The sequence below is a fragment of the Mangifera indica genome, chromosome 6 (assembly GCF_011075055.1).
Source record: "Mangifera indica cultivar Alphonso chromosome 6, CATAS_Mindica_2.1, whole genome shotgun sequence".
Taxonomy (NCBI): domain Eukaryota; kingdom Viridiplantae; phylum Streptophyta; class Magnoliopsida; order Sapindales; family Anacardiaceae; genus Mangifera; species Mangifera indica.
This window is the reverse complement of record NC_058142.1, coordinates 10,503,526-10,630,257: the sequence shown is the minus strand read 5'-3', so window position 1 is coordinate 10,630,257 and position 126,732 is coordinate 10,503,526. Positions and strand designations below refer to the sequence as shown.

The 126,732-nt window shown below is 31.9% G+C and overlaps 12 protein-coding genes, 1 long non-coding RNA gene and 2 pseudogenes across 21 annotated transcripts in view; 9 read left to right on the top strand and 6 right to left on the bottom strand.

Moving 5' to 3' along the window:
- The first annotated feature begins 5,329 nt into the window (after positions 1–5,329).
- On the top strand, positions 5,330–23,379 carry LOC123218035 (probable LRR receptor-like serine/threonine-protein kinase At1g06840). Of its 4 annotated transcripts, none has more exons than XM_044639207.1 (21): positions 5,330–5,486; positions 5,746–5,878; positions 14,704–14,854; positions 15,092–15,163; positions 15,509–15,580; positions 15,835–15,978; positions 16,085–16,156; positions 16,307–16,378; positions 17,243–17,317; positions 17,710–17,778; positions 17,885–17,953; positions 18,097–18,168; positions 18,380–18,466; positions 18,629–18,697; positions 18,905–19,407; positions 20,109–20,267; positions 20,681–20,964; positions 21,428–21,479; positions 21,665–21,915; positions 22,461–22,595; positions 22,826–23,379. In XM_044639207.1, exons 1-21 carry the CDS (start codon positions 5,475–5,477, stop codon positions 23,180–23,182), a joined length of 2,910 nt encoding a protein of 969 aa, XP_044495142.1. In that variant the 5' UTR covers positions 5,330–5,474; the 3' UTR covers positions 23,183–23,379. The 4 variants fall into 4 exon arrangements, with proteins under 4 accessions (XP_044495142.1, XP_044495144.1, XP_044495143.1 ...); XM_044639208.1 differs by lacking the exon at positions 5,330–5,486 and adding an exon at positions 5,551–5,569; XM_044639209.1 differs by lacking the exon at positions 15,092–15,163.
- A 12,668-nt stretch (positions 23,380–36,047) lies between these two features.
- LOC123217924 (60S ribosomal protein L10-like) lies at positions 36,048–38,270 on the top strand. The gene is made up of 4 exons (XM_044639008.1): positions 36,048–36,171; positions 37,023–37,524; positions 37,774–37,855; positions 38,002–38,270. Exons 1-4 carry the CDS (start codon positions 36,162–36,164, stop codon positions 38,074–38,076), a joined length of 669 nt encoding a protein of 222 aa, XP_044494943.1. The 5' UTR covers positions 36,048–36,161; the 3' UTR covers positions 38,077–38,270.
- A 2,462-nt stretch (positions 38,271–40,732) lies between these two features.
- On the top strand, positions 40,733–42,970 carry LOC123218149 (CBS domain-containing protein CBSX3, mitochondrial). 2 transcript variants are annotated; one of them, XM_044639396.1, is made up of 6 exons: positions 40,733–40,875; positions 40,990–41,255; positions 41,336–41,417; positions 42,241–42,314; positions 42,469–42,529; positions 42,624–42,970. In XM_044639396.1, exons 2-6 carry the CDS (start codon positions 40,998–41,000, stop codon positions 42,764–42,766), a joined length of 618 nt encoding a protein of 205 aa, XP_044495331.1. In that variant the 5' UTR covers positions 40,733–40,875; positions 40,990–40,997; the 3' UTR covers positions 42,767–42,970. The 2 variants fall into 2 exon arrangements, with proteins under 2 accessions (XP_044495331.1, XP_044495332.1); XM_044639397.1 differs by having other exon boundaries at positions 40,756–40,872; positions 40,987–41,255.
- A 17,852-nt stretch (positions 42,971–60,822) lies between these two features.
- Positions 60,823–62,139, top strand: LOC123219658 (pumilio homolog 12-like). Its single transcript, XM_044641658.1, has one exon. The coding sequence runs from the start codon at positions 60,823–60,825 to the stop codon at positions 62,137–62,139; it is 1,317 nt and encodes a 438-aa protein (XP_044497593.1).
- A 405-nt stretch (positions 62,140–62,544) lies between these two features.
- On the bottom strand, positions 62,545–64,572 carry LOC123218502. The gene is made up of 2 exons (XR_006502703.1): positions 64,454–64,572; positions 62,545–62,983 (listed from the first exon to the last, which is right to left on the bottom strand). It is a non-coding gene; the product is annotated as an uncharacterized LOC123218502 (long non-coding RNA).
- A 2,342-nt stretch (positions 64,573–66,914) lies between these two features.
- Positions 66,915–72,518, bottom strand: LOC123218245 (annotated as a pseudogene).
- A 2,362-nt stretch (positions 72,519–74,880) lies between these two features.
- LOC123219657 lies at positions 74,881–75,465 on the bottom strand. The gene is made up of 2 exons (XM_044641656.1): positions 75,336–75,465; positions 74,881–75,260 (listed from the first exon to the last, which is right to left on the bottom strand). Exons 1-2 carry the CDS (start codon positions 75,463–75,465, stop codon positions 74,881–74,883), a joined length of 510 nt encoding a protein of 169 aa, XP_044497591.1.
- A 5,633-nt stretch (positions 75,466–81,098) lies between these two features.
- Positions 81,099–82,104, bottom strand: LOC123219801 (U5 small nuclear ribonucleoprotein 40 kDa protein-like). Its single transcript, XM_044641789.1, is given in 2 exon segments — positions 81,099–81,861; positions 81,863–82,104. Coding segments are annotated over 2 exon segments (963 nt in total). The 5' UTR covers positions 82,063–82,104.
- Positions 82,105–87,224: 5,120 nt separating this feature from the next.
- Positions 87,225–94,250, top strand: LOC123218782. Of its 3 annotated transcripts, none has more exons than XM_044640410.1 (13): positions 87,225–87,396; positions 87,913–87,982; positions 88,320–88,411; positions 88,569–88,695; positions 88,780–88,827; positions 89,347–90,095; positions 91,039–91,562; positions 92,155–92,205; positions 92,284–92,391; positions 93,239–93,334; positions 93,461–93,559; positions 93,820–93,879; positions 93,972–94,250. In XM_044640410.1, the coding sequence occupies exons 6-13, from the start codon at positions 89,492–89,494 to the stop codon at positions 94,035–94,037; spliced, it is 1,608 nt and encodes a 535-aa protein (XP_044496345.1). In that variant the 5' UTR covers positions 87,225–87,396; positions 87,913–87,982; positions 88,320–88,411; positions 88,569–88,695; positions 88,780–88,827; positions 89,347–89,491; the 3' UTR covers positions 94,038–94,250. The 3 variants fall into 3 exon arrangements, with proteins under 3 accessions (XP_044496345.1, XP_044496344.1, XP_044496346.1); XM_044640409.1 differs by having other exon boundaries at positions 88,777–88,827; XM_044640411.1 differs by lacking the exons at positions 87,913–87,982; positions 88,320–88,411; positions 88,569–88,695; positions 88,780–88,827.
- On the top strand, positions 87,766–89,434 carry LOC123219656 (60S ribosomal protein L5-like). The gene is made up of 6 exons (XM_044641655.1): positions 87,766–87,804; positions 87,913–87,982; positions 88,143–88,174; positions 88,569–88,695; positions 89,141–89,201; positions 89,347–89,434. Exons 1-6 carry the CDS (start codon positions 87,766–87,768, stop codon positions 89,432–89,434), a joined length of 417 nt encoding a protein of 138 aa, XP_044497590.1.
- Positions 94,251–100,133: 5,883 nt separating the features above from the next.
- LOC123218783 lies at positions 100,134–104,498 on the top strand (annotated as a pseudogene).
- Positions 104,499–105,847: 1,349 nt separating this feature from the next.
- LOC123219655 (serine/arginine-rich splicing factor 6-like) lies at positions 105,848–108,101 on the bottom strand. Its single transcript, XM_044641654.1, has 4 exons — positions 107,984–108,101; positions 107,294–107,434; positions 107,163–107,209; positions 105,848–106,066 (listed from the first exon to the last, which is right to left on the bottom strand). Exons 1-4 carry the CDS (start codon positions 108,099–108,101, stop codon positions 105,848–105,850), a joined length of 525 nt encoding a protein of 174 aa, XP_044497589.1.
- An 8,539-nt stretch (positions 108,102–116,640) lies between these two features.
- Positions 116,641–119,381, top strand: LOC123218446 (calcium uniporter protein 6, mitochondrial-like). Of its 3 annotated transcripts, none has more exons than XM_044639906.1 (2): positions 116,641–117,332; positions 118,537–119,381. In XM_044639906.1, the coding sequence occupies exons 1-2, from the start codon at positions 116,916–116,918 to the stop codon at positions 119,020–119,022; spliced, it is 903 nt and encodes a 300-aa protein (XP_044495841.1). In that variant the 5' UTR covers positions 116,641–116,915; the 3' UTR covers positions 119,023–119,381. The 3 variants fall into 3 exon arrangements, 1 of the variants encoding a protein (XP_044495841.1); XR_006502698.1 differs by lacking the exon at positions 116,641–117,332 and adding an exon at positions 117,921–118,272 and having other exon boundaries at positions 118,537–118,678; XR_006502697.1 differs by lacking the exon at positions 116,641–117,332 and adding an exon at positions 117,921–118,397 and having other exon boundaries at positions 118,537–118,676.
- A 207-nt stretch (positions 119,382–119,588) lies between these two features.
- On the bottom strand, positions 119,589–120,389 carry LOC123219766 (LOB domain-containing protein 24-like). The gene is made up of 2 exons (XM_044641747.1): positions 120,183–120,389; positions 119,589–120,076 (listed from the first exon to the last, which is right to left on the bottom strand). Exons 1-2 carry the CDS (start codon positions 120,351–120,353, stop codon positions 119,780–119,782), a joined length of 468 nt encoding a protein of 155 aa, XP_044497682.1. The 5' UTR covers positions 120,354–120,389; the 3' UTR covers positions 119,589–119,779.
- A 6,112-nt stretch (positions 120,390–126,501) lies between these two features.
- The window catches only part of LOC123218048, a 2,779-nt gene continuing 2,548 nt past the window's right edge, over positions 126,502–126,732 (top strand). Inside the window, exon 1 of the mRNA XM_044639246.1 lies at positions 126,502–126,732. This exon is cut by the window's right edge and continues 81 nt beyond it. Within this exon, the coding sequence (XP_044495181.1) occupies positions 126,598–126,732 (135 nt within the window). The 5' untranslated portion in view covers positions 126,502–126,597.

The following is a 126,732-nucleotide window of genomic DNA, read 5'->3' as shown; positions in this document are numbered from 1 at the left end:
TTAGTTATTAATTCATTTAATTCTCCATAAGACATGAATAAGTAATATGTTGGAAAGATATTATCCCAAAAAATAATTGAAAATTATAACTTATATAATTTAGCGAACTAACCCGTAAAAGCACGTGGGCTAGTTTACTAAAGGTCTACGAAGACATGATCCTTAGGCCATGTCGCAGGTCTTGCAATTTTAGAGGATTAACCCAACACATTAGATGAGTTTAGGTTTGACTAGACCCCAAACATGATAAACAATGTTAAAATTGGTATGACATGACACAACCACAACCTACTATCACCTCTAGATGAAAATCAATAGTACTATCTTTAAAGACAATAAAAATCTGCTTACCTTGAAAGTTTTAGGTGTTAAGAAAGTTTTATGTATTATAATAGGGTAATTTGGTAATATTTATAAATTCATAGACATGCAAGTTTTTATCATTCACTAATAGTTATTAAAAAATCTAAAAGAGAATTATTAGAGGATCAGTATGATTAACTGTTGATAATATCCACCATACTTCAATGATATTGATGCATTTCCAAAATCCTATCTGTGCTGTTTAAAAAACTCAAAGTCCTATCTATGAACTATTAAAATTAACAAAATTTGTTAGTTTTAAAGATAAAATCATTATTTATTCAGTAATATTAAATATATAAAAATTTATATCATTTTCCCCCGTAAACCCTAAAAACTATAATTTATTACATAAATTTATATCATTTTTCCCCTATAAACCCTAAAAACTAAATTTATATATTAAAATATATAAATGAATATTTATTACATAATTTTTGTCATTTCATTTTATAGAGATAAAGATTATTTTAACTTTACACTAATAGAAATTATTTATATTAACAACTTATAGGTAAGACTTTGAGTTTTTAAATATTTTCTCATTGCATCAAACTTGGGTGGGAATAAGTTTTTTGGTTGATCATTAATCCATTAATGAGTAATCTCCTTTCCCACCCAAGGTTTGACTTTAAAACCCTTTTCTACCCCTAATTAGTATAAATAATTTTTTTACTCAAAATCTAGACTAAATAATCTAAACTTATTTAGAAAATAAAATTATTATTTTATCCCTACTATTTTATTTTTTAAAATTACCATACAATTCTAAATTAACAAAATTAAAAACAACATTTTATATATCTAAATTTTATAAGAAGTTTATTTCCCTTTCTTTTCATTCTCACAATTTCTTTTTCTCTTTCGGTAGATATAAGTGTTTTTGTTGTAAAATCATATGTCAAGGGCGAAATGTAATTTTTGAAAATAATGGGCTCTTTCTGAAATTTTTTAAGGGCGTTTTAAAAATTTAGAAAGTTTATGACTTTTTGAAAATTTTTGAAATATTAGTCTACACCCAAAGAATTAAACATGATGAAACAAATTATGAGTGTAAATGTTATATTACAATTATTGAGGTCATATAATAATTTTAAAATATAGGAAATTTGAAAAAATTTTAGAGATTAACTTATAAGTTTTTAAACTTGCTTTAGTATTAAATTGTCATGTTTAAAATATTTAAATATGATAAAAAAACTATTGTTGTTCTTTTTCAAATAAAAAGAAGATAAAATTATTATTTTACTCTTACATTATTAATTTTTTTAATAAAATTTAATTTTAAATAAAATATTATTTATACGAATTAAATATAAAATAGTATTTTCAGACCCAACCCCAGATGGGAAATGCTATAAACTCTTCGTAAATTAATGGACAGGGACCTATTTTGTCACCTTCCTCAATCTCCATTTCTCAGTGCAACACATGCATTCGCAAGGTTGCACTTACGATATAGTGGGTAATATCATATTATATATTATTTATATTGAAATAATTAATGAAATTGATGGTCAAAAGAATATACAACATTATTTCATAAAAAAATCTTCGAATTCCCTAAGGAATCCGACCACTTCTGTAATATTAATTTATTTTGCTTGGTGAGGATTCAAGATGAATTCTCAACATGTGCATAGTGAAAAAATCTATGATATTGGAATAATCCTGAGGCCTTTATTAATTTTGGTTCCATTTTGTTTGATTTTTAAATGCTGATGATGCAAAATTCTTTTGCATACTCCTTATTTATTAGACTAGAAATAGAGATACGTATCTATACATTATATTTAGTACACAAATTTTTTTTAAATAATAAATAAAAGATAAAAAAAGGTATATATTCCAATAAGTCACGGAATCTGGATGAGGGACTTTTACCCTCATGTCAGGGTAATTCACTATTAAAAGATATACCTAATTAGTAACTTGTCATTTTAGAGTGGTTGTTAAGATGTGTCTTAAAGTCAAAGGTCATTAATATTTAAACAACTTTAATATTTGATTTGATATATGAGATTTATTACTACTTTTTTGATATGTTGTTTAATATTATGATAATTTTTTTTATATTATTTATGTCTTTATTGATATAACATTAAAATTATAGATGTTTTTAAAATATCACTTTATATAAATATAAAATTCTCATAATCAATTAATATATATTAATCTCTTAATCATAATTCAACAATTCTAAATGAATTTATCTACTTTACACATAAAATTTATGTTAAATAGTGTTATTTTTATTAAGGCCAAAGGACTATTTCCCACCCAAAGTATGTGTCTTTCCCAAGTTTTCTCCCGTTAACTTTGAAACTCTTATTTACCTACCCATGGGCTGTTAAAATTAACTGAGTCCGTTAGTTATATTATTTTCCCCTTCTAAACCCTAAAAACTAATAATTTCACCCCAACCCAAATTTAAAAAAACAACATTTCCCCCCCTATGGTTTCAAGTTTTCAGATTCAATTTTTCGATGTTGTTTCTTCCTTTCTAGTGACCTCCAGACGACACTCTTCCTCTCCGGCACGGTCTTCTTTCGATGGCTCTCCTAGGAGCGGTCATCATCGAAGACGAATTGTCTTCGTCCAGAGTTGAAGACAAGGTCTTCATCGACGACAAAGACTCCTTGTCGATGAAGAGTCTTCATCATTGACGAAGACCTTGTCTTCGTCTCGACGGAGACGACTCGTCTTCGTCAACGACCACTCTCAAGAAAGCCACCCGAAGGAGACCGCATCGGAGAGGAAGAGCTGTCACCTGGAGGTCACCGGAGAGGAAGAAGCAGCGCCAAAAAATTGAATTTGAAAAATTGAAAATCCTAGGGGCAAAAATGTTGTTTTTTAAAACTTAGGTTGGGGGAAATTGTTAGTTTTTAAGGTTTAGGGGGGGAAATTAAATCGAATTTAAGTTTATTTTTTATAATATAGATAAAATAACGATTTTACCTTTGAAACCATTAGTTTTAACCGTGCACAAATAGATAAATGAGATTTTCAAAATTAACAGGGTGAAAACTTGAGAAATGCGCATACCTTGGGTGGGAAATAGTCCTTTGGCCTTTTATTAATCCAAAACTATTATTACAACTTATTGACAATTGACTTCGGCATATTTTCTCTAACAAAATGACTTTTATTGTTTCTCATTTGAATCTGTTGTCTCGTGTGAATATCGAGGAACTATTCTCCCTTTGAACGGAAAGCAAAAGGCCTCACAAATTCCAATTGAAGCTGGCAACGAAATGAAGTATTCCAAAAATTCATTTGGTTTTAAAATAGGGAAATTGAAATTTTTACCCTTTTTTTTATCGTGTATACATATATACCACTCATTTTAAAGTTTAAACAAAACTACTATAACAGTATAATATTTTCCTAAAATACCCCTCTTGATGTAATTCATGCAAAAAGAGAGAATACCATCTCTCTTTTTTTCTTCAGTCTTCCAATGAAGAAGAAATCTCTGTAGTATAGAAAAAAAAATTCTTCAACAAAGAAAATATGTGATTGATCAATAAAACTTATATGTTATATGTTTTCTTTATGAACAATTGAAAATCAAATAATGTATGATAGATTCATGTTCATGAGTTCATGTGAAATTTAATTTTGTTGTGATTTTATGTTGTTAGATTATTTAATACTGTTTTTTCATGTTATTTTTATTGTTTTATGTTGTTATAATATTAATAGTTATAAAATACAAAATTTTAAATTTGAAAATTTTTCAGACGAAGAAGGGGTTGGCGTCGCCAACCCGTTGGCGTTAATGCCAAACCTTGGTGGCAATGCCAAGGGGTTGGCGATGCCAACACCCATGCAATGAACTCCACTGAATTTGAAGATTTTTTTATTCTCTTTCATGTAATGGGGTCCACTATTTTTAAAAATTTCTATATTCTCTTTCATGAAAACACTATTTTAATTTATATGACCCCACCATATGAAAGAGAATCCCAAAATTCATAATAATAAAATAAACTTTGTAGTTTTAAGAAGGGTTGGCGTGGCCAACCCATTAGCAAGTAAAGGTTGGCGACGCCAACCCTCAAAAGTGAAAAAATAAAAAGGGTTGGCCAACCCTTTTATTTGTTAAAAGGGTGGGCACACACCCTTTTTATTTTTTCACTTTTGAGGGTTGGCGTCGCGTTAACACCAAGGGTTGGCAACCTGTTTTTACTTTTTTTTTTTGTTTTTCAGTTAAATGTTAATATTTTATTCTTTCCAATTAAATACTATTAAATAATCTTCTTCGATCGTCATTTCTTCTATGGTATAAAGTGGATATGGTTAAGTTTTGATGGGTTACTCTTTTTTATTATATTTTTACTTTGAAAAATTTTTAATTTGAAATCTATTTCCCTTTTCAGTTTTTTCTTTTGTTTTTTAAGCACTTATTCTATTTTTTGCAGTACAGTTTCAAAGAGAGAGGATCTCTCTGCATGATTCCTTTTATCATTTGAAAGATGAGGAAGAAGAGAGAAAAAGTTATAGAGAAAAAGAGAAAATCTCTGTATAAACAATTAAAGAGGGGTATTTTAGGAAAGTATATTACTGTTGTGGTATATTTGTTTAAGCTTTAAAATGAGCAGCATTTATGTATACACAGATTAAAATAAGGGTAAAAATTTCAATTTCCCTTTAAAATGCATGTTACATCCCAACATTCTAATCTTGATTGATTGCGGGCTAATATCATTCTTTTTTTTTGTTTTTAGTTTAGCTGCATATGTTTTGATATTTATACTTGGCTGCATGACTGAATCAGTTTATGTCTAATATTTCGGCTGAGTTGCCAAATTGAAAAATGTCTAAGCACATGGTAGGAAGTGGGGGTGGGTATTGACTTCTAAAGTAGTGGCAATGTCCACATCATTTGATAATTAACGTTCACCTATTATTTTATTCAAAACGCTGACATTAACGGTGATGGTTGGCATTTCAATATTAAACCTTTGTATCTCCCAACCTCCCTCAACTCTCTCCATGAAGTCAAGAGTGCCATTTACTACTGAACAAACTTCCTACTAAAGGGAAAAAGATAGCTTTCATCTTCATTTTTTTACAATATTCATCTCTGTGGTTTTCCTCATGCCGGCATGGCAACAAATGTACTTACTCTGTTTTTCGTCACTTTCGTCCTTAACATTTCACTTTTTTTTTCTTTTTTCATTTCTTCTCTGATTGATGTTAAGTAATTACTTCTCTTGGGTTTAGTACTCCGTATTCTCTTGTCTTGTCTTTAGTCTTTTGTTTTCCAGTGGTCGGAGGCTTCTTTCTTCTTTTGTTGTTTTGACAATATAAAATGAAATATGCTTTGTCTGTGAGTTACAGAATGGCACGTTTATGATTCTTGTTTCTTGCTTTTAGGAACACTTGTTGGTTTCCAAAGTGAGGATGCGCTCTTCAAAAGCTTGGACTTATGTTGCTGTTTTGCTCTTATGCTTATCTTGGTCTTCACTTCTTCTTGGAGCTGATGATCGCATATCTGACCCCGCCGAAGGTAATTTTATTGCCTTTCAATAAGTTTCTCAACCAGCTTTGCACTTTTTAGTTAGAGCTCTAATGATGTCTTTTGATTGGTCTTTAACTGGTTATGTGGAAAGTTGGAATTAATTTGTTAGAGAATTTAGTGCCTCTTTGTTATAGATTTTAGTGTTAAATAACGGTGGCTCATATTTGAAAATATGTCAATTTAAAGTTCTAGAATAGATAATACAGGCGTTCCATTTGAGATGAACAAGCATTCCAGATGACGAAAAATCAAAACAAAGTCGTTCCAAGCATGGATAGACTATTCCAGCGTATAGTGCAGAATGATTGTTCCAAAATTTTTTCTGTTGCTAGTTCCAAAACCATTCAAATTATTCCAAGGAGGAACACAATCCTTCTGGAAAGCTTGGAAGGGTGTTCCATCTTTTGGAATGCTCGTTCTGTTAGGCAAGAGTGAAGAGTGTTAGTTACGATAAAACTGTATTTTCAATTCCCTATATAAACAGTTTATATTTTTCCTTCAAAGATTTGTAAAAGAATGGTGGCTCTGTGTACGTAGACACATTGTCGAACCATATAAATTCTATATCTTTGAGTGATTGATTGATTGATCTTTTCTTATAGGTTTCTCTTAATTGCAATGTCATTCAATTAATAGTCTCTTTAAGGGCAGAAAATTCACAATAGTTGGTATCAAAGCTAGGTAAAGTAGATTAAGTGCAGATGCGAAGTTTGACAAGTTCGATAGTTAGGGAAATGTCATTTTATGGTAGTTGGGGGTTTTAGACGTGTTAATACAAAATAAGGTGCATAAGGTGTTAAGAGGAACAAAGCTAGCCAATATGGATGAGAAAGAATGGTAAGAAATGGAAGTTATCACCTTCAGTACTATCTGGATGTATTTGACAGATTAAGTAAATATATAATGTGGTCAATGAGAAGACATCATAGGGTTTATGGTTAAAATTAGGGAATTTTTTCATGTCAAAAAATGTTACCAATAAATTATTCATGAAGTGAGATACATTCCAATTTAAAATGGAAGAAGGTGAAGACCTAGAAAGCACATAACTCAATTTAGTGATCTATTGTGTGTGGATATAAAATTGGAGGACAAAGACAAGGCCATCATGCTTATTTGTTCTTTTCTATCGTTGTTTAGTTATCCAACTACCATATTGATGTTTAGGAAGGAAAAACTAGACTATGAAGAAGTTGTTTTAGCTTTGAGATACCACTTGACAATGCAAAAGTTAGAGACAAGGAACTCTCAAAGGCAGTTAGAGAAGACATTGCATAGGTTTGAGCAACTTTAGGTTATGGGATTCTAAAGGTGTTAATAGGGGTCATGATAGTGATTAAAGGGAAGCGAATTGATATCAATTTGTAGAAACTATTAGGTAGCATAGTTATAGGTAGTGCATTTGCATACTCTTGTTATAAAACCTAGTCATGATACCACCTGATTATGACATATGTGTCTAGGACATATCACTAAGCATGGTTTGTATAAACTTCATAAAGGAAGCTATTAGAAGGGATTAAGTAGTGTCAATCATGTTTATGTGAATTTTGTGCTTACATGAAATAGAATAAGGTTTTATTCAAAGTTTTCTTACATAGGAACAAAAGGTGAAGTTAGGTATTTTGTTACGTTTGTTGATGACTTCTCAAGGAAGGTGTAGGTATACTTTATGACAGAAAAATTAGAGGTGTCCTCTATGTTCAATAAATTGAAAGCCAAGGTTGAGAAACAAGCAGGTAAAAGTGTCAAATGTCTTAGGTTTGACGACAAAATGGGGTGGTAGAAAGGATAATTAAGACCTTGTCAGAGAGAGCACGAACTATAAGGTTACATGAACATTTTTTGGATAGAAGTGGTCAATACAACGTGTTTTATTTTTAAAATGTCACCTTTAAAGAAATTGGAAGAAAAATCCGCATAGAAAGTTTGGATAGGAAAAGAAATAAATTGTTTTGTACTTTGTGTATTTGGTTGTCCAACTTAAGCACACATTTCTAGTGATAAAAAATCTAAATTGGATTCTAAGTCTATGAATGCACTTTCTTAAGGCATGGTAATGGAATAAAAGGATATAGACTATGGGATCATAGGCACAAAAGGTAATAGTTAGTAAAGACATAGTCTTCGATGATCAAGCTATATTGAATGGTTAGAGGACAATGCAAGTGGATAAATCTAATTCAAGTTCCAAAACAAAAGTGGAAGTTGATCTTAGTAGTCCTTCAAAATCAATTCAATCAACAATAGAATCAAATGACAGTAGTGTTGATTTAGACATGCCAAAGTAGTAGCAACGTTAGCAAGAATGCAACATTGTCATAGATAGACACAGGTACACATTACCAACCATGTAGCCTTTTGATGATGAATATGCTTTTTTGTTTTACTAATTAGTAGTAGAGAACCATTTTCTTTTTAAAAAGCTATTTCCACTTCAAAAAAAAAAAAAAAAAGTGGATGTATGCTATCATTGAAGAGTTGGAGTCTCTACACAAAAATTAAAATTAGGAGTTGGTCAAACTTCCAAGAAAACAAAAACCAATTGGATGCAAAATGCGTCTTTAGAAAGAAAGAGGAAACACAAAAAAAAAAAAAAAGTCACAAGTTTAAAGCACGATTAGTTGTTAAAGGGTTCTCATAGAAGAAAAAGACTGATTATAATAAAGTTTTGTCTCTTATGGTAAGACATGCAACAATTAGAGTTTTATTAACATTGACAACTTAGTTAGACATGGAGTCGGAGTAGTTGGATGTTAAAATTGCATTTCTGCATGGTAAGTTGAAGTAGGAGATTTACATGAAACAATATGAGGGATTTAAGAGTCTGGTAAAGTGTTGCAGGCCTAGTTTCTTCCTCTCTAACAATATCAGTTCTTCTCTATATTGTCATCAATCCAACTTGTAATATCTTTTTCTCAACCACAACCAGCAAATGATATTACGATAATAATTAGTTTCCACAATACTCCACAGTACAAATACACAGATTAACAAGTGAACTCAACAACATTCACCAATCAAGTTTCAACTACAATATCCAGTTAAGTTTTCCATTACAATGGAACAATAAAAATCAACAAAAAGTTTGGTTGCTCAAGATGTTGAAAATCTCTCGAAAATTCCTAGCTTTTGAGAGACTACGTGCTTTCCTTAACTTAGTCAAAGTTGCCCAACATTTTTCAAAAAGATATCCTCCCCTTTACTGGGGACTTTTTTATTTACTGTTGCATGGTCCGCATTCCACCCCTTTTCATCACCTTCCCATATGGCCTCTGATTGTGCTTCAATAACAATTTTTCCATGTTACTACATAGCTTTATTCTCTAGTTTGAGCATTATCTTTAGTCTTTTACACCCATGACCCTACTAGAAAAAATGTCTAGTTTACAAGATAAGGATGTCTCTTTGCACTTTGAAGTAGTCTCCTAGGGAATGGTATAACAGGTATGATTCTTACATGTTGAGTATTGGCTTTATTAGATATGAGTATGATTATTGTCTATACTTTATAGTTCAGGATGATGGTTCTTATATTTACTTGTTGATATATGTTGATATGTTGATTGTTGTGAGAGATACGAATAATGTGCGCTATCTTAAATTTTTTGTTAAGTAAAAAATTTGACATGAAAGATTTAAAAGTTGTTAGAAAATTTCTAGGTATGAAAATTAACAGGGATAGAAAGTTTACAAAAACCATGACTCTCACAAGACAACTAAGTTGAAAAGGTTTTGGAGAGATTTGATATGGACGAAGCTAAGTGTTAGGGTTTATGTTTATGTGAAGAAAAGAAGAAACATAAGTGGCAAGGCTGGGAGGATAACAAGTTGCAGTCAACCAACAAGTTAACTTGTAAAAAAACATACTTAACCTGCAGGGGAATATGTAGCGCAGCTTAAGCCTCCAGATCAGGATACGCAATTAGAATGTGGGATCACCAAGATATCCCAAGATTAGGTAGCAATGCTGGATAGGGAATGCAATAGAAATTGAGAGATAAAAAGAGACCTTGAGTGGAAGAGGAAGGTAGGCAAAAACATTGTAGAATGTGGAGGAGGGAAAGAGTTAGTCTCTCTAGAGCTAAGAGTTACTCTTAGGTGGTTTTTTGGATTTTGGTTTTGTTGCTCTATAATTCTGTTGAATTAGGGAGCTGAGATTTATTGTAAACAGAGGTGTAAAATCTCTTTGTTTCATTTTAGTAAAATCCTCAATACATGGTGTTTACATTACATTGATTTTCTATGCTGCAACATTTACAAACAATATCATTAGTTCATTTACAACTCTAGCAAAAATTACATTACAAACAACTATTTTCCACACCAGAATCTATAGTGCACTGTACGTCTGTGTGTGGAAGGCTTCCAACAGTAGTAGCTCTCACCGATATTGCTCCAGGTACTCATCAATTGGTATCAAAGCGTCGATTCTAAAGATAGAAAAAGTGGACATCGTAAAAAATAGTGGTTAATGGTGGATGGTTCGACAACTAACTTAGTGGGAAATTTGACAACTGATGGCGAACAGAACTTTCTTTGTTGTGAAGGCAAAGAGGACCGAAAACATGATTGTAGACGCAAATCATAAGCCATTCTTGCAGTATAAGAAGACGATATGGATGATGAAGGCGTCCGAATTGTATTTGATAGTGAAAAAAAGAGGAAAGAAGTTGGGATTGAAAATTTTGGTGAGAAAATAGTCGATTTGGGTGACTGGGAGAAGAAATCGGTAATATATAGTGAAAAAATGGATGATTCCAACAAGATCCAGTTGTCAGAGTTCACTCTATCACTTGGTTGCAGTATTCCTAAGATGAAAATGGCGAATTCTGGAGAAGGAGGCATCCATGAAGAAAGAAAAGGAGGAAGAAGGGTTTATAACTCTACCTGACCTAATAACCTATCTACCCAGCCCAAACCCATCATTATTAAACCTAGCCCAATACCAAATCACACCCACACTAATTGATTCCAGCCCAAAACATATTTTATTCAACTTAAAATCAAGTCCAACTACTAGGCCTGATCCGAAACCAAATTGGGACAACCCAAGAGTCCACAACCTAAACCCATTACAATTAAAACCAAATCCATTACAACTCAATTCTCAAACACTCAATCTAACCCCAACTCAATTAAACCTATACATTATATATTCCAGCCCAAAAACCCTTACACCAATAAATTCAAACCACCATACTCAGTTAATCATACCTAATAAAAATCCAAGCCCAAGACCAGACTCGAAACCCAATTGTCCCACACCAAATATGAGCCTATTTTTACCCTAATCCAAACTCAGTTTTTTAACCTATTTAACCAAAACTAAAATTAACCCATTTGCACAATCCAACCACCCAATTACAAATAAAACTCTTGCCCAAACTCACTTATTCCTACCTAGCCCAATCCAAATCTCTCTTACCAAAAATACTTTTGTTAGAACTCCATGTTGGATGGCTCCTAAAATGATGCAACAATGGCATGGATATGACTTTAAAGCAAATATCTGGTCAATTGGAATAACCACTCTAGAATTTGCTAATGGCCATGCTCATTTTTCAAAGTATCCACCAATGAAAGTTTTGCAGATGACTTTACAAAATGTACCTCCAGGTCTTGATTATGAAAGAGATAAAAGGTTTTCAAAGTTTTTTAAAGAGTTGGTCATTGCTTGCTTGGTAAAGGATCCAAAGAAAGGCCCAACATCAGATAAGCTTTTGAAACACCATTTCCTTAAACACTCATGGTCGAACAATTATCTAGCTTGCACTATTCTCGATGATCTTGCTCCATTAGGTGAACGTTTTAGGATGCTAAAGGCAAGAGAAAGGAATGGAACTTTCACGGATGGGTCACATGTACCACAAAAAAATTCCAAGGATGTACCTCAATTTGGTGAGAACAATGGGAGCCAACTAGATGCAAATGGAAGTGGCACAATAAATTCTAGTATTGGGCCCCACCCAAATTCAAATTTAGACAATGGTTCTTCTTTTGCTTCATCTAGCAATACATCCACTCAAACTGATCATGTGTTTGGCATACCAACTGCTCCATCATCAATTGTTGAAGCACAAGTTTTTGAGTCAATGGATAAAAGCTATCTTGTTGCTCATCAAACTGATCAGAACTTGTCACAAGTTTCTTCCCAATTTTGTGATGTCTTGAGACTAGAGAGCATTGAACAAAACAGTTCCAAGGTGCAACATATGTGAATTTAACTGATAATGGACTATAGGAGAAAGTTGTAATAACAGAAGAGCAAAGTTCTGCAACAAGTGTATCTTCACCTAATAATACAATTAGTTCGATCAATCCTGGTGAAACCATAATCATGAATGACAGTGGTGCAACTATGCCTAAAGCATTGGTCTCAAATGCACATACGAATACATTAACGACAAGAAAAACTTCAGACTTTAGTCTCCTTGATGAAAGATCTTTATAGGCATGCATAGTCTACACAATTCTAGTTGGTGGTAAAATTCGAATCAATTCAATGCTACCAGATAGGCTTGGCAAAATGCTTGCACCTTTACACTGACATGATTATAAGATATAATACCGAGAACTTGATGATTTTGTGGTCAACCACCTAAAGTTATTTGTCACTGAGGGTGATTATATTCAACTCAAAGAAGGGCACAAGAAATGATAATAGTTACAACTTTTGTGAAAGTTGCAATAGCAACTGCAACATCTTTTCCTTACTCTTCATTTTTGCCCTCTATGGATGTTACCCCATGGCACGACCAAAAAAGTTTATTGATTCTAACTCAATTATTCATAATCAACATCTAAATAGTGTTGATTTTTGTATGGTTAGAGGTCTCTCAAACATAAAGTTTTTAACCAAATCTAAGGACCCATTGGAATTTAATGAAATGGATTTTGAGAGGTCAAGTGTGATAAGTAATCAAAACAAGGGCTCAACTCCAGGAAGGTCTAATATCAGGTGGCAACCGACAAGGCAAGGCAACCGGTGCCTTCACCTTGAGGACAAGGTGTCTTTCCATGGGAGGGGTAATGTTAGGGTTTATGTTTATGTGAAGAAAAGAAGAAACACAAGTGGCAAGGCTGGGAGGATAACAAGTTGTAGTCAACCAGCAAGTCAACTTGTAGAAAAACATACTTAACCTACAAGGGAACATGCAGCGCAGCTTAAGCCTCCAGATTAGGATACGTAATTAGAATGTGGGACCAGCAAGATATCCCAAGATTAGGTGGCAATGCTGGATAAGGAATGCAATGGAAAGGGAGAGATAAAAAGAGACCTTGAGTGGAAGAGGAGGGCAGGGAAAAACATTGTAGAATGTGGAAGAGGAAGAGAGTTAGTCTCTCTAGAGCTAAGAGTTGCTCTTAGGTGGTTTTCTGGAATTTGGTTTTGTTGCTCTGTAATTCTGTTGAATTAGGGAGTTGAGATTTACTGTAAACAGAGGTGTAAAATCTCTTTGTTTCATTTCAGTAAAATCTTCAATACATGGTGTTTACATTACATTGATTTTCTATGTTACAACATTTACAAACAACATCATCAGTTCATTTACAACTCTAGCAAAAATTACATTACAAACAACTATTTTCCACACCAGAATCTACAATGCACTGTACATCTGTGTGTGGAAGGCTTCCAACAATAGTAGCTCTCACCGATATTGCTCCAGGTACTCATCAGTAAGCCAATCAATACTTCACTGGCAAATCATTTTAAGTTGTCTAGTTATCAAGGTCCAAAAACCAATAAGGAGGTCCATTTTATGTCAAAGATTCCTTATGCTAATGTAGTTTGGTGTTTAATGCATGCGATGGTTTGCACTAGACCAAGTTTAACACATGCAGTTAGTGTGATTAGTAGGCTTATGGCTAATGCAGGCAAGTAACATTGGGAGGCAGTCAAATGGGTTTCAGATATTCAGAAGGTGTCAACAGATTCTGAAATTTGCTTTGACACCGTTAACGGTTTAGTTTCTATTATGGGTTATATTGATTTAGATTATGCTTTGATACACTTAACAGATTATGACATCATATAGTGTTGAATTATGTCCTAGAAGTTTTTCGTTGCCATTTCCGGAAGCATTCAGGTCATTCCATGGAAAACGCGGTTGTTCCAAGTATGACGATGCATGGAAAACAGAATTAAAGGAGAATCCTAGTATGACACTATGTGAGAAATGGAACTGAAAAGCTTGGAATGGGTGCTCCATCACTCCAAATACCCTTTCTATCAGGCGGACGGAAGAGTTTTAGTGTGGGGAAAATTGTATTTTAGGTTTCCCATACAAAAGAAACCTTAGGTTCTATATTTAGCCTAGGTAACTTAGTTTAGACATTTTCTTCAAAGATTAATGAGAGAACGGTGGCTCTGTGGACATTGGCAAATCAACCGAACCATGCAAATTTTGTCTTTCCTTGGGTGATTGATTGATCAGTCTTTTGTCATAGTTTCTCTTAATTTCAATGCCATTCAATTCAAAGTCTCTTTGAGGGCAGAAAATTCATAATATTTAAATACAATTTGAAGTTTCAGAAACAAGTTTACAAGAAATTTAATGGGCTTAAATGTTTTGAAATGTTTTAGAAAACAGTTTTTGGATACCATACTAAAATCTTGGATAAATTCTGAAATCAAAGAAAAGTTTGTTTTTTGTTAGTTTTCAATTTGACTTATTTCATTTTATTGGGTACCGGTGGTAGTAATTTTAGTTTAGTGAATATGATGGACATTGAGATACAAGTGACTTAGAGACAAAATAGCTAGTGAAATTCATAATATATTTGTTTTCTTGGTTGATATCAATTTGTAGTGACGGCTTTGCGGGCCATCAAGGAAAGCTTAATTGATGTTAATAATAATTTGAGTAATTGGAATAGAGGTGACCCTTGTACATCAAACTGGACGGGCGTTTTGTGCTACAATCAAACATTGGATGATGGCTATCTGCATGTTAGAGAACTGTATGGTTTCTTATATCCTTTCTCAATTTTAATTTCTTAATCTAGTGATTTGATTCTGATACTGAATTTTGTGCAATAAATCTTAATAAATGCACAAAATTCATTGTGAAAATCAGCAATATTGTCTTTATATTTGTGAGATAATGTAAATTTTCTATTTGTATTAATAGGTTAAGTAAATTTGATTACTGTGGTTTGTAATTGGTTTTTCCATTTTTGCTGCTGTTGTGTTTTTAGGCAGCTACTGAATATGAATCTATCAGGAACTTTATCGTCAGAGCTCGGCCGCTTATCTTATATGAAAATATTGTAAGACACAATGCATTTTACATGCAAAAGAAAATCTCTATATAACATATTTTGAGTAATACTATGCGTACTTATTTTGAGTATATAAATAAGGATATATTTATAGGTGTCATCATGTGATTAATTGTTAGTTTATCCTTAATTCAAAATCATTCAATCACAAGATAACGCACATAAGTGTGCATCTATTTGTGTATTCAAAGTGGATACGCAAATTTTTATTGTATATTTTTTAAAATTTTTACTTGCTTTAATATTTTGGAAGATTTGTTAATTTCCACCTACTGACAGGATGTTATTTACTTCAACTACTGATATAATTCCTTCTATTTGTGTTTTTTGAAGGGATTTTATGTGGAATAACATAACCGGCAGTATACCAATGGAGATAGGAAATATCACAACTTTGGAACTATTGTAAGTCAATGCATTAGTGTTCTATTCTGGCCAGCCTTGGTCTGTTTGTTTGTTGTGCATTTCCTGAGACCAGTAAGAAATGTACATATTCCTGTTTACATGAGTTCAATTTTGTAGTGGTTTTTGATGAGCATGTTGGCACTGATTTTTCTAATATCTGGATTAATTTTATGTACATTTTGATTATTTTGATGTAGCAGTTTCAGGCGCCTTATCTTCCTGACTTCTTAATTATGTGATATTCTTGTATCCAGGCTCCTCAATGGAAATCAGTTAACAGGTTCCTTGCCTGATGAGCTTGGTTATCTTCCCAACTTGGACAGAATACAAATTGACCAGAACCAAATATCAGGACCATTACCTAAGTCATTTGCGAACTTGAACAAAACGAAGCATTTGTGAGGGTGCTTCTGTTGCTATTTAGCTTAAAACAAGTGTTAGTTTCTTTTACATTGTTCTTGTATGTGTCTTTAGTTTCTCATTCCTTTTTCTTATTCATGACAGTCACATGAACAACAATTCAATTAGTGGCCAAATCCCACCTGAACTGGCCAGATTACCAAGTCTTGTTCACTTGTAAGTTTTATGTTACTCTCTGGAACTTTTATGTGATTTAATTGTACTGTGAATGAGATTTTCAACAATCTTCAATTTTTTTTTGTGGTAGTTTTTCAATTTCATTGTGGTGTTATGTCCACTTTTGGTTAACAAAGTGAATTGCTGCAGCCTTCTTGATAATAACAATTTATCAGGGTACCTTCCACCAGAGTTATCTCAAATGCCAAGTTTACTGATCTTGTAAGTTTTTGAGTTCCCTGGAGAAACCATTATTTTTTAAGTTTTCAAAAATAAAATTTATCTTTTTTTCTTTTCTTCAAGTTCTTGGATTGGTTGTCGGTTTCTTCCTTTTTCTTCTCAAATTAATTTTAATTAAAATTTTTATTTATAGATTTTCACATTTATTGCAGTAGGGCATTTAACCTGTGCTGTTTCTGTTAGAAAAATATAAGCTAGATTACAGTAACATATGAATTCTTGAGCATAAATATGCCAGACTTTCCTGTGCTAGAAATATTATAATATTTTAATTATGCCATTACTCCAATCACAATCTCAATTCTAGCTGAAAATAGAGTCCCACCCGCAGAGTAGACAAATTACATTATGTGGAAGCCCTACCAACTGGTAGGACCGTAGGAGGGATTGAGGGATCCTTAAACCTTCAGATATTTTCAGATCATAACTGATCCTTCCAGGCAGCATGCAAGAAGCTAGAAAGAGTAATATCTGAAATTTTACAATTCAACCTGGGCCATTTCTCTGGTAATAAAGGAATCAGACATGTAACAACAAGAGATGCTGACATTTGCTACAAAACTATGGCAATTATAAAAGTGTACTTCTGATTTTGTTATTAGACAGAAAAGAAGAAACAAAGTACTTTAGTCTAGTTAGGAGATAACCGATATATAGTAATAAGTAGGTGTCATCATGAAGTGTGCATCCCAATTTTTTACGGTTGTCATCATTTTTTGTTTATACATTGTTTTCTTTTCAACGTTTAAACTGGATGTTCTCTTGGTTTTAATAGTATTCTATCTTAAACATGAGGCAATCTTTTGTTGTGTTATTTAACAATTCTATATTTTCCCCCCATTGCAGACAACTTGATAACAACAATTTTGAAGGGACTACTATTCCAACTTCCTACAGCAAGATGTCTAAACTGTTGAAACTGTAAATGCTAATTTCTTTCCCTTCAATCATAGTAGGTTTAAACATGACAATGTCTCCATTTTATTATTTAATATCTAATGTCAGATACTAAGTCTGTTGATCCAAACATAATAGAAGTACTGTATTGTACTGAAGGTTTGTAACATAAATCCTGCTAGTACCTCTTTAAAGATAATTCACTATAGTTGGCTTTGGTCCATAAGTTATCTAATTTCTCAAATTGCAGTAAACAATCTACTATCCTGATCATAGCTAAAATTTTCCAGCTACCTTTCCTAGACCTTTAGGATACCGGACACTTTATACTATTTCAGGGTCACAATAAAGAAGCATGCATTTTATCATATTACTAAAATTTTTTTTCAAAACTTTTCTTGATTGGTTTTTATCAGGAGTCTTAGAAATTGCAGCTTGCAAGGGCCAGTTCCTGATCTGAGCACAATACCATACCTTGGTTATATGTGAGTTTTTTCCTAAGTACTTCATGGTGAAGGATGGAAATTAGAAATATGCAATTAAGTTGCTTATATGTGTTTGTTCTTATATTTCATGGTCACTTAATGTCAGCGACTTAAGTTCAAACCAGCTAAATGGATCTATACCTGGAAATAAGCTTTCCTCGAATATCACAACTATGTAAGAATCTCCACCTTGCAAATTGTATGCAATCTATATGTTTCTCAGCCCCAAAACTTTTAACTCTCTTAAAGTTCTGGGAAACCCTTTAGATGACAATAATGTTGATATACTTAAATTTATCATCTCAACAATATGTGCAGCAATCTATCCAATAACAATCTTGTTGGACCTATTCCTTCCAACTTCTCAGGTCTCCCTCTTCTTCAGAATTTGTAAGCATTCTTCAACTCGCTGTTTCCTTCTTTTTCATCCACTTGTGTAGTTAGTGAAATAATATTTTGGATAATGTTAGGATAAGCCCATATTATGTTTCCTATTCTGATGTCATCCTAAATATTGAATTACTTGACATGTTATAAAAGGATCTAAATAAACTGAACTGCAACAGAATTAAGTTTTATTGATGATTATTGCTCATGGCAGGTTGATAGCAAATAATTCATTGAATGGCTCCGTCCCATCGATGCTTTGGCAGAACAGGACTTTAAATGCAACAGAGAGACTTATCTTGTAAGACCCGAATTATACTATCTAGAATCTTGCATTTGTTCTTCTTAAAAATCAATTTCTATGAGCTGAAAGGAGTAGCTACTATCTGCATAGAATTCAATTTTTACTTACATTTTCAATTTAATTTGCTAGATTGTGTTATGCATCTCTTTGGTATTGCAGTGACTTTGAAAACAATCAGCTTCAAAATATTTCAGACACTTCTGCCCTCCCTCAGAATGTCTCTGTCTGGTTAGCCTTTCCCTTTGCTTCCTATCTATTTCTGAATGAATGCAGTGTTGATCTCCATGACATGTATACATGTGACTGTTGTATAAAGATGATCGTGACTAATAGCAACATCATTCTTTTATTGTGAGAAAGATGATGATAATAAATGAGAAACTCATTGTTAGGCATCTTGAAACTCTGATAGACAATTGCTTTTACAATTTACAGGCTTAAAGGAAACCCTTTATGTTCAAACACCAATCTAGTCCGGTTTTGTGGATCTCAAAGCGAAACTGAGAGTGATCAGATATCAAACTCCACTCTTGACTGTCCCCCTCAATCATGTCCAGCCCCTTATGAATATTCACGGATGTCTCCTGTTCGTTGTTTTTGTGCTGCCCCTCTGCTTGTTGGATACCGGCTAAAAAGTCCTGGAATTTCATATTTTCTACCATATAAGAAAAACTTTGAGGAGTACCTGTCTTCTGGTCTCAATTTGCATCTTTATCAGCTGGACCTTGATTATTTTGAATGGCAAAAAGGACCTCGATTGAAAATGCACTTCAGGTTTTATCCTATATATGGGGCTAATACCTCTCATACCAATGTCTTTAATGCTAGTGAGGTTCGACGGATCAAAGGCATGTTCACAGGATGGAACATTCCTGATAGTGATGTATTTGGCCCTTATGAACTTCTAAACTTCGACCTGTTGGGTCCTTATAGCGATGGTTTGTCTCTAAAACTTTACCTGCTACTTGTGTACTTTACTAAATCATGATCCGTTGCATATTTATGGACACACTTGAATTTCCAAGCTGGAACAGAATTTGTTTTGGTTTATTTTAGTTTTCGCAATCTTTCAAGTTTTTCTTCTAGCTTCCATCCATTTTAACTTTCGTTACTCCATCATTTGATGTTTCACAATGCTGGACAATTTGGCTTTAAGGCTCTGTAACTATTAGGAAACTGAAAATTGACCTAACGATTTTGCTTCAGTTTTTGGCTGTTAGTGTTTCTCTGGAAAACCCTTTCTACCCATGTTGCAAGAAAACAGAGATTAGAGTGCATCGTCAATGCTGAGTGCATTATGTAAAATATTGAATAAAATGAGTTCATTTCTGTGCTTGTCTGTGCCTTTACTGTGGCAATACTGTGTCAGTACTATTGTATTTGTATGTACAATAGCACATAATGGGGCACAACATGTAATAATGATTGTTATGCATAGGTCTAGATGTTTTTGGTTTACCAAGACCATGTTGGTAGCTATTTTATTAAAAAATTCTGATTTATATCTGTGCTATTGATCAGGCTTACCTATGCATAGATTAACAGAGGAGCAGGCATGTCGCCTTTTCCCATTTATCTGCATAGGTTATGAATATTGTTTCATGACTAAGATTGGAATTTGATGGAATTGCACTGACAGTTTTTCCTACCACTACCACATCTGGCATAAGCAAGGGGGCGCTGGCTGGCATAATCCTGGGGGCTATTGCTGGCACTGTTGCATTGTCTGCGATTATTTCACTTATTATTGTCAGGGTGCATTTGAAGAATTACCGTGAACGTTCGAAAAAAGGCCATCGTGAGTATCTCATATGGTTCAATATAGTTTCTATAAAACAGATGCATGATGATTTTCCAGTAGCTTTGATCGACCCTCCCAGTGTTACTTGTCAAAGCAAAATCTAAAGTCACTTTGTTTATCAAATTTTTATTTTAATTATATTTCTCTCTCTAAATGTCTTTTCTCTGGAATACACTGACGGTTTCCTACCAGATTATGTGATAAAAAAATTCAAAATTAGATTTGGTTTAACTTTTGTTTAAACTTCTATCATGTATTTACTCTTGATTAATGGTCTCTTAGAATATCATTTGGGAACTTGGAAATCTGAAATCAAAGATGGATCCATATATAAGATATATAAATCTTGAAGCATGAAATCTGCTTGTCTACTGTTATAATTCTGGTTCTGGTCCTTTCTGTACCTACAGCATCTAAGAGCAGCATCAAAATTAATGGAGTGAGAAGTTTCACTTATGAAGAAATGACCTTGGCGACTCAGAATTTTAACACCTCCACAGAAATTGGCCAAGGGGGGTACGGTAGGGTTTATAAAGGCATTCTGGCCGATGGCACAGTTGTTGCCATAAAACGTGCACAAGAGGGATCATTGCAGGGTGAGAAGGAGTTCTTAACAGAAATATCTTTTTTGTCAAGATTACATCACCGAAATCTTGTATCTTTGGTTGGATATTGTGATGAAGAAGGTGAACAGGTAGATCCTCTCATCATTTTTATTATAATTTTTATTTTGTTTGAGTTTTCTACCAAGTTCATTTATCCTATCTGCAACCACAACAAATAATGCGCTAAACAGATCAATGTAGGAAACAATTAAAATCAACTTAAGAGTTTGATGTGGCTGAAACAAAATTATTCATGAAGCTTTCAGAGCAAATTTAAAAGATCTAAATCACATAATAATCACTTTCACTGATGGAGTATTTAAGAAAATTAAATTCCATTTCTAAAGAATATATTCTATAAGTTCTACACTTTTATTGTGAACTTGGTGATGACTGTGATGCCCATTCCTTCTTTATTGGAAGTCATATTTCCTGGAAATTACTTGGCATGATGTTTCAAGATTGGTTCTTCTTTTCACTCTTTATTGCCGTACTTGTTTTGAAAATTATTATGTTGGAAGAACTTGGCAATTTTTTGTTTTGCGTAAACAGATGTTGGTGTATGAGTTTATGTCAAATGGCACTCTGAGAGATCAACTTTCAGGTACATTTTATTTGCTGATGCCATGTACTGATGCTAGTTAATATTATCCTGAAAATCTGTAACATATTTTTCTTCTCAAATATCTTTTTCTTGGGAGCAGAATGAGGCACACAGAAGCCTGTTTTTTCGACATTTCGTGCTGTATATTGTGGGTTCTAATTATGTTTGATGCACATGGTTGACAGCTAAAGCAAAAGAACCACTGAATTTTGCATCGAGATTGTCAATTGCCCTGGGTTCATCCAGGGGCATCCTCTACCTACATACAGAAGCTGATCCTCCAGTATTCCACAGAGATATTAAAGCGAGCAACATACTATTGGACCATAAGTTCACCGCCAAGGTTGCTGATTTTGGACTTTCACGACTTGCTCCAGTTCCAGATCTTGAAGGGATTGTGCCAGCTCATGTATCCACAGTTGTAAAGGGGACTCCAGTAAGACCTACTATTACTAGTCTTGAATTTTCTTCAACTTTGGTTTAATGAGGAATAGCAATTTGATTTGGCATTATTAACACTAGGACACAATGATGAAGTATCATAGCTTTGCTTATGTTTTTACATATCAATGTTTGGAAATTATGTCACAAACACATGATAAACTTTCAGAAATTAAAATGTGATAAATATTTTTTTCCCAGATCTCAGTCAAAATTCTTTGGCGACTAAATGCTGTTCTAGCTGTTAAAAAGTGCAGCAATAGACTTTTTCCCATGCAAGAGATTTGATGGTAGACAGTTCTTGTATGTTTTTAGTCATCAGATACACATAATTTTTAGTTACAGCAGTATACAGATTCAGTAGTAAGCAATAAGATGACGAAGAATTAAAATGGATGGCAGATATCTTGAAGTAGATTGAAAAAAAACTGAAAGCATATGTTATGAATCAAATGAGTCTTGTAAGAAGTTAATAAGTTTTTAATGGAATTTGCTTTGCCATCACAAACCGTGGTTTTAATGCTTATCCACTCTTTACAGGGTTATCTTGATCCAGAATACTTCTTAACTCATAAGTTGACAGACAAGAGTGATGTTTATAGCCTCGGTGTGGTATTCCTTGAACTCTTGACTGGGATGCTGCCAATCTCTCATGGCAAAAACATTGTCCGAGAGGTATAAATTTACCGCACAATTTTGGTTGAAGTTTAATTTGTAATGTAATACACTCTAGTTGAATCCTTATCAATTTCCTTAAATGCATCTAGTCATTGTTGCATCTACATTTTAAATGAAGCTGGCAAATCATCCCTTGTCCATGATATAATAGCAACTTCCCAGCGGTTTTCTTAGAACAAACGGAATTTATCTTATGCGGATTGCATTGTGTTTTTCATCAAAACCAGGTTAATATATCGTATCAATCTGGAATGATCTTCTCAGTCATTGATGGAAGAATGGGTTCTTATCCTTCTGACTGTATCGACAAGTTCCTGACTTTAGCCCTCAAATGTTGCCAAGATGAGACAGACGCAAGGCCTTCGATGGCAGAGGTGGTGAGAGAACTAGAAAATATATGGCTTATGATGCCAGCGTCAGATACCAAAATACCAGAATGGAGAGGTAGTGAACAAAAAGAAGAAGAAACTCCTCCATCCTCATCTTCGATGGTGAAGCAGCTGCATCCGAATCCATTTGAATCATCAGATGTGTCTGGTAGCAACCTTGTTAGTGGAGTCATCCCTACCATCACACCAAGATGAAAATGCAGACTGAAAAATACTGGTTGGTTACACTTGATTTTATGGACACTTTGATCATAGAAAGTTTATATATTTGCACTTATTTCTAGTTTGTTTTGATTTCTGATTTTTTTTATAGCTTTTTTTCTTTGGTAAAAATAGGTAAAGTGGGTAGGGGCATCATAATGTTTTGTAATAGCAGATCAATTTTGAATCTATGTTTTGGGTAAAATGGAACATTATGCCATTAATCAGGTTCTAAAAAAGTTTGCACTTAGAAGGGAAATTGGAATTAATTTCTGTTTGGTTGGGCTTATGAAGAGCTTATTAAAGACCACAAGTAATTTTGAAAATTTTTAAATTGTGTGGTTGCATTTTAGGAGTACTTATAAAATTTGAGCATTTCTCATAAATTCTTTTTGAGTATATTTGAGGGGTTTTGTCATCGATACAAACATCAAAAGCAGTGGAAATAACATATAAATTTTCAATTTTCTCAACACAAATCCTAGGATCATAGGGTACATTATATATACAAGTATGTTAAACCTAGAGTTGGAAGGCTTCATCTTACAAAATTCTGTCTCAAATCATTTCAGGCATTTTCACAACTTTTTACAATATAGTAAGATCTTTAATAATTCATATAAAAACCAATTACAAATACAAAACGTTGTCAAGGTTATTGATGAATTCAAATAATTGCTAGATTGTTATGAATTGAATGAATTAGTGTATAGCTAAAGTTGAGAGAAAAAAATTCTCTAAAAACTAGGAAGGTTGGGATGACTTCACTATGAAAATTATGAAAAAGTTGTATTTATGAAAACCCCAACCACCCTAGGCTAACTTTGGATTATTTTTGCTTGACCCCTAAAACTTTAATTTTAGGGTGTGTACTAAATATCCTACCCGAAAGTCCTATTTTTCAGAGGAAATGTGCTACTGAATATTAATCATGTACATTCTATAATCAAAAGATACATGCACAAAGTCTTAAAATATTGAATAACATAGAAAATCTTTATTAATGAATATGGATGATAATTCAACATGTATATCCCAAGCATCACGAACTCAATTTCCAAATAAAACAAAACCAAGGTGTGTATTAAATAAAGTCCATCTTAAAATTATAAATTATAATAATAGATTCTTAATGATTTCATCCATTGTTTATTGCTCCATCATTGATTAGTTGTCTCATTGTTATCACCTTCAAGTCTCTCATATGCAAAATCAGAAGAAAGAGGTGAGTGAAAACACTCAGTAAGTAGTAGTTATCTATCCTACAATCAATACATCAAATCTTTTCTTTTCCTTTCTATCTATTGCATGGCTTATCTTTATTCCAAATTTAAGGTTGATCGGATTTCCGTCAAAGGAGAAAACTTGTACCCATTCTAGTGATTAATCTTTAAGGCTCTTGTAATATCCTACCCCGAATATCCTATCATTTGAGATAAAGTGCTACTAAAATATATTATGCTTGAATGATGTTCTCAAACTAAATCAATAAATCCAATATCAAAATGCATTCATTTATACCATATATGAGTCTTTATTAATTAGAATAAAAACCAAATCATTGCAAGCATCATATAAAAATCTAAATCTCATTAATCAATGTATTAGAATAATAAATAGTCTCTAATAATCAAATCATAATAAGGCTATCTAACCCTTATGAGTCCATCCCTCGCATGTCACTCCATCATTGATTTGTTGTCTTTTTGTTATTACCTATAATCCTATTACCTATAAAATGTAAATAAGGGGAATAGTACAAAATACTCAGTAAATAGAAATGATCTATCCAATATCTCTCAATCAAATATATCCTTATTTCTTTACTAACCCAAGTTATCTCTACCTTAGTCTTAAGTTGTCAGATTTTAACCAAATCTAAGGGAATCGATGTACCAACTCTAGTGATCATTCTTTAGGCTTTCTCTCTAGTCTTGGTTATCCAATCTCATTGCAGATTGATAAACTCATAGTTTTGGTTTATCAATCTATAGACCCTAATCGTCAGACTCTTTATGTTTTGGTAAGTCCTAGCCAATTGACAAACATGGTCCAGACAATTCTTTTTCTCAATCTAAGGACACAAATCAATAGGCTTACCATATCTATTGGTTACCTAGGTCAAGGGTACTCCTTTAATCAACCTATAATCTTATTCTTTATGTCTCGTAAGCATCAACTCATCTCATATCTCATCAGGATAATAAATCTTTATCAATGCCAAATCTTTTAGAACTCTCTCAGACTTCTATCTAGTCCATTCTATCTTTACCTGGGTTCCTCTCGATCATATCTAATCATTCCATAGAGTATCTACCCTTTGGATACCTTTTGACACCTCAGTGGGCCTTAAATCCTAATCAAGTTTATTGAAATCCTAGTCTCTGTGTGGCTTACATAAAACCAAGTCAGGACTGTACTTTTTCTTTTATATGCAAGCGTATACTTAGTAATGCATAGGCATACATGATCAATCTTTCATGCACAACCAATCCTAGGTCAAGTTAGGGCATATATCCTCTAATTCGACTAAGGCATAGGCGTTTGTTGTTCATATGTAGGAGCGCACCTTTATTCAACATCACGTATGGTCATCCCCACAACAAATCACAGGGTGTACGTGTAGGTAAGAAGATGTACGAGTGTACATCACTTATGTTTTACTGTCTATCTTTTTTTAATCTTCATTTGACATTCTTAAAGGGACTTATGAGCATGCATGAATCCATGGATGGGTGTACACCTTCAAAATTTATTCATGACACCAACCCATGTCTACCCATAACCTAACTAGGCACAATCATACATGATGTATTGGAAATCATTTTTTGACTAAGAATTGACTGAATTTTCTTTGTAGTCAATGAGTCTATCATACTAACACTAAACCAACATTCATAGGTAACATAACAAGCATTATAACACAAGTGTAATCAATAATCTTAAGAGTTATTGCATACTTTCAGAAATTCAAGATTTATACAAAACTTAGAATTAAATATTTCCAATTAGAGATCAATGCCTGATGGCCAGATGGCCAGTCTATTCAAATTCTGAGGCATTCTTTCACAACAATAAGATTATCATAGCAAGGCAACTCATTAGAATTTATTCTGGAAAGTGGATATTCATTTGGCTTCTGTAAGCAATAAGGTTTTTTATCAAAATCTCCTATTTCTTGGTTATCATTAGCTTTAATCTCGTTAGACGTCTTCATTGGCGCTCATAAATGCCTCTCTATGCTTAAGAATTCTCCCAATCTTTCTAGGTTTTCTTAAGGAGGCGGAATTAAAGTGTCTATATATGGGTGCGATTTCCTTTTTCTCTTAAGACTCTGCTAAGTCAAGAGTTCTTTAATAAGTTGATGTACGACGTACATATGCCTAACAAGGTATAGGCATGATTGTATACTAGGCCAACACAGTTACTATGTTTCCAATTTTGGCCTAATACAATTTGAATTCTAATCTATAACAATCCTCTCCATATACATACTCTTTCACAGAATATGACTTGAAGAGACATGCACAACTTGACTTCTCATGCAAAACAATGGAAACTAAGAGCATGTAATTAAACATTTATTCTTAAATACATGTAAAAATGTGTAAACTAAATAAACACTTAGATGTATGAAAATCCTTCGTCATCATAAACTATGTCTAAAAACAAACAAAAAAATCCCTTAAAGTGCATAACTGATATATAAATGCATATTTGTCACAAAAACTAGAAATGACAAAAATTCCCTTCACTCTATGTAACAGTTTAAACTAGACCATTGGCTACCCCACATGCCCTACTACTCACCTCTATTTGCAAAACCACAAAAAGGAATTCATACGTGAAAAACACTTAGTAAGTGGGTGACTTCTTGACATTTTGCATAAAGAATAAAACTATTATTGGTGTTCCACTACAAAATCTCTATGTGGTTAAAACAGATGTTCTTTAGCATTCTCTTTTGCCCATTCGTCTACTCTCAACACCTTCATGCCCTAAAAACATAGGTTATCTCATATAGTCTACTAAGGCATAACCTGATCTCGACATATCTAATGTCTTAGTGAAAACAATTGATATCCTAGATGTCTACTACTATTGTACCTTGTGCACCTATCGATTGAACTATTGGGCTAACTAGCTATGATACCTTGGTTACATGAGAAAAATTGTTCGCAGTCTTTCCCTTAGCATATACACATAGCTTTGAGACTACTAGTTGAAAAACCATTTTTAGATGGCTCATACCATGAGCAAGTATGTGATGTATCCCGCTAACCCTGTAAAAAATTAACTGAAAAGTCATGATCCTTTACCATACACAATTTAACTGAACTAAACTGAATTGTATGGTTAATGTGTCTTGGCGTTAAGTACATGATATATCTCATAGGTATTTATCTCTCATATAGCGTTATTGTTTTCACATATTTTGTCACTTATGCATATAACTAGTGGTTATCTAAGTGTTCACCATTTTACTTAACTTTTTTATTTTCGATCTAGATTTGACTTGGTTAGGGTTTGTGTTGTCTTCCACTTAGTCAGACATTTTTACTATAATTGGTTACCTTTACTTGCCTTAACTAAGTATTTTTATTCTTTTTCTTTTCTTTTCCCCTCTTTACACATAATATCAAGGTAAAATGGTATTTTTTATTTATGTTTGCATTGACCAATGCTAAACCTATGACTATGCACTTTTATTTCTTTGTTTCACATGGTTTTTCATTTTTGGGGAAACCACATATGAGTATGTGTCTCATACCACACAATCGTGTGTAAATTTCTTCGCAAAGCAAACGCACTATTGCTTGTGAAGTTTTCTTCTACCAAAAGGACACATGGGTGTATATACCTACATACACGATCATGCATTATGATCTACACATTTTCTTAGTTAATGTATTTTGCATTTTTCGGATGTCTAAACTAAGTTTTGACAAATCAAAACACAATCAAAGAATCATTACATGTCTAAACAACTTATATTAACAAATTTACACACCATTATAACATCAAATTCCTCATATCATAAGATTTATCAACTAACTTCATAGTTGATATATCATAGGCTTATAATCACAATTCATTAGGTTAAAATAGAAATTCAGATAGCAGACCTTGATCATTATCTTGTACTCAAAATCTAATTAACCAAAAGAACACCACACTTACTTGTCCTTTGATGTTCAAGCAAAGTCTTTGTGTGATTTTGAAGTTCCTTCGATTTAATCTCTTTTTGATGCACCTTGGTTGCTCTCACTTTCTTCTTTTTCTTCTCTATTTTAAGGCTAAAAAAGTTTAGGTGTAAAAAATAATGCATAATAGCATTGTGTTCCTTTTTATTTTTCTACCAAACATGACACACAGGTGTGTAGTTCTTATATACGGGCGTGAGTGGCATTACTCATAAAAAGAAATTTCTAAATTTTTCACGAAATTGATCTTATCCATAAAAATTCAAATTTGCTAACTATACATGACTATGTACCTTAATACACATGAGTGTTCACCTCTTATGAACCAAGTTGTTTTCACATGCTCAATGTGAAATGACTTTTTTGCTCTTCTAAGACACGAATAGGTGTCACCTTATGATACATGACTGTCCCCATTGAAATATCTTCATTACTCAATATAACACATAATTAAACATAAAAGAAAAAAGTGAAATGCCCTTGGGCTTACTATAGGTCTTGTATTTATGCTTCCCCCCTTCCCTTTAAATGAATTTCTTTCTTGAAATTCACTCAAAGAGTTGTAGAAACCTTTGACCTATGTCATGCTTGAATGCTCATGTAGTCTTCTCAACTCAATAATTCTTCCATGAAACCTTAACTAGGGGAATCTACCTATTTCTCAGCTCATTCACCATTTGTGTAACATTTGAATCGAAGATTTCTTATATGTCAAATTACTTAATTCTTAGTACATGGGTCAAGTCACTGATATATTTATATAGCAGCAACACATGAAACATGTTATAAATGTGATCCATGCTTGTTGGCAATGCAAGCCAGTAAGTAACCTTACCTACACCTTTCAATACCTTGAACAGTCTCACAAACTGTTGTATTAAAAACATGCACTCACATACGGGGTCAAAAGGCATAAAAATTCTATAGCTAGTAGTAATTTAGTTTAGGATTTTCATTATATTATTTATAATTATTAATTATTTCATTTAATTATTCTCTTTTTGTTTATAGGAAAATATCTAAGAATTTAGGAAAGATTTGCTAAGGAAACATGAAGAAATGGAAAACACTTAAAGAAATTTCCTAATCACATTAGGAATCAGCTGATGCAAGTGGAAAGAAAAGGAAAGTATCCAGACCTATCAACATTAGAATATTAGGAAAGTGTGGATTTGGTGCTAAACAGAATTAGGAAAGGATCTTCGAGGAATCCTGAGTATATAAGGATAAAGAAAGCTATTAAAATGCATTAACATTCATTCAAATGGAGACTTTTTTTGTTGAGAGCCTTTAGCAAAAGCTTTAATAATTCATAAACTGCAATCTGAGAGCCACTAGGAGAACTTACGATAATGCACAATAACAACAACTACCCTTTCGAATGACACATTCATACTTAATATAAGTTTCTCTATTTTTGATACAATGCTTCATATTTGTTATTATGCACTTGTATTTAATATGAATGGTTAAGTTTTCTTTATTCTAGGAATTAAAAGCAACTTGTTAATCCTATAAGCCTATAGAACATTATTCCTTATTTTATAAATAGTTATACTTACTTTATTGAATAGTTATTCCATTCTCCTTGTCTGGATAGGGTATCAATAGTTTTGTTTTCTCACCTTGGTCAATATTTAATCTCAAAGTCGAACCTTAAGAGCTTAACCACCTATTTTTGTGGGTACCCCCTTAACATTCCCTAGTCTATTAGATACTTCAAACTCCTTTGGTCTGTTTGAATGATAAAATGGTGATGTAATAGGTAGTGGCATCATTTTTGTATTATGATTAAAATTGCCATTAACTCTTTCTCATAATCTAACTTCAGACGATTGCGATTGATGAGCGCATGACTAATGTAGGCAATTGGGTGCTTATCTTGCATTAATATTGCTCTTAAGCTGATTCTTGATATGTTTGTTTTGACCACAAATGGTTTTGTAAAATTTGACATTACTAACGTAAGTATTGTGATCATTATTGTTTTTAATGTTTCAAAGGCCTTTTATGCTTTTTCATTACATGCAAAGTTGACTTTTTTAAGCAACTGAGTTCTATTGTTTTTCTATATCCTTTGATGAAGCATCTGTGGTAAACTATAATCCCCAAGAATCCTCGTAACCTTTTTACATCTATAAGAACCAACCATTTTAACCTACTTTCGATTTTTGTAGGATTAGTCTACCCTCTCAACCGATATAATATGGCCTAATACTCAATCTATTAACAAGTGAAAGAACCTTTTTTTGTTGACCACTAGTTATTGCTCACTGAGGAGTTGTAATGCCACTGATAGATGTTTTAGATACGATTGCATATCTAGGCTATAAATCAAAATGTCATCAAAGAAAACTAAAATAAATTTTCTCAAGTGAAAATGAAAGATGTCATTTATAAGCGCTTGAAATGTTACTAGCAAACTGGATAGCCCAAATGACATTGCTAGGAATTCGTAATGTCTATTGTGTGTTCGAAAAGTTGTCTTATCCATATCTCTTTCAATAACCCTGATATGTGATATTCTAACTTCAAATCAAGTTTAGAAAAAATGGTAGCTCTCCCTAATACATCAAAAAGCTTATCAATGGCAAGAATGAGAAATTTATCTAGGATTATGACTTTATTGAGAGCCCTATAATCTACGCAAAACTTCACCCTTTTTTTTCAGTAGTAGAATATGGACTAGTGCTAGCTCTTATGATACCTAATTCAAACATCTTTTAAACTATTTTTTTCAACTTTACTTTTCTAGTAGTGTGGGTAGTGATAAGATATCATGTTTGGTGGTTAGGCTCCCTTGATTAATTGGGTAGTGATAAGGTATCATGTTTGGTGGTTACAATCGAAAGTTTGCTATATTTCCAATCACTTTTCATGACTCATATGTTTAAAATTTAATTCAATTGTGCCAATATTAATTTTGGATAAGAATTTCATTAAATTCTAGCAATATCAGAATTCTCATATTCAACAAATAATATGTGATCCAACAAATGTATCACTTATTATGATTAGGACAATTTCATTAACCTGTATCCATGATAAAGTCTTCATGTAATTTACAATACGACAAGTGCCTGATGTTTCATTAATTTGGGAACAACAATAAAAAAATGTGGATTTTATCACACTCATTACTATGCATTGCTCTTTAACAAGTTGTAATGTATCCATATAATTCCAGAAGTTTTCGTATACTTGTCTCAAATAAGATAATTTATTACGGAGGGCTAATGGTCATGCATGAATATAATTAGACTATATATGATCTCTTTCCAATCAAGAGAATTCGACTTATCTCTAGGGCTAAATCTTTTTATTGAATATATATAAAGTCCCAACATGTACCATTAGATTATCAAATTGTCACATCTTATACTATATTTGATGGTCCTTAGTCAACAAGCTTGCATAACTTAGAAACATGTGTTTTGAAACACCTATATGTGTTTTCATGAGCTGGAATTAGACATTACATGCCTTTACACGTCGTAGGATCTATAGAATATATTCCACATGCCGATTTAAGCATCACAAAGTTGTCATGCACTAGAAAATGGGTTTCACGCACCAAAACATGGTTTGACCCACTGAAATGATGTCTTACACGCCTTCACATGCCAAAACATTGCTTGCACACATGTTCATTTGCCAAATATGAGTTGCACGCATTGCCATACACTAAGAAACACCTCTCACGTGCCTCCATGTGCTAGGATAACTATCGTTGATTGACGATTATCCATTGACTAGTGTTGACCATGATCGATGATCGTTGATTTGTGTTGATCGATCATCTAGCCTTGGTGGGTGTTGATTGGTTCCGGTTACCCAATTGATTGATCAAGTTAACCCATTGACTAATGGGTTTGAGCAATTTATTGACCAAACGGGTCAGGCAATCAGGTTTTTCCAACATGATAACTATAAAATCAATGCCAACCAATTTGCCAGAGAACCCTAAAATCAACGCCATCTAATTCATTAATTTCATTCAATAAGCGAGGGTGAAATTATAGGGTTTTGAAGCCCTTTAACTGGCGGTCCTTCTCGCACCAATAATTGGCATCATCGTCATCAAAATCTTATGAAAAATGCTTCATAGTTTTATGCGACAGTTTTGGTCTATGAAACCATCAATCTAGGCCATTTTTCAATGTGATTTTCAATCCAATGCAGGTAACATGTGTCCAGCAATCATTCTAACGCATTTACACACTTCAATTTCATGCAATCTCATTAAAGTTGATCTGAACACAAAATTCGAATATTTTAACAAAAATCAAGCGGAACACAAAATTTAAAATATAATGAAATGCAAAATTACTGGCATGGATTGACCTAACACTCCGATATCAATGTTGGACATTTTTAATCATGTCAAAATAAATTTTATAATTTCACAGTAAACATAAATGCATACCTAGTTTTGATTTTGGTTTTTAGATGACTCAAATGTACTCTAAGGTTTTGATGTTAATCATTTTCATAACCCATTTGTTTACGTACTGCCAATTCCTTTTGCATTTTGGAAAACTAGCTTTCTGTGCTTTGGTTTCTAGGGAGAACAGAAGAAATAATCTCTTCTATAAAAAATGTGTTCATCTACACCAGGGAAGGCAGTTTTGGATATATTTATAATTGTCCAACTGCCCTCTAACTTCCAATCAACTGCCCTTTGCAATTAATGCAAGCAACTGGGTTAGGTCGATCCATCATGTGTGGACCCAAATCTAATAGGTTTCTATATAAATTGCATGAATAAGACACTTGTTGGAATAGATTTAGGTTGCATATATTAGTCTTGTTGTTGTTTGATGTGATAACATCAGTGTTGGTTCTCTGGTTGATGCATATTTTATTATGAGATGTATGGTGCAGTTTTTGGGAGAAGTTTCTTATTATTATTTTTTCTATAGTTTGAGATGTATGGTGAATTTTGGGAGAGGATTTTCTTATTTTATTTGTGTTGAGTGGTGTAGTCTGAAATTTCTTAGAGAAGAGTATGTTTGTGCTGGTTGTCATGTTGAATTTTTTGATTTTTCAGAAATGTGCATGTAAATTGGGGTGTAGTTGTGTGCATATATAATGTTAATTGTGTTGTTAGTATTACTAATATGATGCATGTCTATTTGATAAATGATGAGAAAAGCAGTAAGTGCAAGTGATAATTCTGCAATTGATGAGGTTTTTATAATGATGTTGTAGTGTGAATGTGATGTAATGAGAAGTGTTGTTATGATGATGTGTTTCGGGAATAGGGTAAGTAGCAGTTTAATATGCTGATTTAGTGAGTTTAGTTGCTGAAATTTTATGCCTCTTCTTTTTCAAGCCATGCACTGTGTTTTTGGTTTGAGGGAGAATGTTGAGATGCAAAAATTTCATTAACCAAGTTAGAAGTACTAAGGCTTTTCATCAGAGTTATAGATTTGATGGTGTAACAAGGTTTTTCAATCAATAGTATGAGTTTTCCCAAAAAATCATATTATGAGTTTTCATTAATCTTCATCCTTCTGGTTTAGTTAAAAATCCTGTTAGTAAATATTATGAGGTTAAAAAATTTTAGAACACGTTACTTTTGAGCTTGAAATTCAACATCTAATTAATTTGGTCTCAAATTTAACGTTATTAAGACATATGTATCCTCATCCCCAGCCCGTCCCCGATTGCAGGGATTTTTTCATCACCATCTCCGTTTCTATCGGGGAATCCTTTTCCCGTTAGGGTTGGGGCCTCTAAAGTCGGGCCTAAATTGTCATCCCTACTTGTAATAGTTTACCTCCTTTTCTGTTTTCAGCCATATATGCACTATTCAGGCCATCTTCATGCCATTGGTCAGCAAAGAGGGTGTGGAGGCCATTTCTTGAACACACAAAGGGAAAGATAGGAAAACTCTGGTAAGTTACTAATCCGATTACAACAAAACTCAAATTCTTTGCTGCTTCTCTCTTTAAAGAAGGATGAACTTGGAGAAGAAAGAGAGAGAAGATCCATGGAGCTTCTTTAGATGTTCATTGAAGACAATTAGACTTGTATTTATAAGCTCCAAAGCTCAATTATTAACAACATTTTAGATTTATTTTTTTATGTCTAAAGATGTATTATGAAAAATGTTTCAACAATAATGTTTTTTCATAAAATATAGTAGGGTCAATTTTGTTTGTATATATTAATGCTTATTTGTTTATACAGGATAAATGTTTATACATTAACTTTGTTTTTTCGAGAACACAATTTGACCTAACTTTTCTAAATCTTGAGATAAAAACAAGTCATATGAAAGTGTGATAATGACTTTGTCCATGAAAGAACTGCATAGATGTGCATCTTAGGCATGCACGACCAGATGTCGATTTCAAAAATTCCAATGTGTAACGTCAAATTTATAAGTGTGCACTCTTTATGTTTAATCGTTCATCAACAGAAAAACTCAATAAACATACTTATTTTAAACTATAACTTTTGCCACAATCATAATCATGAAACATGTAAAAAGACATTTTTGCTCTTGAGACATACTTGTAGATGTTATATTTCTTTGTTTGAAGACTAATTTAGGCACAAAATTTTAAAGCTATCGATCACGTTATCTACCTTTGGTCAAGAAATGATAGATAGTGCAAAAAAATAATTAAAATCTATCGTTGGTTATGCCACAATCAGGGCCAATGTGCTATAACCCAAAAAAATTTTGGGTTTTTGGGGGTTCTATGCCTTGGGACCGATTTAGACATTGATTTAGTTGGCTATCGATTATGTTATCTACATTTGATCAAGAGAGGATGTATTGCGCAAAAAATGACAAAATTTATCAATGGTTTTTCCGAGATTTTGGGTTGTGGCTATTATCGACCAAAAAAAAATCAAAACTGGGTTTTATTAATTATATTATCTACCTTACAAGTTTTTAGCTAGAAAACTACTTAATCGCTATTTGTTGGTCTTTGCATCTAGTTGTACTTTAAGAGTTGATTTTAAAGTGATCAGTTTGACCATATTAATTGGGTCAAACATGATCTTTTACTCAGTATAACCAGATAATTTGAACAATTCAATCTTATTCAAAGCAATTTAACTCTAAAAATAATTTTCAAATGAATTAAAATAATTTTAATTAATGAGTTTCAGTTTAACCAGTCAGATTAATTGGTCTGCCTAGTTTTCAAAACCGTGGTTGATATTATTTAGGTTTTTCCAACGGTAATTATTTTTAATCACACAGATAAAATAAGTGAAATGGTAATAATTAAGGTTAGATTCGAATCAAGTCTGTTATAAGCTCGATCAAGCTTGAGCTACTCATTAAATTTTTTAATTAAAAATTTTGATATAAAACGGCGTCGTCTTAACTAATATGTATTAAAACGACATCGTTTTAATAACAAAATAATTAAAAACTCGAGCTCGAAATGAGTCGAGTTTGAGCTTGACTTTCATGAGCTCAAACTCAAGCTCTGCTATATACAAACCGGGCTGAGCTCAAGCTCATCTCGGCTCGATTCGAGTCCAACCCTAGTAATAATACTAGAAATAAAGGGGCTTTTAGGGGAAGTCAAATATATTAACCATGGAATTAAGATAATAGCCAGAATTTGGTCCAAATAAGTAATCCAAACTCTTAATTTATGGGCTTAGATCTAGAAGCCTCTAGTATTGGGCCACCAATCGAATGACGGAAGAGAAGACGTGTCAGGGTTTTCAATCATCTATAAATTGCCCAAGCCCGCCCTCAGTTTTTAGGGTTTCTGTTCTCTGCCGCTTACGCCATGGGGAGAAGTAAGTTCCCTTTCCTTTGAATACATTACAAAATAGATCCTTGTGCAGATTTGTTTAAGATATATTTCAATATATTTGCTTTTGCATTTATTTTTCATTGTAATTTGGCTTGTTTTATGTATTCTGATGCCAGATTTGAATTGCCGCTATTAATTGAGTGTAGCTTAAAATTTTGAGACTCGTATTTCAATTTTTGATGGTTTGGAGAAGTCTTTTATATCTGTATTATATTTTATTTTGTTCCAATTTCAGTTTGATGGTTTTATTTGCTATTTAACCCGAAAATAAGATCACATAAAATGTCTTATTCTCAGAATTTGCGTGTGTTATTTGACGAATTATTTTTGTAAAAATTTTTCCATGATTTTGATTATTTCTTTAATTTGTAATATTTAAGAGCAGTGAATGAGTCTTTGATAAAAACGCGTTTGATTTTTTTGGCATTCTAGCTTAATTAACTCTATCAGTTAGTGAATAAATTTACATGTTCTATTGATAGGATAGGCTTTCATAGGTTCAAAATTGTTGAGGGCTGTTCTAAAAAATGTTTTTGGATGTCTTAAATTGTATTTAGTTCAGTCTAGTTTAGATTTTTTTGTAATTTGTGGTATTAAGAACCTTGAATATATGTGTCCTTAAAATGTGTTTACTGTATTCTTGATTACGTATAGAAACCTCTTCTGTTCCATTATTTCTGTTAGGTGAATATTGTTTAGATCTCGGATGGTATATATTAATTTTAAAGATAAGTTTTGAGATTTGTAGAATTTGAATATATAGGATTTATAAGTTGCAAACTTTATTGGTGGATTTTAATGAATTAATGTTTCGATATTGAATTTTTTTCATAGGACCTGCTAGGTGTTACCGCCAGATCAAGAACAAACCGTACCCAAAATCACGATACTGTCGTGGTGTGCCTGATCCCAAGATCAGGATTTATGATGTGGGAATGAAGAAGAAAGGTGTTGATGAATTCCCTTTCTGTGTTCATCTAGTTTCATGGGAGAAAGAAAATGTATCAAGTGAAGCACTTGAGGCTGCACGAATTGCTTGCAATAAATATATGGCCAAGTTTGCTGGGAAGGATGCCTTCCATTTGCGTGTCCGAGTTCACCCATTCCATGTCCTCCGTATTAACAAGATGCTTTCATGTGCTGGGGCTGATAGGCTCCAAACTGGTATGAGGGGTGCTTTTGGTAAGCCTCAGGGCACTTGTGCTAGAGTAGCCATCGGACAAGTACTTTTGTCTGTTCGATGCAAAGACAGCAACAGTCATCACGCTCAGGAGGCTCTCCGTCGTGCTAAGTTTAAGTTCCCTGGTCGTCAAAAGATCATCGTCAGTAGGAAGTGGTGTGTAGATGTTTTTCAATTAAATTTTATTTATATAGTCCCTTCAAAAGGTTGATGAATGGCCAAATTTGATTTAGTTTATTTAACAGAGATTAAAGTTATACCATGATAATTTCTTGTTGAAAGATATTATTATGTTAACCATAAATCACCCAGCCTAGTCTACTTTAAATAAACTTCAGATATTCATTTGGTATTTTTAGCCGGACTGTTCTTGGCTAACTCACTGACCTTTATATGCAATTTCAGGGGCTTTACTAAGTTCAACCGCACTGATTATTTGAAGTTCAAATCAGAGAACCGTATTCTGTCTGATGGTGTCAATGCTAAGGTTTGCCTTTTGGTTTTACTTTATTTAAAATTCTGCAATAATCGAAGTAATACATACATAATGTGACTATTAAATTGTGCAGTAGTGTGCTCGTTTTTCTGTCTCTTTCGGCCTTGTGTATTCTGAGGTGATTTTGATTGTTGCAGCTTCTTGGATGTCATGGACCATTGGCGAATCGTCAACCAGGAAGGGCATTTTTAGATACTGCTACATCAGCATAAGTATGTTTGATGGCTCAAGAACGTGCTGGAAGTTAGCCAAACCTATTGCAGCAGTACTCCTGTTATCTTTGTTTTGTTTTAATATCAAATACTGGAAGTATTTTCACTTTAAAGTTAATGTAAGTTGAGATCTATGTAATTTGTTTTGGGATTGAAATTTCTCTTAATATTTAGAACAAGTTTACGAACTCTAATATTTGGTGCAATTTACCATCCGTCTTTATGAATTGTGGAGATCAATCAGTAATTGCGTTATACAGAAATCATATACATAAAAACCCTGAATTATTTATGAGTAACTTGCATCATCGAGTAACCTATTTTAGCAAAAATATCATCTTATAGCCAAAAAGGCATATTCTCTAGATGACTGAACCTTTTTCGCGTGCGTAATTTTTTTAAATTTTTGTCTCTATCATTTTCTTTAATTTCCTGAAGGTAAGAAACTGAGAGAAAAGAACTCAGGTTGGGTTCGTCATTAGGAAAACTAGCCTAGCCCACCCAGTCAGTCGGCTTGCTAGAATAAAGATGGGCGGAAATTCAACCTAGACCAGTTATGATGGACACCTTTGTTTAAAACAAAAATTTTTCTAGTGTTTCAGAAATAAAAATATTTGGAAACCCATATCCAAGAATTGGGCTAGCCAGGAAAGTTTTGAATCCTTCAAAGGAGCCGGGCGGGCTCGCAGCCCAACCCACATCTGGCCAGTATAGGAAAAAGCTGATCAGCAAATCATGAGATAGGGTCCCACTACAAATATAAAAAAATAATATTTTTCAATTAAAACAAAAAATTAAAAACCATTACCACCGACTCAGATCTAAATTTATTTATTTGAGGTAGGAACAAAATGAATCAGATAATTGTGTAAATATTCCATAAAAAATTTACGAAAAAAAAATTAGGTAGCACAACGACAAAAAGTAGTATGACGTGGCAAGTAAGGTGGGGCACAATAAAAAGGCCAAAGAACTATGTTTCCCCCAAGTTTTAATACAACGATAATATATACTCATAAAATTTTAAAAACTCAAATATCCACCTATTTACTAATATCTATTAAAATTTTTTATTAAAAATAAGGGTAAAATTATTATTTTACATTTTATATTAAGAAATATATAATTAATCTCTTTTTTCTCTTAGGTTTTAAGAGGCAACATTTCTCTCTAACCTTAAAATTTTAAAAAGTGATATTTTACTCTAGAAACCCTTAGTTTTCATCTCTCCAACAATGGGAACGAAGACGGCCACTATTCTTCTCTCTTCTTTCTCTGTCACGACCAACAACGTCTCACAATAGACAAAGAACAACCAAGGATGAAAATCGAAGACAAATGTTGAATTCTCTAATGACATAAGCGACGACGCAACAAAGTCTTAATTCTCTAGCATCACTTTCATTTTTTCTCGATTCTGCTTCAAATGAAGACAAATCACACGATAAAAGTTTCATCTAAAGCTGATTTAACAAAAAACGTGTTAGATTTGAGAATTGGCCTCGACTTCTTCATCTTTGATTTTCGTTGTCAGCCCATCTTCGACTATCATGGGACATCACTGGCCATGGGAAAGAGAGAAGGGAGGAGAATGGTGGTTGTCTCTATCACCATGCAAACATTATTGCTAGAGAGAAGAAAACCGAGGGTTTGTAAAGTTGAAATGTCACTTTTTCAAAGTTTGAGGTTAAGGAAAAATGTTACTTTTCAATTTTTTTTTGGGGGGGTGGGGAGAGAGAGAAAGTGGGATTAATTATATATTTTTAATATGAAAGGTAAAATTTACTCTTGTCTTTAATAGAAAATTCTAACAAATTTTACTCAATGGGTGAATATTTTAGTTTTTGAAACCTTATAAACGTGTATTTGTCTTTACATTTAAACTTAGTGGGAAATAGTCATTTAACCCAATAAAAATAGGCCAATAGACTTATGCCCACCCAAAGTTTAGTTCATTTTCAAACACTCATTGATGGGTTTTCAAAACTCAAATACCACCCTTCATTCAAATTTTGTTAAAATTTTTAGTTAATTGTAAAGATAAAACTATCATTTTACAATTAATATTAAAATAAACAAAATTATATCTTACTTTTTTTTTAGTTTAAAAAAACTAAATATTTTTTTCCACCCAAAAGTTTGAAAAGTTATGTTTTTCCTTTGTTAAGGTTTACTTTCTTCCCTACTTTCTCTAGTTACCAAACTTTGGCCGAAACCATCTTCATTCCATCCTTCTCTCTTTATCGTTGTTGTTGACACCCAATGAAACCCAACAAAACACAAAGACGAAGAGTCTTCATTAAATGATGCAAATCGGTTTTGGACAAAAAGGAATTGCATGATGGAAGTTTCATCTGGAGATGATTCAGCTTCTTCGAGCTTTTCTAGATCCATCGGTGGGCTTCATTTGTCAAGGAGAGAGGCGGCTGAAGGGATGGAAATGATGGCTATTAATGAAAAGAAGAAAACCCTAAGAGGGGAAAGGGGGAAGGAGTCACATTTCAAAGTTGAGGTTGTAGTGAAATTTTAATTTTTAAAATTTTAGAAAAAAATAAGATAAAATGATATATTTTTTCAAATATAGAAAGTAAAATAATAGTTTTACCCGTCATTATATAATAATTTAATAAAAATTGGATAATGGGTAAGTATTCAGGTTTTTAAAATCTTGCAGGTGGACCGTATTTTCACTAAACCTGTGGTGGAAATTAGTGTTGTGGCCATAAAAATAAGATTCACACAGCAGCAGTTAGGCTTTATCCTTTTCACTCATCTGCTATCATCTACCTCAACTCACCGGTAAACAATCTTTGCATCTTCATCATCATCATCGCACTCTTTATAGATCTTACAAATTTAATCCTTAAAGCTATAATTTTTAGAAAATTTAATCTTTGAACTTTTGATTTTAAGGTTAAATAATGCAAGGAGCCATTAAATCGTTTATGTCCCATGGGAGCTTGATCAAGACTGCTTTTTTGCAACGCGTCCGTGTGGTGAATCCGGTGCTGAGGCCATTTATTTTTTCAAGAAATGAATCGGTTTCATCGGCTCGTATAGAAGAGCATGGATTTGAGAGCACCACTATTTCAGATATCTTGAAAGATAAAGGTAAAAGTGCCGATGGGTCTTGGCTTTGGTGCACTACCGATGATACTGTTTATGATGCCGTCAAGTCGGTAAGCTTAGTAAAATATTGTTTGAAATTTTTATCAAATTTTTAGTGTTTTATCATTGATCGATTTACTTGTGTTTGTAGATGACCCAACACAATGTTGGAGCCTTGGTTGTAGTGAAACCTGGAGAACAAAAATCAATTGCTGGGATTATTACTGAGAGAGGTATTTTAATTTTTTAAATATTTTTCATTAGTAAAAGTATATTTATTGATTTATTTAATTATATTGATTTTTTTATTTCGTTTAATAAGAATGGAAAAGAACCCAAAAATAACATGATTTTTTTTATGTTGATTAAGGTTATTGATAAAAGTTTTGTAGTATAATTTCTTTTTGGGTCAATTTTTATTTATGCAAAATTGAAGGTGTGAATGGTGGTTAATTGGAAAACATAGAAAAGGCAGAGAAATCTTAACCATGTTCATTGATATGTATATAGGTTGTAAAATCTATAAAAGTTTATAGGGAATCCTCGCACTTTTGGTTTATGATTCAAGTATTTTTCTCATACGGTTTTGTTTTTCCTTAAAAAAAAAAAAATTTATAAATGAATGTGAAACTGGATCAAGATAAGTTTTTTATGTGTCTATATATCAATTCATGATTACAGGGGATTTTGTGAGGCTTGGACTTTAATAGCGAGGATCCTTATGGACCATTGACTTTTGACTGTAGAGGCTTTAGAGAATGATAATCCACCTTGTTAAATATGAATATATGATGGGCTTATGCTCATCATTCTACAACTTTGCTTATTTTTACTGCAATGATTCTTGAATTTCTATTTTCCATGTTTTTAACCTTTGTTTCTAAGGTTTAGAGACTGATGGTATGCACCAGATGTAAAATGGTGAATTTACTGGGTTTCTCTTTGAGACTTGGAAGTATTTTTTCTGCTTTTCTTCTGTTTGCTAGTTCACACACAATTTTCTCTTAATTTTTTTCCTGACTGCTCATTTCGCCTGTTTTGACAATTGAATTTCAGATTATCTCCGGAAGATCATTGTGCAGGGAAGATCATCCAAGTCAACTAAGGTTGGGGACATCATGACTGAAGAGGTATTAACTAATTCTTATTTGCGAATATTTGTTTTGTTTGACTTTTCAGTTTCATGCTCTTTACTGAATAATTAGGTGATTTTCTTTTATTCATGCATGCATCTGCTTGCATGTATATTGGCGATTAAATATTCACACCATATGGTGTTTACAGAACAAGCTTATCACAGTCACACCCAACACCAAAGTCCTGCGAGCAATGCAATTGATGACAGGTTCAAATACTTCTGGAACTTCCATTAAATATTTTCATTCATTTAGTTTGTTCATTTTGTATGTAGTTGTAAGCTTGCACCAATGATTTGGCAGATAAGCGCATTCGGCACATTCCAGTGATTGATGATAGGGGAATGATAGGCATGGTGTCAATCGGTGATGTTGTTCGTGCTGTGGTACGCGAGCACCGTGAGGAGTTAAACCGCTTGAATGCTTATATACAGGGAGGTTATTAGATAATGACGAAAATGATGGAATGTTGAGCTGAGCTCCTTGAACACTAATAACCAGGAGCTTGCAAAAATGGTGATTTGTGTGCATCTCGTTTCATGTTGTCTTATGATTTTGCAGATGTTGATATGCTATAACATGAAATAATACCATGTGGACTAACAGATCAATAACCCGGACTTAAATTTTGCTTGGGATTTCTGTGTTTATTTCCTTTGCAAATGATGATGAATTATTTCTGCATGTTTGTTCTATTTGGTGGAATAACTGATTCATAAGTCTCTAGGGCCTGTTTGATGCAGAATTCAAGTACTCTTTTGTGTGTTTATGTTTGTGTATATGTTTCAAAATGTGGGTTGAGATGTTTCTGAAAATGGTTTTCACACAAAGGTTTTTGAACATCAATGGGATGCATTTTCTAAATATTCGTTGTATTTTTGTTTTTGAGAATTATTTATTTGGATTATAAATAAAATGGGCCTTAGGTTTTCTTAGTGAAGAAAGTGACAGAAATAGTATTATATTCTCTTTGGCGTATGCAACTGGAGAAAAGCTTTTAAAGGGGTATGGATGCTGTTTGCAGCAGATTATTCTACTGATTTTTGGAGTTGAATAACTAGACGTAGAGAAAGTGACAGAAAATGATGGAAAACATACAGCAGAGGACGGTAAAATTATTGAATAAATAATGAATTGACAAATCCTGTTATCCTATCAAATATGTACAAAAGAATGGAAAAAACCTCTAGGTGTTATAAATATGATTGAATGAATTGGAAAGATAGAGAAATTTAAATATATTTAAAGTTAAAGGAAACAGAAGCCTAAAGGCTTTAGAAATACAAAGTAGGAAACAAAATTATTTGGTAGAATAACGTGCAAAGTTTCATTAAGAAAAGGTGTGTATTAAGAGAGGGATATGTATGACAAGAACTTTAGTGAGATATATTTAGTTTTATCTCTTTTAATGTATTCATCTCTAATTCGAGCAATACATGATATGTTGTCTTTATATAATATGAAATGAGTGTATATTGCAAGAGAAAAACTGTATGTATTATAGATGTGATGAATGACAAAGCGTAGCCATATGCATTTATTGTTAGTTTCATGAAGACCTAGAATCTTTGAATGATTCGAAGATGTTGCAAACAAAGTATATTTGGTGGAGCATCATGATATTGTTGTGTCATCATGATATTCTATCTACGAGTCGGAATTATGAGGGTTAAACAAATAACCGACATTTGCATATTCATTCAAAATAGGATTTTTAGATAATTTGATAGAATAGAGTAATCTCAAATTTTTTGTTTCACATAGATAACGAAGTATATGTTTGATTTGATTCAAGTGGCAACAGGTTGGTGCAGAGCTAAATATGATTGATAAATTCACTACGAAAGATATATCTAGTTTAATGCATTAAACCAAATATAATGTGGTTGATAAAGTGTTATAAATATACTGGGTCTGGGTCCACCTATGATGGGTCGACCCTATTTGATTTAATTCAACTACCAAGGGCAGTTATTAGATGGCAGTTGGAGGGCAGTTGGACACTTATAAATAGTCCAAAAACTACTTTCTCCCAAGAATTACGAGATTACACTATTTTTTTTTTTTATCAAAAGAAAAGCAATACTCCTTTATTCTTTTACAAAACCAAAAAGTACAGATCTTGTCTCCCAAATAAAAACAATACGTGATGCAAATTGGGTCATGGAAATGACTAACATCGAAACCTCGTGCCATATTTGAATGGACTTCATCGAAACATGAATCAGGGTACGCAAATTTACTATTTATAGAATTTCACATAATTTATTTTTGGCATGATTGTTCCCAACATTGGTATCAGAGCCTAGGATGTGAATTTGTCATATGTTTTGTGAATGAAATTATGGATTTTGTAGAGATTATAATTTGTTTTTGTTGTTTTGGGTTGAATTTCTTATTAAAATTCGTTTTAGAGACGAATTCAATTCAACTAAAATTGTATGAAATTAGTGACGAGAAACATGCTAGATTGTTGTTAGGCATTGTATTGTATGTATTGAAATTAAAAACTAGTTGGATTAACATCGGAATTGACCAAAACAAAGCCAAAACTGAGACCAAAAAGTGTGTTTTCCTAGCCACTATATTGCCCGAATCTAACGACTTTTGTGGCTATCGTTGGTACGAGAATGACATCAACCAATGGGCTACAAAAGCCTCATTGTTTCATCATCGAAAAACGGCCAGAAGGCAACCAATTAAACATACATAATTTCTAAGGTTTATCACGCAAATTCAGGTTAAAATCTCGTCGGTCAATCAGGTTAGCCTAAATCGATTAACGCCACCTGGTCAGTTGATCGGTCAATGGTCAAAATTGACTATCACCATTGACCTACGTGTGTGAGTGTGTGAAGGTGCGTGATAACCTATTTTCAATGTGTGACAGTGTGTTTGGCTTAATCTTAGCGGTACAGGTAGGTGTAGGCCCCTGTTTTGGTGCATGCAACGTCGACTTGACACGTGAAGGCACGTAAGACCTTATTTTGGTGCATGACAGCACGTGATCACCTCTTTCTGGCACGTGATACCATTTTTCAAATCTTGGCAATTGTGTGATGCTCAGATCTGTACTTGGAATGTGTTTCATGGGTCCTCCAACGCGTAAAGACATATAATACCTCATTCCGACTTCTAAAAACACATATTGGTGTTTGAAAATGCATGTTTCTACTATATGCAAGTTTGTTGACTAAGGACCATCATATTGCATGTTGAGAGTATCAATAATTCGTTGAATTCTCTTAATTGGAATACATAGTCTAATAATATCCATGCATGAATATGTGTCATATAATCAATGATCTTGTTTGGGACAAGAATTGAAAACTTTTGGGATTGAGTAGATTCATTACAACTTGCTATAGAGTGACCTTGCTATACAACTTACAACATACAAGAGAATATCCACTACTTTGACGTTATTCCCAAAATTAACGAAATGCGAGGTATTTGACCTACCGCAAATTTTATAGAGACTTTATCATGGATAAAGTGATTCAGAAAATGATACAGATTGATGAAATAGTCCTAATTAAAATAAATGATACATTTGTTGTGTCATATTTTTATATTGGCTAAATATGAAAATTTTGATATTGATAAGATTTAGTGAATTCTCATCTAGAATTAATATTGTCACAATTAGATTAAAGTTTAAAATGTCAAGCATTTCTGTCATGAAAGATGATTGGGAACATAATGAACTTTCGATTTTATGTCTTATGTGAGATATTTTAAATTTTAATGCATAATTGCGACAGTTAATGTGTATTTGATTGTATTGATTGAGTTGTGTTTAATATATATCTCGGGGATCTAATTAACCATAACATCCTAGGATATGATGGCTAATTTGAATTGGAATGATACTGAATAGGGAGAATTTCAATATGTGGCATTTAAAATGCACAATATCCTAGATGAGCGAAAGACTTTAGAGGCCATAGATTAAGCTAAGATAGAGTTGCAACTAACTAAGAGATAAAAACCCAAATGAGTGTCTTACACAAACATGATGTGGACGCACATCACGCATGTAAGAAGCAAGACTCACTTTGTGTGATATTTTGATCAGTTTCATGAATAACGATCTAATATATGAGTACCGGTAATGTTCAACTGCATATCTCATAAGTATAGTTTTGATTGAAGAGTTTAGAGGAACTGCAATCCCCAAATAAAGATAGTTGATTGTTGAATTTGATTGAATGTCAAATCTAATTATGGAACTAAAATCAACTAGGCGGAACCTGATGCATGAACAGTATGTTCATTTAGAAAAGCAATCTCTTCCAAATAGTGGGAGCATATAAAGGTGTACATGACCCAAAATAAGGAAAGAAAAACTTTTGTTAATTGTTCTTGCCATGTAAAACTAGAGGACAAGTGCCCTTGAGGCAGCTAAACTTGGTACTCGTACATACATTGCATAATCGAGTTACAAAAGTAAGTGGCCTAGGTTTAAGTAAGGGAAAGAGGTTATACAATGCTCAAAGAACAAGAACAAATAATTGAAATAGGAAAGTGGCAAATGTACTAGAAATAAGGCAAAAACAAGATGAATAGTTACAATAGAAGCAATGAGGGTCATATCGTATATACATTAAGGTAGCTAAACTTGGTACTCGTACATACATTGCAGAATTGAGTTTCAAAAGTAAGTGGCCTAAGTCTGAGTAAGGGAAAGAGGTCGTACAATACTCAAAGAACAATAACAAAGAATTGCAATGGGAGAATGGCAAACATACTGGAAACAAGACAAAAACAAGATGAGTAGTTACAATAGAAGCAATGAGGGTCATATCACCCGTGAATGAATGAAGCTAAAAATGATAGTCTTGTTGTACCTAAAGTGATGAAACTTTATTTTTTAGTACTATGATTTTAATTGAGTATTATCCTACGTAGATTATGAACTCAAAAGCCACTGACCAAGTAACTCATAATAGAAGTTCTTTAGTAGATTTCTGTCGAATTTTGAATAAAGTGAATTAGATATATGTAGACAACAACACAAAGGTTATAGTAAGAGGAATGGACACGAGCAAATAAGTTTTGTAAGATGATCGAATCCTATACCTACATGAAATCTAATATGCTCCAAATATTCGACGAATCTTGGTTAAAGTACTTGTTCTTCTTAAATTATGATATAATTTGAATTTCTTTGAGTGTTTGATTGAAATATGATATAATTGATTTATGTAGATTTAATTTGTTGGTTGAATGGTTTTATGGTGTTTGTCACCTTACATTCTAGTAATGTTAAATTTTTCATTATTTGCTTCTCCTATATGTATGGATATGAATGCAAATATATGACATGCTAGATTATGGCATGTTGGCCAAGATAGGTTGAATAAATTAGCTTATGAAAGTTTATTAGAAACTTTCACATAAATATAATTGTCCACATATGAGCATTGTCTAGTTGGAAAAACTTCTAAAAAATCATTCAACAAAACTATAAGAATTTGACTTCCTTTGCAATTTATATACTTAGGTATATGTTTTCTTATGAATGTAAAGTTTGAGAATGTATCTCATATTTCATTACTTATGTTGATGACAATGCTTGATTTGGTATTGTCTCCTTGATCTCCTATAAGTTAGAAATAATAAACTATTTTAGACACTATATATATAATTGAGGTAAGAATAAATTAAACAAAATGGATAAACGTTTTTAGAATTGACCAGGGTCTTGAGCGTTTTTTTCGAAAAGTTCAAGGAATTGAGTAATGAAAAAGCAATAGTATGGCAATCTTAGTGGTTAGCAATGTATTTCTATAACTTTTCCCATGAGTTCGAAAAAATGGGACCGAAAAGAAATGAATGTGTCTTTATGAGATACGTTGAACACTCCAAAGAATATATGTTTATTAGGGAGGATTTTACTAGAGATTAACTGAAATTGTATTATGTGATACTATATTTAAAAAAGATATTTTTCTTGATAGGGATAATATTGATAAAAGGTTTCATCTGAATAAGATGAAAGAAGAATGATGATAAGTATATCTTAATGACCATTAGTTGAGTCCTAAGAAATAAGACTTATACTTGTTCTAAATAGTGGGAGCAAATGCAATTGAGCTTCAACCTATTTTGCATAGTGGGAGTAATGATCTTCAATTGTTTTCTTTGCTCATCTTAACCTAGTAGGATTATTAAGAATGAGCTTTAATATATTTCGGATAATGGGAGGATTAATCCTTACTTGCATAGTAGTGGACATCCAAAATTACTCTAATGATGTTTTAAATTGAAAATGAGACTTTTATAACCACTCTCTAAGATGATGAAGAACCTAAAATCATAGAAGAAGTTGTCTCATTCGTTGATAAAAAAAACATTTTCAGATGCATTGGAAGAAGAGATAAAATGTATAGAAAACAAACCAATTCTAGGTTTTGGTTGACTTACTGTCGGATCGAAAATTCATTAGAAATGAATAGGCTTCCTGAATTAATCGTTAGACGGATAATACAATAAATAGATATAATTTCACTTTATAGAGAAAAGTTATACCTAATAAGTGAGTATAGATTGTGTAAAAGGATGTTTTCATCATTTATAAGATTTACTTTAATATGTTTGATTCTACTTGTAGCAACACATTTGAATTTAGAATTACATCAAATGAATGTCAAGATAACTTTCTTTAGTGGAAAACTTAACAAAACGATTAATCAAGACCACTATGTCTATGTGATAAAGTTTGATGACAAATTTGTAATTCTATCAATGTGTGTGATGATGTGTAGATAATTGGAAATGATTTGAAGTCAGTGATGATCATCAAAGGATGATTGTCCATATTTTTGACTTGCAAGATGTGAGAAAACAAATTACATATTGTGAAATAAAATCTGGAGGAATTGTTTAAAGAAACTTTCGACTCTATTACAAAAGCATAATATTCAAAAAGTTTTTAGAACAATTCAATACGGTAAATTGTAACCCGTTGATATTCCTATGTCAAATGACAAATTATTGAGTCAAAAGAGATGTGTCCCAAAACTTAAGATAAAAGTAGAGAAATGTAAATAGTTATATATTCAGATGTCATCGGATATATTATATATGCTATAGTGCATACATGCTTAAACATTTATTTTTGTTGTTGAGCTAGTTAGTCAATATAAGTAAATGTTGAAAAGAGCTCTGAAAGGCTGTATATAGAATATTGATATTTTAAAAGTCTATATGGATTATTGATTATGTAATTAAAGATCGAATTTGTGTTTGATTGATTATTAAGATATCAATTTGGAAAGTGTTTAGACTAACGCAAATTAAATTAAGGCTATGTGTTCTTACTCCAAAAAGAAACCATATCTTAGAGCGATAAGAAATAGAAATACACAACCTTATCCACATCGAAAGCCGAGTATATAGTCTGTTCAATAAATGCGCAAAAAATTGTTTGGTTAAAAAGATTTTCATGAATTTGATTAAACGATTGGAGCAATAATTTTCTGTTGAAATAAAAGATCCTGAATTTTTATAGGATAACCAAACGTATCGACACTAGGCACAACATAGTAAAAGACTTCATTTCCAAGAAGAAAATGCGCATACAATATAATTCTATACATTGCATGGGTATTGATCCTTTGATCGAGATTGTTCAAAGAAAAATATATCTTGCACATGTTAAATCTCTTGAATTGCATAGACTATAACTGATAAGTGTTAAGCGAATATATTGTATTGATGGCACAACGTCAGAAACCATGAATTCAAGTTCATTTTGTATTTGAACATGCATCCCAAAATTCTTGGGTTATCAGTACATACACATCTTTTTTAACTCAACAAGATTGTAATGTCACAAAAATTAGAGATTGACTTACTCACACGAGTAATCGCCTTTGACACTGAGAAAGCAAACAAAGATGAGACATTATTCTTGAAAAATATAATGTTGAGAGAACATGCCAATAAGATTCAAATTTCTCGAGAAACGATTTATTGAAGTTAAAATGTCACATTGATAATCGATCAAGATGAGCTTATGGATAAATACATTTAAAAATAACCAATTTGGATTTTAAATATTCAAATAACTTGTGAATGTCATATGTGAGTTTTTAATATGAATAAAATACTTGTAAGTGTGAAGATAATTAAGAACTCAGGTTAGACACTAAGTATAACAACTGAACTAAGATATATACAGTTTTTTGAATGTCATTTGAGAAAATACACACTGTAACACATAATTTATACCATATGTGGTAAGACGACTATGATCATCTTTTCTTCAATTGTGATTTCTCTACCTCTGTTTGGAGGGAAATCAAAGCTAAGACTCTTATGTTTTTGTCTAGTTTTTCATGGTCCTCCATGATTCACTAAGCATCTTTGCACCTTATGCAAAAGAAGGGCTTTTGATATCTTCTTTTTTGATTATTCATATCTACTACTATACAATATTTATGGTATGAGAGGAATAATTGTGTTTCATCAGCATTGCAAACATTGTTGTGATATTGTCTCTGATATTTGTGAGGTGGTGCATGTCAAGATCGTTGACTTGGAGTTGAGGTATGAGATCGTGCCTCAGTTTAGAGCTATGTGACAACTACCTAATTAGTTTTCTTTAAAGCCTACATGCTCATTCTATCTTTTTTAACTTTTTCATAGTTTGTTTTGGGAGTTTGTGTGCTCATTTTGATTTTATGCCAAAGGATTATTTCCTACCCAAGGTTTAGTAAAAAAACAGATTCTCACTCGTTAATTTTCAAAAACCCAATAGTTATCCATCTGTTAATATTCACTGTTAGGATTAAGGGTAAAATTGTTATTTAACTAAAAATATTTTAAAAAACTATCTTATTTCCCCTACTAGTTTAAAAATCTAACAAATTCCCCTCACCCAAGGTTTGAAAATTCGCCATTCCCCTTAGGGTTTGGAATTTCTTTTTCTAGATTTTCCGACAAGCTTCTTCATCTTCGTTGATCTTTTTCCCTCCAAACGTCATTGATTTCCATCATCAAGGACAAACAACTTTAAAACCCACAAGTGAGTTTCTACCCTAAGAACAATCGACGAGGAACAATGTTATGGAGACCAAACACGTGATGGAAAAGATGAATTGCGTAACGACAACATCGGGGAGATGAATTGCACGATGAAAGAGACACCGAGGAGACGAATAGTGCAACGTCACTAAAGAGATAAATTATGAGACAACAACGCCGAGGAGAATTTTCTACTCATGGTTGAGATTTGTCGGCCTTTTTCTTTGGCTACCAACAAAAAATGAATAGGGAAGGCCAACTTTGCTCATCGAAAGAAATTGGAAAAAAAATTGCAAACCCTAAACAGGAATGGCAAATTTTCAAGCCTTGGATAGGGGAAATTGTTATATTTTTAAACTTAAGGGGTTACATGTGATAATTTTTAGTTTTTTAAATATTTTTAGCTAAATAACAATTTTACCCTTAACTCTAACAGTGAATTTAAACAAATAGGTGGATATTTGAGTTTTTGAAAGTTAATGGATAGAAATATGTCTTTTCACTAAACCTTGGTTACGAAATAGTCATTTGGCCTTGTTTTTATTATGAGACCTATGTGACGTTTGCCTAGGCTATACCCCTAGTAATCTTGTATTTTATTTTTGTCTTATAAAATTTATTAATTTCTTTAAAAACAAACTATTGATTTTAGGGCACCTACTTTAATAAAAAGAAAATACAAACATAGGAAGGACAAGAGAAAAAATAACAAAGATGATTAAAACCAAAGTTTTAATTATTATCATTATTATTTCAATAAAACTATGTGTACCTACTTTGGATACACAAATGTGTACACATTTATATGTGTCATCATATGATTGGATGATTTTGAATTAAGAATAAAACAATAACCAATCATATGATGACACATATGAGTGTGTATATATTTGTGTACCCAAAGTGGGTACACATAGTATTGCTCTTATTATTTTATGGAAAATGACTATTTTCCAGCTAATATTTGATTAAATGATAATTTTCACCTTTTAAGTTTGAAAAAATTACTAATTTTTTCATAAATTCCTTAAAAGACAAAAAAAAAATTCCTAAGTTAAATAACACTTTACCTTCAAAATTTTATTATATAATTTCTTTGCCCTAATTTATATTTTTCAATTAAAAATAATTAAAAATTTTACTAGCATAAATATAGATAGAGATGTTAATGATGTATATTTATATATTTGGATATAAATTGTAATTTTAAAAAATTTAGGTGTGTTAATGAAAATTTAAGGGTTTTTAATTTTAAAAAGTTTAGGGCTACTTTTAAAATTTTTAAAATTTTAATATGTCCCTCAGTAATTTCAAAAATGACAATCACACCTTAAAAATTGTTAAAAATTAAGAGCGTAAATGTACTGTTACAAACTATGAAGATTGTAATTGTATTTTCAAAACATATATAGGATGAATATATAATTTATAAATCAAGATACGGGGTAATTTACCCTTAGTAAGTATTTTAAAAAATGACATTTACATCTAACAATATTGTTTGCAATTCAGGTTGATGATTAATTTTATGTGTATATATTTTCGGTATATAATTTGGATACACAGATAATATGTCATTATGTGATTAAGTATCATTTTATCTTTAATTCAAAATAATCTAATTATATAATAATACATTATATGTATACTCAAATTATTTATAAAAAAAATGTACATATATTTTTATTATTAAAAATACACTTTAATTATTTAAACTAATAGTTGATTTTGCCATAACGATGAAAAATTGGTTTTTTTAAATTTAAAGTGTGAAAATATATCATATCATAAAATATTGGGTGGGACATAGTCATTTGGCCTTATTTTTTTCACCCATGCGTTCACGAAGGTATGTTAATGTTGGCCAAAAAGAAATGTGATCGGGATAATCATACTAATAAAGATAACTAAACCTTGGAAACATAATCTTTAAAAACAGTAAAACTAAAATTAAGATGTCAACCTATGACTATCTAATTAAATATTTCCTAAGATGGTAAAGATAAGGCTTCTAGGTTCTGGGTCATTCCCCCCCGTTTACTATAAGCTCTTGTTTAAACCCCAAACATGTAAAATCACTTATAAGGGTATACATAATTTAGTTTAAATAGTAAAATCATATCGAATCGTTAAAAAATTACAGTTTGATTTGTAAAACAGTTTAGTTTGAGTTGATAAATTTTCAAAAAAATAATTTATAGTTTAAGTTACTGTTTGAGTGTTTTTTAAATCAAACCAAATTGCAAATTTCATACATACATACATACATGCATACATATATATATACATACATACATACATGCATACATATATATATACATACATACATACATGCATACATATATATATACATACATACATACATGCATACATATATATATACATACATACATATATATATATATATATATATATATATATATATATATATACATACATATATATATCTCACTATTTCCCTCTGATATTTAATGGAATGATAAATTTTTACCTTTTAAATTAAAATAAAAAATCATTTTCCCATCATATATTAAATTTATTAAAAAAATTGTTAACTTTTTTTTTAATGAATTATTGAAAAGGATAAAAAAATAAATCATCAAGCTAAATAACACTTTATCTTTAAAATTTTATTAAATAATTTTTTGTATCCTAATTTATTTTAATTTCAATTAAAAATAGAAAAAATTACAATACCATTTGTAAATCTAAGAGGCTAATGTTAACTTTTATTGGTTACTTTCATATTTCATTTTTGGTTGCTAACATTGGGTTTGACTATGATTATTTATTTAGGTATTTGGTTGTTGCTGGGAAGAAAAGCTCCAATACGTTCATCTGGAACGGTGCAGCATTGTTCCTGGGGTGGTTCATACTGTCTTTTATACCTCAAAATCTAGATTTATTTCTGCTGGCTGTAGTGTATCGTATTCTGGGTGCATGATTGGCGTTCGTTTGGTTTTCTGAGATGCTGCCATGGTCCTTTAAGGATCTATTTTGCCCTTTCAAATTGTTCACTAATAATTTGAACTTGGAAAAGAAGGTTTCTGTAATTCAAAGTAATTTTATTAATATTAGTAGTGTAAGTTCGTAGGTGTATTGGGAACGCCCTTTTAAATGCGTTAACCATATATGAACATAATTAATATCCTAACAATGAATTTGTTCTATAACAGAAAAACTTGTGTCGTTTGACATAATACACAAACCATATATGAACATCAATTAATAACCTAACAATAAACTTATACTATGAACTTACACTACTAATATTAAACTTTTGTCATATGACGTGGATCTAGACAATGTAAATTAATCTTCAACATTCTCTCTTAACTTGAAATTTTCTTCTTTACTCCAAGACTTGCTTGTAATTAATGAAAATCTTCAAACTTATGTGTTTTATAAGACTATCTAAAATTCGATCATGTGTCTTTACATGCTTAAGCTTTACTTCTTTTTTCGTAGAGCTGACAATTTTCAACACAATCTATTAACCCAACATGACATGATAAGAAAAATATTGGGTTATGGTTGAGTTTTTTTACACGAAATGTATTTCGGGTCAACCTGACACAACTCAAAATTAAATCAGGTAGTATTAAGGTACATACAAAAGTAACCTGACACAATATGAATTGACTCAAATATTTTAGAGAATTGTTACTTTAATAGAATTTATTTGGGATAAATTATAGAATTGTTGAAAAACAATATTAACAATAGTTAAAATCTTTATAAAATGTATATAGTTTTATCTTTTATATAATTATAATTACTTATATTATTATTTACTTTTATTTAAAAATTTTATTTTATTATTTAGTTAGATTTTAATTTGACTAGCAAGATTATAAACGTATTTTAAAGGTCTTATTCATGTTATAATTATATATTATATCTTTATAGTAAGAATTTGAAATATTTATAGAATGTATATAGTTGTATCTTTGTATAATTATAATTACTCATATTATTTTTATTTTTATTTAAATATTTCATTTTATTATTAAGTAGTAAAAATTTGATACAGTTAGTCAAATTATAGACGTGTTTTAAAAATTTTAATATGTAAATTTTTAAATCATTTGTCAATAAGGCAAAATGTTATATTGTGTGTTTTATTAATAGTAGATTGAGATAATTTAATAAAGAAATTAAAACGACAAAAACATTTTAAAGAGTGAAAATAATAGAAAATTTTAAATCAATTTGGCTTGGATTGAGTCAAATCGAATATTGAAGGGTTGGGCTAAGGTTAAAAAATTTTGATACAATTCTGAATTAGGTCGAGCTAGAGTTGAAGATCTTTGATACGAAACACAAATTGACACGACACGAACACAATTTGATGACACGAACTATCAGGTTTACTTTTTTGTGATATATTCTTTAACAAAATGATATCTTGTATCAATATGTTTGTTGCGATCATGAAAAACAAGGTTCAATAAATTCCTAAGCCAAATAACATAACAAATGAAAGATGTTGTAGCCATATTCTTATTCACAAGTTGAAAAAGTAACAATGTATTGCTTCTTTGAACTCCATGTAATAGCACAATCACCCATTAAAAACATGAAGCGAATAGTGTTTTTTCTATCATCAACATCTCTTACAAAATCACTATCACAAAATATTATAAGTTTGAAATCAATAGATAAAGAATAAAGCAACCTATAATTAATTGTACTCTTAAGATAGTAGATAATTCTTTTCACAGTTTTCACGTGGGCTAAAGTAGAAGCTTTCATGAAATGACTTAACACCTCAATTGTAATGAGAATATCTAGCTTTGTGCATGTCATGTACCTCAAACTTCCTACAAGACTTTTGAATACAATTGGGTCTTCCTTATATTCTTCATTGATCTTTGACAACTTTATTCCACATTCCATGGTTGTGCTCATAGCATTGTAGTCAAACACGTTGAAATTTTTCAATATTTCTCTTGCATAGCCTTCTTGTGAAATAAAAATTTCATCTTGCATTTGTTTTACCTCCAAGCCCAAAGTATGAGATAATTCCTATATCCATCATCTCAAACTGTAGTGACATAACTTTCTTGAATTCTTCAAACAATCTTGAATTATTGTCCATGAAGATAACATAATCCACATAAAGGCAAACTAGCGAAATGTCTCCAATCTTGTACAATTTACCACAAAAAGAGTATTCATAAGGGCAACAAACAAACCTATTGTATTGTAAGTACTTATCAATACGAGTATACCATGCCTTTTGTGTCTACTCTAAGTCATACAATGTTCTCTTCAATCAAAAAACTTTATCTTTATGACCTTTAACTATGAAACCAATTGGTTGCTCAACATAAACCTTCTCTTCAAGATAGTCATTTAAAAAAGTTGACTTAACATCAAGTTAACAAATTTTTCACTTTATTTGAGCAGCCGAAGAAATCAATAAACGAATCGTCTTTATACGAGCAAGGTGCGAATACTTTTTCATAGTCTATTTCATCTTTTGCTTGTATCCTTCAATGACAAACCTATTTTTATATCTCTCCACATCTCTTTTTGCATTTTAATTTGCCTTATAAATCCATCTTACTCTAATAGTTTCATGACCCTTGGGAAGTATTGATAATTCTCAAGTGTTATTTTTTTCAATTGCTTTAATTTCTTCTTTCATAGCTTGCCTCCACCTATTGTCTTTCATAGCCTCCTCATAACTTAAAGGCTTAATATCTAAAAGGAGACAAAAAAATATTTTCATCATAATTGATTATTTATTCAGTTTCATCATAAATATTATGAAAACTCCTTATTTTTCCTAATTTTCCACTAGATACTTTCTCACACATAGAAGAAGTAGGAGAATAAGGTGTATGAGATAGAAATGTATCTTGAATAATATTTTCCTCTTCATCGTCAAAGTATGAAAGGAAGTCATATATGCTTTTTTCTTTTGTCTCCCAATTCCACATTGCTTCTTCATAAAACTCAACATCTCGACTCAATATTATCTTATAAATGCTTGAGTGTATAACCTATAGCCTTTAGAATTTTGATTATATCCAATGAAGATATGCTTGACACTTGGATCATTTAACTTGGCTCTTTCTTGTTAAGGCACATAGGCATATGCATTACTTCTAAAAACTAAAAAATGAGCAACATTAGGCTTTCTTTCACTTTATGCCTCTTGGGGCATTAGGTCTTTGACATTTTTTGTTGGAGATTGGTTCTTCAAATAAGCTCCATAAGCATTAGCTTCCACCCAAAATTCTTTAGGTAGACATTTGGTTTTCAATAAACATTAAGTCATGTTAAGAATTGTTCTATTCTTTCTCTCAACTATGCCATTTTGTTGTGGCAATCTAAGAACCATTAAAGGATGATGAATACCATGTGTTTCACAAAAATTATTTAACTTTTTTTATATGAATTTGCCTCCTTGATCGCACCATAAAGTTTAATCATATAACAATTTCCATTTTCCACAAAAGCTTAAAATTCTTGAATGTTTCAAATGCTTTGTATTTTTACTTCAAAAAGTAACCCCAAGTCTTTTGGCTATAGTCATCAATAAAAAAGAAAAAAAAAATCTATTATTACCAAAAGACAATGGTTGGATTGGTCCATACACATAAATGTGCACGAGTTGAAGTTTCTTGGTTGCTCTTATCACAACTTTTTCCAAAATACTCTTTCTTGAGTGCATACCAAGTGTACATCCTTCACATAAACACTAGTAGTAGTTAATAAGGGGCATTCCTTTCACCATGTATTTATCTCCCAAAAGGAAATATTGTCTTGCACCTATCATTGAACATTACAAATTTTCCTTTATCGCCACACATGTGATTGTTTGTTTTATTATCCAAGAACCATGAACTTTCTTTTTTTTTCTCATGTATCTTTGAGTGTTAGCAACAATGTGGGCTATTGGACTTCTTACTTGTCATCAACAATATTTTTTTGTTCCTTAACATGACTCATCGTAGAATAAAATTCCTAATAATAATGCCTAAATTTATGATAGTTGTAACACTCAACAAGAAGCGTATCATTCCTATTCTCATTTGGTCTGGAATTGTTACATCTTCCTCTCCCTTTTGTTCTTCCATTTGCCTTTTGTTTTTTGACATTGTTGGTAAAAAATGGATTTCCATTTAGACAACCGATATTAAAAGGATCTTTTTATCCCCAATGCTTTCATACCTAAGACTGGGCATTTGCCTTGGCAAGGATTGATTTGGGTCTTGACTAGTTCGACCGACAATCAAATTGGTGACAAATTAAATAAACATTAGAAAAATATTTGTCAAATAAAATTTTGGTTTCTAGTTTGTGGTTTACATGTCTTATCAGATAGAATCAGTTTAAGCCTTAGCGATTGCAAGATTTTTTAGTCTTGTGACATAGGTAGAGTTCAAGTTTGAGCTTCAGTGATTACAAAATTTTATAGAAAAAATGTTCTATATCTCAAATAACGATTTGAATCGCAACCCTTGTAATATAGTTGGTTCAATCGTAGGGCAATCTAGTCTATTTTCTTATGATTTGGATCTTAATTGGTTCGATCGATGTTCAGATTGGTGATAAATTAAATACACATTAAAACAATATTTTATCAAATGAAATTGTGGTCTCTAGTTTATGGTTTACATTCCTTACCAAATAGACTTTGTATAAGTCTTAGCAATGGTAAAATTTTTCCGTCCTATGACATTGGTAGGGATTAAGCTTGAGTCTCATTAATTATAAAATTTTACAAAAAAAAAAGGGTCTAAATATTTAATAACGATTTGAATCGTGATCCGAAGTTCAAATGTGGGTTGCTCTGGTCCTATTACTTATGGTTGTTTGAACATTGACCTAGAGGAAATTAACAATCGGGCCTTAATAGAAGTGGTTCGTTGGACCAGTTTGGCTCTAAAACATTGTTTTTTTTCTTTTTTTTCCTCATACTTCCTTAATTCCAACTCAATTAAAAATTAAATCGTCATTCCATATTTTTCACAGATTAAAAAGATATTTATTTGGATAGAGTTTTCTTTGTATTATTCATTTCCGTCGACACATTGATTTTTTTACCCATAAAATTATATGTCTTTATTTTCGATATATAAATAAGCACATAATTAATAGGTATTATTAAATAATTGATAAATTTAAATTAAAAATAAAATAACATCTAATCATATGACGACACATATCAAATATATATTTATTTATATATTTAAAATAAATACACATAACATTACTTTTTTAAATATTTTATAAATATATAAACACGTTGTTCACAAACAATAAGGTAAAATCATATTTTTAAGTAAACTAACAATAATATTTTATGTACAAACGGTTGGATTCTAACATGTATATGAGTGTACATATTTTTAGTATACAATTTGGGTAAACAGATGATATGTCATCATATAATTAGGTATTGTTTTATTTTTAATTTAAATCTTCTAATTATATTATAACACATTATTTTTATATCTAAATTGTATATCAAAGTTTGTACATATAGTTTTATTGCATGTATATATAAATTAACATCTCATTATGCGATTAAGTGTTTTTAAATTAAAAATAAATAAATAATTTGATTTCTAATTAAATGATAACATTTTAATTTGTTTATACACGTTGGTTCTTGTTTGTACTAGGTATTTAAAACCTATTAACTAAACTAATTTGACATTAATTTTAACTTAGCCAAATTTTTAAAAATCATAAATCAAAACTAAACTAGTGTAGTAATTAACTAGCTTTAAACTGAATCAAAAATACAAATTAATCGAACCGAATTTTCATTTAATTAGTTTTTAATCAAATTTTAGAGGGTATTTAGTTATTTTTCTTGTTTAATTTTATCAAATATTTGGTACTTAACTACTTTTTGGTCATCTTTTTAATCCGTTCATTTTAATTCATTAGCTTTCAAAAATAAACAAACTAGTAACTAAACTGAAAAATCAAATATGTTATATCATTGAATTAATATCTGAATTAATTTTCTAAATAAATTATTTTTTCTAAATAACTTATTATTTGTTTAGCCATTAATTTAAAAATCAGCCTGGTTCGATGATTGAATAATTTTGATTCCCTTAATTAGGGTTTAAGCTTTATAGTTTAGGGTGCACATGTGCTATCCCTAGCCAAGTATTTGGGTGGGGTTACAAGCAACTTGTAAAGGATCTCGACATTGCACCCCCTAAAACTTGAACGACTGACAAACTACCCCCACCAACGGCATCATTGCTGAACAACTTAATCATGATAAATCCAATCCCAGTTGTTATCGACATCAAAAGCCTCTTAGGACTAGTTTTCCTAATACTATCAGAACTTAAGATTATATTAGAAAAAGATCAAAGTTTCATCTTTTAAGGATGATTTCTCCTCTCAATTCGGACTCCTCTAATTGTTATATATTTCCAGCAAAAAAAAAAAAAAACCTTTCTCACAGCAAATCTCTGTAATTCTCATTATGAACCCCTCAACTTCTTCTGATTCTGATTCTGAATCTTCGAACTCAAGTCCTGATAGACTTTGTCAAGATTTTGCAAACCTTCAGGTGGATAATAATTCAGTTCAGAGACCTTCAGGTTTTCCTTTAGCTAAACGTATCTCAATTCCAGCTCGAGGTCCGTATTCGGAAAGCATCTGGGCTGTTGATAGTTTCTGCAATGGCGGATATAGCTACAATTTCAAACCTGGAGGCCCTTCTTCTTCTTCTTCTTCCTCTTCAATCAATAACTTCCCATCTACAAGCTGTTCTTTCTCTGAACCACCGTCGATCCTGACATCTTCCTTGCGGAGTAATAAGGTTCTAGATATGGGAGTTCATGAAATTCTTCTAATGGCTAAAGATGAAGAGGGCTCGAAGTTTCTCCAGGAAGGTTTATCTTTGCCAGGGGATTCCAGGATTGTTTCCAGGGTGTTTGAGATCGCCCTGGAATTTACCCTGGAATTGATGACTAGCAAACATGGACGTTTTGTATTCGGAAAATTGATTGAATCCTGTGACGAAGACCACCTCCGAGTGATTACCTTCAAGATTGTTTCGGAAGTTGACTTGTTTCTCAATGCATCCATTGATATAAACGGCTCATCCTGTATCAAGAAACTGATCCGAGTGCTCGGTAGATCCAAAACGAACTTCCTGGCACAAATTATGTCCACCCTGGGAAGATTTTTCGGGTATCTAATGGTTAATAGAACCGGATCCTCCATAATTTTGCTGAGTCTAGACAACTGTTATATCCGGAAGAATGATTTTGTATACCAAGCAGCTTTAGAACACTGTCTCTCCTTGGCGAATCATGAACAAGGATGTATCTCGATGAACAATTTCATCGATGAGATGAAAGGTTCGCGCAGAAAACAAATTCTTCAGTTGATTTCAATGAATGCAGTGTGCCTGGCGAAAAATCCGTTCGGTAACTATGTTCTAAAGCATGTTCTAGACCTTGAGGATCCAGGATTGATTGAGAAAATTTGCCTGATGCTGCGAGGCCATGTGATCGATCTTTCAATGATGAAAGGGGGGAGTCATGTGGTGGAAAAATGCCTGAAGTTTCAGGAGTTTATGTATTATGCAGTTGAAGAGTTTCTCAGAAGCAACCGAACTGTGGAAGTTGCTAATCACAGTTGCGGAAACTACGTGATGCAAACAGCATTGAGAGAAACAAGGAGAGTCGATAGAGGCCTCCATGACAGACTTGTGATGAAACTTAGAGAAAATCTCACTGAGCTCCTCCAGTTTGGACATGGAAGACATGTTTATAAGTTGATTTGTAGCTAGTCTGAATGAATAGAAGGCAATTTTATGTATTTTAATTCTGAAAATTAATGTGGTATATAGAATTTGGATGTAATTAATATCAATTTCTTTGTTTATTGTCAAAGGAGATGATGATGCAGGTTGATCATAATTAAATCTCATAGGTGTCTTCATATAGAACTTTATTTATATAAATTAGGGTTGGATTCAATGCAGAACAAACTTGAACAAAAATCAAAAATCAATTCAAGATCTTCTTGAATCTAATAGAGTCAATATGAGTTTGACTTGAGATCGACATACTGAGGGCTCGAACTCGAATTACTCAAACTTGATTAGTTATATGAAAACAAGTCCAACCCTTTATTCGAATTCGATATTGAGCAACTCATATTGAATGTAGCCCTAATATAGATGAACAAATCCTTTGAAATTATGAATTTTCCAAGCTAAAGTTATTTATAGGTCATAAGATTCCCAAAGTTCAGAATTGGAGAAAAAATGTGAAAATTTTACAGGAAACTAATATGTAGAGTGGGGGCATGAGCCCCGTAGTGGCTTATCTTCAACATGATCAACTTATTACATTTTCAAACAAGGGGATAAGAAAAAGCCTCTGATGGCTTGACTAATTCAAGCCTCTTGCTTGTGTTTCTGCGCTTCAAACTTGTCGATAGCAGTCTGAAGTTCATCTGTACCTCCAACAGCTCTCATGGTGTAGAAATACACCCCTAATACAAAAGCCGTCAAGCCTCCAGCAACAAGCACATTCTTGGTCTTAGGCGCAAGGCTGCTGTATCCCAAAAACCCAGCCATACCAAAATAAATACTTCACTGCAAAACGATTATAACACCACCAATGGTTCTGTAAATGAGAATGAGTCAGAGAAATGTTTTTCTTCAACATATGCAAAAACAAAAAATCATGATTTCCAGCCACAGCATCAGTTCGGAAACATATCAATTAATGGTGAATAAAATTCAAAATCATCGAGAGATCAAGCAGTTTGAATGCTTCCCCATATTCACAGCATCAATGATAAAGGCATAAATATCTGCCATCATTCAATAAGAAAAACAGCAAAGAATGTACTGAACAATGCCAGCCATAAAATCCATAACTCTATAGTGTTTCTCAAGCATTTTGAATGTTTCTCAAGTACAGCCGTAAAATCCAAAAATTTGGTCAAGTGCAGGTCTCTATATTGCATAACATCACATGGAATACTTCCCTGGGATGGTGCATTGGCTCATCCTTAACCAATGTAATAGTGGCAACAATTTCAGTAACAAATTTAGCTCCAGAGACAACATCATTGACTCCTCCACAAGGGTTTTAGAGAAAACAGTTTTCTTCAAACAGTTACCAGGAAAAAAAAAAAATCATGAAAAAGCTCTCCTCCAACAGCAATGCTTGATGCAAGCTTATATGACTATCTGCTGCTTATTATTGCCCATACCTAGAACAATATCTCTAACATTACAATCATATCCTTCCTCATGACTGCAGAATGACTCCACAGTGAAAAAAATGAAACAGTTTCCACTTTCTAACTTTCAATCTTAAATTGTACTGCAAAAAAAATCTGCTCCTCAACAAGGGTGTGCACAGAAAATACCTTTCCCGCAACTGTTACTAGAAGCTATCTCAAAAAGCTAATGTTTTACTCCATTAAATTCATCCTTTTTCCATAACAAAGATATATACTGCATATAAATAGGAGATTCAGCAAGTAAGTTCAAGATGACCAAATTAGAGGCATGTGGAATTAATATACAAGAGAATAACGCGTTTATAACCTAGATTTTTATCCCTAAGACAAACTCATTCTTATTAGTAAGAGAACCTCTATCAGGATTCCTATTCCCAAACCATTTACAGGCTCCGTAGTGCTGCCACTTGCACCCCCGCCCACCCACAAGGAGGGGGGCCTCCGTGGATTGACTGGGCAGCAAAACATGTATGCATCAAAATAACCACTTATAGATGGAGCAGTAGCCAATTCCAACACAAGAATCTAACAAGTAAATCTTTTGGATTACATAATAAGACACACATCATAATTTATTCTAACCCATAATATATACAAGTACATATATACAAAAATGGAACCTTTAAATCCCTTATGAAGTCTTAACCAAAACCAAAAAACATCCCAAAATGGTATCTAGAAAATATAAAATAACAGTGAAAAACGCAACCCAAGAAAAGAAAAAAATTTGAAATAATTAACTATAAAACTGAATAAAAACAAAAAGAATGAACCAAAAATATGCAAACATATACATACAAGGTATTATAAATTGAAATCAATAAAAGAGAGTAGAAAAGAACCTCGTGCTGTGGAACTGAAGAAGAGAATAAGTTTCCTAGGACCCTCAAAACCCGGAACCGGAAGTACAGAGAGAGATTGAATACTTCGGTTTCAACTTTGAATATGGGCTGGATTGGGCCAAGTCTGGTTAAGCTAATTCGGCTTTTATGGGAAAATATAAACCCACTGTCTTTTTGGCCATTAAGTTAGATTCCAACTAAGTCAAATCTGAATAAAAATTAGTTAGAATTCTATTTGAATTTAAAATAATCTACTCTAACTCTAACACAGTCAAGGTGGTGAATAATAACATAAGAGAATGAGAAGGATTGTTAAAAGTAGATGAAAAATTATTGAAGAAAAAAAAATTCATCAATGAGATAAGCATGGATACTAGTGTAAATTTCAAGTTTAACTCGACAAATTAAATACATTTTTTTATCATCTTACAAAATATAGCGATGAAAATACATCATCTATGACAAACTTAACATATAGAGATACCACTAACAATTATTTGGTCACCGCTAGGGCCCTGGCCAAAGTATACTCAATGGAAGTCACTTGATACTATTGAAATTCCTAATTAGCATCAAATAGATATGGTAATGAAGGCCAAAAGACTTATTCTCACCCTAGATTTGGTAAAATTCTAAACTTATACTCATTAACTTTTACAAACCCAAATATCTATCATTCTGTTAAAATTAATTATTATAGTTAAAAGTAAAAATGTCATTTAGCTTAAAATATTAAAAAAATTAAAAATTTATCACATTTCCCCCATAGGTTTACAAATCTAATAATTTTCCCCATTTAAATTTTCCAAAGTTTGAAAAGTGATAGTTTTTCCACTAGGGTTTTCATCCTTCTCTTCGACAGCCACCATTCTCACCATCGAAGATCAGAAGATGATGAAGCATTCCCCTGGATGGGAAGATCAACTACCGTTTAGTTTGTTCCCTTAGGTTTTCACTTGAAGAAGAGGAAGCCTTGATGAAAATGACAAAGCTTTGTCGCACTCGCTTCCATCAACGTTTCACTTTGTCATGCTCAGATAATGACGAGAGGCGCTCGAGATTCAGACAACTCTTGGGAGAGGTTTTGTTGTGCAATGGGATGACGAGATCAATGGAAGATCGTTGCATGACCCTCCTTATTCGATTTGGTCGTTAAGATATGTGCATGATGATGGGTCGCTAACGAGATCTATGAATTTGTCGGTCTTCCTTCTTGTTTGGCTGCTGATGGAAGATAGGTGGGAAGACCAGCTCTGATGGCCAAAGAAATTGGAAAAAATGGAAACTCTAGAGGGAAATGACTATTTTTCAAAATTTAGGTAAGGGAAATTGTTAGATTTTCAAATTGAGAAAGGAAAATGTGATAAAAATTTAATTGAGAATTTTAATAAAATTTTGCTTATAAGTGAGACCTTAGGTTTTTAAAAGTTAGAGAGTGTGAGTTGGGTTTGCACCAAACCTTAGGTGGTAACAAGTGTTTGACCTGATAATAAATAGTTTCAACTTGACAGAAATAAGTATATTGGAAAATAGGCGTATAGTTTATAGTAAATCTTTTGACAACACTTATAAGAAACACTACCTAGGCCCACCAGGGAGTGGAGGCCCTATCCATTGATTAGGTTGTAGACTGTGCATGTTATGCCTTGTAATCCATATAAATAAAAAGGTTACGAATCTATCATATCATATGCTAATCTAGGGTCAAACTTGAATAGAGTTAATTTAATCTCAAAAATTGACTCGATTTGATTTAAATTTGTTTAAATCAAATTCAAGTTAGGAGAATTGACTTATTTTTTAAACTGAGTCAAATTTAAATTAAAGAGAATTTGGTTTGATTTGTTCAAAAGTCAAGTAAATGACATGATTTGATTTGAATTTGGTTCACAATTTCATTCGAGTCATATAAAATAATTGTCAAATGACATCACTTTACCCATTATTGGATAAAATAATATCATTTTGTCAATAAATTGTAAACTCAATCTACAAATTCAAGTCGCAAATTCGAGCAATGAACTTACACCGATATGTAAGGGTGGATTCAAATTAAACCTATTTGAGTCAAATCCGTATTCGACTTCAATAAGCCAAAGTCTTAGTTTGACTTGAGTTTGAAGGTTCACCGACAATTCTTTACCAAAGTTCTTCTCTTTTAGTAGTTCTTCTCTTATGATTCTTCTTTCTCGAATGAATCTTTTTTTTTTTTCTCTTTCTCCATTAACTATAGTTTCCTCTAGTGTTATTGCTCACCATTCAAATTGGCTTAGCACATTGTTTCAAGGACTTAAGCCAAACTTAAACTTACCATTCTAGATTTGAAATGAGTTAGTTAACCCTTTTTAAGGGTTAGTTCAGTTAGAATCCACCTTTCTAACGTGTCTAAACCCTTCTACGAGAGGGGTAATCTGGGAAGGGAAGTTATTTGCTAGAAAATTAACTATTTATAGATGACTTCTGAAAACTGAAAAAGGTGGGTTTTGATGAATAGTTTCAAACTCAATCAAATGTTTTCTGAAAATGATTGAGTGTACTTGGTCAAAGGCTACGACACTATTCATTCTCAATAATGCAACCAGAGACTCCGTAAAGTAGGATTACAGTTACAGGATTTTTCCTTATTAGACAAGGCAAAGCCAGTCATGAATGGAGTTTTGAATAAAAAATCCTCAATATGATATAACAAGATGGACAAATTTTATGCTTCAGGCTGCATTTTCTCGCATTCTTCTCGGATTGACTGGAAAAGCACAGTTGAGAGTTATCGTTCTCCAAAGCTAGGAAACACAACCTGAAACCGAGTAACTGATTTAGTTTCTTATTGATTGAAGATCTAATTACTTGAAAAAAATAGAATACAATTTCATATTTTGAATAAAATCTTCGCTGCTATACAAAGTTTTCTTTTCTCAGCATTCATGGATAATGAATTATGATTTTTGTATCTGGGAATACGAGAAAGTAGAAATAAAGATAAATTTTGACACCAGAACGATGTTAGTACTCGTAAGATAGATAAGAAAGCAGGCAGGGAAATCATTAGAAGATAGATTTTACAAAATGACTTACTGCAATGAGCTTCCCAGCATTTTCAGGTCTCTTTCCAACCTTCATTGCAACAGCTGCAGCCGCACCAGAAGATATGCCAACCTGATATTTAATACACAGTTGACTCAGAATGAATCATTATTATTTATTTTCAATCGAAACAGACGGAGCATGTGGTTCACAGTATGTTTACAATCATAACCCCGCCTAGTTAGGAAAAATCAATCAAAACAAACAATAATGTTAAATTTTTTCTTATAGAACTAGGCTTCTTGTTCCAATTATCTCTCTAGGTATTGATTTGAGTATTGATGTTTATCACCCTTCAAAAGCCTAACTGCCAAATTATGGACACAAACTTCTGGCATGGTTCAACGCTCATCAAACCTTACAATCTTTCGGAAATAAGAAACGATGATCCTTGGCTGAGTGGGTGCCTATGAAAAACTTGAATCCAAGACCTTCCATACGCAAACCACAAGACGGACTGCTTGACTAACCCCTTATGGGTGTGAAGGAGTATCATTTGACAAACCCATAATCAAAGAAACAAACATATAGCTCTTAATTTTGTCCATCTGGGAACTACTCTATGATCCAGATTCAATTTTCTTTGATTTCAAGAAATAAAGGTTTGAAAGTAAACTAATGAGAAGCACTAACCAACAAGCCTTCCTGGAGTGCCACTTGCTTTGCAGTTTCAACAGCTTCATCGCTGGATATCTGCAAATACACAATGAACGAGAAGCAAGATATCATAAATGTTACATTTAACAGCTGTACATGAAACTTAAGCATACAACTAAAAACAACAAGGATGGCACAAAGAGAAATTAGAATGAGAATCACTTATGTTGCCGCAGGTTCAATATGTCAAACAATATTGAAGTTGGTTGTATACATCTTGAGAAAATTCCAACCTATTTTGAAAGTAAAGCCTAAAGATCTAACTCTTGCAACAAAATAGATAAGTTTTAAGCGTGTAAAAGAATCACGGGGTAGTTTCCAGCATCAAACAAGATTCACAAAACAGGTGAACTCAAGGCATTTCTAGGATCAGAAACAATATTTGCCTAAGACATCACAAAATGTATTCCAACCAAACCCCTCACTACACCCAGCTTTCGACCAGCAAAATACAAATCCTGTAGTCAAAATCTGAATCTAATAAAACTTACTTTTACTAACAAAAGTCCACAAGGATTCACCGTGATAATTGCACATAGATGCTCTAAAAAATTCTGAGTTGCTATAACCAAGCTACATGAGATTGTCAAGAGGACCAGGAAGGTCAGAAATAAAAGAAGATTCCAAATATCTGGTTAAAAAATAAAAATAAACAGAATATAGAGAGGGAAAAAATGATTTGAACCTGTATGATTTCATCAATCACACCCTCATCCAAAATCCCAGGTACAAAACCCGCTCCGATCCCTTGAATCTTGTGAGGACCTGCATTTTTACTGGCAGAAGTTATATGCCACACAGACTATTACATATTACAAGAGCTTCATACAAAAGTCAAGCAATAATGGCTTCTGACTATGGAAACTGAATTCTCATCTTACCAGGCTTTCCACCTGAAAGTACATGGCTTTCTACAGGCTCGATACCAATAACCTGATGGATAACAAAATCAATCAGTGTTGTGACACAATTAGCAGTAAGAAACATTTGCTCATTAGTCATGACCTAGGCAACACGGAAATGTTGAAATGCATTTTCTCAAAAATATAAGAAACAGAAAAGTAGGGAAACGTATAAATATTAAAAATATAGGGTTTTTTTTTAAATAAATACCAACTTTTTTAATAAAAAATACATGTATTTAAAAAAAACAATAACAATTGCATACTTTTTCCACTTCTTTCAATAATAATTTACAAAGCTACATCTATATGAATAAAATTTAAATTAAGATCACAAAATTTATTCAACATTTAAATTGAAAAAGAAACATGAAAATAAAACAATTTGTGGTGGTTGGTGATTACATAATGTGACTCATATTATTTCGTTGGACAAAGATTGGTAAAGACAAACTGTTACTGACAGAACAGAACGGTTAACAAAGATTGTGCTAAAATTTGTTCACTCATTGAATTTGTATTCATATTGACATGTATTCAATACTTTCAAAAGGATTTGTAAATTTGTTCACTCATTGAACCTGTTCAGCTCACCTTTATAAAATTTTCCCCTCTAAGACCGTGTCGAGTAGTGTTCTACTCAAAGTTTTACCACGACATAGCATCTCTAGTAGGTGTCTTATTTTGCATATATCTATGTGGATTTTCTTTTTAAGAAACTTTATGTAAATGATGAAAGGTCAAAGGCCCAATTAGAAACTTATTCTTAAGATTTTTTGAAATGAAATCAAAATGTTATTTTTGGTGTGTAAATATGGTAAAACCAGAAGCCTATACAAGATATTGTAATAAGTGTTAAATATGTGTTGTAGAATATTTTTTAAAGAAAAGTTTAACAAGATGCGTCTAAACCCTTCTAAGTCCCATAAGAGTATTAGGATGTTATAAGATTAGCGGATTGGGATGAGTCTTGTCACTTGATATTTGTTTTTCCCCCATGCTACCAATACTAAAGGACCTCTTTCAGATTGGCAGATCACAAAAAGGACTTGTGCATAGAGGGACAAACGTCATACATGATGAGAATTGCTAGCAAAAATTGTTAATTCACTCTTTAGAACACTTATTAAAAGAACACTCAATGTATGACATCAATTCACTACAAGTGAAAATGAGTAATAAGTATTATAGCAAGTGACTTAGCAACTGTTGTCAGCATATTCCCATACACGATTTAAAAACAGATGATGCAAAAAGATTACCTTTATCTTAGGATTTTTCTCTTTAAGATATCAACAAACACCAGATATAGTTCCGCCAGTTCCAATCCCTGCAACAAGCATATCCACTTTGCCTCTAGTATCCTCCCAAATTTCGGGACCGGTTGTCTCATAGTGTATCTGAATATAGATGTACAAGTTCAAATCCAGAACTGGTAAATGTCAGTACACCTAATGCCATAGTTTTATAACCCAGCAGAAGATCTTATGAGAAAAAAATTATTATGAACATCTAAAAGAGAAATAAACAAAGTATTGTTGAAGCATTTAAGCATTTTATAGCAACAGAAACAAAATTTACAAACATAGAACTATCTCCTAAGTTAAACTATAAGCCAACAACATACAGTAGGGAGCCATGAACAGTTGAACACAAACCTTAGGATTTGCGGGATTGTCAAATTGCTGAAGCATGTAAGCATTGGGTGTGCTGTTCAAAATTTCTTCAGCTTTCTGAACTGCCCCCTTCATGCCCTTTGCTGGATCTGTTAATACAAGCTCAGCTCCAAATGCCTTTAGGAGAACCCTTCTTTCCATGCTTATTGAAGCTGGCATAGTCAGAATGAGCCTATATCCTCTTGAAGCAGCTATGAAAGCAAGGCCAATGCCAGTGTTTCCACTGGTGGGTTCAACAAGAATGCTCTGGACAAAAATAAATAAATAAAAAGCATAAATATGAAAGAACACATCCAATGTTGAAATAATCAAAAGCAAGGCACGAACTAAACACATATTCTTTTGCCATCCGTCTCAAGCGCTCCTTAATGAATATATGTATACATGATCAAAAACAGAAACATAACCATTGTGCTTCTAGGTCACAGAACCATTAGCAACTACATTGGTTGAAATGTTCTTAAATAAAAATTTACTTCAATAGTAGTGGTTAAATGAACTTTTAAGTCTAATTTTAGTGGAAGTGGCCAATTAAGAGAAGGTCTAACTAATGCCAGAAAAGGTCATTATTTTAGCCAAATGCCAGGAAGCAGAAACAAAAAATGACTATATGCAGTTCTTAAAACATATTCATGCAGCTATAAAAGTTATAGCTACAATCTCGTACCTTTCCAGGCGTGATAACTCCTCTTTGCTCAGCATCATTTATCATACTGTAACCTATCCTGAATTCAAAAATAGAAGACATTTAGAGGATACAAATTGTAATTGTTTAGTGTAAATGTAAGAGATTCCAACTGCCCACTTGGAATTGCATTTGGAGTGGCCAAACAAGTTTGTTAAATCTAAATGCTTACTTGAAATAATGTTTAGCTATATAGTTCAATAGTAAGGAGATTTTCTAGAACTAGGAAAGTTCTTTTCCATCTACTAGAAGAAGGTGAAATTTTTGGGTTATTAAAATACTAAATAGCTTTAGGACTCAAAAAGAAATGATATCAGACTAACACTGTTTTTAGGACTCACAGTTAAGACACAACCCGCCAAAGGCATGAATTTTAGGCAACAACTCACTTTGGGATATGCATGACAATAATCTGAAGGTTCAATGTCATCCAAAAGAACCAAAAGCCAAATTTTCCCATTAATATGATATTTGTGAAACATTGAATTATTAGTCCAATCACTAATCTAGCGCCCAATGTGTAAAAACCACAAGATGATAATGAAAGTTTTAGCTACCCACAGCAATTTTACCTTCCTCACTGGTCCTTGACACTACAACACGGTTCCACGATTTCAAGCTTGGCTGCAATGTTTGCAACACAACCCTTTACAATTTTATTAAGGTACACCATTGGTGTCTTCCCAATAAGCTATGACACAAAACAATCAATACAACAGATCAGTGATCAAAGGCATACTATATCAGAAACTCATTGATCCATGGTATGAAAAAAACAAATAAATGACTTTGAAAGTTACGTATACCTAAGCATCAGTACAGTGGATCAAAACTTACAATAACATGGCACAAAATTATTAGAAACCCATTTCCCATTAACATAAGCAACCACCTCTAGAATCCCTTCACGTTGTCAAAAATAAACTCAATTTCATGATAATGAAAACCAGACCAGACCAGCTGGTGACCGCGGTTCAACCAAAATATTTTGCAAATGCTTGGACTTAAACTAAGTCCCAGCATTTGTTGGGCATGGGCAGCACCATCAGCCCACAAGTTTCATTTGTGATATATTATAAATATTTATATATTTATACAACATTGTTTTCTCAGTTTGGCTGCTAGGTAAAGGCCCAGTCCGATAATTAAAACATTAATCAATTTACTCACCGAAACCACATTCTTACAAATACAAACAACCCTTCTATAAACCAAGAAAGTCAAAATTTCTCTATGCTTAAACTGAAAAACTTATTTTCCCATGAAACAACCTAAACATCATTCAACTTTGTCATCAAAGAAACATCCTCAAAGATTTTATCCTAAATCATATATTTTACAAAACAAAACAGCCCAATCTATAATTTTCTCACTAACTCTATAAATCAAATTCCAGTTCCCACCTTGAAACACGTAACCAAACAATCTCATCAACATTAAAATGCCCACCAGTCACCAAAACTCCAAACTTTTCAAAAATAACAAAACACCCCAATTCACAATTTTCCTAAGAACTCTGAAATTAATAATCAAAGTTATTCGAACTCCAACAATCATATCCAAAAAAAAAAAAACTCGAAACTTTTCAACAAGAACAACCACACCCACTTCCCGATTCCAAAAAAAAAAAAATCAAAACTTTACTCACCTGAGTAACATCCTCAGCAATGTTGAGCCCTTCAATCTCTGTCTTCGGCTACACAGACACCGCCTTGCAAACAACAGAGCTAGAACCTCTGCATCCAAAGCTTCAGTAACCAACCCTCCCATAATTCTCCTTCTTCAACCTCATTACTCCTCCTGGGGGACCGAATTGCCCGAATTTCAGGGGCTCTGACGATGGAATTCTGTTGGTCAAAAGGTGATTGGAGAGCAGAGACGATGAAGCAGCCATTTTTGGACTTTGCGGCTGGTGTAAAGATGAGCCCAAGTGAGTGTACTTGGTTAGGTGTTTACAGCACCGTGATATCATCATTTTCATCGTACAAATATTGAAGTGGCCCCACTACCTTAAGATCTAACTATTTGGTGTCCCTTAAATTGGCATACGGGAAATTGAAATTTCTATTACTATTTTAATCTGTGTATATAAAAATGTTATCTATCCTAAAGCTTTTACAAATATATCATAATAGTATTTATCTTCCCTAAAATATCTCTTTTTAATTTTTCATACACAAATTTTTTCTCTTCTTCTCTGTAACTTTTTTCTCTCTTCTTCATCTTTTTCCAAAGTGATAAAGAAATCACTCCATCTTCTTCCTCATCTTCAAAAACAAAAGCAGAAAAGAAAATACTAAATTCTTCAGATTAAGAATTTTTTAAAGTAAGGATTTAAAAAAAGAAAAGAGCAACCCACAAAAAAACTCAACCACATCCACTGTATATATCTTGGAGGAAATGACGATCGGAGAAACCATATAGTAGTATTTAACTGGAAAAAGAAAAAAAATTGATATTTAAGGATTTAAGTGAAAAAAAAACTGGACATTTAACTAAAAAAAAAAGGTTGACATAAAAGTTGTTAGGTAACGCCAACCTTTAATATATGTACATTAGGGTTGGCGTATATGTATATAATATTATAATATTAAATAATATTATTATATTAATATAATATATTATATACTATAATATTATAATATAATATATTATTATATTATAATATTATAATATATAATATATTTTATTAATATAATAATATTATTTAATATTATAAATTATAATATTATTATAATATTATAATATATTATACATATTATAATATTATTTATAATATTATATAATATTTTATATTATAATATGTTATATATTATATATAACATTATATAATATATTATATTATATATAATAATATATATTAATATTATCAAAGGGCTGGTGATAAATCCTTATATATTATATATAATATTATATATTTTATAATTATATATTATAATATATTATATTATATTATATTATTTTATATATATAATATAATTTTATATTTTATAAAATATATGTAAAGGGGGTCCCGGGGCCATGGGTTGGCGTGGCGCCATATATTATTAATATTATATAATTATAATTATATTATACATTATAATATATTATATATTATATTATAATTAATATAACACTATATTATATTATAATTATAATTATAATATAGTATAATTATAATTAAATGGTGATGTTAACCATATTTTTATTATTATTAATAATTTTTTTGGATATAAAATATATTATATTATATTATATTTTTACCGGTTTTTGAAATCCCACAAATACCCATAAAATATATTATATTATATCAACATGGAGTTCAACATTTTCATAATTTAGACATGAAATTTAATTACTACGACCAACTTCCGAACCATCATTAGCTTGAGATTTGTACGATCTAAAACAAGGCCTTGCTTGATTGGAAGGGCGACCGGACCTTCATTGCTCCATCACTGGAGGATAAATCACAGACATATTTGATGGTGCCCAAGTTGATTGATCCCCTAGTGGATTAATATCTTCTTCGTACACCCTACGTAAATATTCAATAGAGTAGTACGTACTGACCCAGCCTACACAGTCCGATAGGTTATTATACTTTGCTATAGCTGCAACGTGTGCACACGAAATCTGGGAATGTTGAAATTTTCCACAATCACACGTTCGATATAGAAGATTCATGATGAACACTTGTTGTCGTGAATCATGAACTTCGTATTGTTGCATGTTGATTGGTTTAACAACCATGTTGGCAGATTTGAACACATGTTGAGCAAGCTTGTCCTCAGCATATGGTGTTAACGGGTGAGATCTCTCACCTGCAAAAAAACAATTATAAGAGATAAATGCGATGAAAAAACAAAAACATCAGAATAAATTTTAGTCATACGCACCAGTCATGTTTCGTCTATTGAAAAACCAATATTGCAACGTGCTTCGAAGAAACTCTACCAATATAGTAATAGGCAAAGCGCGAGCAGTCCGTGTCAAAGCATTGAAAAACTCGACAATATTGGTCGTCATAATATTATACCGTCACCCTCTAAAATGGGCACGTGCCTATCTGTCATACCCAATGTTAGTCAAATAGGTTGTTGCAGCGGAATTTACTCTAGCAAATCTACTCATAGCAGCTTGAAAGTCCATGAGACGATGTGTCTTAGCAGCTTTCCAAAATAGACCTTCAATATGTTTAGTTTTTTTGAATTGCGAACGCATGTTACCCTTTATGTGGTAATTACAGAACCCATGACGAGCGTGAGACATTACGTTCTCGACCGACGTAATTATTGAATAGTGTCGATCAGAAATAATAGCCAAATCCGACAAATCACCAATGCACATGCGAAGGTATGTCAAAAATGGTGTCCATGTATCTATTCCCTCTTTGTGCCCAATACCGAATGTGAGTGGGTAGATTTGATTATTATCGTCCTTCACAACAGCAATAAAAAGAGACCCAAGATACTTTCCTTTTAAGTATGAAGCATCAATGCATATCACCGGGCAATAGAATTGTTGGAACCCTCGTATAGAACACCTCATACACATGAAAAAAAACTTGAACCTATTTTCTGGATCGACATCAATACGTGTCATAGTTTCTGGGTTCTTTAGCTCCAAATTATGACAGTACTCACGGAATATATCGAAAGACTCTTCAAGAGATCCCCGTAATGCATTTATTGCATATGTTTTGGCACGTCATGCTTGCGTGTAGGATATGTCAATTCGGTACCTATCTGCCATGTCTGAAATAATTTCCATTGGTCGATAAATACGATCAACCACGAACATGAACTTAAGTATGTTACCTAACAATTCGGCACCAGCTTGTCTGTGATGTGGCAATATTTGATCCCGCGGACAAGTGTGGGTCTCATCCATACGTCGTAAGACCCAATAGTCTCCGTCTTGCTCTCTCGTCGCTCGTGCCCGCCATTTACATTGTGGGTGTACACACTTAAGCTCATACCGTATGTTATCGGAGTGATCAACCTTCCATTAAATTCCTGTCTCTAAGGCATACGTACGAAATAGTGCTCTCAATTCAGCATTGGAGTTATAAAAACCCATGACTTGTAAGCGGTTGCCCCTTTGTGTTGCCCTGTTAGTAATACTTACATTCTCAACATCAACAGCAGGCTCAAGAACCTATTGAAATGGATTTGGATTATGGATGTCACTTGGATATGCTCCAATATTTGTGGCCAAGAGTATATTTGTCATGTTTTCAAATTTGTATGGGATTAAAGAGGTGTTTTTTCATATTTTAAAAGTTATAGGGACAAACTCAAAATAAGTCTAAAATAAACTAAAAAAATTTTTAATGAACCAAACCTGGACAAAAAATCTAAGGCCTAAATGGGGTCTGAAGCTCACATTTGAAATTTTTTTACAAGTCCAAGCTTGAAAATGCTAAACTCGGTTTAATAGACTCGATCGGTATACTTATTGCATATAAGAGTATCATTCTTATTTTGGATAATTAATGCTACAAAGTTGGCTTTAATTGCTAAAATGTCCAAATTTGTAAAAATATTAATTTTAAAAAATCAACATAATATTAGTATTATTACTTTTTTTTTTAATTATAAATCCTAAGGATTTTGTTTCTATTATACAACTTTTACTTTTAATTAAATTATGTGCACACATGTTTAAATATATAATGTAATACACAAATGATAAATTTTTATATAATTAAGTGATTCTGAATTAAATATAAAGTAATATTCAATTACATAATAACATATCATTCATATATCATATTATATATTCAAAAGTATATTTACATAATATTGTTTATTGATGTAAAATAAAAAATTAAAGAGTGAGCAATTAAAGTGGCTAAATAACTATTTCTGACTAAAGGTTTGATGAAACGGTAAATTCTCACCTTTTAAATTAAAAAAAAAAAACTATTTTCTCACTCATTTCATTTGTCAAATTCACTTATTAATTTTAATGGTCAGGTCATATATGCAAATATTATATAAGAGAAGTGTAACTAATTGTTATTTTATCTTCAAGTTTAAAAAATTACAATAATACTCTTGTCAAACTAAATTGTGAACATTGTTATGAGGTGTAAATGTTACTTGTTTAAATTATTGAGGCAAATAAAAATTTTCCTACCTTGTTTAAAGAATTATAATATTCACTTTTTTAAAATATTTCAAAGTTTTAATAGTACGTGTGATATGACACTTATACTCATAATATGTTGCATTGAAATTTTTTTAAAATATCAAAAGACATATTAAAATTTTAAAAACATCTTTAACTTTTTTCAAATTTCCAAAACCATTGATAAGAATTATTAACACCCTAATATTTTTAAAAATTACAATTCTTTCCAAACATAGTATCATATGTAATTGACATTTTTATCTAAACTTGTTGTAGTAAATCTTTTTATTATTTTTAATTAAAATAAATATAAATTAAGAGTTTAAAAAATATAATAAAATTTTAAAATAAAACATTATTTAACTTGAAGACTTTTTTTTTTATCTTTTCAATAATTTTGTATAAAAAGCTAATAACTTTTAAAAATTTTAATAAACAAGTGGAAAAATAACCTTCCTACACTTGAAAGGTGGTAGTAGGAATATGTACCTAGCCAATTAAAATGTATTAAAGAGGGAAAAGGGTTATTTCCCACCCATTTTTTAGCCCTATCTCAAATGCATACCCATGTCTGATGAAAAACTCAAACACCCACCCAAAGTTTAATCTGTTTGCACCCACCTACATATTTTCTATTAGATTAAGGGGCAAATTCGTTATTTTATCAATAATATTAAATAATTAAAATTTTATCTCATTTCTCCCCCTTTAATTTGAAAAACTAACATTTGTCCTCTGAATTTAGTTTTAAAAAATTCACTTTTTCCCCTTGAAATACCACTTTTTCGAACGATGGCGAAGAAGTTTTAGTCCAGAGGTCGACCACCTCTGGATGATGATGACCTCTGGACAATGATGGTCGTCCAAAAAGGACCACCATCGTCCAGATCTGGAGGATGTTTCATCGTCCAGAGAATGGACGACGCTCCATCGTCCGGTGAAGCTCAACAAGTATCATCCAGATCTAGACGATGCTCATCACTTTCCCTCCAGCCATGTCGTCGCCGATGGCTGGAGGGAAAGTGAAAAAAAATAAGGATTTGGGGGAGTGAAAGTCACTTTTCAAAGTTTAGGGATGAGGGTAAAAGTTAATTTTTAAAATCAGATGGAGAAATGCGATAAAATTATATAACTGGAATGTAAATAGTAAAATGACAGTTTTACTCCTTTATTTAACGTAGAACTTAACGACAGTTTAGAGATAGGTGGGTGTTTGAGTTTTTTATCAGGCGTGGATATGTTTTTGAGATAAGACTAAAAAATAGGTGGGAAATAGTCCTTTTCCCTATTAAAGACTACTGAACAACATTTTCTTGCTCAATTAAGACACTTCCTTACCTTGCAAGTTTAAGAAAAACATCTTCACACCCACATTAAAATTCAAAAAGTTAGTATTAAAGATCACATCTAAGATGGTGCAATCTTGTTAGAATTGCACTAAATATGGTAAGATTCAATTTCAATCTAAGTGAAAAGTCTAATTTTTTGGCTTTTGAAATAACTCTAATCGTAGTCTACATCTTTTTTAACCCTCGGATTGGACTGATTCCTGGTCTCTTAAAAGGTTTTGCTTTGCCTGAATGCATTCTCTATCGTATGCCATGTGCCTGCTAGCTAGAGAATTTTAATATATAAATACTTCATAATTATTTTTTTGCTTTTTACCTTTAATTTCTTTTTAGCCTGATGTTCTCAATCTGTCCTAATCCGGTCCTTATCCACAGCCTTTTTGTTGTTTTAGGTTCAATAAAATTATATGTATTAACAACAAATATTAATTTATATACTAATAATAACATCTTATTGGATGATTATATAATTTTAAATTATGAATAAAGTAGTATTCAATTATATAGTAAAATATTATTATTAATACATAAATTAATTTTATTATTAATGTTTATATAATGACTCATTATCGCTAGTGCACAAATCAATATTCATTATTATTCTATAAACTCTTGTTTTTATGTTATCTTTTGTACCATTATGTTTAAATTTTAATGGCCAAAAGACTTATTCCCATCTAAGGTACAGTGAAATCTCAAATTTTTACTCTTCAACTTTCAAAAAACTAAATACCTACCTATGATTTGGAAAATTAACAATTTTCTCTCAAAATTACGTTACGGTTAAGGGTTAAATTATCATTTAATAATAATGTTTAAAGTTTATATCATTTTTTCCCAAACACCCATCTACAATGACAATCCAAACAAGGTCGATCTCCTTGTCTAGACCATCATTGTGTCGTCCAGATGAAGCCAACTTGGTTTGGACGACGAAGATTCAAACGAAGAATTTTGACTATTCATCTGAATTTCACTTGGATTTTATCAAATTCGGACGTCATCGATTTGATATTGAACACCGAAGGGAGACGACATTAAGAGGGAGAGAGATTGGCCATTATTGGCCAAAAATTCCTCGATGAAATTGAAAACCCTAGGTCGGGGGAAAATGTCACTTTTCAAAACTTAATTTTCAGAAAATTGTTAGTTTTTCAAATTAAAAGGGTAAAATAATATAAACTTTAAATATTATTGTTAAATGATAATTTTACTTTTAACCCTAACTTAATTTTGAATAAAAATTATTAATTTTATAAATCATGGGTTAGTGTTTAAGTTTTTAAGAATTAGAGAGTAGGACTTTGAGATTTCACTATACCTTAGGTGGGAATAACTTCTTTGACTAATTTTAATCAATTCTCTTAATCATAAGTACGGACAGACACACTGTCAAACGTAAGGGACAGATCATGAAAACTTAGAATAAAAAGGTAAAAATTAAAATAATCTTCATACTATAAATAAAAATTATATTAATTTTCAATAAGTATTAATTTATATATTAGCGATGAGTTATACAAACAATAATGAGTATTAATGTGTTAACTCAGTATTGTATAAATAATATTTTGTATATATATTTTGGATATATAATTGTATATATATTAATATGTTTCATTATATAATTTAATATTACTTTATCTTTAAGTCAAAATTATTTAACTATGTATACATTTATATACTCAAAATATATACACATAATTTTATTTATATTGTATAGATGACATTATTAAAATATTACTCAATGTAATACAAAGTGAAAAGATTCTAGCTCTTTTGGTTTTAAAAAATTCTTTGAGTTCATTGATTTTGATTGATTTTTACCGATTTTTTAATGATTAAAAATTATATATAAATGGATGAAACTAACTATCGATTCTCAAGTAAATCAATTGATTTGATCTTATTATAATAACAATGAATCTAACCAAATCACTATTTCAGTAGAGAATAGTGAAAATTTATATATTTAAAAAATTTCTCTTTAACAAAAATAAAATAAAATTAACTCCTTTTAATATCAAATACCTTCCCATGTTGTTATTTCATACTTAAATAATAAATATTTTATTATTTTATTGTTTATTTGAATAATTCATCAGTCAGATTATCGGTAGGATCCGTGAAAACTCAAACGAATCCGTGAAAACTCAGATTATCGGTATTATCTCTTTAACACTCACTGACAGATCCAGTATGGCCAGGGAGCTTATACAAGATGCGCCGTGAAGTTGTATCCCATACGTAAACCATCCGATCTGAACTACCGGCTGTGACCTTACTTCCATCAGGAGACCAACCACATTTCAGCAAATTCTTTTCGAAGTTGTGTTGGTGCCCTTCTAAGATCTTCACACAGCGGTTTTGTGGTGCATATGGACGCATATCCCATATGCAGAGCTTGCAGTCCATGCCATTAGTGAGGAGATACGAGCCATCAGGACTCAAACTCATCCCTGTTATCATATCTTGATGGCCCTGAAGTGTCATGCTTACTTCACCTTTCCGCAAGTCCCAGACCTTGACATCATTGTCGATGCCACCAGTGAAGATCCTATCGGAAGCATCGGAGAAACTGACAGCTGTTATTTGGTATTTATCTGGAAATGTTTGGATGGCACCCCTCTGACGCATATCCCATAGTTTAGCAGTTCCATCATCAGATCCACTAACAACAAGAGGAGGTCCTCTCCGAGAGGGGCAACAAGAATGCACGAAAGAGTTGTGTTCTGCCATCTTTTTAATTTGTTTCCCAGTTTCAACATCCCATGCCCTGAGAGTTTTGTCAGGGCTGGCTGATATTATCTGAGATCCATCAATAGTCCAGTGAAGGTCCAGAATTGCATTCTTGTGCCCTTTAAGAACCATAAAATTTTTGCAATCTCCACGCACATACCAAAGGAAGATGTCTCTGTCATGGGAACCAGAAGCAATCAGGATTGAACTTCATCGTGTATACAGCACTCTGGTGGCCTGTCAACAACATAATTGGTGATTCTAGACTTGATGTCCGTTGTTTCCCATTTGGCCCTGGTGCTTGGGAAGGATTATAAGGAACAGTTGACCACTCCATTGGCCTCGGCCCAACTGGAGACAAAGCATTTTCATTCTCTCTTGGAAGTGTAACAACATCCATCTTTCCCTCCACTTGATGTACCAACAGTAAAGGCCCACTTCAATGACCTATAATACTGAAGAACAATTAAAGGAATTAGATAAAATTACTTGAGAACAAAGAAGAGATTACACAGACCAAACATCTTTCAGTAAAGGCTTTGCAAAGCAGATTCACGAAACAATCCAAGAGTCCAGAAAAATGCCTGCTCTTTCTCCTCTTTGAACTTAAAAAGTTGGTTTAATACTGTGAAAACATAATCCATGATTAAGGAAATATGAACTTAAACAACACAACAAGCATTCAGGAATCAAGCATTATGGAACCACCAACTACAGTCACCCATATCATCAACGTATGTACGGCTGAATTTAAGCGAAGACAGGGCCGAACATCGACTAACTTGAGTTTGCCTCAAATCCTAGATGGACAGCTTGAGTTTGAGCTTAAGGTTGTTTGAATTGGTTAGAAATGTTGTCGGAGGTCTCCAACAGGATGAATAGTATAACCAGAAGAGGATTCTTGAGCTACCAAACAAAAACTCTAGCTCAAATTGAGCCGAACACGAATTCGAGCAAAACTGGCTCGGTTTGAATCCAGCCAAAACATATGTCAACTACAATTTTAAAAATTAAAACTACACAAATAACTCTAGGTAAAGGTGCTGAAATCCCAACTTCATCCCTTAAGCATTCCAGCTCTCCATAAATCTGGCTGTGAATATTCACAAAACTTGTTTCATGTATGTATCATTTTCTTATTTCATTTTTGTGTCTTTTATTCGGTGGTGAAACATGCACATACAAACAAATATAACAATCATGATCAAGTCTGCCATAAAATACTTAATAAAATTCAGCTTCAGTATCAGAAGAAATCAATATAGAAAATCAAAAGCTGAATTGGAACATATGCAGTCATGAAATACAAAATGGACATCATATAATCTTTACTTAAAACAAGCTAAAAATTTTTTTATAAATATGTGTAAAAAAGATACAGAAAGCGAACAAATGGTACATTAAACTCAAACCAAAATCTATATTTGATAGCCCCAGTCATTGTTAACTAGTATACAATCAAAACCAACTGCTTTGATGACCCAATATCCTATAACATGATAAAGAAAACTAATCAGATTCTGATAGGCCTCTCAAAGTCTACAATAGAAGAAAGAAGGGACACATAAGGGAGAAAAATGGTCCCAGTCCAGGTCTAAAGATAGAAAGCAAGTGAATATAGATAGACCCTGAGTGCCACTAACATCAAATGAATCCACCTTTTATGTTAGGCATAACAAAGGGAAAAAACTCTAATTTCTCATATAATTCCTCTCCCAACCAAATGAGTAACTAAAACACATTAGTGGAAACCAAAATCAAGCCTTTCAATCAGAAAATATAAAAACTAAGCTACTAGAAACTCTTGTACTAATCCACAACTCTCAATTAACTGCCCTACTTTCTTTTAAATAAAAAGACCATGATAGTTGAATCGATTACTATGTCGTATATTAAAAACCTAACTAAATTTCTGTATTGTGTATCAAATATCATATATATACCTTCTAAAAAATAATATTAAAATAATAAAATTTTTAATTGTCCCATCATTATCTTGGAAAATATCAAAAACACCTCTAAAATTTTAAAATTTCTCATTACACCTTTATTGCCCCCTCATTTCTCAAAAAATGTGCATCAATATAGATAAAATTATTGAAACGAACCAACACATATCATATTATGTGTTCACCGTATCGTATAAATTTTTAATACACCATAAAACATGTATCAATTTCCACTAGTATTGTAACATGAAAAAAAACCACCTTTGCTCACAAAGTAGAAATAAAAGCCCTAACTTCTACGATAATTTCTTCACCAATCAAATGCGCACCTAAAAAGGTCTAAGAAAACATAACCGAAACATTCTTATTGGAAGATTTACAAAAATAAGCTACAAGAATCTCTAAATCTCGCAAGTCAAAGTTAGCCTAGAAAATTTTCACTCTCTTTTTTGTTCGTTCTTTGAGTTTCATTTTACTGAACTTAATGCAATTCAATCAATTCTTAAAGCGCAAAGAAGTAATGGAAGAGAAGAAAAACTTGGTCTTGGTAAACCCTATAGGGTTCTTTGTGAATGAGATCGACCGTGCCGATACGACATTGCCGAGTTTATATAAAAGACCCTCGTCTTGAATTATTTGAAGAATTCTATTAAAATGTGTAATTATTTATTGAAGGCAGTAAAAAATACAAATATATATGTATGTATATGAAAAATAGAGAAAAAGTTTAATGCATTAATATAATAAAAAAGTTATATGATTTTTTTCTACGTAAGAAAAAGCTTCGAAATAAATTTAATAGGGTTTGACATGCCAAGCCAATTTAAGTTTGGATCGATACTCAAATTAGAATCAATATGAGTATGAGTATAGTTCGAGATAACTTTAAAAAACAAGTTAAATTTGAATTGGATTTATGTTAACTTATTTTTATAATCGAGTCTAAGTCACATCTTTTAATTCACTCTAAAACCACATAATTTTGAATTTAACAGGAATCTTGTGTTTATAATCTACGCTCAAAATAGTTCATATCAACAGATGATTATATCGATATGAGCTTTTTGATGGGCCCATTCATCAAAATACAAATTTTTTGTTTTTCAGAGATTGTATCTTGTTAATCCATTGGCCTTCTCATGAGGCTTCAATATGACAACTTCATTCACAATACCACAAATTTGCAAAGCATGCAAAGGTTGGGCCATGTCAGTAGACAGGACGCACGACTTACACATCGTTAAGTCTAATATTTTGTTTGATTTATTAGATAATAAAAGATTTTAATAATTTTTTAATTATAATAATGATGTAATAAATAATATAAAGAATAATTTGATTATCATATTTATTTAGGTATTAAAAATTGTTAAGATAATTTTTATTTTGTTTATAATTATATTTCAATAAAACTATATGCACTTATTTTGGATACATAAATATGTATATACTTATATGTGTCATCATGTGATTGGATGAATTTAAATTAAAGATAAAATAATACTCAATTATGTGATGACATATATAATTGTGTATATATTTATGTATCTAAAATAGATACACATAATATTATTCATTATATTTTTACTTATTATGCTTTTAAAACGAAAATAACTTTAATTTCAATTAATATTTTAGTAAAATTAAGAATATTTTTAAATAATTTTATTTAAAGATATTTGAGCAAAATAATACCTTTAAAATAATTAAACCAAACACACCTTTAGCTCTAAATTTGACCAATTTCCGAATTAAAAAAGACAGTTCACAACAGCAAATATGTCACAAATATTTTGGTGAGATGTGGGCTAATGTCTTAGAGAAAACTTGTAATGCTTGAAGATCTTTTCTGTGCTGTTCAGCCATCGTCTTTTAGAATTTCCCAATCAGAGGAACAATTTTCCAATCCTCATTACTGTTACAGTAATGTAGCTTTGGCAAATTACCATTATTCTCGAGGTTCTGCTATTGTAAACCATTATTTTTGGTTTCTTCTAAGAGGTAACCTCTGGTTAATAAATTTGGGACAGCAATAAAATTCACTGGGAAGAAAGTTCATCCATGGGAAGGTGGGATGTCCAATCCCTGATTGCATATTCTCCAGATTTATATGAACCAGAAAAGTCAGTTAGAGACGATAAATTACCTAGGCATGTAAAACTTACTTTTAGGAATCATGTTAAGTGGCGCATTATTTGGATAACACTAAGTCTTCAGAGGCCTGGCTTGGCCTCCATTAACTTGGAGAAAGACTTCAATCTTCTTTCACTAGATGATAACGAAAACCCCTTTGCACTAACAAATCAACGAGCTTTTTCTGGAGGAGCAACGGAAAGTGAACCATCGTCATGTCAAAAGAATTTTACTGATAGGTGAAAAATTAGGTGAAAAGAATAGATACAAAACAAATATATATGTCGAGAGAGAAAAAATCAAAACATGCATTTACACAATGCAGAACAACAATAGATAGTCTACTAGCATGGCAAGACTCGTGGCATGGTTTAAGACCCTTTGGGTCTTACCTTCATTGGTTGGCTTGCGTGCTTTTGCAAGCCAAACCCTTTTTAATTTTATATTATTTTTAGCAGATTATAATTTCGACCTTGCGCCAAAACCCCTAACATGAACCCCATAGCTTGCGGACTTTGCCCTCACAAGTCATGCCAAAAATGAGGGGCCTGGGTGAGGTCATAGGTTATCTCAATTCGAGCTTAATTTATTTTAAGTCAAACACTAAACCAAAATCCAATCAACTTAACTCAAATCCATATATATAGAGAGAGAGGAATTTATACTTTAGATGCAAAATAAAAATTAAACATTCACTAAAAATTTCATATTATATATCAATTTATATTTTATTATAAATTTGTTTTTAGTAAAATAATATTTCTTCTTATATCACTGGATCATAATGTCAAAAGCAAAAGAATAGTGACATTCTCTAAAATTTATATATTATATATTAAATCATATAAATATTAAGATCATAATACGAGTATGGTAAATAAAATACGCCCAACAACAAATCAAAAGTTTAAATAAAATTATAAATGGATTTAAGTTGATTTGAGTTAAAATAAAAATTAACGATTTATTTTTATTAGTGATTTATTTAACTCCACTCAAATTGGGATTATTTCATCAAGAGTTTGACTAATTTTAATTGAATTTCAAATTAAACCCAAACTAATTGGTTCCGGTCCATCGCTAAACAAGGTTATAACAATTTCTTTCCCAAAGTTTTAGGAAAATAATAAAAACACATGCAAAGATTTGGAATAATAATAAACACATCCAAAAAATTGAATAATATAATATAAAGACTTTAATATCCTTTGTCTAATTATATATATATATATATATATATATATATATATATATATATATATATATATATATATTATTTTAATTTAAATACATAAAAATTAAAAAGCTAAAAACTAATGAGTATAAGATTTTATTTCACAAAAATTTAATATTCTTTAATAAGGGGTTTTATGGTAAAATAATAAACTATATGGGTGCCATTTACTTACCATCTGGAACTCCTGAGGAGGAACAGTAATAACCCAAAGTTGAAGGAAATGCGACAAGACAAAGAAGCCTTTAATCCCAAAAAACCCTAGTGACCAGTGGGAAAATGAATCTGAGCCGTTTTTCTGATCATCTCTTAGCTCACTAACAGTTCTAGGGTTTATATATCATTCTCCTCCATCTCTGTAATTCGGTAGCCGTTTCTTCTTCTTTCACTTCCTTCTTGCACCCCAGCTTCAACAATGGTAAGATCTCTTCCTCGTCTCTTGGCCTTTTCCTTCTGTGTTAGTTTCTCGAGAAAGTGCTGGAAAATATCGACAAAAAAAGATTTTTTTTTTAAAGTTCATTGGTTGGTTTTTGTTTTTTCCTTGGTGAGCTTGGGGGGAACGGTTCGTTTTTGCGTGCTGAGAAGTGGGTTCTGTTGTTGTTTCTTGTATTTGGCTTGCTTTTTGTTTGGTTTCAGAGAGAGTGCGGGAAGATGCTAACTAAGAAAGATCTTTATTACTAATTGATTTTAGCACTTGTTTGATTAAAACGATTTCTTGTTGGGTGTTAAGAAATGGGTATTTTTCGTCTTGGACTTGTTTCTGGGTTTCTGTTTGTTTTCCGAGAAAATGGGTACAAAAATTGTCATGGACAATCGCTTATTTTTGGTTTTGTTAATTAAAAATATTCGTTTTTGTTCATAAGAGATGGGTTTTTGTAGAAGCTCAGTTTTTTAGGTTTTTTTTTTGTAACGTTGTCGCTTTTTGTTTTGGCAGGCCTTTGTGAAGGCTCAGAAGACCAAGGCTTACTTCAAGAGGTTCCAGGTCAAGTACAAGAGAAGAAGAGGTATCGTATTTTTTTTAGTATTGCTTTCACAGTATACTATGCTTTAAGGAACCTGTAGCTTGATGTGTCGGACTTATTTTTTAGAATGTTAAGCTTTTAATGTATGTTATGGAACTGTAAAACCTGTATAATATCAATATGATGCTTGTCTCATTACTAGAAAATAGAAAAGTTGATGAGATTCATGGTCTGGTATGTGAAGATATGGAGTGTAAAATTTGCAATTTGGTTATGCTGGACTTACAAGGTTGAAGCTTGGTAGTGTTTGCTATAGTCATTGTATGGTGTCTTTGTGGAATCATTTTTTTGTTTCTTTAATCATGTGGATTTTATGCAGAGGGGAAGACCGATTACAGGGCAAGGATTTGATTGATTAACCAGGATAAGAACAAGTACAACACTCCAAAGTATCGCTTTGTTGTGAGATTTGTATCCTACAATTGGCTTATTGCTGTTATGATGGTGTAATATTACCTCAATAATATCTTTTTTCATTTTTTTAGCAATTACTATTACGTAATAAAAGTAATGTAATAGTAAGTCAACCTAATTTTCTTTTAATGTTTCATCCTTTACGATGTATTAGACTAACAAGGATATCATTGCACAAATAGTATCAGCCAGTATTATCGGTGATTCAGTTCTTGCTTCAGCATATGCCCATGAGTTACCTATCTATGGGCTTGAAGTAGGTCTTACAAACTATGCTGCAGGTATTTTAAACTCTTGGTTTTTTCTTGTTATATTATGAAAAGTTCTCTGGCTCATCATTCTCCTCCATCTCTGTAATTCAGTAGCCGTTTCTTCTTCTTTCACTTCCTTCTCGCACCCCAGCTTCAACAATGGTAAGATCTCTTCCTCGTCTCCTGGCCTTTTCCTTCTGTGTTAGTTTCTCGAGAAAGTGCTGGAAAATATTGACAAAAAAAGATTTTTTTTTTTAATGTTCATTGGTTGGTTTTTGTTTTTTCCTTGGTGAGCTTGGGGGGAACGGTTCGTTTTTGCGTGCTGAGAAGTGGGTTCTGTTGTTGTGTCTTGTATTTGGCTTGCTTTTTGTTTGGTTTCAGAGAGAGTGCGGGAAGGTGCTAACTAAGAAAGATCTTTATTACTAATTGATTTTAGCTCTTGTTTGATTAAAACGATTTCTTGTTGGGTGTTAAGAAATGGGTATTTTTCGTCTTGCACTTGTTTCTGGGTTTCTGTTTGTTTTCCGAGAAAATGGGTACAAAAATTGTCGTGGACAATCACTTATTTTTGGTTTTGTTAATTAAAAATATTCGTTTTTGTTCATAAGAGATGGGTTTTTGTAGAAGCTCAGTTTTTTAGGTTTTTTTTTTTTGTAACGTTGTCGCTTTTTGTTATGGCAGGCCTTTTGGTTCAAAGCTCTCTAATCAGCCAGAACCTCTTCTTCGCTCAAAGCTCTCATACATTTTCTCAGAACAGCAAAAGCCGTGAGCAAGATTTTCCTTCAATTTCTCACTAATTGTCCCGCAAACAATAACTTCGTCAGCAATGACCGGCAAATCTCAGCCATATTCATGGACTCGACTGCTTTTCAACCAATCCCTCAGAAACCCTACTAAAGCCCCTCTTTTATCTTCCTGGAAAATCTCAACTTTCCCGCATTTTCCCACCAGCCAAACACCCCAAATCCCTATTCCACCAAATACCCAACTCCCAAATGCATCCCAACGAAACCCCACCAAACCCATTTTCTCATTTTCTCGGAAAGTCTCAACTTTTGGTCTCTTTCGCACAAACCAAACGCCAAGAAGCCATTTTTCCACTTATTCCAGAGCCGCTCAAGAGCTGATTGCGGAGCTTGAGCGCGAGAAGCAGAGAGAGAGAGAGGCGTGGAAGAAGGCTGGATTGGATACCAAAGATATTGATGCAGAAGATGAGGAGGATTACATGGGTGTGGGGCCTTTGATAGAGAAGCTTGAGAAGGAGAAATTGAAGATCACTGAGGACTTGAACTTGTATGAAGAGCCCACGGATTCGGAGAGTGATGAAGATGATGAGAGGTTCTCAAGAGATGCAGTGAATAAGAGATTTCAGTTGTTTGAGAAGAAGTTTAAAAGGCATGAAGAGTTGCTTCATGGCTTCGCTGATGCCGGTATGAGATATAAATTGGTTTAGAAAGCATGGAAACGTCTGAAAATTTTAATTAGCTACCCAGCATACAAAATGTTTGGTTTTGATACTTATTATTTCTTTTTGATTGATAATACTTGAGAATTTTTAAAATGAGGCTAGCTCTTTAAATTATATGCACTTTTTCCTTTTTACCCCACAAAGTTCAACATGTTAACAAAGTAAAAAAATATTGTTTACATAAGTAAATTTTTTGTTGAATTGTTTGTTCAGAGAGTGAACAAGAGGTTCCCCTTCATTATTTAGATTTCCATAAATGACTCTGAACGTTTGTTTCTTTTTCTGGAGGTTTTTGTTTGATACAATATTTAAAAATAGTACCACAAGGGTAAGATTAAGTGTTCAGTCCTATTTTTGCTCCCAGAAGGTTGTAGTTTGATTCTGATAGAGACCCAATAGAAATATTATATTAAATAAATAATACTGACAACAAATAAGAGGTGTCAGCTACTCCCCTAAGGTCGTAGTCTCCCTATCAGCATTTAATTATTATCATTATTATTATTTATCTGATCCTATCAGATTCCTTCAGGTATCCTATCTTGTTGAAGCCTACTTGGGGAGTTGAGTTTGCTAAGTGGGTTTGAAGGGTTTTTGGATAATTATATAGACATTTCTTGAAAGGAAGGGCCTATGGGGGATGTTCATATCTTTATTATCTGTTTATACCAATTTATTTCTTTTTAGTTGCTACTAAATTTTGATTTATGCTTGATATCAATTTGACTCTTTGCAATTTATTTGAGAATTGAAATATCAGTGTTAGTTTATCCTTTTTTTTTTTTGTCAGAATTGAAATCTTGCTGTGTTTTATCAATGACTTGTTGATTGATTTGTGCCTCTTCTATCATTTAGTGGTTTATCAAATATGCAAGCTCACATAATTCTCTCACATTTATTGACAGAGACGCTTGATGAAGCTTTCAAGTGGATGAACAAAATTGACAAATTTGAGCAAAAGCATTTTGCTCTTCGCCCTGAATACAGGGTCATTGGTGACTTGATGAATCGTCTGAAAGTTGCTGAAGGCAAGGATAAATTCATCCTTCAACAAAAGCTTAATAGAGCTATGAGGTTGGTGGAATGGAAGGAAGCTTATGATCCAAATAATCCTGCCAATTATGGAGTAGTGCGTCATGAGCAGGTTGGTCCAGATGTTGAGGCCTTTAACGATTCTGGATTTGAACAACAGAAGAGAATGATACAAGGTGGGGTTGATGAAGATGAGATAGAGTTTGATGACATGAAAGAGAGAGATGATATGTTGCTAGAACAACTCAATGCTATTGACAAGAAACTTGAAGAGAAGCTAGCTGAGTTGGACCATACATTTGGAAAGAAAGGAAAGCTTCTAGAGGAAGAGATTAGAGATCTAGCAGGGGAGAGAAACTCTTTGACGGAGAAGAAAAGAAGACCTCTATATAGAAAAGTAAGTTCTTTAGCCATCCAGCTTGATTGTTTTGTTTCCACAGTAATTGGAATCACTGAACAAACTCAGCACATTGTGGGTTTTCATTTGTTTTCTTTCTCTTTCTTCTTTCCTTTCTCAGTAGTCTACATCTTTTTTTACCCTTGGATTGGACTGATTCCTGGTCTCTTAAAGGTTTTGCTTTGCCTGAATCTATTCTCTATCGTATGCCATGTGCCTGCCAGCATATTCTCTGGCAGTATTCATTAAGGAATTTGATTTAGATAAAAATATAATGAAAATGGAAAGTGTTGTTGGTTACAGTGTTTGAAATAAAGCTTTTGTTCCTACCTGGAATGTGAGGTTCTTATTGTGTGCATTGTATGAGGTGGTTTCCTTGTCCTTTAAGACTTACTAAGATTCTCCTGGTTTTTCAGTGGTTTGTACTTTGCCGATTGTAAAGCATGATAAAACTATCCTCTATGTAAAGTTTGTATTCAATATCAATACTTGATATTTGTTTGGATGAAGCCTATGTTTCCATGCTCACAATTTTATCCTTTCAGTCTCACTTATCATATTTTAATAGACATATTTTGTTTAATGATTACAGGGATTTGATGTTAAACTAATAGATGTTAATAGAACTTGTAAAGTTACCAAGGTATGTCTGCTCAGCTTTAATCTTTGATTTTAGAGCATTGTTTATATGGTTGTTGAATTTCAATCATTCGTCCTTCAGGGAGGGCAAGTGGTCAAATACACTGTTATGTTAGCTTGTGGGAACTTTCACGGTGTTATTGGGTTTGCCAAAGCCAAAGGCCCAAAAGTTCCTGTTGCTCTTCAGAAGGTAACTTTTTAGTTAATGATTATGATTAATATCAAAATTGTATCAGCTTATGCTTTTTGGTTGTGTATTTTTTATGTTTGGCATTGTTTGATAAGAGCAAAGCTTTGTGCATCCAGTTTTGAGTATCTAATTGGATACCCATATGATGTGTCATCATGTAATTGGATGTTACTTTATTCGTAATTCAAAATCATTTAATTATATGATAATATATTATCTAATACTTAATTGGGTATTCCAAACTAGGTGCACATAGTTTGATTGTGCTTGATAATTATCCTTTTAGCTAGAAGAGGGTATTTTAAGGGGAAAGAAGATGAAACGGAAAGTGGCAATCCATATTTTATTTTTGTTGATATAAGTTGTATCTATTTTTTATTATGGAGTATATTGTTTAAAATTGCTATTTTTTCCACATCACTTGAGTTATGCATTGATATCTCATTCTCTGAAATTCTTATTTTCATCAGGTTCTAAACCCAAAAACTAAAATAACGGTAATCTGTTTATGTATTGGCAGTTGATTGTTTGATTCTTTATTTTAATGCTTCTGAAACCAAGCCATTGAATGTTTGTTCCAAGTACCATTTTATTGTAAAGTAATGCTATTTGTACAATTTTGTGTACAAATTACGATATGTCATCATATGATTGGGTATTTGTACAATTTTTTGCACCCAATCATATAGTGACATATCATTGTTTGTGTACAAAGTTATGCACATAATTTTATTATTTATTATATATTATCAGAGGTTTTGTTGTAAGTGTGCAATTGAATGCTTTTCATTTGTTTTATGCTTGGGTGGCGTCTATAATTTTTTTACATGCGATTAACAATGAACAGGCATATGAGAAATGCTTCCAAAATCTCCACTATGTGGAGCGACACGAGGATCATACAATTGCACATGCGATACAGACAGAATACAAGAAAACTAAGGTTCTTAATCAAAATTTTGGTTTCTCTCTCTCCAATTCCCATCTTTAGTTCAATCCTTTGCTTATTTTGATCCATTATTTCTGTCATCTTTTCTCTCATTTTGTTTGCAACCTTGTGTTCTTGTAGGTGTATTTGTGGCCTGCGCCAACTACAACGGGTATGAAAGCTGGAAGAACTGTCCAAACAATTCTGAATTTAGCTGGATTCAAAAATGTGAAATCTAAGGTAGTAAGTCTGCCTAGGTCAATATCATTTACTATTTAGGTTCTTGCAATATGACCTATTTAGTAAATAACCAAATATAACACTCTGGTGGTCAAGTTGGTAATTTTCCTAGATCTCTCCACCCGCTAGAGCCTGGGTATCATATAAGGAACCTTGAACATTAAAAGAAAAGCACTTATACTGAACAAAATTAAGTGAATATCCAAAAGCGTGATAATTTTATTTCTATCTTTCTATTATAACCCTTGCTCTACTTTCAGGTTGTCGGCTCAAGGAATCCACATAATACTGTGAAGGCACTATTCAAAGCATTGAATGCTGTAAATAGCCTAATAAACTTTAAGTCTGATGGAAAACTTTTCTTTTTGCTATCAAAAATTCTTATTAACACTTTCTTTTTCACGTTTTCCAGATTGAAACTCCAAAGGATGTGCAAGAGAAGTTTGGTCGGACTGTTGTGGAGAAGTACCTGCTATGATCATTGTGCTTGATACCTTTCCGTGTAATTTTCCAATAGAAATTACGAATTGGTTGAGAAAATGAAAAATTTTTGTCTCATTGTCAATTTTTCTTCCGGTAAACAAGGTAGGTGTTTTTGCTACAACAGTTACGGTCTCAAATTTGGTTCTGTTGACAGTTTTACCAATAAAATCAGTCACAAGGAAGCTTGTAGTTTAGCTTCTTCAGAAAATATGCAGTTTTTCCTTCATTTCATAATGAAATTTGCTCACCTATATTAAGTATTACACATTTTGCTTTCATGCAGTTAGAACCAAATTGTTTTCTCAAGTTATTTTTGTCCTTATTTGTCATTTTGCGGCTTGGAGATTTCATGTTAGTTTATTATATTATTGTTAATCCTTAGGTGTGACTTAAGTATAACAATTTATTCTTCTTGTAATCTTTCTTGTTTATATTGTCAGATTGTCTAGCCATGTTGAATACAAATAATTTTGACTTGATACTTGGCATTCAGATTGGATGTTCTTCCATCAATGGAATTCTCTTATATGGGGTGGGTTTGATCTGAGTTCCCTAGTTTGAAATACTGTTTGGCCTGATTCAAACCCTTTTGCCTTGTCAATGTCACTGCATGGGAGCTTGTTTTTCTAAAGATTTGATTTCTTTTATATCGGTTCTCCTTATTTAGCTTCTTTAGGCGATTTTTTCATTTCTTTTTTCTGTTTTTGTAAGTATCATTATGAGGGAGGAAATTGGGGGTATTTTGTAGTTAGGTTGGTGATAAGTTTGCTACAAATACAAATCGGTTAGGTGCAAGTTTGAATTCAGCACTTGGAAAAGAATAATTGATACTGTAAGACAAGTTGAGTTTAATGAATTAAAACTGTTTAGTTCAAAATAGATTCATTTGAATTAAATAACAATCTAAGCCTGCCTGAATTAATTTGACTCAAATCCACCCAATCAATATTAGGTGTAATTATAAACCAAACATTTATTATACAAGGCTACGCAAAATTGCAGCCTTATCGGTCACTGCTGAATTTTCAGAAACAAAAAGACAACGCTCTCACAATTTCAGTCTTCCACAACCCATTTACCACAGTTGCAACTTTAATGAAACGAAATGGCCTTTCTTTTTTTTTCTTCTTTTTCATTTCATTCCAAGCAAAACCCTAATTGAGATAAGAGTCTCCTCATTATCAACATGGCACATTCTCTAACGACAGTATAACCCACCACCACCACCACCACGACAACAAAACACCCATCTCAACCAAATCCAAGAGGGCAATTTGGAACTTTCCATCTTTAGGGTTTTAAAGATTTTGGGCTTGCCATGGACATTCTAATCAAGTTTTGGATGGCTATCCCGATTCTAGAAGGTATGGTTTATGTGTTTATGTTATATGTAATTGAACTAGTCAAGAATCTTGAAAAGAAGATAAATTAAATATGAATAATGTATCAATTTTTTATATGTTATGTCGATTATTGAGAAAATAGTTAAGTTATTGAGATAAATTATCTGTCACATTTGTTTACACTATTTTGTTATGGTTGAGAGTTTAGATTTTAGATTGTTTTATAGTTAAATTTGAAAGATAATGCTTATTGTCACACATTGTAATGCAGCCTTGTTTATTTTATCTATGATGTAGATATGTTATATATTAGGCTTAGTAAGGGAAACATTCGAGTTAAGTTTTGATGGCTAGAAAGTGTCCACTACCAGTCGAAGGCCATTGCAACCTCTCACGATAAAGAAGAAAGATCCCGATGTGGGTGGTGTTTAGGCAGAAGTAGTAGCTAGCAAGAAGAGGAAAGAGGTCATGAAACATTCTATTGCCAAACTAAGAGATAAAAGGAAGGGCTCTAAGTGGGCTTGTAAAAGAAAGGAAATTGTAAACGAGCCTTATGAATAGTATTCCTTAACCCAAGCAAGTACAAGTTCGACCTCGAGCAACAAGAGAAAGCAAAAAGTATCTGCTTGAGGCATGAATGAAGGTCACATTGTACTTGAAGATTTTTACTCAATAAATTAGAACAATCTCCCAAGATTCAACAAACCCTTCTAAAAAATTTCAAAAACAGAAATATATATTTTTAATATATTTATGATAAAATTGATACAAAGAACCTAACTCTTGAAGAAGAAGGGAAGAAAGGGTAGGCGAGGCCGACCTAAGTGAGACCCACTTAAACCAAGTATACTGGAGTTGCTCTATTGCTTCTTCTCTCTCTTAACATTTGTCGCTTCTTTTTCTTCTCTCTCTCAGCATTTATTAATTTTTGTTTAAATGCTAAGAGAGAGAGAAGAAACAATGAAGCAACTTTGGGCAGGACTCGCCTACCCTTTCTTCTTCTATAATCACATTTTTAACATCAATTTTATCATAAACACATTATAAATATGTATTAGTTGTATTCTAATCAATTTTTTCGATTGAATTATCAATATTCTAATTAATTTAACTTATTAAAAATAACATTTATTAAAAAAATTTATTTTTTCAACAAAATCACAAAGTTTGATATTTAAAATTTTAGAGTTTTCAATTGTGTAATAAAAATATATAAGTTTATGAGGGATTTAGATTAACATTTACTTGGATTAATATGAGTTTTATATAAGATTTTGGTAAAAGAATTGATTAATTTGTAGTTAAAAGTTGACTGAGTCTTCTCTTTTCAAGGTTGAGGACAAGGGTAATATTGATATTATGTTGACTTTATGGTATAAATATTCAGTGAATAAAATAAGTAGTCATTTTATATAAACAAATTGTTTAAGTGGTAAAAATTTCAATGTCCCTAAAAATAATAACAATTGATCTTTAAAATATTATGTAATGTTTATTATTAGAGATGATAATAGGGAGAGATAGGGAGAGGATGTCAATCCTGGTCCCTATTTTTGTAGGGGATATCAATCCTCATCCTCGACGTATCCTTATTACAGGGATAAAAATAATTCTTCGTTCTCGTAAGAAAAAATTTCCTTCTTGTACCTATAAGGAAAAATATTCTCTTTATACCTTTAAAATATAATATAAATATATCAAATAACAAAATTAAGTAAAATTAAAACTAATCTATTATTTTAAATGTTACAAATATAATATATTAATCATTTTAATATGTACAACACAAACTTAAATAAATTTGAAAAATATAAATAATTTAAAATTATAAAAATATATTAGTATTTTAAATAAATATATTAACATAAAAGGACGGAAACAGGGACAAGGACATGGACAAGGGTAGGGTAAAGGGAGGATACATATATTCTTGTTCCCGATTACAAAATTTTTTTCATTCTTATTCTTATGTTCTTTTCTATTTTTATCAAGAAATCTCTTTTCTGTTAGTGTTAAAAAAAGTCAAAATCCTTAAAATTGAATCAAAATTACCATATCTATTTACTATAGCATTTCAGCAAGCTGAAAACCAAATGTTGTAGGTAAGCTTTTATTTAGTAATAAAACCAAATGATTAATAAAACAAACAATGATGTGTAAAAACAAACTAGACTTTATCTATCTCGTGTTCGGTTGGGAATTCCCCAAAAATCCACCAATGGAAAAATTTCACTAATTTACCCATGAATCAAGTATTCGCATGATTCTTAAAAGCATAACATCCTTTCCTTTTTAAGTAAAATTATGCATATATATTTTAAATATATAATTAAATATATATTTATATATGTTATTATGTGATTGAATAATTTTAAATTAATAATTAATTATATAATAATAAATATAAATATATTTTTAAAGTTGGTATCCATAAATAAATAAATAAATAAATAAATAAATAAATAAATATATATATATATTAGTCGTATGAAATTACACTTCTAAGCAATTAATAGAGAATAGGACTACTTTCCACCTAAATTTTAGCTCAATCTCAAAGTCACAACTACGAGAGATGAAAAATCCAAACTCTCACCTATGACCAAACTGCCATCTAAATTTTCAGTTAAAGACAGGGGTAAAATCGTTATTTTATTTATAAAATTTAAAACTTCAAAATTTTTATCATTTTCCCCCTTTAGGTTTTAAAAACTACATTTCAACTAATTCTCAAAGTTTGAAAAGTTTAATTTCACCCCTAAGGTTTGCTTCCTTCTCCAGCTACCACCAATGGCTAACTCTTTCCATCGATCTTCCTTCTCAGGCTACAAAGAACGAAAAGAACAAACCTTTGTCATCCAGATTTGGAAGATGAATGATGAACCTTCGTCACCTAGATCTGGACGATGAAACATCGTCTAGATTTAGAAGAATAGATGAAAGATGATGCTTCATCGTCTTTCATCGTCACGTTGTCCAGATGCGACGAGCGATGAAGGACAACGGAGCATCATCCTTCGTCATCTGGGTTGTGCAACGAGGAGATGGAGATGGAGACAATGTTGGAGATGACGCCGGAAGATGAAGTTGAAGAGTAGAGGTGAAACCACCATTTTTAAAAGTTATGGGGAAAAGTTAAGCTTTGAAAAATATGAAAACTCTAGGTTTGAGAGTAAAAATATTACTTTTCAAAGTTTAAAAACTTTAAGTAAAGGTGAAATATTAGTTTCTAAAACCTGGGGAGTGAAAAGAATAAATTTTATAACTTTTAATATAAACAATAAAATGACTATTTTACCTCTCTTTTTAACAAAAAAATTAACAAAAATTTGGGTATGGATTAGAGTTTAGATTTTTTATTTTCCATAAGTGTGAGTTTGAAATTGGACTAAAATTTGAATGGAAAAATAGTCATTTTTCCACAGTTAATATATACAACAATGTAATAGGGAATGCCAAAGCATTTGGTTTGTTGGAATTTCTCACATATAATTTTGGCTTGGATATTTTAAATATTATAAATGATGCCAATGTTTTTTTTTTTTTTACGTTCCCTTTTTCGGTGACAATAAGTTTGGGTACAAATTGAGTTGTACCTAAGCATCTCTTTATTTGAATTTGGCTAGAATAAAAAGGCCAAATAACTATTTCTTACTCGAGGTTTAGTGCAAATTCACTTTTTTATTTGATAATTTTTGAAAATCTAAATATCAATCTTTTTATTAAATTTTATTATTATTATCAGGGATAAAATTATTATTTAATAAAAATATTTTAAAAACTATAAATTCATCATATTTTATCTCATCAGGTATAAAAACTAATCATTTTAACCCATATTCCCCTGCTTAAGATTTGAAAAATCAAAATTTCTCCCTTAGGGCTTTTGCAGTAGCAGCTACTAGCCACTGGAGATGATAGTAATTATGACATTCTCCATCCCCTCTAGCTTCTCTCTCAATCATTGTCTATTTTCGCCCATCATTGATCATCATTGGCCAACGTACAAAGAGACCAATATCTAGCCGAGAGGGAGGGAGAATGTCGTTATTGCTATCGTCATCGTTTTCCATTGTCGGCAGCTACTGTAAAAACCTTAGAAGGAAAATTTTGATTTTTCAAACCTTGGGTGGGAAAGTGTGTAAAATTATTATTTTTTAACCCTAGTGCAATACAATGTTAGTTTTTAAATTGATAGAGTAAAATATGATATATTTATAATTTTTTAAATATTTTTATCAATAACAATTTTACTCTTTACAATAACAGTGAAATTTAATAGAAAAGTAGACATTTAGATTTTCGAAAGTTACCAAATGAGAAAGTGAGTTTACACCAAGCTTTGGGTGAGAAAGTCTTTTGGCAAAATAAAAACTAGGACTGTTTGAGTCTATAATTCGAATTCATAACTCGAATTTATAACTCACCTAATAATAATTAAAATAATTTTATTTCAATAATTGTTTAATATAACTTAAACTAAATCGTAAACTAAACTATATTTTAACCTAGTTTCAGAAACGAATAAATTTTTGCAATTCAAATTCGATGTAAATAAATTCAAATTTAAGTGAATTAAGTACAAAAGAGTATTCAAACCCAAACCAACTGTTCAAGCCTAAGTGGCAACTGCTATAGTCATGGTCAAAGACAAAACAGGAGGTTAGGGACAAAACGCAGCGTTTGGTTCTAGAAACATTAATTATTTAGGATCATAAATAAACCGGAAGGCTTTAGATTTCTTTTGACCCGAAAACGCTAAACTCACGACAACGAAAAAAACAAAAACAAAAAATAAAACAGAAACAAAACACCACCGCCACCAACCACAAAATGGAGGGAGACGGAGGAGGTGGCATGGGCCAGCTGGCGGACACGGAGATGGTGGAGGCGCCATCTGACCCTCAGCGGCCACCGGCGGCTCCTCAGCCGATTGGGATCGAAAACATCCCGGCGACGCTGAGCCATGGCGGACGCTTTATTCAGTACAACATATTTGGGAACATATTTGAGGTTACGGCTAAGTATAGGCCGCCTATTATGCCTATTGGGAAGGGCGCATACGGCATCGTTTGGTACTTTCTTATTCACCTTTCTCAGTCTCACTGTGGTTGAGAGTCTTCTTTTCGCACGTTACGTTGTGTGATTTATGTGAATTTTGAAGATTTGTGAAGTTACGTTATGGGGTTTTTATTTTGTATTGAAAGTTCTTTTTTTTATGATAGTGCCTTAGTAGGTATAGATTTTTTATTTTGTTATTTGGAGGTTTTACATGTTGAAGAAAATTTAAATGTGTGGCAATTTATTTAAATATAAGCTAAGAAGAAGAAAAATATAGTTTTTAAAAGGAAAAAGTGTTCGAAATGGAGTTTTTATGTAGTAGCTTTAGAAACTAGTTTGGTGGAAGTTACTCTTCTATTTATGGGAATTTGTGGCCATTTCTTTGAAGAAAAGCGAAAAATGTAGATGTGAAAATTGATTTTTTTTTTTGTACAGTTGGTCAAGGAGTTCTGCCACCTAGAATTCAAAATGCTTTGGTTAAAGCTATGCTGGGTTTAAGTGTGTGTGTGTGTATGCAAGTGGTTTTGCTTGTATGATAGTTTTTTTCCTTGTTCTTTGGTGGGTTTGAGATTTATATGTGCAGAGGAAGTTTGGAGTGTTTTCTTTTTCTTTTTGTTGGGAAATGTATTGAGTAAGATTTCTGTTGGACATTTATTAGTTCGGCTTTGAATTCGGAGACAAATGAACATGTGGCAATAAAGAAGATAGCAAATGCATTTGATAATAAGATTGATGCAAAGAGGACTCTTCGGGAGATCAAGCTGCTTCGACACATGGATCATGAAAACGTCAGTGAGTGATTATTGATGATTTTTTTTTGTGGTTGCAGTTATAGCCAGCAATGTATTGGATGAATGGTATTTGATTTGTTTTTTTGGTTATGAATTAAATACATCAGTTGAATTGTTTTTGTTTCAAGAATAGCATATTGTAAAAGCTTTTGTCTTCATTATGGGTTTTGCTTTTTCCAATTGCTTGTGTAGTTATTATGAGTTTCTCATTTTGATAGATTAGTTAGATGTGATAGTGTAGGATTGCATTGACTGCTGTTCTATATCAATCTATTTTACCTTCATGGGTGACAATCTTTCAAGAATGAGCCAATAAATTGCTACTTTGGATCTTTCTTGGCCGGGGCTATATGTGCTTTATAGATGGGAAAAAGAATGATTGATCATTTGCTTCATCAGTCGTATGACATGTTGAGATATTTGATGTTGATTTTCTCCTTGGTTGGGGTGGTTTATTTGACGGCTAGATTAGTGAAGAGTTCTTTAGGAATTGGATAAGAAGTATCTCACAGTAAATAGACTGTTCAGATGTTTTTTATTGGCTCTTTCTTGCTTGATGTAGAGTCCACGGAAGACAGGAATAAAGGGGCTATTAAATTTGAAAATCATCCACTCATTGTATCAAGATTTCTTTCTGTAAGATCATTGTAGTGGCTTTGGCTTCACCTCCCTGGGGAGACTTCACTTCTGTGGATTGCCAATAATTCATCTTTTTGTTCTTGATGATTTTCTAATGTTGCTTTTAGCTCTTTTCTAGCTATATTTTTTAGTGGTGTAGACCTTGTTTGGTTCAGGACCCTAGTGTACTTGTTTGCAATCATCATGCATTTTTACTATTTCTCAATAAAAGAATAAAAATTCATTATCTGAAATGTTTCTGTTTCCAAAATGCCCCAAAACTAATACAAAGTGTTTCAAGGGCGTTTAGGAGATATAAAAAAATTCAAAGTGCGTTTCAAGAAAAGAAATGCGTTTCTTTTCCTTATTTTTTAATCGATTTCATATTTCACTCTCCTTTACAATTTTAAACCCTAACTTTGACTTCATCTCCTCTTTGGCATGATAAACTTTATCTTTGGCTTCTCCAACTGTTAGCAAATGCTTGAAAAATCGATTTTGTTAGATTTGATATACTTTGTTTATTTGTTTGTTGATTAATAGACCAAGTTGGTTGAGTGCACAAATTATTGAAGCTGAAAAGTTGTATTTTACTATATTTTAAAGGAATACATTGTATATTTTTTTTAATTTGATATTTATAAAAAACCCCTATATTTTTCATATTTATACATTTTCCCATGCTTCCGTTTCCTGTATTTCCATTTTTGTGTACGTAGTTTATAACCAAAGTAACTTGCATTTTTTATTCAGGTTGTTGCAATAAGGGATATAGTGCCACCACCCCAAAGGGAATCGTTTAATGATGTTTATATCGCTTATGAGCTCATGGACACAGACTTGCATCAGATAATTAGGTCTAATCAAGCATTATCTGAGGAGCACTGCCAGGTAAATAAATTTAGTGTATTGAATGTGCTTCCTTTTGCTTCTGTGTGTTTCTTTTTTAATGTTTATTTCTTCCCCTAAGCTTATTATTCATCAGCTTCAGTTTAGAAATAACCACTTCATTTTTCTCTGTGCAGTATTTCTTGTATCAGATCCTTCGTGGGCTTAAATACATACATTCTGCAAATGTTCTGCACAGGGACTTAAAACCTAGCAATCTCCTCTTGAATGCCAACTGTGACTTAAAAATATGTGATTTTGGACTAGCACTTGTCACCTCTAAAACAGATTTTATGACAGAATATGTTGTTACAAGATGGTATCGAGCACCAGAGCTGCTCTTAAACTCTTCAGATTACACTGCAGCTATTGATGTATGATCAGTGGGTTGTATTTTTATGGAATTGATGGATCGGAAGCCTTTATTTCCTGGCAGAGATCACGTGCATCAGCTTCGCTTGCTTATTGAGGTAAATTATAATCAATATTTTTCTTGTTATATTCATTAAATGTAGTATTGTTATAGTTGGATACACCCAATGAGCATATCATTCAATAAGACGTTAATATCCTCAGGAAAATCGACTATGAAAATTTGTAGTAAGATTTTGGGAACTTACAAAGAACGTTTAAGAAATATTATGTTATGCCTTTATTGCTTCAAATTATTTTTTTAGTATTTAGGTCGATTTAATCTTCTGAGATTTGTTACTTGTTATTCACTAATCTCGAAGGAAATCTTTGTAGATAGTAGGTGATCGGTCCGCATATGAATCATGAGTGTGTTCAAATTCAATGATTAGTTTCAGTGCATGATGGGCTTGTAAAAGAAGAACAAATCCATTGGTTAAGAGGAGTATTTTCTAATTATGGTTTCACCTTTCAGATTAACGCTATCATTACAATTTGGCTCTTGAATTTTCTCAAGTAGTTGCATGCATGAATTCATGCTTATAGGTACAGGCCGGCATTTTTGAAGTCCTTGCTAAGTAATTTATGTATTTGGTGTAGATTTCTGTCTTCATATGATTAATCAACATTACACATTGCAGCTAATAGGTACTCCATCAGAGGTTGACATAGAATTCTTGAATGAAAATGCCAAGAGATACATTCAGCAACTTCCTCGTTATGAACGACAGTCATTCACCCAAAAGTTTGCCAGTGTCCACCCTTTGGCTATTGATCTTGTTGAGAAGATGTTAACATTTGATCCGAGACGTCGGATTACAGGTTTGTTAATTTCGCATGCTATAGAATCTGACCTGGTCATGTTGGTAAGCCAATACAATGGTTTTTGGACTACCATGCTGCTATTCCTTTTCCTTCATTCATTCATCACTTTGATTTCTATTTCATTTGTTGCAGTCGAGGATGCACTTGCGCATCCTTACCTTGCCTCGCTGCATGCAATAAGTGATGAGCCTGTCTGCATGAATCCCTTCAGCTTTGACTTTGAGCAGCATGCTCTGACTGAGGGGCAGATGAAGGAGCTGATTTATCAGGAGGCTCTTGCATTCAACCCCGGATATCGGCACTAGTGAACAGTGTGAGGAGTTCTTGTAAATATGTCCCATCCGAACCCAGATGGCTATTGAGTTGAAATATCTGTAATGGTGTTTGTATCAGCTGTCTTGCTTTTCAATCTTATTGTTGTTCTATTGAATTAAGTCCACTTCCCAATTTCATCAGACTTCACTTCTGTTTATACTGTTCTTACTGGAAAATAACATCGAATAAATCTTATTTATTCCACCTGTCTCAGTAAATTTCATTTAGTACACGTAGAAATGCCATTATACGATTACTAATGTTGCCCATCTGGGATGAGAACAGTGTGCAACGAGGAATTCATTTTAACTGCGGTTAGAATGATGCTATTGAGACTGGAGACAGGAGACAGGAGACAGATTACAATCTGAAATGTAAATGGTTTCCAACTGAACTGATTAGAGTTAAGCTTGCCATTTGGTTGGATTGAGCTTGCACTCTAGCTGATGCAATTTCAGTCTGTTTAGTTTGAGCTTAGCTCACTATTGAGGTGGGCATTGGCTCCCATCGTGTAAGTGATTTTTTTTTTTTTTTTGACAATTCTTTTCCTTAATGATACTTCTTTTCTCTAATATTATAGTTTACTTTCTCTGGCTCTTTTATGTAACTGTTCACCTGTTTGGACAAGTCTTTTGATTTGAATCAAATTCAAATTAGTTTTTTTTTAATTTAACTAACATCGAATCTATCCATAAGTAACAAACATGTTGTATGAGATGTATTACACTTATATTAACGAAGTTGTATTGATTTAAGAATTAAATATATTATAAATGCAAAGTTTTCATATTTTTCAGTCATTTAGCAAAATTCCCATTCAAGAGAGGATATCAAGTATAACCATAATTATGCATACTATACGATACATACAATCAATGAAATAGTATGTATCTTAGGATGTATTGAAAATTGAATAATATAGGAAGCATATTAATGATACACTATGTACCGCATCTCTATCAATAAAATCAATACACGAAAGACTGATAACACGACAAAAGTGTATTTGAAAATTTTCAGATGATGAAGCGATAATTTTATATATATATATATATATATATATATATATATATATATATATATATATATATATATATATATATATCTTACAATGTCATTTATATCACAGAAAATTTAGTTTTTAATACAGGTTATGGCCTTTGAAAGAGAGTTGTGCCTTCTGTTCCTGAAAACTCAAAAAAGCAACTTCCACAACTTGGTACACAAACAGATATGATACAGTTCATTATTAGTGATTCTGGTAAAAGGCTAAATAAATACTATGCAATGCTATATATATCTAGTTTCAAGTATCCAATAAGGTATTCAGTTGATATGTTATTATATGATTTAGTATTATTTTATTCTTAATTGAAAATCATTCAATCAAATTTGATACTCAAAACTAGATGTATATAGTTTTAACATCAACACTGGATGGTGGAGGAGCAATTATTCTCAAACTCACTAGGAAATTCAATGAAAGAACCCATTCATCTTCTGTAGAAAGGAAGTTGTATGAAGTACATAACCATCTTTGAAAAATCATGCTGTCAACTCTTCAGACTTCCAAAGAATCTTGAAAGTGGTACAGGACCGCCAGCTTCTTCATCATCACTGCTGGAGTGCTTGGTTCTTGATTTGCGCTTCTTTTCTTTCTTTGATCTCTTGGACCTGGACTTTGATCTACTTGATTCTCTTTCCTCATCATCACTAGATGAATCCGAGGGTGAACTTGAACAACTTGACTCAGAAGATCTCCGTCTTGAATGCTAGAAGACGAAATTTTACAAGAGAAGTTAACACTCTTAAAACAGACGTATGTGTGCACACGAGTGTGCATGTATATATTCTTGTATTTCATTTCATATAAAAGAAAGAGAATAACAATCAAGAATGAAATCACATATTATGATTGTCCACCACCAAAACCAGTGAAATTTGCATACTGGCAGAAGTGACTCGAACAGGAGCTAAAAAACTATAGAGCGCAAACATAATTAGAAATAGTTCCACATTGAGTCTCTGTCGATCACCTCTATCCTCATAACAGATCATCATTTCTCAACATATGCGAAATAACATGCTGCTTTGTTCACACCTAAATTCAAATCAACAAAACTATATGTACCTACTTTTGAATACATAAATAGGTATATACATAATATGTCATCACGTGATTAGGTGATTTTGAATTGATAATAAAGTAATATTCAATCACATGACACATCATGTATATACCTATTTGTGTGCTCAAAAATGGGTCCGCATAGCATTGTTATTCAAATTCTTTGCTAAGTGGTTATAGCAACCAAAACAGCATTTAAACAGAAGATCTCTGTGCTTACTTTTTTTACATGGCTGAATTATTTCAGCACAAGAATAAATTTTAGTGTATTTTAACCATGAAAGACATTCAGATTCATATGGCTGCCAAACCAATATGATGTCAGCATAATACAAACGTGAGGAAAGAGAAGTTCCTTCCTAATATAAAGGAAAAGGATTTCACAATCAAAATATAATTTAATTGTCTGAAATAGGCTTTAAGTCCTGGACTACACCTTCGATGATGAATATCACTAAAGTGACTGAAAACATTTAATCTTCTTAAATCTAAAAGCCATTTTTGAGTACTACATGTGATGGAGGTTCAATGTAACAACACTAATTTAGGCTAGAGATTGTGACTTCAGTTTCTACATTTAAAAAGCAGCATCCATGCAAGAGTTAAAGGATTTTCTTCATTGGTAAAAAAGAAAATTAAAGTTCAATTCAGTACCATCTCTTTCATGTCACATTCAATTTATAATTAAATGCACAGGCAACTCCCATCTAAATAAAAGGTTTGATTCAAATAATATGCACCTTTCTCCTTCTGCTGCTGTGTTTTTTCAAATCTCTATCATTCCTATCTACAAGAACACTTATCACCATTAGACAGCCAGTAATCATAAAAAAATGAGACAAGATGTTCTTTTTTATGCTTGTAAGCATACCCTTTTTATGACTAGATTTACCGCTAGAATGGTTCCTTCCATGGGCCAGCTTGCGGGCTCTTTCAGCATCTAATTGAGCTCTGTACTCTCGCATCATTATTCTATCAGTATCTGCTTCTAGTTCACCCTTTCTTATTTCATCTTCCTAGTACATCAAGTAGAAAAATATGTCAAAAACTTGTAATTTCATAAATATACAAAAATTAAAGCAAGCACCAACATCAGTAACCTGCAAATAATCAGAAGACAAGTTTTTGCCCTTGGTATAACTTAAAACCCAAAAGTGCAGAAATCAAAATACTCAATTATGTTTTCCAATCACATACTTGTAGAAGCAGAAAAGCAAATAATAACATTAACAAGAGGCATAAGATTGGTTAAATATTCTCATTATAAAAGCAAAATATTGAGCCCTTATTCAATTAATGCAAGTGCTTGTGAACTTAATAATACAAGTTTAATTGAATTCCAGGACCAATGTTGCAGGTGCTGTACTAAGCTAAAGTAAGGGTTCCAGAACCGAACGATAAGCTTCATTATTATTCTTCTACTAAATTCTCACATTCGTCTATTGTTTGCTTCTTGGTAGACACATTATATCAGCACGCAGTTAATATTGCAAGTTTGGGCCAAAGTAAAGTCACACTGAGTAGAAAGAAAGAACACTCGTGGCTATGTGCAACAGCTCACCTTTTGCCTTCGTTTTGAATTCTTCCCAGGTAATTGTATGAGAAGTTTTAAGACTGGCCAAACGAGCAGCATGCCACTCTGGTGAATGAAAAGATCCATCCACCTGCGAGGGCCCCATCAGAAATATTCCAGGAAAAATAATAATCCATTACAGTTAAAGAAAGGAATGGAATTTTCAAAAACATGCCAAGAAACCTTGAAAATGCATTCCCCTTCATGTGATGATTTAAAATTTACATCTGCATAAAACTATCCTATCTAATTATTTACTTAATCTGTTCAACCAATCAACCAATATATAAAATTCTCATTGCCAACAGATTGTTTTGTCACACAATTTTCCAAACATACATAGCTCAAAACTCACTCACTGGCAAGGTTTTTAAGTTCTCCCAAAACATGAGTACACTAATCCTCATCCACTAATATCTCAAAATTAACAATCACAAATTGTTTAAACTTTAAAAATTGCATCATTTCCTTCTAATTAGCATAAAGTTCTCCTTTCCCCCTCGTTCTACAAACTTTAAGAAGCATATTGGATCTAAAACAACACCCCACCCATCATGCGTTGAATATCATATCACTAAAATACAAGACCAAAACAATATTACTTACTCAACACATTCACAGTTCCTCAACAACTTTACCAAAGTTGTTATAAATATGATGTTGTATGTATGTTACCTACGATGCAAATAAGAATGAATACCAGGATTCCCCTTCCAAAAGTATATCAATTTATATACACAATCCAAACACCCTTTTAAAAGTTCAGATGAATTAACAATTATATCACTAAGAAAGAAGGCACATAATGCCCCCGTTAGTCATAATAAACTGAACAAAAAAACATAATACCATTATGTTTTATACCCTTATCATTGTTACTTACTGTAGCCTAACTTACTTGCGCAAAGCTCGGAATTGCGTACTTAAGTTGGTAGGTAACAAGAAATCTCATCTACATAAACAGAAGCAAATAAATAATTCCCAAGGCCCTTCTGAAAGCTCATCAATTTGGTAATTTCATTACTTAAAAACACATAATAATTAAAAAATTAACAAAACAATATAAAAATAAACTAATAACACTACTACTCGCAAAGCAGCTAAATTATTCCAATAACCTTTTAAGTGAATATCAATTTATTAACACAATTTTCTTTATTAATTTGTTTTTAAAACTAAAAAAATGAGCAAAGCAACTAAATAATTCTATAAATATAATAACAATAATGAAAAAAATAAAATTGGATATCAAAGAGTAGTGTTTTTTTTTTTTTTTGACAATTTCTTCAACAACTTTGTCACTACCTCGAATACTCAATTTTATTTGGATCAAACTTGAGCTAAAGAGTGTTTGATTGGATTCAGTTTGCAAGCAAATTATTCAACTTAAATCGATTTGAACTTGATTTATAACTCTAATTAAATCAAATGATTGTCAAAACGATGTCATTTTAATTGTTATAAAAAAGTAACGTTGTTTTCAAAATAAGAAAAACGATGTCATTATACAACTTGACAAACTTGAGTTAAGTTCAAGTGTTTTATTATTAATTCAAAGCAAACTCGAGCTAACATATATTTAGGCTCACTTGGCTCGGCTTACAACCAGGTCTAAATTTGGGTTCTTGAGAACATGCATGCTGAGAAGATGCCTTATCTGCGTTCTTCAAGGCTTCTTGATACTGTCAAGGAAATTAAATTATTCAAACTAGCCAAACATGCACGGGTGGAAACTAACAAGAAACAATTCCAAGGTAGATAACATATGGTAAATTATTCACCATGCATTTCCCAAGAAATGAATTTAGAATTTGGATGATGCAAAGGTGGAAGACAGTACAACAAAACATTCTTGATACACTCATAAATATTATACTCCATATTTATCATTCGCTCATGTGTTTACTTGCAAAATTCAAAGTAGGGTAAATTTTATTTAATTATTGGTAATATTTTCATGCATGCCATTGCCACCCCCTCACACTTTCAATCATTCTCCATGTTTTCATGTACATGTTTCTTGGCACTCTCTCTTTCTTTCTCTTTATATTTTATTTTGTGTTAGGATTCCCGTGAGGTATAATTTTAAGATCAAAAGACTATTTCCCATCTACGGTTAGGTGAAATGACAAATTCTTATTATTTAAGTTTCAAAAAGATAAATTTTCGTCATCATTCACTCATGTCAGTAATGAAACCACTAACAGAAGTAAATTACAAGGGGAGATATAGTCTTTTGAAACTTGAAATGAGAATTTGTCATTTCAACAAAGCTTAGGTGGAACATAGTCTTTTGGCCTAACTTCAAACTAGTAAATTTAAGTAAGTGAAATTTTAAAATTTCTTATTAAAAAAGACTAAGCTTTGAAATTTTTTTATTAGAAAAAAATTAAATTTTCACTATTTCTGATTAAAAGTATTAAATTAATTATATTATTTCTAAAATTAAATAAAACAAATAATTTTCGAGCTCTAACAATACAATATTTGTGATAGAATCACCTACCCACAGTTATAAATTTGGATGTTTGTGCCAGTTTAAGATAATTACTTTTTTACTCAATTGGATTGTGATGCAAGGGAACTTTTTACTTTAGGCAGAAGATAATTTGTTAGTTGTCAGGTTCATCCATGGCGTTAGTTGCAATCCAAAATGCCCCCGACTTCGAATTTAAGTTTAGATTAAACAAGCAAAATTTGAATCTAAGGATTAGACGGATTTTTTAAAATGAGCTAACTTTAAGCTTCAGTTTATAAATCTAGAGTTAATCTTAAATTTACTCTTTAAGATTTGAGTTAAGTTGAGTTGAGTTGAGTGGGATCACTTGAGTCTCAGTTTAGTATTTGGCTTAGAATGAGCCAAATTCGAGTTAAGGAAGTCGTAACTCAATCATATAATAATACATCATCATTAAAACTTATACTATATATACGAATAAAATTTATTAACTTATCAATACAAATTAATGTGAAAATATGTGATAAAGTGATTTTAAAAGTAAAAAAAAGGTAAATAATCACTTTATCTAATTACATGTGTCATATTAGTTTATACGAATGTCTATATATGTGTATATATATTATATATAAAATAATTAATTCATTTAATTATGGGATAACGACACTTAAAGGTACCAAATTATTACTTTTTTTAATTAAAATGACCAAATTTTGCTTTTTCCTATTTAAGCTACAAAACTTTTAGATTTTTTAATTAAAAAGACTAAACTTTTATATTACCATATTGGATGGGCCAAATTTTCAATATTTTCGGTTTGAACTTGGGTTATTCAAGATAAATAGACACATTTGAATCATCAAAGATTCTTCTTATTCTTTTCCAATTATTTGCTCTTTTCTGGCAATTTTTTTCTTATTTAATGATTTTTTTTATCCTTTGACTATTCTTCTCTTTTTCTAACATTTTTTTTTTGGACAATTCAAACTAACATTTTTTTTGGTTATTTCGATTAGATTTTTGGTGATTTCTACGTTAGAAAACAACTAGGGAGGAGAGAGATGTTGCCATCGAGGAATGTCGGAAAGAACGGTCATAAAAAAGATGAAATAAAGTTTTTGGGGTGTAAATATAATATTTTAAAGTTTTAGGGGGGCCATTGTTTAATCTAAAATATAAAACCCTAAAATCCATATATGGTGGGGGTAAAAGATTAATTTTTTAAAATTAAGTTAAAAGAATTGTTAGTTTTTAAAACTGGAGAGAAAAAAGAAATAATATTTTCTTTATTTAAATAAAAAATTTTAAATAACAATTTTATCTTTTACTGTGCTCAGCAAGGCTTCTTGATAAGATCAAATGTCAAGTAAATTAAATTATTTGAACTAGCCATGCATGCATGGGTGGGAACTAACAAGAAATAATGGCCAGGGTTTGATGAAAGGACAAATCCTCTTCCTTTGAATTTAAAAAAAAAAATCAAATTCCTTCTCACTCATTGTTAGTGAATTTTGTTATGCTTTTTTGACATTAGCCGATTTATCTTTTTATTGAAATTATGACACTGCTATTAGCATTTAATATAAGAAAAATTATAATAAATATCCAAAATTAGAAAGTGTTAAGCAAAATTATCCAAAACTCTAAGGTTTAAGCAAAAATGCTCTTAATTTAGGAAATGACCAAACTGCTCTTATATATAAAGCCCACATTTCCCATGGTTTCACTTTTCCAAATCAGAGAAAATTTTGAATTTTTCACGGGTCTTCCACGAGTCTCCCACAGGTCAATGGGTTTTTGTCTTTTTCGTTGACTTTTTTCGTTTTTCGGCAATTGAAAATGACAAATAACGATATTAAATCATCCCACTTCTTGTTTGAATCAATTTATTGTTAGAATTATTGAGATTTGAGGAAAATTTTGAAGTTTGAATGTTTAGGGTTTTGATTTTGATTAATACATAAAATATTTTGATTTTTGGTTGTTTTGCTTGAATTTCTTGAGGGGTTTTGTGCTTTGGATGTGTAGATTTGATTTGTGTTTAAATTAGAGGCTGAAATGTCGATTTTTGGCCTGAAAATGGGTTAGATCTGTCGGCGTTGCGGTAACTCCCACTGGTGCCTATGGGGTGGAGAGAAATTTAACTTTTTCAAAATTTTAGGGGGAGAGGGAACAGGGGGGATCCATGGGGGGGGGGGGGGGGGGAAATTTTACACTGAACTGTGGGGCAATTCGTGAAAACCGTGGGTTGGGTGGAAATTAACTTTTTCAAAACTATAGGGTCTATATGAGACAGATTTTGAACAACTATAACTTTTGATCCATAAGGAGTTACAGGGCCTGTAATATATCAACGCGAAGCTCGTTTCGAGCTCTATAACAATAGCTAGCTTCACTGGTTGCATCAAATTTGGAGGCTAAAATAAAACTATTTCAATGTATATTATGCAGTTTTTTTGTTTTATCAAATTTCGAGGCTAACATTAAGATCTGACATAGTTAGCAATTACAAATTAATGAAAACAAAAATTATGAGAGAACTAATTGATTTTAATAATGTTATTTCTATGACTTTTGGTTTATAAACAACTAGTAATTAAGAGTTAGAGTATCTTTGGACAATTCTCACTATATTAATCTGATTGGTAGTTATACAAAAAAGTTGTTGCATTTAAGATTATTTGATCCCTAAGTGTTTTGATGATAAAAAAAATAAAGTTAAAATTACTAACTTGTCCAAAGCATGGCTTACATGACCAAATCAGACAAAACATGAAAAATGCATATTTCTAGATAATGCATGATGATGCACAAATAATACATGCTCATGCATAGTTAATTTTGAAACCATACATGCAAAGGTATGAGATCGTGTATCATTCATGCTCATGGCCCTAGCATTTTGGTACCCATCAAACATATGATGCAGGACTGTGCATACTTGACGTATGACTTTGCATAACACTTTTTAAAGCCAATCACAGGTAAGTTTTCTGGTGCACAAGCATCCATTCACACCTTACCTAAAGTCCACATGTCTTTGGTTAACATATGGTGCACACCCATGTATAAAACGTATAGAATAGGTTATAAGCAAGCATCCAATGCATATTCAAGTTAAGTCAACTTTTACCAAAGTTAAACTTTCATGCACACTTGTGCATTTGAAACATGCACGCTCGTGCATGCTATATAAACAAGTTATGATCAAGTCAAGTCATGTGTGATCAAGTTATGCACCAATGGTAAATTCAAAGCCTAGTCAATGCTCGATTGCATACTTGTATAGAAGTTGAATTTCAAACATTCATACTCTTATACATACAAGTCATTCAAGGTATTAGATTTTTTACTCATTAAGCATACAAAGCTATGGATGACCTTGCATGATATATGTACAACTATATACTTGATTGGCGTGAGTGAAAAGTCAACCATTGAGGAGGTTCTAACCAAGGTTAACTCAATCATGCCCATTCACACTAGATGCACAGTTGTACATCAACACATTTTAAGAAGAACAAGTCTTTTTCAAATGTTGTCAAACATCTCCTTGCATCCAACGTCTATTTTATCCTTTGCAACACTTAAAACCTATAAATACAAGTCGTTTTAAGCTGGTAAAGATAATAGAACACACTTAATCAAGCTCTACACTCTTCTTCTCTTACAAAAGCTTTGTTTTCTCCCTAAGTTTAAAAGTTTGAGATGATCAAGCTCATAAAGAAGGTTCTTAAATTGTTGTCAAACTCTTGATGGATGAAGGTGATAATAATTGAATAATCAAAGGACCTTAGCAAAATAGGTATGGATGAACTAATTGAAAGTCTCTTTGACTTACAAAATGAAGAGAAAACCCAAAGAAGACAAGACTAAGGCTACGAAGGACATAATCTTAAAAGTGATCAATGAAAATGGTGATTCCTTAATGGATGAGGAAGATATGAGTCTTCTTGCTAAAAAATTCAGCAAGCTCCTTTCAAAGTTAGAAAGAAACAAAGGAAAAAACCTCATAAGATCAAGATATAAGGAGTACTATGACAATGGAATCATTTGCTATAAGTTTAAGAAAATCATTCACATTTGATAAAAGTGCCTTCAACTCATGAAGAGGAAGAAGGAAAAAAAACTCAAGAAGGTTCTTACAACCACTTGAGCGAAAGTGATGATTCTAATAAGAAAAGTAAGCTAGAAGATGAAAGTGTCAACCTATGCTTCATGGCAATGAATGACTCAAAGGAATAGGTAGGAAATTGTAAGTCTTATTTATTAAATTGCAAGAAACATTTAATGTGTTAAGGGGAGAATACAAATGTACGTGTGTTAAAAACAAATTATTAAAAAAATAATTGACATGTATTAAAAATGATTTTAAAACTTGTATGTATGAACATGCTAATACAAAAAAAGAAACATTAAATGGTCAAAAATGAAAAGATTTTAGCATTAAAAAATTTTAAAAAAACATTATATGTCATTGTGCTAGCGTGCTTGTGATAGTACTTTGCTAAAAACACAAGAAGACTTATCTAGTAAACCTCAAAGTGCATTTAATGTCTAATTCTTGGCAAGCAAGACTTGTGTGTATGAAATATATTTCTTGAACTTATCTACCATATCTTTCAATTTAAAGATAAGATCAACCTCAATAAACTTTGGTATCGATATTTTTTCAAGCACTTGCTTACCAACCTATTTGTGATAGGGCATTATTTGATCCTAAGGACATGCGTGGTCCTTATCCAAATGACATAGCTTATAAAATGTCATAATCCTCAATCATGATTGCTTGTGCTCACCATTGACATTGCTTATGCAAACATTGTATCTCCCACCAAAACTTAGTAAAACATAGCACTTTGTATTGATATCCACTTATAAGGCATACCTTTGAAATTCACCTTGTTATGTTTCCTTATTATCAACAATATCATGTACTTTGAAACTACCATGACATTGTGTAGCAACATTACCAATACCCTAATTTTGAATATTCACAATAGGCTCTAGACCCCAACAAAATGAATTAAGAACATGAATAATTACTTAAGTTGCCCTATGATGAACAAGACCTTCACATACTACACTACACTTGACTCCCCTACTTTGATCTAGCCCTACACTATGATCATTTACATGAACACTATTAAAGTCTTTAATTTTTCATCAAATCAAGATCATCCATCTCATCACCTTGGTCAAATGCACTCCAAATCAGTTTTGTATCCTTTCGATTGTAAATCCATTCCTCAACAGTTGCATACAAGTGTACACCAACTTCAAAACCATTATCAACAACATTGACATTGACATTACCCGTATTATCTTCTTTCAAGCCACATTGTGGTTGTGCCTTAAAATTAACACGTTCCAAAGAGTCTACTTTTATACTGTCAATCTAATAAAAGTTTGATGTAAAACTACTAGTCTTATAACTACTTTAAGTTACAAAAAATAATAATAATAATAACAACAGCAATTTGCATCTTATAATACAAGGATTCTATCCCTACATAATCATAATGAACTCTTAGAATTTAAGTTTCAAATATTTGATATAAACTAACAAAGAATAAAAGTAAAATATACTGAGAGGTTAGGGTTTTTAAGGTAAGTAATAAAAGTAAAACAAATATTAAATTAGGGTTTTAAATAAAAATGATATAATGAAAAAAAAAGGGGTCAATGAATCTTTAATGTTTGATTAAAGATGTTTAGAATCTTATTTTAATTTAAGAAATAAGAATTTTATAATTAATTGTTTAAAAAAACTCTATTTAATTTATTTAATATTATTTACCTAAAGTTTGAAGTTCCTAAAGTTCGATGCTAATGAATATTCCAAATTCTGATAAATTAATGATTTTTTTTAAGTCTAGCTAAGGAAAAAAAAAAGTTTATATAAGAACATTGAGTTTTTGTAATTCAACTTATAATACATTTTTTAAGAAATAAAATACAGTATATTCTTTTAATATATATATATATATATATGTGTAGATATTTTGACATTGTTCGAAAGTTCACCTGGATAGGGGAAAAATTCAATATAACCCCGGAGTTTTTACGAATGTTTGCCACCCTTAAAATTACATTGATCGCTATATAATACTTTTAGATGACGTGGGGCCGATTAAAGTTCACCACTCCGAATGTGTGCGTTATAAAAACCTTAGACGAAGCGTGGTCCGAAGTGTAAGCCAGATTTTTGTGGCAGTCCTACGTATTATGAATCTCTTGGTGGGCAAGTTGGATCTTTCCTATTTCCATGTCTTCTCTCATTTATTCCCTTGTTTGGCATATCTGATCTCATTCATCTATAATTGTGAGACTAAGAGAAGAGAACCGAACAAAACATGGAACCCTCCATCTGTGATTGATATAAGCTCTATGTGGTTTTAGTTTGTTGATTAAATTGATATTATCTCGTAAGTTCAACAAGACTGCACAAACAGGAAAAAAATGTGGAGGAGTATTTTGAAGCACAGCGTTTCAGTATTTGGGAGAAGAAAGACATTAACACAAGTCCCATTTCAATATATCAGAAGTATTAATAATGTTAAACCTCCCTTATTGCTCCCTGACATTTTTCCGTTTTCATCCTCGTCGGAAACGGAATCTCAATCTCCGCCGTTGAAGTCCACGGAGATTTCATTTGCTGAGGCGAAGAGGTTGATAAGATTGGTGAATATTGAGGGGCTGAAGATGAAGCTCGGGATGCAGGGGAAGGAAGTGATCGGTTACAAAGAGTTGATTGAAGCGTGTGAAAGCATGGGTGTCGCCAGGTCTCTGGAAGAGGCTATTGCTTTCGCACGTGTGCTTGATGATGCCGGAGTTGTTCTTATCTTTCGTGACAAGGTGTATCTTCATCCCGATAAGGTGAACATTTTCATAGTTTCGGTTTGCTTTTTAATTAACTGTTTCATTACTGAAAGATTAAAGAGATTTTTATTCTATGCTAATCTTGTTTTAGGAATTTAAGATGGAAATGAATAACATGAAATTTGTGGATACTTTATTCCTCTTGTTTTTGGGGTCTTTTCAGTGTCAACTTTTTTTTTTTTTTAAATGATATGACAAGAAGCAAAGGGCTATTTGAATACTGATTTAATGTTTGAGTTTTTTCTTTTTGGATCCGATTCAGTTTAATAGAGTTAACAACGTTTTGTCAAGATATCTAAAAAATTCAGTTTATATTTTTATTTGGTAGAGATATCTAAAAAAAATTCTTAAATAATTTACTTTTGTTTGTTAAGTTATCCTTGATTGCCAAGATAGCATTCTTCGTATAGACTTAGCTATAATCAGCTATTCTTGATGCTTTTTGCGCTGTCAAATACAGAACAGAGCCTTAAAACACTAATATATATATTTGATATTAGTGATTTCTCAAATTTCATCCATGTGTTTGGTGTCTGTGGGTCCACATATGAGAAATATCGTATCCAATACTTCATACATGTGAGACTGTAACACATGCTCGATCTGCAGATAAAAGCCTTTGAATTGTGCCTAACCGAATATGTTTGTGTGCCATGCCTCTCTTTTTTAGTGTGCTCAAATCAATGGCCAACAAGACATAACGCATTTGCAATGTTGTTGGTGCTTGGTTGATGGCTATCTATGTCTGACACAGATGTTGGATGAGGAAGGAGAAGATTGTCAAATATGTAATATAGAGCTTTTCAAAGACAGGAACTATCAGATCCTAGTCAGACTACTTTGTGAAACATAACAAGATTTATTGATTTTGCCTTGGAGACTTTGATCAGAAAACTTTGCTCAAGCATAATACTCTACCCACCAGATGGGAACATAAGTAATGGAATTTTATTCTGTTAACAAGTTGCCTCAGGATTACTGATTCAACTCCAACCTTTCGTTAAGAAATCTGTAGCTTTTGAATGTTTGACTTGCTTGTCCTTTTGCAGGCCTTAATTTAAGGTTTTAGATTCAGGAGATGTATACACATAAGAATTCTTTCATAAATTGTTCAAAATATATAGTTAAAATGCCCTGGATAATTGTTCTCCTCATCTTGATTTTATTATCTGTTATGCTAATTCTTGTTTTTAATGTCCAGGTGGTAGATCTTGTTAGAAGAGCAGTTCCTCTTGCTCTAACTCCAGATGATGACCCCATGAGGGATGAATTAAAGATGCTACAAAAGAAGAAGGAAGAAATTGACTTGCTAGCTCATAGGAAAGTTCAGCGAATCCTCTGGGGTGGGATGGGTTTCTTTACTCTACAGATGGGTCTTTTCTTCAGACTAACATTCTGGGAATTCTCATGGGATGTTATGGAACCTATTGCATTTTTCTCCACCACAACTGGCATAATCTTAGGCTATGCCTACTTCTTGTTCACTGCTAGAGATCCCACTTATCAAGACCTTATGAAGAGACTCTTTCTCTCCAGGCAGAGGAAATTATTCAAGAGGCACAATTTTGACATTAACAAATTCAAGGAATTACAATTGAAGTGCAAAACCCCCCTTGATGCTAGTACCTCTCTCAAAAATCGTACAGGGCTGGAACTGGAGCTTGAGGATGCTTTACATAGGGACTAACTCAACTCTGTTCACATTTATTTGGTCCAAAATACATCATCATCCTAATCTATATTGGTAACATGTTTGCCCCCTCTTGTTTTCATGCAGGTGGGGCAAATATTTAATTTTTTTTTTTTAAAGTACATACCACCCATGAATTTTGTTACATAAATTCATTTTTGTGCTAATAGTAACCTATCTGTGAGCTTCAACAAGCACATAGTTTTCAATTTGCCAGTTAGTTTTGTAATTTTTGGTAGGTTTCACGGCTCATGTCAAATATATTATATTTTCAATACCAGTTGTGAGACTATTTGTAGGAATTTCCAAATGCATGTATAAATTTGCTCAATTTATGGCTTCTTATCGTTTTACCTGTATCGAAAAGGTGTAATTCACTAAAAGTGGTTTATTATAAAATATTTTTGTTTCGCCTGGGAAATTGGTTGATGAAGTCGTAATCTAGTACCGCTTTGTGTTTTATATCTCATCCAGCCTCTTACTTATAGATGCATAACATTCATCACGGATAGATCCTTTTTGTTAGAAGATGTTAATACGAGCCATTCTTATCGCAGTTGCAAATCCTGATTAGTACTTATCATGTTATATTTGCAGATATAGATACAAATTCCTTGTGCCAGATTTGTTTAAGAAATAGCACAACCAATAATGATAATTAAGTACTGTTTCATGGCGAAACTTACACAACTTGACCTTACTAAGCTAACCTTGAGACCTTTCTTCCAATCTTAAAACAGGAAAAATTGCAGGATCAAATTTCTTCCTGCAACCCAATATCATAAATTGAGAAATCATGGTCACAAGAACTATGGAGAGGTTGTTGTATGTCCATAGTTGCATGACCTTGAAGAGACATGGTTTGAGAGAGTTGGACTCTTAGTGATGTAGCTTCTGCAGTAGCTGCAATCAATTCATCGTGCAAATGTAAAACCTGGCTTTGCAATGAGGCAATGAGACCGACACTACCATAAACTGGATCCATCACCCTTGCTTTTGCTTCATACACCATGCTCTTTACTGCATCTTCTCTCCTGTCAAATGGAATTTTCTGCAAATAAATCAAAAGGGATTTAATAATGCAAGTAGATGAGCCGTATATATGAATCATTTGTTGACTCGTAAACCTGAATGGTAATTAAAATTAGAATGGTTACTTGTAACAATTTAGTCAAGTTACTGGCACCAAAGACTCGATGAACAGCTTCAAAATTGTGAGACTCAGAAGGTGGAAAATAAGGTAGAAATATGCACTGAGTGGTGCAACGCCTGCGGAGAAGCTTGCAAGCAGCACATGGCATTGGCATTGGCATTGGCCCTGTCGACATATTTTCATGCAACTCTAACTAACCAGTCTTTTAATTAGGGGTATAAATAGCTACAAATAATGAGAATTATGATGATATTTATAAGCCAAATTGGAGTTGAATCCAGAAAATGAGCTGCAACTTGCAAGATATCTTCTGGTAGATATTGCTGGATAAAAAAGATTTTATGAATATCCTGGCAAACCATGTTTGGGTGGGTGTCATTTTCATACAAAAGTCCAATGAACCGAATGGAAAATACTGGAGAAGTGCATTAATTATTAGCCAAATTTTCATGTGCTATGAGTTTACATATGATTACGATAACGCTAAAAAGTAAAACATAGGATACTGGGAGAATACTCTTTACTTGGATTATTCACCACCATCGAAGAGACAGAATTCACGCACGGCGGCCTTTTGTCGGTCGACTATTTTCAGATTAGATTTTTTTTATTTAAAATTTTATTGGAGTAGACAGAAGATACTTTCTTTTAGGATAAAATAGAATCTCATTATTTTATCTAGATTTCATAACAATTAGTACTCCCAGAACGGATAAATTTTAGTGCCACGCTTTGCTAAAGAACCCATCAGAGGTTAGATTCGATAAGGAGTATTAAAAATTATTTTAATAATTTAATTTTTATTATTTTGTTTAATTTATAAATAATAAAATATTTTAATAATATTTTATTATTAATAATAATATAATAAAAAATATAATAGATAATTTAATTATTATCTCTATTTTAGGTATTAAAAAATTATTAAGATAATTTTTATTTTATTATAACTATATTTTTATTTATTAATTTTTTTAAGATAAAAATAATCTCATTTTTAACTAATATAATAAATAACATAAAAATATTTAATAAAATAATATGTTAATATTTTTTATTATCTTTAATTAAATATAATAATTATTTTTATTTATTTATTTTATTAAATATAATAATAATAATAATTTATATCTAATAATTTTTTAAATAATTTATTTTCATAATTTTTTAATTTTAGTCATGAAAGATTCTCCAAATCAAACATTTCCTAAGAGTGGACACAAATTGTCATTTCAAAGCTTATCAAACAATAGCACCATTGATGAAAGCCCATCGGGAGAGATTATCCTATTAGAGTCCATCGTATGTGGTACTGTTATTGAAAGAGCATAGAGAGGTGGCACCAATTGTCTTATTGAAGCCCATCTCACAAGCACAGCACTGTAATCGTGCATTGAAAATCATAAAATTAGTAAGACAATCAGTAGACATGAAGAAAATACCATTAACAAAATATCCACTAATATTTTACTATCAATTTTCACAAATAAATTACCCACACCCCTCAAAACCATATCGAGACCAATTAAAACTTTTCGTATTTCCACTTGAAAGATAGAACATAATTAAATATAGGCCAAAAAACTTATTTCCACTCAAGGTATAGTAAAAATCTTAAATTTTTATCCTCCAATTTTTAAAAATTCAAACATTTATTTATAAGCAAATTTTTGTTGAAAATCTCAGTTGGAGTTAGAGGTAAAATCGTTATTTAATAAAAAAAATTTATTATATTTTTCTCTTTAAATTTAAAAATCTCACAATTTTTCTCTAATCCAAAGTTTAAAAAATGATAAATACCCCCTTAAAGTTTGTTCCTCTCCTCTCTAACATTGATTAGCAGTCTCCGACTATCGATTATCCTCTCTCAAGTCTCTCTTCCTTACCTCTCTAATTGTATTCAACTGAGACAAAAATGATGCATGATAAAGACAATGTCTCTTCGCCTAAGCTGAAGACAACCAAAGATGCAAGGGAGAAAGATTGGAGGGATAGATAAGGTGGGAGGGAAGATGACTGATAGCTGGAGATCACCAATCGACGTCGGAAAGGAGAGGAACAAACCCTATAGTGATATTTGTCATTTTTTAAACTTTGGCTTGGGGGGATATTGTGAGATTTCTAAATTTAAGAAAAAAATAAACTTAAATTTTTTATTAAATAAGGATTTTATATCTAATTTTAATTGAGATTTTTAATAGAAGTTTGTTTATATGTAAATATTTGGATCTTTGAAAGTTTCACAAGAACAGCTTCTGCTTTTAAAGGCCAACACCCAAGCTAGTGGCTGGTAGCCTTAAAAAAAACAAAAAAAGCTTTCTTATAAATTTTTTTGGTTTTTACTTCAAAAATTTCCTTATATAAACCCCCTCTCCCTCGCAAAATTCATGTACACTGACATTCTCAATTTTTCATTATTCTCAATCTTATATTCTCTTATAAATCTTTTATTCTAAAACTCTTTGAATTTACAAGTAATATTTCTTTGAAGTAATAATTTAGTTTTCATTTTAATTTTATCAATTAATTGTTGTTTTTTATATTTTTATTTATCAAAATATTTTATAAATAGATTCAATGTCAAATAATTTCAATCTATTTAAATATAATTATGTTGGCACTCATGATATTATTGATGATATATGTGAAACGGAAGGAGAACCAACTAGTAAAAGTGAAAGAGCCACAGGTTCAATAGAAAGAAAAAGAAAAAAAAGTCTATGGCGTGGAATCATTTTGATCAAATACAGAAAACAATCAAAAGAGGCGTAATTCATTGAGTAGTGTGGAAACACTATAGTTCATATTTAACATGTGTAAGTTTGGATGACACAGGGCTTCTTCACCGACATATTATAAATTATTGTAAAAAAAATTCACATGAGCTCAGAGGATAATAAAGAATTACTTTCACCAGATCGCGATTTGTTGGTCCCCACGCTAGTGTAGCAGGATGTCCCAATGGTCCCTAGCACATAAGAGAAATGCCCACATTCACTTACAATCAAATAAAATGTGAGACTACATGGTCAAGTATGTTGTCACTTTTAACCAACTTGTTCTTACACTGAAATTGAAATATTAGAATAGATAATGTAGAACCGTATTTAAAACAATTTCTAGGTCTTCTCTTAGGTTAAACATTTTTAAAAATTTTTAATTAATGAAATTAAAAGTTATTGAAAAATTTTGTAGTTTTAATAGTGTTATTTCAATAACTTCAAACTTATGGACAATCATAAACCAAGACATAGGGTATTTATGTGCAGTTGCTCATTACATTAATTTTGATTGATAATTGTGCAAAAAAGTAATTGCATTTAAAAATTTAGAATATCTGCATAAGGGTCTTAATATTTACTGAACTTTAGCAAATATTTTTTATGAACATAAAATTAATAATTATATTTTTATAATGACTTTTGATAATGCAAAAAATAATGACAAAGTTATTGAATTAATGTTGAATCATATATTTGTTTTATTTAATAAAGGATTATTTCATATTAGATGTGCATGTCATATTATTTATTTAATAGTTCAACATGGTTTGAGCATGACTAAAGATGATATATCAACAATTAGAGATGTCATCACATACATTTCATCATCTCTATCACAAATACAAACATATTATAAATTATATAAGTCAATAAAGTTAAGATGAAAAAAATTAAAAACAGGTTTTAAAATTAGGTGGAATTTAACATACCTCATGTTGACAGCATGCAAAGGGTATGAAGTACTTATAACATGATTCTTTAATACATAACCAAAAGATTCGAAAATTCATGTTTTTTTGATAGATCATGATTAAGAGATTGTTATGGGTCTAATGAATAGTTAAAGTCATTGAAGACAGGCACAGGCTAATGCTTAGGTGTATACTATCCAACTGCTTGTTTAATTTTGTATAATATGTTAGAAACTAGTGATATTTTTAAAAATTATAAGTATCATAATACTTTCCAAAGTATATTTACACAAATGGAATAAAAATTTAAAAAATATTGAAATAATTTTTTTTTTACTTTATGTTACTACCATTCTCTTAGTTTCTAAGGCAAAAATATTATGAGTAAAAAAATTATTTAATGATAATTTATTAATCATTAAAACTGTTAATTACATACACGATGTTAAAAAAATTTTATTGGAAATATATAATATTTATGAAAATATATATGAAAGAAAAGCACAAAGTTTAGAATCTGGCGTAAATTCTGGTAGTTTAGGTAGAAGAAAGTCACATATATAGTCATTCTTATGCGAAGGTAAATAGTTTGTGGGTCAAAATTCAAATTATGAAGAATTTTATAATTATATCAATATTGATTATTATCTAAAAATTGTTAAATGATATAGTGAAATTATATATTTTGATATGGTGGAAAGTAAATCAAGAAAGTTTTCTTATGTTTCCCACCATAGACTAAGATCTACTAACCCTTTTGATGTCGACTGTAACATTGAAATATGTTTTTAGTGCAATGGATGTATGATGGATGATAAGTGATTCAATTTATATTCAAATATAGTCGAGACAATCATGTGTATGAAGGATTGAGTGAAAGTTAACTTCAAATTACAGAATCAAGTTGTAGAAAATATCTTTAAAAAATTAAAAAATTTAGACATTGAGAACAAGTAAATGATGACATATATATGATACTTATATTTATAATTGTACATTATATAAATAAATTTATTTGTAATATGTTATAATATATTTTATCATATAACCACAGTATTGTCATAATATGTTTTATCATATAACTATGATATTTCTCTGACATGAGTGAATGTATTAATAAAATGTTCAAGATACTGTCTCAGTTTTACTAATAAAAAAATAATTTTTGTTTAATTTTTTTAATTTAAAAAATGCAAAAATTGTTTTAACGGGCTAGCTTATGTGACAACCAATTTAGGGCCCTGCACAACACAACTTCATATATATAAAAAGTTGTGTCGTGGGCCTTAAGTATTTTGTAAACCGACTCGATTTGAAGGCCTGTAATTATATAAACCTTGGACCTGACACAACTTGTAAGCCTAATGAACTGCACTAAAGCTGACCTGACCTAACTCATTGCCATCTTAGAATCAGCCAGCCAGCATCCTTTCCTAGACCTTTCATGGTACAAGGCCCAAATCCATCTTACCGCAAGATTTGGCATGCTCTACAGCTGAAGTGTCTACAATTAAACAATAAGGTACTTTTTTCCTTTACTAGAGGCCGGTGGAACTAAAGGCTGTCTTGTCATTTTAAAAAATTACAGGAGAGGTGATTTGTTAACTAGTTTAAGTAATTAATGATGATATTTTATAAATTAAGTTGGGTTTAATGCAGAATTTTTCCTTAGATAGAAAGCATGGTATAAGGGAGTAAATTGTTAGTTATGATACTTAGCAGGGAAGTTATTAATTTGACAAAAGTGGAAAGAAATTAAACTCAATTAAGTTTGATTGAAATAACTCCACCAGTTTCAGGAATACTTTAGTCGGTTTTACGCTGTAATTTCAGTGGAAAGAAAGTGATGTGGCTTTATATTTATTTAATGGCCAAAAGGACTTATTCTTACCCAAAGTTTATTCTTTTCTTAAGTTTTTTTTTTTTTTTATTTTTGAAAAACTTAAACATCTACTCATGAATTGTTAAAGTTAATAAAATCTATTTGTTTTAAAATTTTAAGTCATTTTGTTCTCTAAACCCTAAAAGCTAATAATTTTCTCTTAAATCAAATTTTAAAAAATAATATTTTTTCCCCAGTCAAATCTTTTTCCTAAATGCCTTGTCTTCTTCTAGGTAGATGCATCTTTTTAGATAAAGATAAAATTGACGATCTTGTCTTCGTTTAAGAAGACAATGAATGTTGCACAATTGGTTAAAGGGAGAATATACATGTGAGAGAGACCATTGGACGAAGAGGAAGAAAAAACATTAGAAGGGAAAGACCACCAGAGATGACATTGGAGGAAGTGGTTAGAGATTGAAAAATAAACTATAGGGAGGAAAATATTAATTTTTAAAATTTGATCTAAAGAAAATTATTAGTTTTTAATATTTAAAAGAAAAAAAAGTTAAAATTTTAGTTTATTTTTAATATTATTGATAAAATAATGATTTTATCTTTAAAGTTAATAGACTTAATAATTTATAAATAGGTACTTAAGATAATTTGTAGATAGATATTTAAGTTTTTAAAAGATGGAAGGTGACAACTTGATTAGAGTGAACTTTTGGTGGCAATAGGACTTTGGCCTTACTTAGCTAAGAAAATCGAAGATTGGACTTGTAGATAACCAACAAGATAAGGTTTGTCTCCTATTGGCAGCTCTTTTTTCCCCTCTTCGCCCATTACACCTTTAAATCAGAAGCAGGAGAAGAAGCTGAACTGATACTAAATTGCTTACAAATGTTAATTTCAAGCAGCATAAGTTTGCAAATAGGTGGTGTTTCCATTTCCACTCAATATGGAGCGTCAGTGAGATCACCCTCATTATCTTTTCCTCCATTCTCCCAAACCCACTTGAAGAAATGCCCCACCAGA

Excerpts from the sequence above, each read along its gene's own strand:
- LOC123218035 (XM_044639207.1), top strand. Across the intron at positions 16,379-17,242 it reads ATGCCAAGTTTACTGATCTT|ACAACTTGATAACAACAATT; the intron begins GTAAGTTTTTGA and ends CCCCCATTGCAG. Across the intron at positions 19,408-20,108 it reads GTTGGGTCCTTATAGCGATG|TTTTTCCTACCACTACCACA; the intron begins GTTTGTCTCTAA and ends TTGCACTGACAG.
- LOC123217924 (XM_044639008.1), top strand. Across the intron at positions 37,525-37,773 it reads ATCATCGTCAGTAGGAAGTG|GGGCTTTACTAAGTTCAACC; the intron begins GTGTGTAGATGT and ends ATGCAATTTCAG. Across the intron at positions 37,856-38,001 it reads CTGATGGTGTCAATGCTAAG|CTTCTTGGATGTCATGGACC; the intron begins GTTTGCCTTTTG and ends TGATTGTTGCAG.
- LOC123218149 (XM_044639396.1), top strand. The coding sequence starts at position 40,998 with ATGCAAGGAGCCATTAAATCGTTTATGTCCCATGGGAGCTTGATCAAG. Across the intron at positions 41,418-42,240 it reads TGGGATTATTACTGAGAGAG|ATTATCTCCGGAAGATCATT; the intron begins GTATTTTAATTT and ends ATTGAATTTCAG. Across the intron at positions 42,315-42,468 it reads GGGACATCATGACTGAAGAG|AACAAGCTTATCACAGTCAC; the intron begins GTATTAACTAAT and ends TGGTGTTTACAG.
- LOC123219658 (XM_044641658.1), top strand. The coding sequence starts at position 60,823 with ATGAACCCCTCAACTTCTTCTGATTCTGATTCTGAATCTTCGAACTCA.
- LOC123219657 (XM_044641656.1), bottom strand. The coding sequence starts at position 75,465 with ATGACGACCAATATTGTCGAGTTTTTCAATGCTTTGACACGGACTGCT. Across the intron at positions 75,261-75,335 it reads CAATAGACGAAACATGACTG|GTGAGAGATCTCACCCGTTA; the intron begins GTGCGTATGACT and ends GTTTTTTTGCAG.
- LOC123219656 (XM_044641655.1), top strand. The coding sequence starts at position 87,766 with ATGGGTACAAAAATTGTCATGGACAATCGCTTATTTTTG. Across the intron at positions 87,805-87,912 it reads TGGACAATCGCTTATTTTTG|GCCTTTGTGAAGGCTCAGAA; the intron begins GTTTTGTTAATT and ends TTGTTTTGGCAG. Across the intron at positions 89,202-89,346 it reads TTTGTTTTCCGAGAAAATGG|GCCTTTTGGTTCAAAGCTCT; the intron begins GTACAAAAATTG and ends TTGTTATGGCAG.
- LOC123218782 (XM_044640411.1), top strand. The coding sequence starts at position 89,492 with ATGACCGGCAAATCTCAGCCATATTCATGGACTCGACTGCTTTTCAAC. Across the intron at positions 91,563-92,154 it reads GAAGACCTCTATATAGAAAA|GGATTTGATGTTAAACTAAT; the intron begins GTAAGTTCTTTA and ends TAATGATTACAG. Across the intron at positions 93,560-93,819 it reads TCAAAAATGTGAAATCTAAG|GTTGTCGGCTCAAGGAATCC; the intron begins GTAGTAAGTCTG and ends CTCTACTTTCAG.
- LOC123219655 (XM_044641654.1), bottom strand. The coding sequence starts at position 108,101 with ATGGGGCCCTCGCAGGTGGATGGATCTTTTCATTCACCAGAGTGGCAT. Across the intron at positions 107,210-107,293 it reads TAAATCTAGTCATAAAAAGG|ATAGGAATGATAGAGATTTG; the intron begins GTATGCTTACAA and ends GTGTTCTTGTAG. Across the intron at positions 106,067-107,162 it reads ACAGCAGCAGAAGGAGAAAG|CATTCAAGACGGAGATCTTC; the intron begins GTGCATATTATT and ends TTCGTCTTCTAG.
- LOC123218446 (XM_044639906.1), top strand. The coding sequence starts at position 116,916 with ATGTGGAGGAGTATTTTGAAGCACAGCGTTTCAGTATTTGGGAGAAGA. Across the intron at positions 117,333-118,536 it reads TGTATCTTCATCCCGATAAG|GTGGTAGATCTTGTTAGAAG; the intron begins GTGAACATTTTC and ends TTTAATGTCCAG.
- LOC123219766 (XM_044641747.1), bottom strand. The coding sequence starts at position 120,353 with ATGTCGACAGGGCCAATGCCAATGCCAATGCCATGTGCTGCTTGCAAG. Across the intron at positions 120,077-120,182 it reads ACTTGACTAAATTGTTACAA|AAAATTCCATTTGACAGGAG; the intron begins GTAACCATTCTA and ends ATTTATTTGCAG.